General features: G+C 44.5%; 6 protein-coding genes across 10 annotated transcripts in view; 3 read left to right on the plus strand and 3 right to left on the minus strand.

Moving 5' to 3' along the window:
• The window catches only part of TMEM114 (transmembrane protein 114), a 12,876-nt gene extending 11,368 nt beyond the window's left edge, over window positions 1-1,508 (minus strand). For both annotated transcript variants that reach the window (XM_053992402.1, XM_053992400.1), the window contains exons 1-2: window positions 1,325-1,508; window positions 155-235 (exon numbers count right to left, since the gene is read on the minus strand). In XM_053992402.1, the coding sequence (XP_053848377.1) occupies window positions 155-235; window positions 1,325-1,508 (265 nt within the window). The remainder of the gene's footprint in view (window positions 1-154; window positions 236-1,324) is intronic.
• Window positions 1,509-8,236: 6,728 nt separating this feature from the next.
• METTL22 (methyltransferase 22, Kin17 lysine) lies at window positions 8,237-17,374 on the plus strand. The gene is made up of 10 exons (XM_053992486.1): window positions 8,237-8,469; window positions 10,832-11,182; window positions 11,559-11,599; window positions 11,685-11,829; window positions 12,268-12,339; window positions 12,435-12,488; window positions 13,018-13,098; window positions 13,739-13,841; window positions 14,611-14,779; window positions 16,480-17,374. Exons 1-10 carry the CDS (start codon window positions 8,340-8,342, stop codon window positions 16,513-16,515), a joined length of 1,182 nt encoding a protein of 393 aa, XP_053848461.1. The 5' UTR covers window positions 8,237-8,339; the 3' UTR covers window positions 16,516-17,374.
• A 4,860-nt stretch (window positions 17,375-22,234) lies between these two features.
• ABAT (4-aminobutyrate aminotransferase) lies at window positions 22,235-71,972 on the plus strand. Of its 3 annotated transcripts, none has more exons than XM_053992196.1 (16): window positions 22,235-22,305; window positions 43,876-44,004; window positions 54,638-54,735; window positions 55,566-55,595; window positions 56,204-56,321; window positions 60,213-60,262; window positions 61,765-61,845; window positions 61,959-62,051; window positions 62,427-62,489; window positions 63,024-63,087; window positions 63,703-63,851; window positions 65,044-65,181; window positions 66,356-66,523; window positions 67,254-67,400; window positions 68,395-68,506; window positions 69,811-71,972. In XM_053992196.1, exons 2-16 carry the CDS (start codon window positions 43,935-43,937, stop codon window positions 69,930-69,932), a joined length of 1,503 nt encoding a protein of 500 aa, XP_053848171.1. In that variant the 5' UTR covers window positions 22,235-22,305; window positions 43,876-43,934; the 3' UTR covers window positions 69,933-71,972. The 3 variants fall into 3 exon arrangements, with proteins under 3 accessions (XP_053848171.1, XP_053848172.1, XP_053848170.1); XM_053992197.1 differs by lacking the exon at window positions 22,235-22,305 and adding an exon at window positions 29,643-29,723; XM_053992195.1 differs by lacking the exon at window positions 22,235-22,305 and adding an exon at window positions 36,168-36,438.
• A 1,106-nt stretch (window positions 71,973-73,078) lies between these two features.
• On the minus strand, window positions 73,079-74,637 carry TMEM186 (transmembrane protein 186). Its single transcript, XM_053992198.1, has 2 exons — window positions 74,618-74,637; window positions 73,079-74,005 (listed from the first exon to the last, which is right to left on the minus strand). Exons 1-2 carry the CDS (start codon window positions 74,624-74,626, stop codon window positions 73,268-73,270), a joined length of 747 nt encoding a protein of 248 aa, XP_053848173.1. The 5' UTR covers window positions 74,627-74,637; the 3' UTR covers window positions 73,079-73,267.
• Window positions 74,638-74,678: 41 nt separating this feature from the next.
• PMM2 (phosphomannomutase 2) lies at window positions 74,679-81,298 on the plus strand. The gene is made up of 8 exons (XM_053992489.1): window positions 74,679-74,767; window positions 74,912-75,023; window positions 75,901-75,977; window positions 76,550-76,641; window positions 77,311-77,410; window positions 77,863-77,938; window positions 79,059-79,174; window positions 80,201-81,298. Exons 1-8 carry the CDS (start codon window positions 74,702-74,704, stop codon window positions 80,303-80,305), a joined length of 744 nt encoding a protein of 247 aa, XP_053848464.1. The 5' UTR covers window positions 74,679-74,701; the 3' UTR covers window positions 80,306-81,298.
• Window positions 81,299-81,846: 548 nt separating this feature from the next.
• CARHSP1 (calcium regulated heat stable protein 1) lies at window positions 81,847-116,143 on the minus strand. Of its 2 annotated transcripts, none has more exons than XM_053992497.1 (4): window positions 116,098-116,143; window positions 99,073-99,265; window positions 95,885-96,007; window positions 81,847-83,533 (listed from the first exon to the last, which is right to left on the minus strand). In XM_053992497.1, the coding sequence occupies exons 2-4, from the start codon at window positions 99,243-99,245 to the stop codon at window positions 83,371-83,373; spliced, it is 459 nt and encodes a 152-aa protein (XP_053848472.1). In that variant the 5' UTR covers window positions 99,246-99,265; window positions 116,098-116,143; the 3' UTR covers window positions 81,847-83,370. The 2 variants fall into 2 exon arrangements, with proteins under 2 accessions (XP_053848472.1, XP_053848470.1); XM_053992495.1 differs by lacking the exon at window positions 116,098-116,143 and adding an exon at window positions 111,018-111,097.
• Between the last annotated feature and the right edge of the window lie 20,912 nt (window positions 116,144-137,055).

Below are 137,055 nucleotides of genomic sequence, written 5' to 3' on the forward strand. Positions count from 1 at the left end.
TAAAGACCACAGGCAGTGACAGATATTGTACAGAAGCAGAGTCAAAACACTTTCTCAGTGAATTCCCCCTCTGAATCAGAAATGGGTCCTTGTAAGTGGCCAGGGAGGGAGAGAGGGATGGATGGAAATATAAGATAAGATAAACGCTACTCACACAAAAGCTGTCTGTGTGAATCGGTGATGTTCGCATTCTCATGCCAGAACGGGTTTATCAAAGGGTAACATTCACTCCTCACTATTAGAAAAAGGGGAAAATTACACTCTTATATCTGTTTGCTACATATATATTTGGTTTTTTGCATGTACATATAATTCATATAATAATAGCTGTTTCTAAAACAGCCACTCCTAGGTAGGGAAGGAAATGAGAGGATTTTTAGCATGCAGCCTCAGCTGCTCCCATGGGGCCTGACCACTGGAGTCAACAGGGAAACATCAGCTCATTGCAACGGGGCTCAGTGCACAGCAAAAAGAGTAACCTGCTCCTTCTCCCTGCTCCTCTGGAAACAACATCCTTTCTTGCCTATGGCAAACATTACTTACTCCTGTCTTTTAAGAGTGGAATCAAAGCCAAAAGTTAAATGCCTAGCATATAAATTAACTACATGGGGAAAATCCTATATATTGATATATAGGATTATCATAATACTATGATACATACATACTATGATACTTATGCTATGATACATAATAATACTTATATTTAAATTAATTGTATTGTTTAGGGAAATAAACTAGATAGTGTTTATGTTTTTATTTGTTATATTATTATTTATAATTTTAATGGCTTTAACCCAGAACTTTTGCCCCTTAATTTCCTGAGCCAAATGAAAAGACATCTCCTTCCTTCTAAATGGTTAACGTTTATTAGATTATCTTGAATTAAAAGTTAATGTAAAATCAGGTTACAGTAGCAGAAAATTCGCTCTCCCCATGTCTCCTTGGGCAGTGACACGGGAGGTATTGACAAGGCACTGCCCACGGGTCCCGGGCACGGCCGGGGAGCGCCCGTCCCTTGAAGCACGTAGAGCCGGAGCTCCGCGGGCAGCGGGCACTGTCCCCGAGCCGGACCCCGCAGCCCGACAGACCCCGCATCCCCATCCCTGCATCCCCGCATCCCCACAGCCTGAGCCCGCATCCCCCCATGCCCACAGCCGGACCCCCGCAGATGGACCCCGAACCGAGACCCCTGCAGCTGCATCCCCGCAGCCCGATCCGCAGCCGGACTCCCGCATCCCCAGAGCCGGACGGACCCCGCATGGCCGCAGCCAGAGCCCGCAGGCGGAGCGCTCCGCTGCCCCGGGCCCGCCGCCCGCGCACTCACCGCGGCAGGTCCGCCAGAGCCCCGAGTGCGAGCTGAGCGCGTCCGTGCCGTTCCGGGACGCCTCCAGCTTGGAGGCATCGATGATGTACCAGAAGTCGGTCGCGATGGCCACCACGAGGAAGATGAAGCTCAAAAGTCCCACCAGGGCCACGAAGAGGGAGAGCGCGCCCAAGTTAACCCTCATGGTGCCGCCGCCGCCGCGCCTCGCCCGGCCCCGCGGCCGCGCAGGTAACGCGCCCCGAGCCCCGCCCCGGCTGCTCCGCGCCCCGCGGGCGGACCGGGGACCCCGCGGCCGCCGCCGGCCCGGCCCGGCCCCGCAGAGACCCCGCCGCCCCCCGGCCGCCGGCCCCGACCCCGGGCGAGCCCCCGCAGGCGGGTGCGGAGCGAGCGCGGAGCCCCGCGCGATCGGGCGTGCCAGCGCTGCTCACGGAAAGGGACAAGCTGCCAAAACCACGGGCATGGGGATCCCGATCCCTCCGGCAGCTTCGGGACGGGCTCACCTCGGAGGGGAGAAAGCTCCCGCATTCCAAACACACTGTCTGTGAAGGGAAGAGGAAGCAGAAGCCGAGGTTTGGGGAGCAGAGACAGGGTTGGTGCTGCTTCAGCCTTTCTGGTATATTTACAAGAGATTCCCTCTTGTTCTGTGCCTTCCAGATGCCGACCTCAAAAGGCCAGTTCTAACCTAAATTAGATTTCAAATTGAAAGGGGATGTGAGAGAAGGCAGTAGCGTGGCATTTACCACCTGGTGCAGTGATGTCTGTACCCTGCTCAGGATCATTTTCCTCTCAGAATGTCACCCATGGAGGGAAAGAGACAAGCTCCCTCTTCCAGAAACTATAGTTACAAAGGTGTTCATGTGGGAGCCCTAAAGCCACACTTCACCCAGCCTCCTGCTCATCTTCAGCCCTCTGAAATCTGTTGAGTAACAAAGTGTATTTCAGTAATAGAACCTTGTTTTCAAACCCGCAGAGAATTTACTCTGGTGTTTTATTGTGTCTCTTCACTGCACATAAAGATACTGCACATAAAGATACTGTGCAGGTAGGGTCAACAGGGCATCTTGGTTTTTTTCCTTGCAATTCACTTTAAGCCTTCCAGGGAATTGCTAAGTAACTCTGAGTAATTAAAAAAGTCATTCTCATTTATTTTCTGGCATGGACACTGGGCAGAATGTGTGACATCATTACCCAACCATGGCAACAAGCTATCATGAACCAGTAGGGCTTCAGCACTAGGATCAGTTAAAAGGAACATCTTCCTTGAGAGAGAGTGTTTCAATAAACAGAGTAGTCATCAACACTACTGACCATATTTTGCTCTGCAAAACTACTGAAAGGTGTATATGGCTGGGAATATAATAGTCTTTATATTCAGGAATACACTGTTAAGCAGGCACAGCATCATTCTGAGCTCTTGCCATCTATTTCTCACATCTCCAAGATCTGTAATCTGTGAAAATGCCTCTGTAGTTCCACAAACCAGGCAGCTGCTACCTCTTTTAATTGCAATGTTTGGGTGATACAAAGTTAATGAAGCAAAGTGAAATGTTTTGTTAGACTAACTGAAGCAGTGAGACAAAATGAACAAGCCTTGGGGCACCAGTCTTAACGGGAATCCCAAGCTTGTCTCTTTTTTTCCAACTACGTTTGCAAAGTTACTTGAAAGTATAAATTAGCCCCACAAATACCATGTCTTAGACAGAGGTTTTATCAGCTCTCTTCTCATAAATCTGAACCAGAGGCACTCACAGACCTGAATCACTCCCCTGCAATGATCTGCCACTGTCATCTCCCAGTTAAATCCAAGGGAAAGCAAAGGCTATAAAAACTGTAGGAACATTTAACCCAGCTGGGTACAAGCTGTTAATCAGGTATGAGATGCTCATCAGTGATACTCTTGTGTCTTGGAGAGGTTTTGTTCTAATCTTGGGGCCCACAAAGTTTGTACATGTGCTTATTTTAGAAACATTATTAAATAATCTATATTAGCCATGAAGATGGGCAGAGGTCCTTGTAGACTCCCTCTAGACTGACTTTACAGTAAACCTAAGTTAGAGCCTGCTAACCCTAGGTCCTTTTTTGACCAGACTTATGACAAACATTTATATCAAGAATAAATCAACACTACATAAAGATTTCATTTCCACATCACCGTAATTTTTTTAGGCATTCATTGCCATGCTAGGGAACAAATAATTTCTGCAAAGTCAGAAAACTAAAAACATAGTTAACAAAACAATTTCATGTATTCATTGGGAAATGATTATAATGAAAGGAAAAAAACAGTAGTGCAAATTAGTTTCTCTAGAGATGCAGTTTCAATTTCCTGAGGTCTTTGAATGTTAAATTAGGATCTTTACCATAAAAGATTCAAAATTTTAATCTAGGCTTAGCTTTATGGAGAAGGAACACTTTGCTTTGCATAGACTAGGTGTTGGTTGCCAAAGTCAATCTGCTGCTCAGAATAACAAAGATAATTCAGAATATGCTCTCAAAGTTGCAGTCAATTATTAGTCCTCAGAGTGTGATGCAGCAAGACTATCAGTCTCTTCCAGCCTGAGCATGGCAAAGCTTCTGTAAGTAACTTTTACCCTCTCTGTTCTGCTTGCAGGGTTGCCTGGGTGTTTTGGGAATCACCAGCTTTGCTCCCCAGGACTTTTCCCAGGTAAAATGCATCTCTAGGGCAGTTCCTTCTCAACTGTTCTGAACCTGTGTTGTTCAGGTGTAGCAGAATCCCACTGAATTCCTCAAATTTCCCCAGTGTTTATTTCATTTCCTCTGCCCTGTCTGTATTTGTGAAGAGGTGACTGCATTACTAGAAGTGGATTATTTGTAAACTGAAGAAGGGAGGGATTCCCACAATGTTTACCCCCTGACTGTAGGAAAGCCAGTCAGTGCAAATGTGCACCAATGACTGTAATTAATTGCTGCCATGGCAACAAGCACAATCAACACACCTGATTTCATTCACAATCCTTTTCCAGGAAATATCACTTTTTTTCCTCTTGTTTTTTTGTTTGTTTGGTTGGTTGGTTTGGTTTTGCTGCTGTTGTTGTTGCTGTTATTTTTGTTGAATGAAGAATTAAATTCAAACGCAGTTTTACCATTCAGCCTTCCAATAAAGCTAATGGGATTCTAGAGTTTATTGTTCTTTTAAACTTACCACAACTACTTCCCCTGCGGCTCAAAAGAGAAAAGCTGTTAGACAATATACATTATTCCAATTTTCAGATTCGCTGCCCTTGGAAATTAGGTTGGCTGATCTGAGGTTTGGCTATTCCTTCACAGATTTAATCTTTTCATCATGCACTTGTACACATTCAGTTTTGAAGAGTCACAACCTACAATGTATTAAAAAGGACTGATCAGTCACAATTTATCTCTGATGAGAGACTACAAGACATACAGTGTCCTGACTCTTAGTCAATATTACCTGATCTGCCAAAAAAAACCCCATGGAGTGTCAATACGTGACATTGAATTCAAAGGGGGATTGCAGGAGGGATATACCTGAAGCAACCAGCACAGACAACTTCTTGGTACTTAATCAATGGATGAAACTGGCCCAATTCATCATTTCAAACAAGCAATTAAACCTAGGTAAAGTTGTCTGGCATGTAAGGTAAATTTAAACAAATTCCTAGGTCACATGGCTGTGAGGAAGACAGGAAATGTAACTGAGGTGCATCCTTAAAAAAGAGGTACATCTCAGGAATTTACTGCTGAAGCCCTCTTGTGTGCAGTACAGAAACTGCAGCTCCCTAAACAATTGTCATCATGTTATGCTATGTTGTGTTATGTTATATGTTGTTATGTTATGTTATGTTATGTTTGTTATGTGTTATGTTATGTTATGTTATGTTACGTTATAACACCTGTAGCCGCAGTTCTTTTGCAGCCACGAGATATTCCTGCTTTGTCCAAATATTATGCATATGTGAAATGAGGTAGCAGCATTTCTTAGAAAAGCAATTGCAGCAGCATTGCTTTTCTAAGAAATCCATTTCTCATGTAATGCACCTTTGTGTTTAGAAGTCTCCATGTAACACAGCTTTTAACTACTTCTCTAATTATGCTAAACCTGTGTACCAGTAAGTGCCTCTTGCTGCAGACTGGTGAGATTTTGTGACAAATGTAATCTGCTTTGCCTGCTCAGTACTCCATAGCAGTGAGGAACATGCCAGAAGAGAGAGACACTGCAGTAATAATTTATGTGGCAGTGTATCACCACGGGAAGTAAAATAATGTTCTGCTCTTTCACAGGAGATGGATAAAAGGGAACAAATCTCCAAAGCATTTTTGTCAGATATTCATCCAATAGAATTCCCCACAGAAGCTGCAATGAGATATCTGAATGGCTTCTGTGTTTTCCATTTCATTGCCACTCAAAACTCTTGACTGTAAAAACAGGGAAAGATTATTTCATTCTTTTAATAATTATTTTAATAATTCTTATCCTTTGTTGAGGGAGGCAGATGATGAGAAGGAGACATCTAGAAATAGATACAGACTATAAATTACATTCCCAGGGTTTTTTATGCATTGACTAATACTTCCTACTACTCATGAAAAATACAAGGATCATCTATAGCAGTTGACATTATCATCATATGCTAATGAGGTAATTAATATGTAAATACCCACTTTTGAACAAGATCCTCCTGCTGAAAGCTAAAACAACTTCAACAACCCCGGCAGCAAATTTCTGTTGTTAAAGCTTCCCAAAGACTCTGGTTATGATGTTTCCACTCACTGATTAACTCAGTCTTGTTTATTTCATCTGGTTTATACGCAGTTAAAAACTACGTATTTAAAAACTTCAGAATTAAGCAACTAAACCCCCAATTCCCTAAACAAGTGAACAGCTGTTGCTTCAGCTAATCTTAGTGGTACTAGAATTCTGACATTATCTGGACTGAGGAAGAAACGCCTATTTGCCTCCGCAGAGGTTTTCCCACTTTGTTTTCAAGCCGTTTGTAGATTTTGCACGCAATTACAGATGAACCGAGACAGGGCAAGTGATGCTAGAAACAATCAATAAAAGAACGCGAGTAGGAAACGCGTGTTGAAACTCCGAGCGAGTGCCGCGGGTGCTTCAGCGCCAGCCGGAACGGCGCTGCTGGCGCTGCCCTTGCCCGCCTCCCCTGGCAGGCTTCCAGCGGGGTTCAGCGCCGGGCAACGCCCGAACACGGGCGGGCCCCGAGCACGGGGGGCACCCCCGGCCCGCAGCGCCCGCGGGGGCCGCCGGGCAGCGGCGTCAGCGGAAGGAGCCGGAAGGAGCCGCCACCTCCGCAGCGACACCGGGAGGGGCCGAGCGGCCGCGAGAGGCGGGACCCGAGCGGGGAAAGGGGGAAAGGTGGGATCCGAGCGGGGAGAAGGGAGAGAGGGGGGATCTGAGCGGGGAAAGGGGGAGAGGCGGGATCCGAGCGGGGAAAGGGGGAGAGGTGGGGTCCGAGCGGGGAAAGGGAGAGAGGTGGGATCGGAGCGGGGAAAGGGGGAGAGGTGGGATCCGAGCGGGGAAAGGGGGAGAGGTGGGATCTGAGCGGGGAAACGCGGGAGAGCCGCCGGGGGGACGCGGGACCTGAGCGGGGGAAAAGCGGGACAAGGCGGGGGCCACCATGGGGACAGGCAGGTCCCACCGTGGGGACAGGCGGGTCACACCGTGGGGACAGGCGGGTCACACCGTGGGGACGCGGAACAGGCGGGTCACACCGTGGGGACAGGCGGGTCACACCGTGGGGACGCGGGACAGGCGGGTCCCGCCCGCGCTCCCGCGGCCGCCCCGTGCCCGCGGAGCCTCACCCCGGCCGCGCTGAGCCCCGCGGAGGCTCCCGTGGGTCCCGCAGCAGGAACGGGCGCTCCCCGCGCACATCTCCCAGTGCCGGGGCACTGCCCGGCAGGGCTGCGCTGGCTGCCCCGCCGAGCCCCGCCGGGACAGGGCAGATTTGGAGCTGGCAGAAGTTAACAGAACTGCACAGCCACAGATACAGAGAATTCTTCCAAAGCCTGGAGTGTTTTGAGTGTGGATAGGTATGATGGTCCAGCAGGGAGCTACTAAGTTGATCACGGGTCTGGAGCATCTCTCTTAGGAGGGAAGGCTGAAGTTGAGAAGACATGACTGAGAGGAGCCTTCTTACTGTGTATAAACATTAAAGGGAGGTGTCAGAGCAGGGACCAGGCTCTGCTCCCTGGGGCCCAGCAATGGGGCATGAGCAAAGTGCAGGAATTGATGCCCAGGAAGCTCCACCTGAACACGAGGTAGAACTTCCCTGTGCAGGGACCGAGCACTGGAACAGATTGTCCACAGAGCGTGTGGAGTCTCCCTCACTGGAGATACTCAGAACCATTTGGAATCCATCCTGTGCTCCAGAATGACCCTGCCTGAGCAGGGAGGTGGGACCAGATGAGCCGCTGTGGTCTCTTCCAGCCTGAACCATTCAGTGATCTTGTTCAAGCACTGGATAACAGCAAATTTATCATAATCATTCAAGATGTTAATGCCAACGCAGGAAGTGGCCTTATTCCCTTTGAAGACCTTGATTAGGCTTTGTAATTCTGTGCAGTCATGGTAATGTTTTTTTTCAGGGGAGGTTGCTTGTAACACAAGCAAATTAGTAGCTCTTCCTAAAATACACAGGCTGCCATTGAACTACTAACAGTTATATATTAGAAGATTCTGTAAAAGAGAGCCGTGGAGCATTGTTACTTTATTGAACAGTGTAATCTGATTTTTATCTTCTGAAATACTGCTGGAGCAATGTTCAGACAGTGTCAGGCTACTACTAAAAGCTGCCTGTGTTTGGTTTTAGGTTGAATATCCTGATGAGTAACTTGTTGTCTTGGAGCGTAGTGGAGCTTGCACGATCACACCTTCTCAGAAACGATGTCCTGAGTTTCCCTTGGTGAGCAAAACTGTTACTGGATACCTGTAAATGGAAGGGAATGGAATCCCTTTGTGGCAGCACTGCATAAGGGGCTGTTTGAGCACTGCAGATGTTCCTCTCACCAGCACCCTATGGTAGATTTAGCAGAGAAGGAGATGGATAACCCCACGTTTAGAAGTGACACTGTGCTGTCTGATGTTCACTTGCTCTGCCCAAGCAAAAGACACCTCATGGTACGACTGAATGCAGTTGGACAGCCAGGTAATGGATGCTGACACTGATGGAGCTGTATTTTAACTGTACTCAGATCTTTGGAAGGCTGAATCCTCCTCTAAGTGGTTGATATTAATAGTTACATATTTTATTCCAGTTATAAGCAAAACCACCTCCTACTCAGTCTTTAGAAAGAGGGCTAACTGTGTCATCCTCCTGAAATTAACTCCAAAAAAGAAAACTTGCAGACATGTAGGATTTGTCTTAAAACTTGTAGGACTTGCAGGAAAACTTGTAGGATTTGTCTTAAAAATTAAACTTTGAATTACTTTCTGAGAAAAAGTAACCAAATTTACTCACTTGCAGGTTTAATTTAATGGTTCATTGAGCATATATATATAGCACTTTGGGAGTCATGATTTAAAATAAGGTTGTGATGTTTCTTATACACAAAGAAAAGGTGAGAACCCCGGGGTTTTAAATAGTGTGACTTAAGTTTAAAATATAAAACTATCAGTAATTATTTTATAAAGTTTAATTAAATGTTTATGTGATGATTTACTATCTATTCCAGGGGAGCATAACAGCTTTCTTTGGGCTACGTGGTGGATTTTTGGTTTTGATGGGTTTTTTTGTTGTTGTTGGAGGGGTTGGTGTTTTTTTGGGAGGGAGGTGTTTGCTTCAAAAAAAAAGTCAACAAGGAAACTCAACATAGCAATGCCTTTAACTGACAGAATATGAAGAGTCAAGGCTGTAGAGGAAATTATTTGGCAAATGCCCCTGGCTGATTGCCAGCTTGTAGGTTGCTATAAAGTTGTCAAGGGAACTGACCTTGAAGCTGCTGGCAAAATGTTCTATACAGAAGTCCTGCTGTGACAGAAGTGTTAATTGTTTTTTCAAACCCAGTTGTGATATCAAAAAAGTAACTTCTGCATCTGTTCTGGTGTATGACAATGTGAAAAATTATCAAAGTAGGCCTGACAAGGAAATTAATAATAATTTTTACCCTATTCAGGTCAAAACACAGGTAATTAATGCTGTGGTGGGTCTTCATGCTGTTTGGTATGTGTTAGCTGTGATTGTGCTTGGTGCAAAGAGCCTTTCAGCAGAAGGAAGTGACAGTGTGTTCTACATATTTCAGTGAGCTCTGTCTGGGACATTCCTCCGGTTATTGAGACAAGAATTGCATTGTAGTATGACAGCCTTTAATGCCATAACAATCTACCAGTGCCACTTTGCTGGGTTTTGGGGAGTTTTGTGGGGATTTAGTCTCTTCCCCTTTGAGTCAGTTTGACTTTCCATCTTTTGAATGCTGTAGTAATGCAGAGGATCAGAATGGACTTGGAGAACAAAGCATTTCATTCACTGATGATCCTCTATTCCAATTAGTTTCATCAGGCCATCATGCAAACAGTGGAGACTTTAAAAATTTGTTATGCTAGGACAGGCACTGAAGATTTTATTAGATTTAGCTAAAAATGGTCTCACTAGAGAGGAACCTTAGTCAGATTTCAGTAGACCACCTTGGAACATCTTGCCTACGAAAGGAACTGGAATAGAACTCCATGAACTGTGAAACTGTTGAAAGCAGTGGTGGCATGCACTTTATCTCCTCCCTTTTGTTGGGAATGAACATAGATGGAAGGACTATGGAATGTCTGTTCTTCCTTATGTATGATATTCAGGCAGTACAGATTCCTGTAATTAAAATTGCAAGGTGCATGTTTTAATAACTTAAAATTTTAATAGATGCTGATGTCACTGAGTGTTGTAAAAGATTTTTAATTAATTGGTCATTGAGAATAGCTGCAGTTGTTTAATCTCTTTGAATAATCAGTTTAAACAGTTCAAAAAAATTACAGAAGCATCAGTTTTGCCTCCTTTGCACTTATTTCTGCTCTTATATACTGAGCCAATTTCAAGGCTTGAAGTTGCTTGAATTCCTAAAGACTTTGAAAGCAGTATACAAAAATTCAACTTGCATTTTACTAGAACATGCTTCTTTCTTACAAGATAGGAATCTTAACCAGAATAAATGAATTCTAACTTAGTTAGAACTTAGTTTGAACTTCTGTGAACAGAACTTTTGTAGGATGTAAGAAAACATCCCCTCTGCCAGTAGTTAAAATAAATATTACTAAATCAGATGAACGTGCCCGTTGTGGCTGTGCAGATGCTGAGTCAGCCAGTGGACTGTGAAAGTGCTTTGTTAATTTCTGCTGACAGAACTTAATAACAGAAGAATTTCTTCATAGCAAATAAAACTGTATCTCAAGTTACTTGTATCATGTTTTACTCTGTTGATTTTTAATACATGTAGTGCATGCCAAAATCTCATGCATGTGGAAGTTGTGCACAGGTTCTGCCTCATGTGGTGTCTAACCTTTCCCCCCACACTGTGTTCTTACAGTATTCCTGTCATATTTCAAACTCCTTTGGAGCACAGAAGATTTGGCATCTGGGAAACACGTGAGAGAAATTACCACAGGAAGAGAACACCAGTGCACAAGTGGAGATGAACTGTGTGACAAGGACAGGAGTAACGTGAAAGAAGAAGGAGAATTAAATAGTGAAGGAGTAGAAGCTCTGCTAGATGATGATGGAGACTTGGAAGTGGTCAGAAGGCCTCGAAGTGCCTCTGATTTGCAAGCAGAGGATCTTTTGAGGGATGTAGTGTGCCCTGTAATTCTGATGAAAGGGAAAGAAGATGCTTTTGAAGATGAAGAGTATGAGTGCACTCGCAGTGATGTTGTTAAAATAGGTAAATAATAAGTTTCAAGTTTGGGAGAAATGTGGCAAATATGTTTCAGTAAAACAAAAGAAAAATAGGTTTTCTTCAGAAATGGAACAGCAGTTTGTTAAGGGAAAGAAAATAATGAACACAATACTGTGATACTGCAAATAAAAAATTACCTTTTTTCTCTGGAAAGGATTTGGGCACTTGTATACTACAGGGAACTCAGTGCTCCTTAGTTAGAGTGGGTGTTTGGCATTATCCAGCATTATTCTATAGAATGAAGAGTGTTTAGTTCTGTATTTGAAAGGGAAGCATACTCTTAGTTTCAAACTTGACACTGTGGAACTTGATTTGAACAATTTTGAGATAATAGTTTTCTGTTCTACTCTCATTTCCACAGAACACACTATGGCAACCCCCTTAGAAGACGTTGGTAAACAAGTACGTGTTCTGCCTTGTGGTATCTTCATTTTCATGGAATGTGCTTCAGAACTGATTCAGTTTTAAGTGCTTCCCTTGTCCCCAGGTCTGGCGTGCTGCCTTCCTTCTGGCTGATTACATTCTCTTTAAAAGGGACACGTTCAGGGGCTGCTCTGTGCTGGAGCTTGGAGGTGGCACTGGAATCACCAGCATTATCATGGGAACAGTTGCCAAAAGAGTTTATTGCACAGGTAAGGCTGTTCCTTTCAGTTAAATATCTTCATGAAACTTGCCAAAGTAGTGCTTTCGTCCTGGTATTTTCAGACTCATCTGTTCAGTTATAGTTAATAATTTTTATTAATGTGTGTCAGTTTGTGTTATTTACTGAAAAATACAGGAACTTTCTCAAGGGGCTGAGAAAGCTCAAGAGTTTAAAAGCAAGATATGTTGCAGTGAACTCAAGATAGCGTGTCCAGATTAAAATAGGTAGGATCTAACTTCTTCAAGGGTTGCTCAGAACTTGGAACTGAAAGACGAAAGGAGGAAAGATACTAAGGGAGCAGTCATCAGTGGACAGAGTTGCTCTGAATTTTCCTTTATCTCATGGGATTGAAACCTTGAGTCTGAGAGGCATAGATGGCCCATGCAAAATATTTTTGGTTTTAATATCATTATCACTTCTTTTCCAGATGTTGGTGAAGATCTCCTGACCATGTGTGAGCAAAATGTTGCATTAAACAAGCACCTGATGGAGGCAGGAGGTAGGTGCTGTATGGTCACATTTTGACTCTTTACTTTAGCTCAGGTGCTGTCTGAAAGGCTGTTTGTGACTGATGGGATCTTTGTTCACTTCCAGGAGGGGAAATTAAAGTGAAAGAACTGGATTGGCTGAAAGATGAATTCTGCACTGGTAGGTGCTTATAATGGCTCCTTTTAGATTTGGCTTGGTGTTTGGTGTTACATGTTCAAAAGCCTCTCTTGGGCCTCAAAGAAAATTCTGGTTAATGACAATATTTGATACTACCAGTTGAAAAGGTTTTAAGTTTATTAGACTTTCAAGTAAAGATTCTTTAATGAACAATAAATTTTTAAAAGCATGATAAAATAGGAAGATTAATCAAAGCTTATATAGGAATATATCTGGGGTTTTGTTTAAAGGTGTCCTTGCTTTAATGTATTTAAAGCTGTGATTGCTACAGGATTGTGAATTCTGAAGTGAAACTTTTGCTTGCCAGTCAGCCTTGGGAGGGTTGGACATAACAGAGAGAAAGCAGAGGACTGGGGGAACTTCAGGAAATGAACAGGGAAGGTTTTGATTTCCCTTGAGTGGTGTGCTCTCTTTATGGAGTAGCAGCTGCCCACAGGAGCTAGGAAGTTCCTTTTCTCCAGTCATTTGAGACATTTAATCATGTACACCAAAGCCATATTCTTTCTTACAGATCCTGAAGCTTCTTATAGCTGGTCTGAAGAAGAGATTGCTGATTTGCTTGATCACTGTTCTGTGATAATGGCAGCTGATGGTAGGGAAATATAAACAGTAAGCTTTTAAATCAAACACTCGAGCATTATGAGTAATAATTTAAACATACCTAGTTTGCTTTTAAAATCTAATAGGTCAGATCCTTACCTGATTTGCCAAAGTTCTGCCTTAAGTGTTCCTGCCTGTATTTTTCTTTTCTAAATGCTTATATTTACATTCTGAATTAGCAATTATGAGAACAGATGTTGCAAGCTGTAGCTCTTCCTTTTCTTTGGTGTATCCTGCATTCAAAGGAGATCTGGTTATAAGAGTAAATTAATTATGGCCTGGTGTGGGTTTTTGTGAGGAAAGAGGCTCTCTCCTCTCTAATATCCTGTTTTTTTTAGCTTTGTAGTAAGATTATTTCCAAGCTGAAAGAATTCTTGTCAAAGCCTGTAAATTGGCTGACAAATGAGTCCCATTCTGATGAGAGAAAGCTTAAAGAAAGCCTGGCATAAATAACAGCAGTGAATACTCTTACAGGGTCAGTTGTTGCCATCAAAAATATACTTTGCACTTAGATAAAAGACTGACATGTTTGACTGGAGTAATCAAACTAAGGCCTGTTGTTGTTTCATAATGGACACTTAAATAAATTATATCCTAAATTATACATATGCTCTTAATCTTGTTTTTTACAGTGTTCTATGATGATGACCTGACAGATGCCTTGTTCAGAACTCTGTATAGAATCACACACAACTTGAGAAATTCTTGCACAGTTTACTTAGCACTGGAAAAGAGGTAAGTATTACCAAGAACTTAATATAAAGCCCACTAAACCCTTTGTGTGTTTTAATTAAAGGTTGCCTTCTGATTTTCATTGTATCGGATGATCACAGGCTGCAGTATATGCTCAGGATAAGCTCTTTTTCTGCATGCTTAATTTTTATCAGTTCAGAATCTGAGATTAGCAGGATTTTGCCTTTTGTTGTCCTACCTTTGCCTCACCTGAGATACCCTGTGTGCAAATAAGGATAAATAGGTGGCTAGATTGATATAATGCCTGATAACATTTGCTATATATTTTTGAGGTCACAGAGTGGATTTAAGTGGTTTAGCATTAGGGTATTTATTTCCTAGCTTGAACAACTCTAGAATGGTTTCTCTTGTTTGCTTTCAAGGAATCAATGAATGTTTTTAAGTAATTGTGTGTTGCAGTCCATTCATAAGCTGATACACAAATAGGCTTTGCTTAAATCACTAGAGATATGTAAGCAATAACTCTTCCTGTGGTTTGTTGCCAGGTGTTTGTCCAGGAAGCCAAGCCAATGATTCTGTTGTGGCAAAGTGCCCTAAAATCAATGGAAAGGTTCATCCAGGAGTTATTGTGTACTGATGCTGACATAACATCTTTTCTGCTTTTCAGAAATGGGGGTATACATTTTTTTGGCTGCTGAAGGGAGTTCATTATGCTGAGAAGATTCATTTTTTCATTAGCTGAGGGAAGTTACACACCTATTTAAGATGCCAGTATAGGAGAGATGTTCTAAATGACATACTCTTTTGCCAGGCTGAACTTCACTTTAAGACATATGGATATTACATGTGAAGCCTACAGTCACTTTAGAAATACTATAAATGATCTGGAGAACCTCCAAGATGGAAAAATGAAATATACAGTGGAGCCCATTAAGTTTGATTTCTGCCAGTTCCTTGTTTATGAACGGATTGAGCAGTTGGTAAGTGGCATTCATGAAAATAAATGTAATGTGTTAGGCTAATAATCTCAAATTAGTTATCAGTTGTTTATGTAACATGAAGGAAGACTAGAAGAATAAACATTATCTTTTATTTCCACTTAGTTTCTTTGATTTAAAATGATCCTTGTTTGTGCTTACATAATCTGTACTAGATTGACATGTCCTGGTTTTGGCTGGGACAGAATTGATTTTCTATCACCAGCAGTAGAGTGGCTGAGATTGCCCTCAGTTCCTCAAAGGATAAGAGACTTTTACTTTGTGAAATGCCATTTTTGTGACTGAACTGGAAAATGGAACCAATATCTCTTCTCATTTATTTTCTTGTAGGAGAGCTTTCATTTCACACTTTCAGTGATTCCTTTTCCAGTTCAGAGTTCAGGACATAATGTTCTAATATCTACAAAGAAGTCAATTAGCTGTAAACCTCTGTTATTGAGAAATAATATACATAATATTTCTGGTTATCTAATTACCCCTCAAGCACTTATGGTTCTCTTTCTCCATTTTTTTCCAAATTATCTGCTCTTAGGAATATTATGCAGGGTAACTAACAGCTAACAGGCTTCCAGAACAATCCAATCTAATGAATCTTTTTAAAGGAGATGCAAATCTTGCACTGGATTGCAAATCTGGTACCAAGAAATTATGTATGTAGTCAACATACCGTGTGTATGCATAGTGAGATGACAGGGTCCACAGTTACTTCATGAGATTGGTTTATTTTACTTAATGCTGATATCTTCAGGCATAAAACGTGTGTAAAACTTGCTTAAAAGTTTTAAAAGTACTCAAAAGCAACCTGGATTACAGATAAGTGTGTAAACTCGTTCCCTGGCTGCTTTGAGGAAGGTTGCTGATCCTTGAAATCTATGCATTTTTAAAATGCCTATGTTTTTATTTATCATTAAGTCTTTTGCCACAGTTCAAAGATGTCATGGTGAAGAGTATGTGATAGTCTGCTTAATTATCCTCTGTGGAGCAGACAAAGCATATATGAATGTATTCTAAAGAAATGAAGTGATTAAGGATTTTTCATCTTTGTTGTCTATAGGATTGAGAAGGGGGTTTGTGTTTATATAAGCCATGCATTTGAGACTTTGATCCCTCAGTAAATTATTTCTTCAGCTGTTTTTTTACCAGCATTATTGAAACCATTTGTCAACACAGGCTAAGAAAAAGAGCAGGATTATCAGTCAAAATACTTAGGATTAGCAGGATTATCAGTCGAGATCATGTGGATCAATGAAATGACAGAATCACAGAACATTCTGAGTTGGAAGGGACCCACAAGGACAATTGAATCCAACTCTTAAATAAACTGCCTCATACAGGGATCCAGCCCACAACCTTGGCATTATTAGCACCATGCTCTGACCAACTGAGCTAATTTCAAACTATTTTAGAACAAACTACTTTATACTAAATGCACATTATTTTTTTAAATCATGCTACAAGAATGAAGCAATCAGCTATAGTGCTCTGTTTCAAAGATAATTTGGTAATTGTTCCAGGAAATTACAGACATGGATTTGGTGTCTATCCATAGATGGATACTATCTATAGATGGAGGTATAGGGTATGTCTTAAAACTTGTTTTACAGTGAGCATGTTGAACTTTTTCATAATTGCAACCTACTGATGTGAGAAAATACCTGTATGTATTTTTTCTGTTCCTACAGGAGTTGTGGAAGATCATGGCTGACCACCTAACGTGACAGGCCCACGAGGAAAGAGAAGATCTTTACCTAAGGAGAAGGGCTATTTTGATATTCTGTTAAGAAAAGGATTTTCATCCCAAGAAAAGCATCTTCCTGGTGGAATTGTGTTCTCAGAAAGTATTGCAGTGCAGTTTTGCTTTACTTTTTTTGGTTTTGGCACATAGTTTCTTGGACTTGTGCAGTTGGACATGATTTCTTTGATGTTTCCAAGTACCTGCTGGATGCCAGGCAGTGGCAGTGACACAGTGACTTGCTCTTTGGGTTGATGAATTCTCTCTTAGAGTCTGGCAAAGAAGTATTTAACCTTTTCCATGTGGCTGATTTGCAGATATCATGCATTTCCCTTTTCAGTTTACACAACATGGACACCGTTCTCAATCTTATCCCAGTTCCACACATTATTTGTATTCATCAACACTTCTGAAACGATGCTCTGGACAAGACTTGTTTATCATTAATGAAATTTTCTTTAAGAAATTTGTTTATGAAAATTGGCCCTTAATTCTCAGTTTGTCCTATATAAATCACTCTAGTTTAGGACCACTGTCTGACTTGAAAGGAAACAAGATGCATTTTGTTTGAGTCTCTAAAAATACTCCATAGAGGTTTTGGAGTATAGGAGGTCAACCCTATATTGTCATGCAGGAATTTTAAGCTATTCTGTCCTGAGCAGGTTGAGGGTGAGAAGGTACCACATGAGGGGAGATGTTACAGCTCTTGAAATACTTGGAATTCTAGCCTCAGCATATACTTATGAGGCTGGGGGTAGGGAAGTGGCCAAGAATGTCTTGCCCACACAAAAGTGGGCCTTCAATATCTTACTTCTGGATTAAAATAAAACATATTTATTAATCTCTCCTGTGTTATTAATCCAAAAATCTGCTTGCACTTTTGTAAATGTGATGTGCACTGTTGTGTTTATATCACTTTACCATATGTACACTGCCATGGAAATCCACTGCATTCCTCAGCACCAGGAGAGTGTCAGTGATGGAGCTGTTCCAGCCTGGGACTTGTGGTAGTGTGCAAGACATTCATAAGAAGCGTCTGATGGACTTCTTGAAAGCCTGTTTTACATTTGGTGTAGGTCAGTTATTTCATAACCTTCTTATGTATGTGAAGATCTATTTTTTGTGTTCTTTATTGGGATGAAAGGTTATTAGATGATGGCCATTCCCTGTGAGTACAAAGTAAAAATTACATTATGTTAGCACATATCTGTCTAGGTTAATACAAAACATCTCTCTCAGAACCCTTATTTGAACTTCAAGGATGAAAAACTGTATTTTAATCCAAAGATTCCCAAACTAATGTTTGTTGGTTTGTTATGTAATGTTATTATTAACTTTGGTAGATTCAACTGTTTTTGAATGTAGCTGCTTATTTCAGTAGTGATTTTTTGAAGGCTGTACAAGAATGTACAAGGCTGATGTGAAACAGTTTAAGCAGTTAGGGAATCCTGTGGTTTTTCTAACACAGGATTTCTCAAAGTCTTTGGAATTATCAACAGAAACTCACCTGTAAGTCCTTCATTTCTGTGAAGGAAGAGAAAGTAGGCACTTAATTTAAAACCTATGAATATTTCTGCTCAGCTGTGGTGATCAGGTTTTCACTTAGAAAACTTTCTCTTTTGCTAAATAAAGTCATTAGGCAGTAGGAGCGTTTCTGGATCTGGCTGGCAAATCCAGCAGTCATCCAGGATCATTTTCTGGAGAGAGGAACATAGAGGAGGTGAAGGGAGCCTGTGGAACCCTTGCAGTGCACTTAGCTCTGATAAAAGGGAGGGGTGTCCAGATCTTCTTGGGAAGCATGGTAATGGATAGACAAATGATCTTCCAGTAGGAATCTGGTTTGAAAGAAATGATTTTCACTTTTGTCACTGCCATATGGGGAAACAAATGCCTTTTCTCAGTCCCAGCCCCTCTCCTGTTTTTATCTCTCTTAAGAGAAGCAAAGGTGACACAATTATAGATACTGGTCAGGAGAAGAACTTGAACTTTTATGTGACACCCAAATAAGTATTACAAACTAATTGCATTTATTTCTTTTAAATCTTGGTTGATGTGAAACTTTGAGTGTTGCTTTGTTGTGAACATCTGTGTGTCATTTTGCAGTAGAAAAAAGACGCTCCCTTGGTAGGATAGATTCTGTATATTTATCATTGTTGGGTGTTCTCAAGTGTAGGTGGCTATTTGTGGGCCATTCTTGTAGCTCCATCTGCTGTACAACACTTTGAGTCAAAACATTTTACAGTTTGTTCAACACCCTGTTCCTTTCTAGTTTGACAATACTGTATTTTGGAGTAACAGTTTAGGCAGCATGCGTGGTTCTGCACTTCTCACCTAGACTTGCAGATGAAGCTACGGTGGAAATAATCCTGAAAAGAAGGTGGTGTTTACTTGCCTACTTTTTGACAGTAGCTTTGCCTCCAGCAGTTTGGGGTTTTCAGGAAACATTCTAGGAAAAAGTAGATGTACTTTGTGTGTGTGTGTGGTAGGAAATTCTCATTCCTTAGAAGATGAGGACTTAAATTGGATCTCAAAGTTTTATAGCAGGAAACTATCGTGAGATTGTCTGTTCATTAACTCGACCGTTTGTGGACTTCTACATCCACCACTAGTTCCAGTCCTCTTCCCTTTTCACCAGAGAATTAAGGGCTATGACCCTGGCAATTGCATTTCTGGGTTTTGTTTTGTTTGCTATGTTTTTTTCATTCTGGTAGACAACGTCTTAAAACTTGGAGAAATAATTTTGTATGTCTGAGATTTCTACTTACTGAGCTTATTTTATGTTACAGTTGTATATTTTCCCCTTTCATAGTGTTTCTTATAGCAGTGTTCCAATCTGGATTCTGATGTTTTTGATTCCCAGGAAACCTAATTGTAAGTGTAGTTTTCCAGTGGATCAATGAGACCTACTCCAGCTGACTCCTGTGATCAGTCAGTGGGGATCTGTTGCTGGGGTATAAAGGAAGAGCAGACCAGCTATTTTGATGGCAATGGATATCTGGGTCCACTTTGGAGCTATGTGTAAGTGTGCTCCCAATGTGGCAGTGCAGGGTGTGTTAGCAAAGTTGATTTTCCTCAGTCCTGTGCCTGAAACCACATTACCTGGAGTCAGACTGCCACGAGTGTGACAGCCAAATGCTGCTGGTGGTTTTAAAGACAGTTATCAGTGCTGATTGTTGGGTACAGGAAACTGAAGACTGCTTCTGAAAAGTGGGTGCTGAATTCCTGTCTGCTTGTTATGGCACTGCAAGAAAAGCTGCCTTTCTCATAAGCTTGCAGAGATTTTTCAATCTGCAAGTAAATAGAGAATTATTCACTTAATGCTTAGTAACCTGTCTTTAAAATGCAGTTCACTTCCTGAGTGTACTCATGGTATTTGTAAGCTGAACACTTTGGAGGTTCAAGTGAAGTAGAATTTGAAAATGAGCTACTTCTTGCTGCCAGGCTATCATGCTGTGACACAGGTTCAGAGGTTTGTGTCCTTTTACAGACTCATCTTGACCCTGACCTTTTGTGTCTGACCTTTGCATCTGTGCTGGAAGTTAATGCATTAACAGAATAAAGCTTCCTCTTGAGAAATGACTGCCTCTTCATGCTGCCAGCAGTGCAGTCAGCTGTGTCAGTACAGCACACTGGCACATTGCCTCAGAGGAAGTTCCCCCAGCAGATGGCACATGGAATTTCTTTAACAATACCAGCACCTAAAGGCAGTAACAAAATATCTACATATATACGTGTGTGTGTGTGTTTATTTACACATTGCTCAGGCCAGCCCCACTGGTTTGAGCAAGAAGAGATGCAAAGGAACATCCCTAGCTTGCAAGCAAGCTGAGTGTATTCTCTAAGCTTTTTGAGCAAATATTCAAAGGGGATACTAGTCAGATAGTAAGATACATAAGATGTTAATAATAATTAGAAGTAACATCATTTCTGCCTCAAAGTTAAGTAAAAATACATCAAATAAATTAGACAAGAAAGTTAATGAGGAGTTGGACAGAAGATAGCATGAAAAAAGTGAAGTTTACTGCTCTGTTCTTGTTCTATGGGATATCAGTAGCAGGTTAACATTGTAGGATGATCAGAAGGGGCACCAAGAAATTATCTGAAATTATCTGTTCTGTATTCCTCTCAAAGCAGAATCATATTCATCTGAGAATCTTGATAAGTGTTTGTTATCAAAGGCTCTCATCATAGAGATCCTGTAATCTGTTCTAGTGCTTCCTTGTCCTTTATGATACAAGTGGCTTACTGCCATCTGAATGGCTAAACTGCCGCCTCTCTTGCGATTTTGGACCATTAAATCTTTCTTACTAGAATAGACTGACAGACATAAGGGTTCTGGGCAGGGTAAGTGGAAATGAGGAGGCATAGATGGCCTAGCCTCGAGTGGTGTGTGCAGGGACAGAAGGATCCTGTAACACCATCTGCAAATTGACGGTGTTGCAGCACAGAACAGCTCCGGCCTCTCAGAGCCCGCAGCGTTCCTGCCCTGCTTGGGTCCTCTCCAGCTCTCCTGTCCAGTGGCCTCCAGCTGCTCTGGCACAACAGCTGCTGCAGGATACTCCCTGCAGCCTTCCATGGAGGTCCTTGAGGGCTGGCAGGGTCTGACAGCTCTGCTCTCTGGTGTGCATCCGTTATGAGCCCCGGCTCTGAGAAGTCCCCTGGGCAGGGAGAGGGTGCCCGTGTGCTGCTCCAGGAGAGGGGACGGAGCTGTTCTGTGCTGTGCATTTATTGGCCTTCTGTAGCCAGGTCTTAGGTTTTGAAGAAAACCAAGGCTATGAATGAGACATGAATTCTGTAAGATGAGAGTCTAGATAGGGTTCAACATGCTTGCCATAGGTCCTGTTGTGGATGAGATACATAATAATATTTATTACTGGGTTGGAGCTTCAAGGGCAGCGTTGTGCCTGCAAAGACCACATTGCTGTAGCAGAACCAAGCAGCAACCGAGCAGAAGGGCTCGTTTGAGCTGCTTCAGTCCACTGATGTCCACAACAAAAACGTGTTTTGTCTAGGCCAGCCTGAAATGCTGGTGAAGATTTGGGTTTTAAATTTGGAGTTTGACATCACACTAGGTTTAATTTGGATTTCTAATCAGAGATAGAAGACCAAAATACTTTCTCACTTGCTGCCTTTGCTCAATTAAATATGTCCCAAGTGGCAGCAGATAAACACGAGGCAAGGACAGCGGGTCTTTGTGCAGCTGTAAGTGCAGGCACGGGTTCCCATCGCGGTTAGGAAAGAGGCTCCGCTGCCCTTGCGGCGGATGCGCGGTGGCTCCCGAGCAGGGGGCGCGGGCAGGCGGAGAGCCGGGCGGGCAGGAGGAGAGCCGGGCGGGCGGGCGGAGAGCCGGGCGGGCGGGAGGAGAGCCGGGCGGGCGGGCGGAGAGCCGGGCGGGCGGGAGGAGAGCCGGGCGGGCAGGAGGAGAGCCGGGCGGGCGGGCGGAGAGCCGGGCGGGCGGGCGGAGAGCCGGGCGGGCAGGAGGAGAGCCGGGCGGGCAGCCCTGGCCGGGGGACGCGGCCGCTCCGAGCCCGCCGCCCCTGAGGGGCCCGGCCGGCCCCGCCCCTCCCGGCGGGGGCGAGCCCCGGCCGCGCTCTCCCATTGGCCGCGGCGGGCGCGGGGCCGCGGGCGGCGGCGCTGATTGGCTGGGCGGCGCGGGCCGGGCGGGGCGCGGCGGGGCCGGGCGGCGGCGGGGCCGGCGGGACGCGGCCGGCCCAGCGCAGCGCAGCGCAGCGCAGCCCGGCGCGGCCGCCGCAGGACGCGCAGCCCGCACCTCCCGGTGAGCGCCCGAACCGCGCGGGGCCGCGGACGGGCCGCTGCCTTCGCCGCCCGTCGCTCCCGCCCGGCAGCGGGACTCCCCGCGGTCCCCCGTCTCCATCCCCATCCCCGCGGGCGGCTGTGCCCGCGTTGCCGGGGCAGCCCCGCGTCCCCCGCCGCTCGCTGATGCCCTTCCGCCGGGTCCCCGGCCCGGCGCACCCTGCGGGGAGCGGGGCGGCGCCGGGCCGCGACCGCGGGGCTTCCGCTGGCGGGCGGGGGTCGCGGAGGCCGGTGCCATCCTGCCCGCTCGGGGGCCCTGCCCTGGCGGACCCGAGGGCGGGCTGCGCCCCGGCGGGGCCCGGCGCCGTCCCCGTGGACGCTGGGGACCGCGGAGCGCAGGAGGGTTCGGCCGCGCCGCCAGGCGGGTTTGGGATGCTCTGTGCCCCGGGGCGGCACCCACGGCGGGCGGGTGGGCCCGGCACGGACCTGCGGCGGGGAGAGGGGAACAAGGGAACGCGAGGGCGCAAAACCCGTGAGAGAACAGCTGCGTACCGTGGGGAGAACGGCGCTGGCTTTGCGTGGAGGGCGCCCCTGGGTGAGCTGCTGCAGGCAGCTGAGTAATGGTGTTCGTGGAGGCCTGGTGCTGCACTTCAGCTGAGGTTCAGCTGGGCTTTTCAGTTTCCTGTTCTCCAGCTGGTGCTGGTGATGCAAAACCCAGGCCAATACCTCAGGCTTGTGTTTGATACATCCTTAGCATCGCTCCCCTTACAGCGCTTAAAGTAGCGTGGGGCTCTTCAGCCGGAGCTTTGCCTCTGCCTGGCTTGGCTTTTGCCTCTGTGATTCTCCATCTCTGTTCATGAAATAAGCAGAGAAGGAAATGATATGCAAAGAAACTGAACTACTGTGGGAGATTTCCAAGTAATTTTGTAATCAGTAATGAATGTTCAGGCTTACAAATACTGGATTTTGCCCTACAGTTCAAAGGCACTGGGTATGGGCTCTTAAAAGGGTCTTTGCTCTTACAGTTTGAAGCAAGGAATTTGGTAAAGGTTGAAAGCCAACTGGTATAAAAGGGGGGTAGTAGCAGGGTTACCTTCTGGAAGCTCTGCAGTAAAGAAATTACCTATTGAATCCTGTTATAATCTGGTTCTTGTGTTATAAACTGAATTAGCAATTATGCAGTGCTTGTTGCATTGTTTTTTTTGTTGTAATTGTCTTTTCTGTAGTGTCAGTATTGGGCAAATTCTGTCTGGGGGCAGTTTGTCTTCTCTGACTGGAGTTACAAATGCTGACTTGGAGGTCAGTGATTCAAATGCAGGATCACAGCTCACCATACTGAAGCACAGCGTATGCACAGAAGGGTAATATCTGGATTTTGTAGTGTTTGTATTCTGTAGTGTTCAAAGCACTCATCAAACATCACTGGTCTGACTGTATAGATGGGAAAGCTGTTATTGTAAGTTACATGCTGGGTAGCCTTGTGGACTGGGAATCAGTGTTCAGGTCTTTTGTGTCTGCAGTCTGTGTGTGGGGCTCCTCCTGGACACCCCGAGTGCAGAGGACAGTGATTCAGAGATCTGCAGATAAATGGAGACCTGAGTCAGTACGTGTGTGGTGCTATTAGACAAGCTGACCTCTTGCAAATTATGTGTGGGAAAATGCAATAAAACTGTTTTACTAATCTTTCATTAGGCCTTTAGTCTTCTGAGGAATGACAGCCTCGGAGGCGTACTGTACAGTGAGGTGTCTTGTGCATCCAAACACAAAGTAAAGTCAAATAAATGGATAAAATTGGATATTTATGCCCAGAGGCAGTAAGCAAGCACAGCATGCAAATAAACACCAAGCAAATCAGTAGGTGTCCTGCTGGCAGCTGTGCTGTCATGGGGAAAGGAGAACATCCTGATCTGGATTTTTTCAGAAGCAGGGAAGAATTCAGATTCTTGCCTGCCAAGTGTATGTTCATTCAAACCAGCTCTTGCTGCCCCTGCCAGCAGCTTGGGGGTCTCCAGGTGGTTCCCCTTGCCCTGTCTGCATGGTGTGCTGTCTGACAGCCAAGTTTGAGAGCAATTTATCCAATGCCTTCCTTCCCCACAGGCACACTGGGCAGCAGCCCAGCTGTAGCTGCCTGTGTGTGCAAGTGCAGCTGCACAGGCACCACTCCTGCCCTGGGAGTGCAGAGTGTTCTCTGGGTTTGTGTTCTGAGTGTTGGGCCTGAATTAAAACAGCTCAGGTGATGTTGTGATGTACCTGTGCTGCTGCTTAGCCTCATCATTTCAGGAATTCTTAGGCTTCACAGGATTAGAGTTCACAGCTGCTCTAAGGCCAGTTGGATGTGCTTCTTGGTTTATGAGCTTTGTTTCATGAGTTCTAGGATTGAGAGTCCATTCCAGAAACACTGCTAAAATTGTCTGTTTCAATTACAAAATAAATTCCCTTCCTTTCTTGCCCAAATGAAAACAGCTTGTGGAAGTATCTCAGGAAAGAAGGCTGTTGAGTAGTAGTATGTGTAGGTGCTATATGGACAGGGTGGCACTCACTGCTGTATCTCTGTTGTAAAGATACAACCCAGTTGTATCTTTAAATCTTGCTGGATTGGCTGTATGCCAGAAACTTTAAATCAAATGAGGACTCTGAACTTGGATGAATCTCCTTTGCTTTTGGCTTTGCCTTTGTCAGAGGGAGCGTGGAGGAGAATAGATCTTGAATAATTCTCAGGTTTCATGTAAGACCTTTCTCATCATTATTGTTTTCAAATACGTTTTCGTTCCTCTTTGTATGTTGCACCTTGTCCATCTGTGTGCACAACTTTTGTTCAAGAGGCTTTTCCAGTAGTGCCTGTTCTTCTTTTGCAGTTCTTTTTAAGCTCTTAAGAGTTTTTCAGGCATAGTGATAGGTCTGAATCAAATAGTGAGGTGTCTTATCCAATTTGAAAGAATAAATAATATAAAAGAGCTGGGTTCCATCAGAAGGAAAGCAGCTGGTGTGTAGGGAGCTGTGAAAGTACAGGTAAGTAATGCAAAAATGACACATCAGGAGCAGTGAAGCTTAAAGACCAAGAATCCACCACACAGATAATTATCACTGGGGGCCCCATTGCCTGTGGAAGGATGGATATGCTTTAAAAGTTATGTAACAGATTTATGTTTCCAGAGGCTGAAAGCACCTTATTCTTTTTACAGATGGGTCTGCTTTCAAAATTCTCTTCTTTATGTATAGAAGAGGTTGCCTTAGGGGTCAGAGCTGCTATCAACTAAAAGTAGATCATTCTTCCAGCCACTGTTTTGTGGCTTGAAAACCACCTCTGTCCCCTCTTGGTTTTCTGAATGCTGTGATCTGTTTTATCAGATCATGGTCCCGTTGCCTGAAATGACAGCTATGGTCCAGGAAAACCGAGAAACTGATATTTTCTTAGCCATATGGTGTTTGTGCAAAAATGACAGTATTCTGGGGGTTTTCCAAAGCAAGCAAAGTGTCTAAAACAGAGAATATTGTTGTAAACTATTTCTGTGACTTTCACACTCTCTTCTGATCTGTGGGAGTAAGGTTCTGTAATGTATCCTTGTATTAGCTTGTTTGTCTTTCACAAATTATTTTACTCTTCATTTTTCACATTTAGCCAGTACTAGAAATTCACCAGAAGAATGAGGTAGGAACCTTGCTTATGTGTTGCAGCTCTTGGCTGTGTGGAAGAAGCAGCTTGTCTCTCTTGCTGCCCAGTAGAGTTGCATCTACTTCCAGCCGGGAGAATATTTTTTAGAGGATATGATTTTCTTGTTGAAAATAAATTCCACTTTTTGCAGCATGAAGTTTAGTTTCCTTTTCCTAGTTTGTGCATTTGGAGTATTTTGAATTTTGTGTGTGACAGCTTCTATGGCTGTAAATTCAGTTGTGGAAATTGATGCATGTCCTAGCAAGGGCTGGACAATCATGGAATGATTTTATGGCACCAGCAAGGAGCTGATCTCATGAAGTGCCTTTGTGAAGGGCTAGGGCTGGGCACCTGCAGTGTCCAGGACACAGGTCTGCCCTAGTGATGGACTCAGCTTTTATAAAATGATAAAGCTGTGCTGTCCTGTTTGATGTGAGAAAGCACCAAAGTCACTCAGCTGAAAGTACTGCCTTTAGTAAGTGAATGCTGCCAGCTTGAAGAAATGTGAACTTAGTTTTTCACACTTACTTCTCCTTTGTAATGTCTTCTGCCATTATTTCCGTGAACTTCTCTCAGGTTTATGCAGGAGATAAAGTATTTGTGTAGTGAGTGCTTGTGTTGTACCAAACTCCCCCCGGCGCTCTGGCTGAAAGGCAGTGTACTGTAGAATTTCTGTGGCAAGGTGCAAGGCACTTTGAAGGCAGTAAATCTTCAGACTTGGTGACTTTCCCATTTACATTTTGTAATTTTCCTGAAATGCAACTTGGCGTTGGCAGGGTATGTTTACCTTCTTGTGACTCTTGGGAAACCTGGCAGTTTAAACACTAACATCTAGTTCTGCTGGTGTTCCTGAGGGATGTTCTGCAGCGTGCTAAAGAATTCATGTAAAAAGTCAGTATGTCTCAAATACACTCCAGGTGACAGGATGAAGTGCCAAACTTACTGGTTTAGCTGTGTAGCTGTAATTCTGAGTGTAGAAAAAACTTCTAAACCTATCTTCAGCTTTCCCTTATCTCAAACACTTTAAAATATTCCTTATTTCAGCAGTAATTTCCCTTGCTGTATCCAAACAAAGTTCAGTTTTAATTTTACAAATGAGAATACATTGCTTTGCAGCTGTTGTGCCCATATATAATTCTGTTTTATTTAGGAATCTTTTAGCAATGGCCTCAAAATGCCTGAAGTTTGAAACCTGGCAAGTTCAAGTACCTTGAAAACTGGTTGGATAACAGCAAAGAAATTGGGCAATCCTGACCTGGCACCTGCTGGAATACACTAATCCAATTTAACCCTGACATGCTTGGTTGTGACAATGTGCCTTTTCCAAGGTGTGGGCAGCTGGTGGAACCCAGACTGTTCTGAGTGCATCCCTGAGATGTCCTCCCAAGCAGAAAGCTGCTCCTTTGCCTCAGGAGGGGGCTGCTGTTGTGGGAGAAACCTGTGCATGCTTTCTTTGGTTTCTGGTGCACTTGTATTCCGTGCTGGCTCCCTCAGGTGCCGTTTGCTGGGTCAGTGGGGAGGTTTGGGTTCAGGTTCCTGTGTCAGTCTGCTCTCAGTTCCCCACAGACCGTGTCGCTGTCCCAGCTGTATGGGCCGTGTTTGGGACCATGGGTGATCCTGGAATCAGGATCAGAGCTTCTCTCATGAGTTTGCTTTCATCTCTTCTGCCACCTGCATGTCACGAGCACCAGATTTCCTCTCCTGGGGCCTTTCAGCCTGCCCACAGTGTCAGGGTGATGTGCTCTCCATTTCCACTGCTCTTCCCACTCTTTCCAGCCCTTGTGTTTATGGTGTCTCAGATCTGTTCTAAGAGCTCTTAGTCCTACCTGTCAGCTCTAAAAACAGATGCCTCTGCCTAGAAGACCATTATAGCTCTGCAGGAGGCACGGCAGAACATCCACTGTCCTGCTGGGTGAAGGAGCTGCTCGTGTGGAGAGGGAAGCTGGCAGGGGATGGGGTGAACTGAGGGAAGCAGTGGGAGAGGTATTGCCCTGCCTGTGGTATCAGTGGACAGCTCAGCCTGGACTACACAGCCTACCTGTGGCTGGAATGTTTACAGGAAACGTGAAAAAATGTTACCCAAGAGTGTGGATTGCCAGCACGAGGTTTTCTTTCTAGTGTTTGTTGGGGTATTGGGTTTTATTCAGGGTTGGTTTTTTTCCCCCCTCCCCTTGTAACCTTCATCACTGGTTTCTCACACAACAGAACAGTGGGTGTTGGGAAAACATAAATTAGTGATGATGTTTTTGTGGTGTCCTGTTTTTTATGTTTGGCTCAATTTTAAAGCATCCAGATTCCATCAGTAAACCTTGCAGTGGGCAAAGCACAGGGCAGCAAGTTCCTCATAGAGATTTTTAACCCAGTGCTGGCTGATTTCATTTTAGGCTTTGTTGCCTGTATTCTCAATATAATTCACCCCTTCCTCTTTCCTCCCAGGAAATGAACAACCCTACAGATTTTTTTCACAAGAGATACCACCTCTTGCCCTTCCAGGCCTTTTCCTTTCTGAATGAGGTAGTGCAGGAATATAGGCTTCAGAAGCCACTGAGGAAAACAGGAAAAGAAAATTAGTTTGCAGGGAAAGGAAAGAATAATATCCCTCATTTGTATTTGTAACTCATCAAGCTCAATTTTGATTAAAGACTTTGAACATCACCACAGCGTGCCAATTTTGGCTTCCTCTTTTAGTGAAAGATGAAATGTGCGGAGGTTCTTGGCAGCATCTCTTGACAACAAACACAATTGAAATCAACTCATATGTTTTAATTGGTCTGGCAATACTACAGAAATGTGCATAAGTAACATAAATATCATTAAAATTAAGTATTTTAAATAAACTTGGTGTAACCTAATAGCAGTAATATTTTCTATTTGTATTATGTTTCCTCCCAATTTGTCTGTCAGGCTCCTTCTCAAATAATGGGAACCAGCCATCTTGTTCTTCTCTGTTAAATCTCTTTCCACATCTGTAATGAATTACACATTTTTTGCAAGGTTCTTGCTTCATATTGATGTTGTGATATTCACAAAAAAATAAAATAGGACACTGGGAGCAAGATGGAGGTAGTAAGTTTGTATTGAAGCATTTTTAACAGGTCTCACTGTATATATCTGATTATAGAAATAATTGCCTTGGTGGGAGTTGGAGAACATGACAGGTAAAGAAGCTGTTAGAAACCAAACCAAACTGCTCTGGACAGATTTCAGGCATAAGATGCTTTATGGCAACAGGCCAGAAGATGATAATCCTGCCACAAAGAGCCATGACTTCTCCATCCTTAACAGCTGCATCACTTCAGGCAAAGCTGAGCACACTGACACTGATGGGACTGTATGGACTGAGCTGTGGGTGGGAGGGATGGGATTTACCTGTATGGACTGAGCTGTGGGTGTGAGGGATGGGATTTACCTGTATGGACTGAGCTGTGGGTGGGAGGGATGGGATTTACCTGTATGGACTGAGCTGTGGGTGGGAGGGATGGGATTTACCTGTATGGACTGAGCTGTGGGTGGGAGGGATGGGATTTACCTGTATGGACTGAGCTGTGGGTGTGAGGGATGGGATTTACCTGTATGGACTGAGCTGCCATTCTCTATCATGTTCTCCCCTCTCAGCTCCAGTATAAAGCAAGCCTTGTTTTTTGCTCCACAGCTATTGCTGCAATGCAGCTTCCTGGAGAGGGAAATAGGATTACACAATCAGAGTGTGCTGGTGGAGGTAGGAAAGCAGAGGATGAGCTGGGCTCGGATGAACTCCACAATCCTTGTTTGCAGGGTGGTTTTACCAGGTAATGGATCTACAGGGGAGCACATCTTTCTTTGTTCTGTGGTTTGGGTACTGGGTGTTGGAAGGGGCTGCTGGAATGAGATGCTTCTGCCTTGGCTGTTGTGAAAAGCAGCTGAAGCAAAGCATAGAAAGAGCTGGTTAGTGTTACAAAGGGAGGGAGCAGAGGCAAGTGGAGACAATGACAAGCAGTGCTAGGGGCTGGATTCATGTTATAGGGCCTTTGACTGGGAAGGACTTTACTGATTGCAGCAACAATCTGTGCATTGCAGTAACTATCACTGACAAATCTTGTGCTTTTCTTCTTATAATAATGAAATTCAAATGCCATTTCCTTTAACAGTAACAGGAAACTGCTTGCCTAATTTCTCATCAGTAATTTTTTCCCTTGGCCAAGAAGGTGATTGGAAAACACCTCCTGTTTCTGATGCAGGCTGTAGGATCCCTGCTGTTCATTTATCCATAAAAATCGGACCATTACCTGATTGTGTATCAGTTTTGAGTTTGTTGTTTTGCTTCTCTGTAGATTTTGATGTAATAGGATTTGGTTCAATCAAAAGGATAGGACTGACTATGGCCGTGGGTTCCATGGGTAGGTGATGTTTCAACAGGGAGTGAGCCATGGTGGCTCCTCAGGCTGGACTTCTTGTGCCTCACACTGCTTGGTTGTTTCCTTTCAGTGGTTTGCTCTGAGCTGAATTTGTGACTCCACTGGATACCAGAAGGGTTTAGTGATTTTTCTTCCTCAAATTAGGAGTCTCTCTGGTGTGAATGGGACACTGAGTGATGGGATCAGTGGCAGGAAAGCTAGCTCTTCAGAAAATAAGCTCAGAAGGTGCTACTACCCTGCAAACCCAAAGCTGATTGCATCATTTTGGGATACAACATTTGCATAAAGTATTTTTTTTCCACAGAAAATATGCAGAGAAAATGAGTTTCCAGAGTGATCTGATAAATAATAGGAAATGGCTCACAGCTTCTCTTTGTTGTTCCAAAGGGGAAAGAGAGGAGAAAGGAACTGTTTGTTATATCTGGTCAAAATCCACATGCAGCCTTGCATAACTGATCCTCTGCTCTGGCTGGTGAGCAAGATTAGCAGAGTTACAGCCACATTCCTCTCATCTCTTGTGAAACTCCAACCTCTGAGTATCATTTATTTATTGTCAGTAGTTAATAGCAGAGAGGGAAAAGGGGCAGCTTAAGGTGATACTGACACTAACAAAGCATGTGATGTATCTTCTGTGAATTACCTGATTACTGATAAATCCTGCAGTTGCATCCATTTGGTGAAACCCTGACTTTATGAAGGAGAAGAGAAATTTGCTGTTGTTCTTTTCCTGAGCTTCTGTGACAGTGCCCTATTGAAAGAGGTTAAGTACCAGTGAGGGCAGCACTCTGAAGGGAACCACTCACTGTCCAATTGTGCTAATGCTGCTCATTTTTTAAGCTACCCTTAGGAAGATAAACATCTCCCACAAAAAGTTTTTGTTAGATAAATAAACAAGCTGTTCAACCTAACTACTAGCTCGTTATTCCATACTGATTGTATTCATCCTGGAGTAGTTATCCTGGGTTGGTTTTCCCACTGTTCATGCAGCTTCTCTTAGCATCACAGTAATACAAGGCATCCTTCATCAGTTTCCTGATTCCAGGTCCCTCTTCTATTACCCCAGCAAATTAACTGGACTTGCTTAACTTCTAATAGAACTCCTATAAAGATTTGTCCAAATATTTATGGACATTTTCCCAAAACTGGTCAACACTTTTTAACTACCTGAATGTGGTGCATAAAATGTCCTTTTGGATGTGCCAGACTGAAGAGCAGAGCCCAGTTCCTTTATGGGTGTCAGTGTTACCATGAGAGTTGAGGGTGCAGTAGAGATGTACCTCGATGAGCCTTCACCAGTGAGTTTAGCCATTAGCACACTTAGTAAGCTCCAATTTATCTCCTCAAATCCGTATCCAGGTATTTAGTACCTGTGTGATAGTGCAGCAGATTCATTAGTTTGGTTAAACAGGCAATATATAAGGAGTAAATAAGCACAGTTCATGCAGCAGCCTTGTGGATTTTTCCCTAGTGGGTAACTTTCAGGTTTTGATCACCACAGATTCTTCCAGTTCCCAGTTTTTCTACCTTGCCTTCAATTCAGCAGAGGTCTTTGGCTCATTCCCAACTCTGGTTTTGTGAATGGGCCCAGTGAAATAAAAGAGACCACTCGAGAAACACATATCTTGCTGAATCAGATTGGCACTAGTTTCTTTCTCCATCTGGAGCCCAAAAATAATGTTCTAAACATACTAGGGAATTTAGTAACTGAGTCTTTTTAACACTGTGTACATATCTGTGTTTCCTGAACTGTTTTGAAAACTCCCCAACTGCTGTTCCTTTTTACCTATTGCCTGAATAAATAAGAAATATAAGACTTCTGAATAGTAGAATTTTCATAGTAATTATGCTTAATTCCTATATCCCTTTCCTTGTGAATGTGAAGTTCTCAGGTTTAATGGGAATTAAAGCCATTGATGTCTGAATAACAGAGGGGGTGATGCCCCTGTGCCTGGGTCAGTGTGAGTTACAGCAGTTACTGATTAGTGAGTAGTGCAGGGGCAGCTCAGGTGTGCCCTGCACACATGCAACCTCTGACTTTTTCAAGCTCAACATCTGCCCACCAGATGAAATCCCTGCAGCTAGTGGTATTGATCGTGCTGATTCCACTCTGTTCATGAGCCTTTTAACTTCTTTCACAAAAGAAAAGCTGCCTCTGTGCACAGAGTGTAAAGTTACTGGATGTGCTAAGGTACGAAGCAGCCTTCTGGCCAGCCACAGGTTAGAAAGCTGCAGTGTGCTGGCTTTCCCACACAGCTAAGCAATCCCAGTTGTCCTTTTTATTTTGATTTGCCCTTCATGGTAATCCTCTTTGGCCAAATAAGATCTTTAATCTACTGTCTGCAAATTGTTTGCTCAGATTTTTGTCGTTAACTTGGGGTCACCATTTATATAGTCTTACTTTGTTTTCTTCCAACTGTATTGAAATACTTTTTAATATATTTTAAGGTGAACCTAGTGATTACTGCTCACAGTACCTAGAAGTTGATCTGACACTCCAGCTTGTGCTATATTCCTTCACCAAACACAACAAGCCCTTAAGAGAAGCATTGCTTTCTCTCTTCATGCAGGTTTGGGGTCCTGAGACCCTGCTGTTGATTCTTGTGGCACCTCTGTTTTTTGAAGGAGGCCTAAGACTTGGTGCTGAGTATCCTGCATGCTTTGCTCTCTGCTCTGTGGTATTGATGTGTTTTGTTCCCATTTCTTGCAGATGCATATGACATTTAGGATTTTGACATCTTGTCTCTACCCTGGAGCTGCTATTTCTGAATACTGAATTCTCCTCAAGTAGCTGTGTTTTTTGAAATGCTTTGTTTCTCTTAACAAAGTGTAGCAGATGCTTTCTAGAGTGTGAGGCAGGGGTTAAGGAAGGCTGTAGAGTTGCTTCTGGAGGAATTTGCCATCATTTGCAGTGAAATGCACTGCTAACATAGTAAACCTTCTAATATTTTCCATTAAAACAAAATATCTTTGATACTGTGTGCTTTTCTTGGTGTTGTGGACCAGCCTGGCCAGAATCTGATCCCTGTTTTGCCTTGTATCATCATTGCTTATTTCAGAAGGATGTTTGTAGCATTGATACAGAGAAATATACTAACAGTTGGCTCTACTGAAGCTGGAGATTACTTTGTAGCAGTGAAGGATTGTGTACTGAGTGAATCTTCCTTTGACAACTGCAAATTAGAGCAGAATGTGAACTTAGTGCAGGTGGTTGGCCACATCCTTTCCAATAACAGACTGTTTAAACAGATTTCTTTACCAATGTTCTCTTGATTAAATCAAATGCAAATCCATGGGGTTTTGGTTACAGCTCCCACTTTTGTGAACTGCACATTTTTAATACATCTCAAATAAATTTTTAATAGTTATAGTTGCTTCAAATCACTGACATGGGACTTCTAAATTTTTTGCCCTGCAACAGAACTTAAATAATCATTGTCATCTTCTTTGTGCATCCAGCCTGCCGGGCAGGGTAATTGTGGGTATGGAGGGATGAAAGCAGCCATACAGAACAGCAACAATTTCGGCTCTGCCCAGCAAGTGGCAGTTTGGTGTTAAGCCATTTGATGCTAGGGTTAGAGCAAAAGAAATCCACTACAAATAAAAGTGTACAACAGAGTTGTTATCTCTCTGCAGGATGGGTTCCAAGCAGTCAGACACGACGTGACTCAGCACGAAGGGGCACGGTGCTGATGGAGTCTCTAGATGCTGTTGCCATATAACTTGTTAGCATTTTGCAGCACAAAGTACTTTTCATCCAGCATCATTTTGGTTAATGAGTTTAGCCTCATATCATCCAAGGCAACACTCAGCAGAGGCACAAGAACCTCATTCTTCCTTAGGAGCTGTAATCCTGATTATTATTGCACTGAATAAGTGTAGTAATAAATCACTGACACAATGAATTGCTCTTGAATTCAGTGTTTTATACATGGTGAGTCTAAGCACCCATAGCTTTTCTCAGTCCTTCCCTCTCTGCTTTGTGATGTGTACCTGCATTAACCATCAGTCCACAATAGGATTGTGGCACTTTCTGTGGTAGATTATCTGGCTAACAAGTTCAGTTTAGAACCACCAGTTTATTCTAATGACTGGTAACCAGTACAGGCCAGTTTAAATGTGTTGTTTACAGTCTGTGTATGCAGTTAATAATAAATTTTAAATTATGAAGAAGGTGAGGGATGAGGTTCAGTTCTTATTTTGGATCAAATCAACTGCTTGTTATGGGATCTGTCTTACAAATAACTGCAGTATGGGCTCCTTTCTTGGTAACTGCTCATAGTATTCACATGAGATCCCAGGCTACAGTCTCCAGCAAAGGAGAAGGAAACCAGAACAGGATTAACCACCAATTAACCACTGGATTCTCTTCCTTGTTGGTGTTATTGGCATTTTGATTGGCAGTTTGTCTGGATGCTGATCAATTGTCCATTTTGTGTAGAAAAGGTCTGGAAAGCAACATGGTGACTTTAAAACTTTTACTCCCCCCTTAATGGGTGTAAATGGGTTGTGTGGATACTGATGTGGCATCTGTAGGTGTGTAAATGGCCTGGGCAAGGTAGTGTGTTCCAACAGAGACACTGCAGAGTGTGTCTGCTCTGCCTGCATGCCTTTGTCCCTCACTGCTCCTGCGTTAGCACAGCGACCATCACGCCACCCACCCCAACCGAGCCAATACTGCTGCCGTGCCTGCTCTGAGAGAAGGGGGACAGGGAAGGTGATGCTGCAGGAGCAGCACAAACTGGAGTCATGCAGTTTCCAGGGACCTTATCTGCCTCCTGTAAGCATTGCATCTTGCATCTTTGTCCCTTGCTGCTGGTATCTGTCCTTGCTCCTGCCTGCCTCAGGCCCTTCCTTGCGCCCGACTCTGCTCGTGCTGGACCATCAGCACAAGCCTGGGGCTCGCTCTGGCTGCTCCCTCATCTCCCCCCTTGCAGACAGGGTGCAACACCTCAGTCAGAGCCCTGTGCTGAGGAAGCATCCTGCCCAAGGGCTGCGTCCCACAGCTGGAGCCTACAGAGCCTAAAGCAGGACCCCCATCTCGGATCTCGTGCCTGGCTCCCTGCTGCACTGCAGCCCTGCCTGCCGGGGGGCACGAACTCCCCCTCCTCTGCTCAAGCTGTTTTAATGTTCTGATTACTGAAGTGGGTAAGTCACCACCTCGCTTGTAATAATTACAGATTTCCTCTGTGATTTTTCACTCGTTGGTTGCCACAGCAACTGTGCAGTGGCTCGGCTGAAATGCTGTCACACGGATTTAAATCTGAAGCGGCTCAGCCTCTCTGTTCCGGCGCATCTTCCCTCTTGCCCCCCGGCACCATGGCAACCTGGCCATGGTAGCCCAGCCTCGGCCATGGCACCCTGTGCTGCTTTTCCCTGCATCCCTGTGCCTGAAGGGATGCTGCTGGTGTTCTGTGGGTATCCACATCCCCCCATTCCCGTCAGGAGCAGTGTGCAGCGGGAGGTGCCGCCGGGATGCGTGCTGCCTGCCGTGCTGCCTGCGCACCACCTGGAGGGAATGAACCAAACCAAGGTTATTTTGTGACAGTCGTGAGCCTGGGTGTCACCCTCAGGAGATTTGCAAACCAGAGTAAAAATAAGAGGTTTAGGGACAAAACCTGTTCTTCAACTTCCACAATTGTTGGAAACTAAGGAGCCATTTCAAACCTTAACACAGTCTGGCTCTGCGTCTCGGAATTTGTTTTCAGAAAGCTGCCGAGGAGGCTTTTGGATTGACTCGGACACCCGCATTCCAGAGCCAGATTCTCTCAGGTTTGAGACGAGTCGTGTGTTCCTCTCTGCTGGCTTTGGCTGAGCACAGGCTGTAGCTGCCAGGAGCTGGTTCCATTAACCTTCATTAAGTGGGGCATCCCCCCGGCTGAGCTGCGGGGCTGCAGCGCAGGGCTTCCTCTGGGTGATGCCTGTCCCCGCTGCGCAGCTGCTGGAAGGAGCTGGCAGCAATGGCATTCCTCACCAGCACAACCAGCAGCAGCCTGCGCTGAAGGGAAGCAGGCAGTGAAGCAGGGAGCAGCACTTCCAACCCAGGAGCTGGCTGCGGGGAGCTTGGGAGCAGCACTTCCAACGGGAGAGCTGGACTTTGCATCCGAGTCCTGTAAGTGCCTTTGCCGTGTGCCCGCGGGCGGTGGGGTGGGCACAGAGTCCGGCCCCGCTGCACGCTCTGTGCCCGGGGGAACGTGAGAATTTGGGTAGGGGCAGGTGTGTGTGTGTGTGTGTCTTGTTACGGTGTCCCTGCCATGGATATGCAGGGATAGCTGCTCCTGGTTTGTCTTCTGGACCCCTTGTACAAGAAATCTCCTGCATGGCTCTGCTGTTCCGTGTCCTCAGCTGGAATGGGGGTCACCTTGAGAAACCAGAGCTCTCGCCCCAGCTTAAGATGTTTCCCTTGGTTTGGTGCAGGCTGTCTCCAAGTGAGCTATTTTATGCCTTATGGCACAGGAAAATAAATTGTGCTTTTATTTGGTGCTATTTATCTATTTTCCTGATCTCTGAGGAGGCAGCAGTAAGATGCTAGGAATAAAATCTTACAAGGAATATAACTGAATTTCCTTAGAAATACCACTTGAGGGTATTTTGCAATACTTTAATTTTTTTCAAAATTACAACATGCTTCTGGAGCAACTAAACTGAAAAGCATGGCTGTGCCATAATTTGTTTAATCCATTGTGAGCTGGGCTGTTTTTGTCTGGGAAATGTGTGGAAATGAGCAGGCATTGTTTGGATATGTTGTTGCCATCTGCATTTAAAATAATGGATTTAAAATATGCTTGAAGGGATGTTTAATATAGGCTTGAAGAGATGTTTTTATATGTACCTCACAGGTAAAGTTCACTGAAATATCAATGTGCAGGTTTTTTCAAGGGGAACTACAAAGAGATTCCTAAAAGAAAATAGAATTTTTTTAGCTAATGTAAGTTCAGTTGTACTTGGTTTTAATCAGCATTTATGTACCATTATACTATTTATATAGGTACTGTTGGCTTTGCATCTGGAACTTGCCCCATTTCCAGCAGATGCTTTTTCAATTCCATTTTTTCTTTTCCTGAGACAATGTATTTTTACAGAGAAGGTATAGGCACATTTCATCCCACCTTAGCTGTGCCAATAGTTTTTGGACCAAAAATGAGCTGTTCAGAAGTTTAGTGGATCACCTGGATCCTAGTGTGCCAAAATCACAACATTCCTGCCTGTTCTTGCTCATTGGATTAGAGACCAGGAGTCTTTCCTTGGACAATATTTTTTGAAGAGGGTAGAGACAAGGGCAGAAAGATTTAATTTTAAGAAAAAGGAAAATCACGTATTCATAATCCAGCCACCAAACCCTGCTTAGAGGGCACCTGAGGAGGAGAACCTGGACATATGAGTGTGGTGAGACTTTAGACTCCAAATTAGTTTTAAAACTTGATGGAAGGGCTGAACCTGTTCTGGCTTTGCTGCTGGTTCAGCCCTGACCTGAGTGCAGGTGCCACGAAGCAGGGATTGTTGTGTCCTGATGGATACTGGACAGTACTTCCAAGGTGTGGGTGTGAGGTTTTCATCTTATGCAGTGCAGCTTGGTTTGTGCTTTTGCTGCAGTGCTCACAGCAGACTGACTTGAATGCCAGCTGCATGTAGAGGGAGAGAAGGGAGCTGTGCAAAAAAAAGCAGTTTATTATGCTTTTGTGTGTAATATTTGCTGTTTTGTCAAGACTTGAAGGACAAAACCAGTCTCTTCATTTCTGTTCTTCTGAGGACTCGTGGGACTGTCCAGCGCTGTTCGTGTTGATAAATAAATAGGCAACCCTGAATAACCAACACTTGAGCTTTACTTGTAACTATGGCAACTGTGTCCTTGACAACTTAAGTACAATCACGGGGTTTTCAATTGCATCCTGTTCTACACAAAGTCATTAAGATTATTAGAGGCAAAAACAGCCTGTCAGCTTGTGAAGTGGTTTTTGGCAAAATCCATGTAGGTGGTGGATACAGTTTCCACGTGCAGGTCTGTTACTGGTGTTCCTGGTGGGAATTGCCTGGGTGGGCTCTGCTGGCACAGGCTCACCAGGCCTTGGGGACAGCCACACTTTGCTCTTTTTTGGCTGCTGCCCATGAAATTGGGCCACGTAAGTGTTGAGCTTAGAGTGCTCAGGTCTCTTTTATCTGGGTCCTGCAGACCCAGCACACCTCTTTCAGAGTGTCCATCTCTGTGTGGGCTCCATGTGTGGGGTGCTTGTAACCACGTTCGCTTTTGGAGTATAATGCTGTGGCCTTTGGTGGACCGAGGTGGGGGATGAGCAGCTTCTTTTTCTTTGCTATGCCCTCTCATGAGGATGCTGCCTCTGTACTGTTCCTCTCGAAGATGAGGGTTCCAGCTCTGTTTTGTGCTGAGTTTGTATAGATACTTAATGAAAAAATCTGATGCTTTTATGAACACCAGTTGTAAATTTTCTTGCAACTCCTCTTAACAGGACTATTCTGTTCTATTTAATTTGAGATAACTTTGGCCTAGCTCTGACCGAATTTCTAAATTCTTGGTGTTACTGTTATAGACTTCTCCTGCAAATGCTGTTGTAAGCTAATCCAAATTGGTTTCAGAACCATACTTTGGGATAAAACCCCAGCTGAAGTAAAAGGGCCTGTTGTATTTCATTGTGTGTACTTTGGCTTTCATAAATGCATAGTCTATACTGAACTCTTAACTCTGCTCCTGGGACCAAGTGAACTGCAGTTAAATACATCAACGTGTTGCCAGGCCTCTTTATTTACATTGTTTACTACATTTAAGTGGCTAAAGCAGCAAGTCAGGATTTCTAACGTCAGTGTGCTCTGTCACTAACTGGTGAACTCAATTCAGTTTTTTCCTGCTTTGATCTGCTGGATGTGGACTCCCCAGAGGAGGGTGGGGCTGTGCCATTTTCAAACAGCAAGTGCTGTGTTCTTTGGACCTTTTTATGCATGATGACATTGCATTACCCGATTCTTCCTCAAATGCAGACTAAAGAAGGACATGGTTATGTTTAACAGATTACAGCCTTGACTGTCTTCTACCTTGCCCATACTTATATTTCTTTGTGTAATTGTGGGGCTGTTCCAGGCTCTGAGATCTCCTTGAGCTGTTCATAGAAGTAAAATACCTGAGCTAAATCCCCTATGTCAGTAAAGATGCTTGTTCATGAACATCACAAACCAGGAGATTTGCACCCCTTTAACAAGTCCAGGATGGACCTGGGTCCTGCCTGACTTTTCAACATTGTCCTTTTTAGTCACAGCTAACTTGGTTCCTCAATTTGCAGTTCCTTCCACTGTTAAAAGGCAGATGCAGAAAGAGCAGTGTCAAAGCATGCTGAGCTGTGAAATAAAGACCCTTGGAGGGACTCCCTCCTTGCAGCCTGTGCCACTCACCTGGGGGTGCCAGGGCAGGCTGGCTGTGTGAAGGGAGGGTTGGCACTGGGGCACGGTGCTGGTGCTGCCCTGAGCTCCGAGAGAGGGACAGGGCTCTGCAGCCCTGCACCCACCAGCAGCCCCTGTGCAGCTCACAGTGTGTGAGCCTCCTGCTGGGTTCACATCAGCTGGATCCAAGCAAACGGGACTAAGATAATCAGAGATGCTTGAAATTTCACAATTAGCACTTAGCATGACTGTACCCTTGCTGTGCAGCCTAGAAGAGTCAAGCAAAGGAAAACAGCAAAAAAATGAATGAATTTGCTTTTAGGACCCTCCCTGCTCCCCAGCTCCCCAGATCCACTTTTTGGAAGCCTTGTGAAGTAATTGCCCAATGCAGCTTGTGCTGCTGTTTCTAAACCACTTAATTGTTCCTGGTAAAATGGATTTGGAGCAGCTGAGGGACAGATGAATGTGCCCCCATGAATTTCAAACAGATTTCTGTGTCTTTGGCAGAGTTGCAAGAAAGAGATGCAAATTTGCAGAGCTGACTTCTCCCATCCTGCTGGGTCTGAATTTTGCCTTTACCTTTGCACCTCCCGAGAGGATGTTTTCCAGGGCAGGTTCTGTGAGCTGCAGCCTGGCACACCGTGTCATGCTGCATTAGCTTCTCTGCTAGGGAGTGAGATTGCTGCACAAACTCCTAGTTTGTCGATTTTCTCTCTTGTATCAGGATCAAGCCCCCTCTTTCTAAAACTTTTTCCAGGGTTTCCCCCCCACCAGGAAACACAAGTATTTTGTGTTGTTTTCCACTCATGGAAACAATACTTCTTTCTGTGTTCCCAGTAGGCTGCTGCTGCTGAGTGACTGCTGTTCTCTCTAGTAACTAGTTTTATCTGTCAGAAATAATCTCTTGGTACAGAAATTTAGCAGCTGCCATTTAAAAAACACATATCCAATTTCACAGCATGCATTTAAAAAATTCACATATCCTTATGTTTCATGTCTGTGATAAACTGGACTGAGCTGTGTCTTTGAAAATAAAAATAGTTTTTCTTACTAGAAGAATGTGGCTGTGACTTAAACACATGCAGTGGCAAACACAGTTTATATAACGCAAAATTACAGACAAAATTATGCAAATATATTTGGAAAATTAAGGTACTGAGATTCACTTCAGAATAGCAGTTCTGTGGAGTCATCTGCACCGAGGGCCTGCTCTAGCTCAGACAGCTGCCAGTAGAGGAAAAATGTTTAGGGAAGACTTAAGAATCTTTTTCTGGAAGGGTGTCACATCTTCGTGGTCTAAAGGTCCTTTCCATACCCTTTCCTGTCAGATATCTGAACTTGGTGGCTGTGTTTTGCCTGGATTTTGGGATTTTGTGTGTCCGCAGTGGCTCCAGAGTGATGGAGCGTGGCATCGCTGCGGCTCTGACACGTGCAGGAGAGCTGATTCTGCTGGATTGCAAACTCTGCTGCTGCTTGCTGTGCTGGATCAGGCTGGGCCAGTGGGAATCGATCAGAAGATGGGTCATGGAGGCAAAATTCAATTGGTTATTGTGATAACCAAATAATGTGTGCTTAGACTAAGATCCCGATCACATCAGCTGATGTCCTGTGAGAGTCTGTGTGCATAATGGAGATGGAAAAGATGCTGGGTTTAGTTATAGTCACATGTGATGTTACATGATTTATTCTGACTCTGGACTAGAAAATGGTAAAACTTTTTATGTAAGAACTGTCAAGGAAAATTAGGGCTAAGCTACTTTATTTTTAAGCCTCATGCAGTAATTTTTTTTTCTATGAGTAGTTCAGAAAGCCAATATCATTCCCAATTATATTTTTCAGCCTCTAATGAATACTGTAGTTTAGCTATTAAAGGACTTGAGATAAACAGTAAATATATTTAGAAATAAATAACATTCTGGAAGCAGACATAGGCATGGCTCACCTAGGGAAGGAAGAAGAAGGGGAACCTGGACGTTGGTGGGTACAGCCATGGAAGGTGTGTTTGATTTGTATGTGAAGAGGCATGTCATCCTTGTGGAGAATGAAAGTTGGGCAGCTGGCAGCAAAACCCCCATAGGAGATGACTGAAGGGCATGAGAACAAGGAGTGAACCCTGGTGGGTTGTTAAGTATGTTTGCACTGCTCCTTTTGTGAGTTCCTGCAAAGCTGTGTTCACCTTTTAACAGCTTCCTAAAGATTCTGGAAAAGTAATGCTTTGCAGAACAAGCTTCTGGAGGGCATTGGAGATTGGAGTAGTACAGAGCAGATAAAGAGCTCTGAGCAGAGGACATCAATCGAGGTGCTGGGCATTTTCTTACTGTCTTAGACTGGCATTTGGTTTTTGTTAGAGGGTGGTCATGAGATAAGAATTCCATGGTGTTGGGATATTTCTTCACACATTGATTATGCAAAAATTAGCACAAGTAAAGAAAAAAGCTGAGAGAGAAAACATAATGAATTAAACTAATCTTGTCTTATAAGTGAAGTTACTCTTCACTGGAAACAAAATTAACTAGTTCCCTCTGCACTTGTGACCCAAAGCCATAGGAAGGTAATCTCATTTTCCAACGTGTGCACAAGTGTTGTGCAAGTGTTTGCTCATCTTGGCACATTGCAAACTACCTTGAATTTTAACTTAAACTAAGTGAAGCCAAGTGCTATGTCAATTGTCTGGGGAGGCACAGGGAATTGGTCTTGTCTCTGACTCTTAATAGGTCTATGAATTTATAAATCTCTGTAGGCAAGAAGTTTTTTGTTTTCTTTTATATATTTTGAAAAAGCTCAAGTGTGAAGGAGAACAAATAATATTTTGTATAAAGACAATACAGAAACTAAATTTCTGATATTTTACTTCTGGGTATGAGATACTTGCTGTCATGGTAGCAATAGTTCAGCTACGTCCCTGCATCTGGTCATGAACATCTGCTGGCATGTTTTATTGATGTCATAGGACTGATGGAAGCTGTGAACTGTGTCCTATTTCTGCTGGAAGATCAGCTCTACTCTGAGTGTATTTGTTAAATAGAATTTTTCCAGGTTTGTGGATAATAGTGACATTTTGTCACTTGGACTGCAAGCCTTGGTCCACTGCTGCTCCATGGTGTGCATCCAGCAAGGTGCAAATGCCAGGCAAAGGGCTCCAGTGTCCTACACAGAACACAGGGGCCATGCTGATAAGTGTGAAGTTTGAATTTAACCTGTGTCCTGGAGAATAATTCAATGACCTGTTTTATCTGACTTCCAGCCAGGCTTTCTGCACAAGTGATCCATAGTGAAAAGGGAGTCATGTTATCTTTCATGCTACTTGACTTTCCAAGGTCACTTATATGTAACCAGCTGAGGTAGAACCACAGAATGGCTGAGCTTGGGAGGGAGCTCAGGGGTCTGGTCCAGCCCTGTGCCCAAGCAGTGACACCTAAAGCAATCTGCTCTGGACCATTTGGGTTGTGGGTATCTCCAGGCATGGTGATTCCATGCCCTCTCTGGGAAACCTGTTGGGAGTTTTCCTGTGTTTAGGTGGAGCTCAGTTTCTGCCCATTGCCTCTTATCCCATTACTGGACACCTCTGAGAAGCCCCTGGCTCCTTCTTTTAGTCCCTCCCATCAAGTATTTATTACACATTGATGGGATGCAACCTGAGCCTTCTTCAGGCTGGACAATCTCAGCTCTCACATTCTCTCTTCACAGAGTTGTGATTAATGGGTAAAAAGCTGTTTTTTCAGGGGATTGATTTTCTTTTATTTCCTAATGCTTGTCCTACTGTCTTTTGTATTAGATGAGATTTTTCTCATACACTTAGGTCAAATCAATAACAACAGCTTTGGCTTGAGAGATTGACTGGAAACATTTTTTTTAAAAGTTCAACATAGGCTACATATACAGAGAAAGCAAGGGCAAATAGGTACTGACCTTTGCCCCCTGGCCCTGCTGAAGCTGGGACATGCAGCTTTAGCCTAGAAGTCATTTGCCTTAGCAAGACCAAGCCAAGAATCAGATGTGGGGCTAAATCCTGACACTGCTCTGAACATCATCATTAATCCATCAAACCATGCTCTCGGTGCCTTTGGATGGAAATTAGTGAGGGGGGGAATTGAACAGCACAGTAATAGTGGCTGCATCTATAGGGATATGAATAAGTGTGTGCTTTTCATTTTTTTTCTAGAACATCAACCAGAAAGAAATCTCTCAAGATTGAGTCTTTTTCAGTAAAGAAAAGGTAAAATGGCGTCAATGTTGCTTAGTCGACAGCTTACCTGTTGCCTGCAGCAAAACTCCAGACTGCTGGTATTTGGTAAGTGTTTCCTTGCATTTTCCTGCTTTATACTTGGTGTTTCCTTGCATTTTCCTGCTTTGTACTTGGTAATTGTTTCCTTGTATTTTCCTGCTTCGTATTTGCTAAGTGTTAACTTTATGCTGGTGGACAGAATTCCAATTTGAACATTGCTGGGGTTTGTCCTGTGGTGTTGAGTCTTTCAAAACTTGAGGAATATGATGTTCTGCATCTTAGATAATGACACAGTTGTAATCCAAGGTGGACCACAATTGTAATCCAAAGTATATCTGATTTTTTTTAATTCTTCAAACAAGAATGTATCAAGTTAATAATTTGCCCTGCAAATATGCTAACTGAAGTAAAGCTCTTCAGCCCTTGGAACTCTGCTTTTACTCTCTGGCACTACATGGTGCAGTGTTGAGACAATCATCCATCAAAATGAGCTGGGTTTTCTCTTTGTGCTGTGTAGCACAACCTTGCCCATCTTCCCTTGCAAAGAGGTTTTGTGTGACTGGCATGAAGATGTGACCCTCACTGGGGTTGTGTGTTTCTGCCTCAAGTGAGCTCTAGTGTGAAATAAAAACCTGCCACAGAGCATCAAACTACTTTCTCCTAAGTGAATGGCAAGTTTTGGCTTGGCCCTGGCTTGAAATTTAGCATGTGTATGTGTGTATTAAACCTACAGTCTCTGTGAAATAGATAAAAAACCTAAATTCCTGTTGGCTGTGTTGGACAAAGTGGTGTGGAGGCTTAAGAACATCTGTTCCATGTACTTTTACACTGAGTACAGTATGGCTGAATGGCCTTTTTTGTGACTGAGTAAATCTTAGTGTTTCTCCTGTCCTTCCACTCTCCTTCTGCAAAGCCACTGTGCTCCTTCTGCCACTGCCAGGATAAACCAAGCCCACCTTTCCATTTGTTCAGAAACTTAAACATCATTGATTTCCCTTTAAATAATACACTTCAGGGAGAAACTGACCTTTGACTAAAGAATACCAAGTCAGGTCTTATAACTATTAGAAAATATTAGGTCAGTGTTTCAGTGCAGGGTGCGTGTCTATTTCTGGGAGTGACACACTGATTGTCTACCCTGGGCAGGAGCAGGGATCCTTGGGTTGATCCTGGGCAATGAAAGTGCTTGCAGCAAGCAGGCTTTGTTAGCTGTCAGTCCTATGAGCTAATCTGTCACCTCAGCATCACTCAATGCTCCCTGTCCCTCCCAGTGTCTTGTACAATTCCGTGCTGCTTCCCAAGCACAGAGGTGCAGGTGGGCAGTGGAGGGCAGGTGCACAAACTCCTCTTCCTTTCTCACCAGCAGTGAGGGAGTGTAGATCCTCAGAAGAAAGGAAGGCAGCTCTGGACTCCATTAATCCATCCTTGCTTCCAGGAAACTTCCAAGCCTGCTAAAATACTGAAGCAAATAATAGAGAGCCTTGGCTGCAGGCTGTGTAAGAGACCTGTGGCCTTTGGGTCTCAATGCTTGGGTCTGTGAGTGAGCAGAGATCAGGAATGATGGAGCAGGAGGAGCTGTGTCCTGGGACCCTGCTGCCCCACAGAACAGGCAGGAGGCTCTGATGGCTGTAGCCAAAGCTGGAGCTCTGGGCCATTTGCCTGAGCCCCAGCTCAGGCTGCAGTGCTGCTGGGCTCTGTGGCTTTTAGGGGCATGCTCAGGGTGACGTCCAGGAGCTCTCTGCTCCAGAGTGCTTGCCTCCAAGGTATTTTTGAGTGCTCCAATTCAGACCTTTACAGGCTAAAAAAGAGACTTGTACATTACTCCCACAGAAATCCTGTGGCACCGTTTGGGCTGGTACCTTTTTTTTTTTTGTGGATAATGAAATGACAGGGTTGCCAAGGGGGGATGGAGGTGGAGAGGAGGGAATAGATTGCCTCTTGGTAGGTCTTTGTGTCTGTAGGCTGTCATGTCTCAGTTGTATGTGTGCATTAAGCAAATCTTCCTGTTCATCTTGAATCTACAATAAATTTATTTACACAAAGATTTTTTTTTCATCCTTGACTATTTCTCTAGTTGGAATATCTTTGTTACTTAACCATTGCATACTGTTCTCCTTACTCACACAATGCTAAACCCTGGCAAGCAAACTAGAAGTGGAAATTGGAAATCATTTAAGTTGATCAAAATGCAAAAGCTAAGCAAAACACAAGATAACAAGTAATAAATTATAAGTAATGCACAACTTAAATCTTACCCAAAAATGTGAAGCCTGTAAATATCATGCCCTTCTTGAAAATAAGCCCTTAATCATGTATGCTTTTAGTTTCCTTCTGTTTGATCTGCTTGATAGTTTGCCCTCAAAGATGAAGTTCACTAGAATTTGAAGGGTGGCAGAATGACAATGGAGTGAGTAACTAACCTAATCCTCCTTTTACAAAGCCTCCTGCATTGTGCTGTCTGTGGGAATCAGCCAGGCAGGGCCAGGAGAGGCAGCTGATGGTGGACACTGAGGCTGTATCTTGGTGTTACATCTTACCTGAATTGAGTTCTGCTGCTCCTGTCAGCCTGCTGGCTGCAAGTTGATCACAACTGGTAGTGTGCATGTCGATGTTTATTGCCTGTGTGCCAGCTGTGGTTTTAGCAGCTGGGCACTGCAGCAGGAAAGCTGCTCTGGCTCCATGCTTTGGAGACAGCTGGTTTTTGGCAGGTAGGGCAGTACCATAGCTATGAGGACAGGCTGGCACTCCAGAGATGTAGTTCAGTTTCCTGCTGATAACCCAAAGGGGTTGAATTTGTGTTTGAATCCTGCACTGAAAGCATGGCAGAAGGTCAGGCTGCTGCCTGAAGGTAGCATCAGTTTGCATTAGTGCACACCCATGCCCTTCTAGGATGCTGATCTGTTCTGCAGCTTCTGCAGCCTCCCCATGCAATTTGCTTATTGCTGAACTGACCTTACCTTTAAAACTTTTTTTTCCTAATATTTAGCCTAAGTTTCAAAACAGGAAAAAAAAAAATCAAATCCTTGCTATTTGTCCTGCCCTCAAACGACCAGGAGGCTGGAATGTTTATTTTTTCTTTGCAGCAGCCTTTTACGTGTTTGATAACTATTGTCCCCCCCAAGACCTCGTACTTTTCTCTCTGCTGAATACTGTTTGAGTGTCTCCTTGTAGCTGAAATTTTTCTCCTCCAGAGTCTGTGTCCTTCCATTGCAGTGCACTAAGTAGCCTAGCACTTGTTGAGGCTGTACCTCACCTAACTCAGCCTGTTTCCTGTCTCTCTGGAGAGGATAATAATGTTTAGCACCTGGGTGCACTGCACTAAAGAGAGATGTTCATACTAGTTATTGACTTGTCCCCATCACAGATACCACAAAGAGGCTGGAAAGCCATGAGAATGATTTATTCTCAGTCACACTTTTGTCTCCAGTATTGATCCTTGCTAAGATGTTTTACTTTTTTTATTTGGTTTGTACATTAAGAGTCTCCCTAAGGAAATCAGAGAGAACAGCCTGGATTTGTGTGAGGGATGTGTGGCAGAAGCAGAGAAGAGTCCCCTTCTTGGGATTGTAGAGGTCAGCTTGAGGTCAGCTTCAACTGAAGCCCTGGAAACTGGAGTGCAACCTCTCCTGCTGGACTGAGGAACCTTTACTTTTCTGTCTGATCAAATGCTTTCACAAAAAGCTGAGCTATATAAAAACAATCACATAAAACCTGTTGTAAGCAGGCTCTGGTACGAGGCAGAGTCCAAGCTGGGACTGCTGTTCTCAGTTCCTTGAGTGAATGTGGTATTCCTGTCCAGTTCCTTCTGTGCCACCAAGGGTGGCTGTAGCAGTGCTGGCTGTTTTCCCACCTGGGTGTTCCTTGTGTGTTCCTTGTCCCTCTGGAGGTTGTTCACCTCCAGAGGTGCCCTGATGAGCTCTGTAACTGCTGAACTGTTGGAAGAGGGAGGATGTTATGACTGGTTCAGGTCACAAGAACTACAAGACCAGTGGTTGGATGCTCCTATAACTCTCCTGAGGAGCTGATTTGGGATTGTGCTAGGATGGTGAAGGGGAACTTCTCTTGTTCTTTCTTCCAGGAGTTTCCACTTCTTTATGGCCTGTGTGGTATTAGTTTTTTCCTTCATCTTTGGAGAATCTGAAGTGTGTATGTGGGAGTGCTGAAACACAGACAATCTCATGTGGAAGAGCTTCTGATCTTGCAGCATAAGCACTCTGTAAATAGCAATCTCAGTTTTCACAATGTTATGCAATAGTGATGTTCATTTCCCAAACATCTCTAGCTAGCCTGGCCTTTTGCCATTCCCTTTCAAGATCTGTTAGTAACAGATTCTACTTGTAACACATAAAAGAGGACTCAGAGGAAATCACAGTCCTCCTACTTTTGGCTGTCAGGGCCTCCATGGTTTAAAAATTCTGTCTGGAAGGTGGTTTGATTGACACTGTGGAGGGGAAGTTTAGGGCATGCAAAGGAGGTTGCCTGTCTGCACGTGTGCAGGGCAGCAGTGATGTGGCACATGGCGTGTGCCTCCCTGGGCACTGCAGAGCTTCCCCTCTACAGCCCTTCACAGCAAGACACTTGTGTTTGAGAGCTCTGCTTATGCCAGCATGGGCTTTCTTTCCTCCTCTTTTCCTTTTCCTTGGAATTGTTCCTTCTTTCATTAAGCCCATGTCCTTTCAGTGCCTCCACTGGAGTTTCTCCCAGCTGATACCCACTTGCACACTCAGGAACTGTCTAATGTCAGTGTTATTTTTGGTCAAACACATGAGAGGTTCGAGCTCTTTCTAGCCCTGTCTTGATTGCAGCTCTGTTATCAGAGATCAGCACTCAGCACAGACCTGCCAACAGTGGTGCTCTTTGTGACTACCAGCATCACCAAATTAGCAGGGTGCACTTTTATTAATTCTGTTGCTATAGCAATGTGGCACTTTGTTAAAATTGCTGACTGGGACTCCTGGTGAGCCGTGGGGGCAGCTTGGGGAAGCAAAGTTGGGAAATGAGCTTTTCTGCCTGCTAGCAAGTGATGACATCCTGTTGGATGAAAAGGAAGGATATGATAATTTGCTGATGTGTTCAGAAAGATGATGTGTGATGAGAGCTTTGAGAAGTCTGCAAGAAAAGTAGGATTTAACTTATTATGCCCACCTTTTTAAATGGGATGGGTATAAAATTCTGTGCAAATTGTTCAGCCTATATGCTCTCTGAATGAGGTTCATTAACCTATGCTTGTGTTTTGGCTTCTGCCATAATAAAAAGAGGCAGCTTTGTTTACCAGGGAAAAAAGAGTGCTGTTCTTGGTCATGTCAGCTAAATGTAATTTAAGAGCTTTGGTAATGCTTCTTTATGGGTCAGAGCCCATTAGCTCTACACACTTGTAACATGAGAGCTGAGGTTATGTCATTTGCTCCTGTTCTTAAGATAATATAACACAAAATCCCCTTTTTCTAAGGCAGTTTGTTCAGATGTCAATAGAAAATCAAGGGAATACCTTTTATTACAAAGTTAATGCTGTTAGTTCACTGAAGGACCAGCCACCAGGGATTCTCAATTCTTGAAAAATACCTTGCTTGGTCATAGTGGCAGCCTCAGTTTTCACCTGTCCCATCTCTGCTGTCTTTTTGGGAGGCAAAAACCCAGACCTGGCCTGCAAATGTCTAAAACTCCTAAATATCAAGTTGGAGTAGCCTGAATTACATTGTATCTTGTCTCTTTAGGGTTTCTATTGCAGGGTAAGTTGGTATTAAAGAGTCAAACAGGAAAAATTTGGGCTGAGTTGCAAATCTCATTGAGTACCTTCAAGATAGAAAGGCCAGCTGAGCAGAGCCTGCTGCAGTTTCCCAGGGGATGAAGCACTACAGTGAGTGACCTGATTTATTTGCATTTTCTTGCACCATTAGGAGACTGTGGTGCTGATGCTGGGGCTGGGGGGAAGCAAGGGAGACAGAGCACAGCCTGAAATCCTCCTCCAGGCTAAACAAAGCAGGTATTGATGCAGCCATCCATCACCCTGTCCAAGTGCCTGGAAAAGCCTTTGCAGGAGAGCAGCCACGTCCCAGAGCTGTGCTGTGAGCAGGGCCACAGGCACTGGAGAGCAGGAGGCAGCACCCGTGTCCTGCTGCTCTCTGGGGCCTGCAGAACAAAGCATTGCAGGGGGTGTGGAGAGAGGGGTGCCAGGAAGCCGTGAGTGCCCAGGCAGGGGTGCCCAGGCTGCCTTTGGCAGGGCTCTGATGTCCTCTGTGCCTCTGGAGAGTGGCCTGAGCTCCTGTTTGGCCTGCAGAGCCAGGGCAGTGGTGAGGCTGGAAATGAGGAAAAGGGCTCTGAAGGGGAGCAGTGCTGGGGCCATGCCCTGTGCTCAGAAAACTGCTGCCTTCAGCTGAGCTGGAGTTCTCAGCTACTCCAAACTGCTGGGCTTCTTTGCCTTTGTCACCACAAGGCTTTGGACACGTCCCTGAGCACCACGGGAGCATTGAGCTCCGTAAGTCTTGGGCCATATGTGGGAGAGTTTCTGTGCTGTTCAGGTGCCTTTAGCCAGCAGAGCTCCTTGTGTGTGAGTGCTGTGGCTGGCACAGCCTGGGTGTGCCCCCAGAGTCACCTGTGTGTGCCCCCAGTGTCCCCTGTGTGTGCCCCCAGAGTCACCTGGGTGTGCCCCCAGAGTCACCTGTGTGTGCCCCCAGTGTCCCCTGTGTGTGCCCCCAGAGTCACCTGGTGTGCCCACAGAGTCACCTGTGTGTGCCCCCACGGTCACACAGAGACAGAGCTTGGCAGGAGCCACCCCTTTCACTGTCAGTACAATTTCTGATCACAGGCCCAATTTACTTGAGTAAGAGCAGGGGAAGAAAAAAAGAGTTAAGATGAGGGAAGCAGAGAAACTTCTCTGTGTTCTTAAAAATGGGGTTGTTTCATTTATTTTTAATCAGCCCTGTGAACAAGTATGCCTATCTGATGAGTAGTGGAGTCGGGTATTTGGAATAAATCCACTGACCTTGCTAGAAATTGTGTGAGTTTATGCCAATCATTTATTATACTCTCACAAGGAGAAGAGCTTCACCAAAAGATAAAGTCTGAGGATTTAGTTCACTTTGATTTAGCTTTTACTACAAAGACTTTTTTAGTATGTTGGAGTGTTGGTTTTTGAGGGTTTTGTTCTAGCCTATATTATTCATCCTGTACCTAAGGAAAAAAAAAAAAAAAACAAACCACCACTTTTCAAAATCCCTTGATCTGGTGACACAGGGCATTTTTGTTTTGTTTATGGCAAGCTGTTTCTTCAGATGCCAGCCACAGTATTTGCCTGAGCCAGAAGGTCAATGCTTTGGCAAGTGTAAGATCAATAAATGGGTACAGTGCCATTATATTGGAGTTAATAAAACAAGATATTCTGTGGGCTCCTGGAAGCAAGTATGTGAAATTAAATTTCTATCAGTGAATCAGCCTAGAAATCACTTGCCTATAGAGCCTGATGGCCTGTAATGTGCTTTAGGAGATAAGCAAGAGCAAGGAAGCCTGTTCACCTGTTTGCCTGTTCTAGCTGACTCTGGTTCACAGACTTATTAAAAATTATTGTGGTTTGGATAAGCTGCTCCTGAAACCTTTGTTTTAAAATATCTCACAAATTGACCAACATGACTAATTTGGTAAAAATTATCTTTAAATTAACTCTTCTCTAGGAAGACCTGTATGTTTTGTTTTCACTTGACCAGTTTTGCTGTGTCTGAAAACCTGTCTGTTGATAGACATGAGCTATGCTGGTGTGAAGTAGTGCAGCACTGCACAGCAAGGTGCTCTTCATTTTTGGTAATTCAGATGTGCCCTTAGATACCTGGCTCAATGTATCTGTTCTAAAGAGACTGTTCAATCTACCTGTGCAAAAGAGACTGTGGCATAAACTGTAGCAAAAAGATGATGATGATGATGATTAAAAATTTACAAAGCAGACTTGACCCACTTGGGTCTTTGTTACACAGCCTGGCTGTAGGAAACAACCTCCTCTTGATTTGTGCTGTTAAACAAGTTAGAGCAAGATTAAAATACTCTCCAAATTAAGTCCCTGTTATACAGCTCTGTAAATAGGACTTTTTTTTTTTTTTTTTTTTTTTTTTTTTGTAGGGGAGGTCATTCTGTTTGCAGTATCCACAACAAAACTTGTGTAGAGAAATGATTGAATTTGTGTTTAAGTTAAAATCCTTATCTGCTACAATATTTCACAGATCATCTTTCAGGGAAACAGAAGAGAGGGAATATCATCCATCCCTCCCAGGTGGTGGCCAGGACTGTTGCTCTGGGTTTTCCAGCCTGGCAGTCAGGACCTTGCAGGAATGGCTTGGGTGTTTGGAGAAGAGGAAATCTTTAATCATGGTCCAGACAAGTGCATTTTTGTGAGAACTCAGTTGAAAAGTCTAAGGAAGGAGGTGTTCTCCAGATGAGCAGAGGGGATGTGGTGACACAGGGTCTCTGGCAGCAGGGCACCAGGCAGGATGGGGAGGAGGAGGGTGAGGACATGCAGCCTGTAGCTCACCTGTCTTAAATCTGCAGCTGTGTCAAAGGATTCCAAGTCTGATGCTGGGTTTCCATATGTTTCCTGTTAGAGCTGACTCCCAAAATGTCCTGTATGTTCTGTGCCTCTGGGTGCTTTCCCCACCCAGAGCCTGGGGGGAGGGAGAGAAGGGGACATAGGAGAAGCAGAAATGTTTGCAGCTGGTTTGGTGGGATCTCCATTGGGGAAGGAGTTGATGCATAAAAAGGGTAAGTTCACTCTCTTCTCCTTTTAAACTTGAGAGTGTGTCTACTAAATCTGCAGCCTTATTGCCTATGAATTGTGGAGATTTTGATCTTTTATATGCAGTAGCTTTTTCCCCCTCAGTGGAGCAGTTGCCATGCAGTCTCCAATTTACATGAATGCTAAACAGAATGACACAAAAATGTTGTTGCTGTAACAAAACCTATTAATAGCTTTGCAGAGAGGCGCTGACGTATCTGAATTAAAGCTGGGGAAAATAATCATCTGTGCAGACTTAAGTTTTCCCAAGATGAGCAGTGACTTTGAGTACTCAAAGATGCTTTCAAAGGGTGGTGATTTTCCAAATAGTTTCTTGAAATCAGGCTTGCTTGAGACATCCCAGCTTGGGCTGACACAAGCTGAGGCAAATGTCTCGAGTCACTGTTGGAAATTTCAGCTGAATGGCTGTGCTTGGAGCACTGCCGAGCAGTATCACAGGATACCTTCTGTTTTCCTTGATAAATATTTGCTTTATTTAACAACTGTTACTTCCAAACACAAAGCATTTTCAGTACCTTGCTAGAACAGTGAGGGGTGGCTATGGATGGAAGTGCAGAGGGGCTGGTGTTGCCAGGGTTTCTGGTGGCAGTGCTGCACCCCAGGGATTTCCATATGTTTGACTGGCTGCCCAGGCATCTCCTTCCCAGCACCTGTGCCAAACTCAGGTGCAGTTTATTGGTTTAGCACCTGGCAGCATGGCCCTGCACAGCAGGATGTGGTCAGTGGTACCTTCAGACCCTGCTGCTCCAAGTGCCCCGGGCAAGAGCTGGTGTTGCCTGTCTTGCCATGCTGAGCCTGGATCTGAGCTGCAGCTGGTGACAATGAGAGCTAGGGACCTTCATTTGGGGCCATCCAGATTCACCAGCTTAAAAATGCCTATCACAGATATTAAAAAAGTTATGCCATCTTCTTTCAGGTCCAAGTGTGATTCCTCCAAGTTAAGAGCATTAAGAGCAGTTTGTTGTTGATACCATGCTGGGTAGAGGCTTGCAGATGCTCCATGACAAAAATGTAATTGCCAAGAATGTTGGTTTAGTTCAATATGTAACCAGAGCAAGCTCATAGTCTCTGCTGGTCACCTTGGTAGAGCTTCCTTTTTTTGCAAATGTACAATCCCCATATTATCCTATAATCCCCTTAATGGAATATGTACATATTTGGAATACATGCTTACCAGAACTGTCTGTCATATGAAGTTTGCCTGAACTCTGTATTTTAAAACAGTTATTTCAGAAAGGGAAGCAGAGCCTGTTATTGGTAAAGCAAAGGAGATATTTGCCTTTTGTTTTCATTAAGGTGCCAAGTTAATTATGATTCCCTACACATGTGGATAAAAACCAGCAAGATCAGAAGCAAAACTGGCACTGACTGGAACTCAGATTTCAGAGCTGCACTGCAGGATTCTGGTTTCATGTGAGACAAGGGCATTTACCTTTCTGAGACGAATCTTTCCCAAAGAGTGTTCTTTGGACTATTGAAAAGCATCATACTGGATTTTTCCTGTAGACTCCACCTGGCTTTTTGGTTATTACTGGAAGTTGACCATCTCTGTGTAGAAGTGGGGAATTTATAGCAAAGGCTTGCACAGGGCATAATGGACAGACTCAAAAAAAGAGATGGAATGAGATGTGCTCTCAATCCTCCTGTGCTTTACAGAGGATTTGCCTCTGTTTCTCCAGGGTTGCCTTGTGATTTCCCTTGGGATTTTTTCATTTGTTTGGGTTTTTTCTAAGCCACCTCACTGGTATTGTTTTTATTTTAAGACTGGTCAAAGATGAGATACATAGTTCACTTCAGACAGCTCAATGTAATTGGTCTCATCAATTGGTCAAGTGTTTTCAGTCAAGCAAGGTATGAATGTATCTTCTAAAAGGAGAGCACAGAAAATATGGTCTGTACTTAGGTTTTCATTATTTCTTACAGGACACAGGTATATCAGTCAAGCTGCAGCTAAAATTGATGTGGATTTTGATTATGATGGACCTCTGATGAAGACAGAAGTTCCTGGACCACGATCTAGAGTAAGTTTCCAAAGTATAGTAACTCGGGCTTTTTTTATCTTCAGCTGTGTCTATCTTGCTAGAAAACAGATTCATTTCAAACCTTAAATCTGATATGAATAAATACAATTCTGTAAGTCTACGCCTACTTTTATCAGGAGGTTGAGAATGAAGTCCTCATGAATAAAATGCCCCTCTCTGAGAGGCAGAACTGAATCTCAACTGCCAAGTTCCCATATAATAATAATAATAATTCCTACAGAATAATCAAAGCAAAAGAGCATAATTTTAATAAAACATTTGATCAGGCTTGGTCACTTGTCCTCCTGCTGAAATAGAAACTTTTCCTGATGTGAAATAATGCTTTGGTTTTGAAATGAAGCAAGAGTTTGAATTTGCTGCATGTTGTTTTACTCTGGTAGACTCAGCATTTGTGCATGTGGTGGGTTTTGTTTTTTGTGAGGTTTTTTGTTGTTTTTAAGGAGCTGTCTTTCTAGAACCAATGTACCAGTATCCCTTCTGTGTGACTCTGGCTTCTCTTATTTTCTGATTTCTCTCTTGTTTTCTCAGTTCAGTTGGTCAATATAGAAGAGGCAGCTTTCCCTTTTTGGAGATTTACAGTTAAACTGTGTTTGCAGCCCGTTTAGCTCTGCATGCCACAGGTCATAGTTTTGACTGTAATATTTGCAAGATGCACCATGAAAGTTCCTGTGGCAGGTAGAGTTGCCTGGTAAGCACACAGGACTACAAAGTTTGCATATGATTTATGGGATCATAAGAAAATAAATATATGTTGTCCATCAGTATTTTCTAATTGCACACCTGAGACTGTGACATTTGTTTTTGTGCAGGAATTAATGAAGAAGCTGAATGGCATTCAGGTAATTTGTCAAGTTTTCTGTGTTTTGGGGGGTTGTTAACACTTCAATTTCAGAACTTGTTTTAAAATTCTCGTTTGTACTTTTGGGCCACACAGAAAGGTGAAACACTGACTCCAGGTTTCCACACTGAGTACATTATGTGTGGTTTATTTATGCATTTGAGTAAAATCTTTTGTAATATATTTTGAATACTGCAGGATCATTTTGCTAGCATTAGGGGTTTTTCTTTCAACGTATGTGTTTAAACTATGTGTGTTTAAAGAAAAACTGCAGAGTTGTTACAGAGTGGCCAATGAAAACAAGGTAGATTGTGGCTTGAGTTTAAAAGTATGTCAGCCTAATTACATATTGCCTTCCTAAGATGAGCAATTTATCCACATCTGTGCTTCATTTCTGTAGAAGAAGTAAAGACTTGCCCTTTTAACAGTCGTTATAAAAATAGCTGTACAGTTATTCCCATGCAGTGAATATAATGTGTCTTTTTTTCCTAGCATTAGATATTTTTATCAGATTTTGCTGTACAACCATTAGTTGCACCTTCCTACATACTTTTAAAGCACTAATTATGCCCCTTTTTAAAGCACTAACTGTTTTTTTTTTCCTTGAAGAATGCAGAAGCTGTGCACTTCTTTTGCAATTATGAAGAGAGCCGAGGGAACTACCTCGTAGATGTAGATGGCAATCGTATGTTGGATCTCTACTCTCAGATTTCTTCCATCCCAATAGGTAGGAGGCAGTTGTACCAAAATGTTTTGTTTTGTCCTCAACCTGTCATTTTCTTATCTCAGGCACTACCAGGGAAGTTGGTTGATTAATTTTAGAAAACAGAGGTGACATAATGAGCACCTTGTTGTGATCAGGGACAGCTCACTGCTGTGTTCTGTCTAGTGGTGGGTTTGGATAGCTGAAGGAACTACAAATTCTCTACCTAAAGCTCTCTTAAAGTGCATAGTGGTGCCAGGAAGAAGCTCTAGTATTAATCTCAATTTGAATGTGCAAGTTCCACAATTCAGGTTGTCTTTGTTGGTTTGGATCTGTAACAGTATGTTACTGTTTTAAACATAAATAAGCATAATGTGGACATTATAATATGAAATTACATGCTTTAGTTAACATTTCTATCTCAAAATAAGTGGGGAAAAATAAAAAAGGAGTGGGCCATGTGGACTGCAGCAGGATGAAGCAAGCCCAGCAGTGAGCTGTGGTGCTGACTGAAAGCAAAGGTGGCACCTCATTTGTCTGGGGGAGCAGACACAGGGCCTGGGAGAGTCAGCTGATTGCTTTGTGAAGCCTTTTGAGCAGAAGCAAAGCAGAAATGTGAGCCCCAACTGCAAGGCATACAGGTTTCAGAAGGAGTTCAGTTCAGTCCAGTTTGTTTGCTCCTCATCCATGGTTCCTCTCAGCTGCTTAAAAATACACTTCTGCAGAAGCAGAAAGAGCAGAAGTGCTGGGGTAATTTAAAAGGTAGATCTTGTGCTATGTATAGAAACTGTGATGACTCAAAATCATCCCTACAGGTCTCCTTTCCTAGGAAACAATATGATGATGTTCAGGTTGTTACCAAACTTCTGGCATCTAAGACCTTGTGACTGTGATGGGTGTTCACTTATCCCAGCCTTCTTTGCAGCCAGTGTTGTTGCTGTCCTTCAGCACTCAATCAGTGTAATCATTCCAGAACCCTGCAATGTCTGTAGCTTGTTTCCCCCAAGTTCTCACTGCTTTGTATCTTTCAGGCTGCACTGAGATAATTGGGCCTCTGCTCATGAGGAAATAGGGGTGAGACACAGGAGCACAATGCTTGTATGCCAATGAGCTTGGATTTTAGGTTCTAGGAAAGGAGGAGCATTTACATGGCTTCCCATTCTTCACACAAGAAATTGATTGGGAGAAACAAATCTCGGTCGTGTAGTCAAATGCACACCCCAAAGTATGAAAGTCAGTGCATACTCCAAAAGAATGAAACTGTACAGACAGTGCACTGAGGCTTTCTGACCTTCTGGTGCTGGGTGGTGCAAGCATACCTCTTTTAATACAGTTTTGTGTATAAAATATTGAAGTACTATGGAGGAAATATTTTCTTGATGGGCAGAAATGGACAGGGGCTCTGCAGTTTCCTTTCTCTGGTTGATTGAAACTGGTGATTAGGGCAAGACTCCAGTGCTGTGACTGACCCTCCTAAGCCATGTAGTTCCTCCTTCTCAAGAGGCAATGCCCTCCTGAGGAGAAGCTGGGTTTTATCCTAGGGAGCACATTCCTCAGTCCCAAAGGAACTACAGTACAGTGCTTCTTGCACCTTCTCAGATCATGCCTCTGGGATGGGCAGCAGCAAAGAGTAAATGCAAATTTCAGACTTACAGGCTGACCTAAGCCTAACACACAACATTCATTTATGTGTTTCAGTTGTACTGAATGACAAGATTAGCTGAAGCTGCCCAGGCTACTAATAATGTCCCTCTTGGTGACAGAGGTAGGGCCTGGATTGGAAGAGCAAAACAAGATCACAAGGTTCTTGTTAGTCATCTGTGCTTATCTCTTTGCAAGTAAATCCAATAAAACCTTTCATGAATCTGTCAGGACTCCCCAAGATTTAATAATGATCTGTTACACTAGAATATATTTATCAGCAGAGGTTGAGAAGTAATAAGTGCCTGTGTGGAGAGATAAGAAATAAAGTATAAAAAACCTCTAGGCAAAGATGCTCTAGGCTGTCTCTTGCTGAAAAACAAAAATTGAAATAGTTTTTTACCACACTTTTATGGGTAGTTGTAGCACAGCTGTCCTTTCATCCTGCATCTATTCTGTCTAATAGAGTTAGAAACCCCATGGAGCCAAATGCAAGAAGGATGTTATTGACATGTTTGCCAGCAAACATCCTGGAATAGCAAATGAAACAATGTGTTTTTCAGTGCTGGGAAGGTCTGTTTTGTTTGGGGAGATGCAGAGAGGTGTAGTTTGGTATTATTGACAGCAGCCTGCTGCTCAGTTGAAAGGATTCTTTGGGCTTTCTCCATCTCATTATTTTAGCAGGCTCTAGTTGTTTTTCCTTTGGCAGACAGGCACATTCATGAGCCTGGAGGACATGTACGTTCCTGTCACGCTGATCCAGACACCCAGCAAGAGTGATGGAGCAGGTGCCCTTCCTTAGAGCCAGCTCTGAGAGCAGATTTGTAACACTGCAAACCCTTGTGCTGGTCATGGCACTGCAAAGAGTTAGTGCCTGTTTGCCATGCCAGCCTGGAGCTGTTTGACTTGTCTACCACAGTTATATAATGGCTATTCAAGCATTTACTTCTTCCTGGTGTTAGTTCCTGACTGTGAACCCACATGCCAGCTCAGCTTCTGTCACAGCAGCTGGGCTTTCAGGATCCTCTCTTCCTCACTGGGGCCCCTCTGAGGAGGCACAAGGACGAGGGAGTGTTAGGAAGAAGACCAGACCCCTTGGCCTGAAGTGAAGAGAGCAGGAGAGAGAGTGTGAGTGCAAAAGGGTAAATCAGGGCTAACAGAGATCTGTGTTATGTAAGAGAATGGTGTCTCTGATACCATGGCATGCACGTATGTAACACCAGCAACAGGATTACAGGCTCTTACAGGCAACACCAGAGTTGATCCTTGAGCTTCCTAAACAATAGTGGCTGTGCTTTGGAGATTTCTAAAACACTTGATTTGCTCTCAGTGGCAGCCACAGGTGCAGTTCTCAAGGACACAGCTCTCAATGTGTCATTCCCTCTAGCTGAACAACAGCTCTTCCCATGACAGCAGATGCCATGCAGGTTTAGTTGTTCTGTGTCCCAAATAGCCACTATTATTATCTTCATAATAATTGTAACAGATTTATCAGCATGACATGCTGCTAAAACAATATGGATATTCTCTTGTTTTCAGCTAAAATATTCCAAACTGAATTTATAATTGTTTTGTTACCACAGTCTCCTAATGCTCCATTGCTTAAACAGATTAATCAGGGCTGTTGTCATTCTGCTGGAATGGGGATTCAGAAGCACAATAAGCTTTTGTAACAAAATTACCATGGTCTAACTTCTTGAGCAGTAGGGAAGATGAGGTTTCCAACTGTTTCTACAAGGAAATTTAAAAGATGATGTTAATCTCTGATGCTGGTATTTCATACATTAGAGATCAGGCTTTAAATGAAATTTCTGGCCTCCTTTGAAGATTATTTTTCTTAACAGCAGATAAATTGGTTTTGCTTGTAAGAAGCAAGTTATCCTGTAGATTATCAATGGGTATAAATTAAGCACCTTCATTGTGTTAAAACTGAAGCTTGGTTTCTTAGTAAGAAGGATAAACTGTTGCATCTTTTTCCAAGCAAAACTTTGTCAAAGTAAGGAAATGGGTGTGCCAGAGCTCCCAACAGCAGTGCTGTGCTGTGCCCTGCACCCAGACACGCTGCTGAGGGACAAAGAGCCCAGAGGTTTGTCCTACTTCAAATTATTACTAAATTATTACCTCCATTATTACTAAAAATATTAGTTTAAAATATAGAAGTTACACATAAACAATCAAGCATGAAGTTATGGTTATTCTCTAGATTATGCTTTACATTACTTCATTGAAACCAGGTAAAAAGAACTGCTTTCTTTCTTTGTTCTTTTTAATTAGGTTACAGCCATCCCTCTCTGATCAAGCTTTTACAGCAGCCACAGAACCTGGTAAGTGAATTAGAACATGGAGGATGTGAAGAAGTTCTCTCCTTGTTGTGGGCTTTCTGTTTTTCTTAGACTGATAGTGAATGTTAATGATTCAATTTAATGTATAATAGGATCTGCTTGCTTTACTTCTCACCAAATGAAAAGAGCTTTGTAGTGTTTAAGAAGACACCAAAACCTCTGGGAATTTTTACAAATAGTAAACATTTAGGTGTTGCAAGCCTTTGATATATTTGCAGCCACATTTAAATCATAGGTCAAATGTACTGTCTCAAATTAACCATTTTAATAATGTTTTGTGTTGAGCCTCACACGTCTCAGAATGAGTATTTGTGTTGAGAAGGACTGAAGGATGCTGATAAATGTGCAAGCTTGAGCTGCACTGAAAATATGAGTGTTTTGGGGGAGGCTGTGTGTCCCCTCTGGAGACCCATTGAGACTTAACTTATCAATGCTCAACCTTTAATTTCAGTCATTACTTGTCCAACAAGAAAAACAACAAACAAAAAAAAAGGGCAAATAAAGCTGCTTAGCAGTTGGCAAATTTATTGAGCTTGTCCTTCTCTGAGAAAATTTAATTTAAAATAAAGAGTAGCATGGTATGAATCAAATAAGATTACCCACAAAGACCAAGAGCAGCAATGAATCCATTTTAATCCGTGACACAATTTAAATTAATTGCATAAATGTGACATTCATCTCCATTAGTGCGCTGGGGAGGCTGAGGGGCTTTTTCCAGAGCTGCTCCTTAGAAACCCCTGTGTGGGCTGCAGGCTGCTGTTCCCTGACACCAAAATTACCTTTCCCAAAGGTGTGAATCCTGATGTGGTCGGTGCACAGCACCACTGACGTTGGAAAGGACCTCAGGTGGTCTCTTGGCCAACCTCCTGCTCCAAGATGGGTGGCTGTGAGATGAGACCAGGGTGCTCAGGGTTTTATCTGGGACCTTGAAGACCTCCAAAAGAGCAGCCTGTTTCACTGCTTCACTGTTCTCTACCTGCAAAACCTTTTCCCTATACCCAAATCAGTACTTCTCATGCTTTGATTCATGCCCATGGCTTCTCATCTTCCATTGAAGAGCCTGGAGCCTGGCTCCACCTTCCCAGTGTTCCAAAATGGTCTGTCTTGAAGCTCAGTAAGGATGAAAATGCTGCTATCCTAACTGAATTCAGCTACTCAAACTGAAAGCAAGTAATAAAGATTTTAAAGCATATTTCCTGTGTATAAGGAAAATGAAGATTGAGCAGCTAAAATGGCAAAATTGAAGAGGAAATGTCAGTGTGCCTGCACTTTCCTAATGTGTCCTGCAAGAATAACATAGTGAGGATTAGACAGAAAAACATATGCTAAGGCAGGAATAGTAATCTCTACCTTAAAACTACTTGTGCCCTGATACAGATTTCTGCCTGGTATTTATAATTAGAATAAAATGACACTGCTTTGATATCAACATTTTTTCCCTGTGATAGTAAGACTTAACAATTTCTCTTCCATTGTCTTTTTAGAGCACTTTTATCAACAGACCTGCCCTAGGGATTTTACCTCCAGAGAATTTTACAGAAAAACTGAAGGAGTCTTTGCTATCAGTAAGTTTGAGATACCTTTGGACTGATCACTATTATTGTCATCATTCTTATTATTACTTTGCACTATACTTGTGTTCAGTATTTCAAGAATAATTTTCTGTCTTTGCTGACAGGTGGCTCCTAAGGGTTTGTCACAGGTCATGACCATGTCTTGTGGATCCTGCTCTAATGAAAATGCCTTTAAAGCAATATTCATGTGGTACAGAGTAAGTAAAGCATTAAGGTATTTTTGTAGGTTTAGATGTAGAAATGAGTATTTACTCATAATCAGAATTGTTATTGCAAAACAAAGTGAAGCTTAGAGGTTGTCTTGCTCATGAAGTTGTTTATATTCAATCTAGTATAAAATCTTTATTAAAACCTCTTTGTCTAAGCTTTTACTTTATATTGACACAACTTCAGAAGTTACAAAGTAAAGGAAATAAAGAAAATGCAGATTGCAGTCAGTATGTGAAAGCCACAGACAGGGTATTCCTTGACTCCAGTCCTGAATACCAGCATTCCTGGTTTGTGGTTCAGCCATAAATGCATTGGTTACAACTACAGGAACACTCATGTTGGGTTGTTTGGGTTTTTTGCAGAACAAGGAGAGGGGCCATAATAATGTCACAAAAGAAGAACTGGAATCTTGCATGATTAACCAGGTAACATTTGTTCTTTACCACACCTACAGATGTACCACTGGTTTGGGCTTGGAAGGGAAGATTGGGAGGAAAAGTTTGGTTTGCTACATGTGAAGTGGAATCTGGGCTTTGTACATTTAGGAAATGGTGAAATACAGACTGCTCCCAACAAATATCAGGGAGTCATCAGGAATGCATGGGGAGCAGCACAGGGGAGCCCCAGCCTCTCCTCACTGAGCCCCCACAGCCCCAAGGCCACCCGCAGGCACAGCCACCCCATAAACATGTGCTCCTAATTTGTGTTCAAAGGGGTGACTGTGCTGAAGGCTCAGCCTGGTCTGAGCTCACCTGTGCATGATGTCAGGGCACAGCATCCACACCAAGGATTCAGCCCTGTAAACACCGGGGTTTGGGAGCTGGGGCAGGCTTGGGGTGACCAGTGCACTTGCTGAAGGGGAGGCTGTAACAATTTGTGGTGCCTGCTGGAAGAGGAGCTCAGGGGGCAGTGGGGGGATGTTTGCCCCTGGCTGACCCCACTGTGTGCTCTGCTTGCAGCCCCCTGGCTGCCCTGACTACGCCATGCTCTCCTTCATGGGCGGCTTCCACGGCAGGACCCTGGGTAAGCTGTCCCTCACCCCTCAGCTCACTGTGCTTGTCCTTACACACATAGTACCAGTGGAGAAGCTGTAGGTTCATTAAGGCTTGCCTTGGAAGCCCCACCAGCACTGGAATGTTTGAGTGACATTAGGAATTGATCTTGTGTTTTTTGAAGAAGAATTTTCAGACATGCTGTTATTTTCATTCTGAATCTGCAGTTTCCTGTCTGTGCTCATGGAAATCTAACTCCTGGGGTAAAATCTCCACAAACATGCTGTCACTCACTTTCACTGGTTTATATCAGCTCAGTCCTTGTTCTAAGCATGTTACCTGAGAGTGCTGTAACTGTGAGCTTTGTGTCTTTGGAGGGATGAAATCCACCTTGTCTGAGTAACCTGTTCAGACTGACAGAGGTTCTCCTGCCCTTCTGGAACAGTGCATGTGGAAACTGATGCTTAAGATCTAGAGCAATCCATTTAAGCCTGACTAAATCCAATTATCCAGTATTTCAGAAGACAGTAAAAACATAGAGCACTTAAGAGAATTCTACAGTCAGGCCATTTTTCACCTCTTGGTGGCTTTTTCTTGTATTGATCCTAGATGGGTATTATTTTAATTTTTCCCTCTCTGGACTTAGGTTGCTTAGCTACAACTCACTCTAAAGCAATTCACAAACTGGACATTCCCTCACTGGATTGGCCTATTGCTCCATTTCCAAGGCTAAAGTATCCCCTGGAAGACTTTGTGAAAGAGAATCAACAGGAAGAAGCCCGTTGTTTAGAGGAGGTAAAAAATTCCCTGGCAGCTTTCTGTCGTTTTTGATTTGAAATAATGAATAGTGTTGGTAGGATTAGTGCTTTTCACTAAAAGAATGTTTTCAAGGATTGGAACAGCCTGTGATTGGACCAGCATTCACTGTTGTTTACAGTCAGACCTGTCTCCCTGCCAGCTCACTGGGAATTCAGGGCTGCATGAGTGATACCAAAGTGAAATTTCACCCTCAGAACTCGGTTGTATCACAGTGAACTCGTCTGCCAGCTCTTGCCAAAGGGCCATGGGCTGAGAGAGAGCACAGTGTGGATAACTGTGGATAACCCTCTCTGCAGAGAGAACCTCTAAGAGTATTTCAGTCTTTCCAGCTTCTCCATGGCAGCTTCTGGCACAAAGCTCTGATTGTGCAGAGATGGACCTGCGAGTCCACTTAGCCAAACCTGCCTCACTTCAGAGAACACAGCACAGCAAATGCTGGGTTTCCCTGGGGCTGCTCCAGGGTAGCTTTGCTGGGAGAAGTGCAGTGCTGGATGCCATTATTTTAAAAGCAAACAAACAAACCAAAAAGCCAAACGGTTTCTTAGCAAGTCTGTGCTTGGCTTACTGGCCCCCTTTGGAAACCATTGCCTTGCACAGCCTGCAGGGGCTGTGGCCCTGAGGGCTGTGAGAGGGATTTCAATCACAAACACACCATTAATTGCAGCAACTGGCACTAGGAGGTTAATGAGAATTATCTGTCAGGCCCTTACAACAACAGGATTTGTGAACTATTTCATCTGATTAATTTTAATAGATCTGAAGTGGGTGACTGGAAAAAGTGCATTTTCCAGATTACCTTTTCTAATACATTAGCAGAGTTTTGGTTTCTGACACAAAATCTATCCCCTTCCATATCACTTAGGTGGAATGACAGCAGTGGCACAGTGAGCTGCAGTGGTGCTGGCACACTGCCAGCTGAACCTGGCTAGAGCTTTCACAACACTGTAGATAAATGTGCAGCTAGTTACAGTGTGATTTAAACCCATCCAGGAACAGCAAGGCAGTGGTGAATGCTGGAGGAACCACTTGTTAATCCTCTGTGCCTCCTGGTACCTTTATAGCCAGGAATTTCCATGCAAAGTTGAAGTTCTGATGAGATTTCATCTAGCTGGGAGGAAATGTGCAAATGTTCTGGAAGGAGGATGTAGCACAAGTGTCTGTTTTACAGGTGGAAGACCTGATTGTAAAGTACAGGAAAAAGAAGAAGATTGTGGCTGGAATCATTGTGGAACCAATACAGTCAGAGGGTGGGGACAATCATGCTTCAGATGACTTCTTCAGAAAGCTGCGAGATATTGCCAGAAAGGTAATAAAACATTTCTCTGGGCACTCAGGGGTAGCTAAAACATGCACCCACACATTGTGTCTCCAGAGGCTTTGCCCTGCCCCAGGCTCTTGGAGGGTTTCACAGGCCTCCTTAGCAGCAGTCAGGGTAGTTATGTACCACATACCAGCAATCCCTGCTCTCTTCCATTTTATTCACACCTAACGCTTTCCTCAGTCCAATAAATTATCTTCTAATTTCCAAGTGAGAGAGAAATTACTCTGATTCATTAGCTATGAATTTTGCAGGTGTGTTCTTTAAATGATCATGCTTATTGGTTGAAGAGGTTCCGCTTCTGAAGCAGGTTGTGAAAAGTATAAACTTTTAATGACATGATTTTAATTGCAAAAAAAAAAAAAGCTGAAACACAACTTGAGTCCAGCCACAGTGCTGATGTTCCAATAAAACAATGAAAAGGACAGATGTCTTGGTACTTGGAATGTAAAGTTACCCATTTAGAAGCTATGACTCTCAGTAATACTTACTCCATGCTTTTTTTCACCCTCAAAAAAACATTTGTGTGCTGAAGAGATGCTGCCAAAAGTACTTACCCATTGCTTTTAAATACAGAATTATGATACAGCTTGCTCTCCTGTCACAAAGTTTGGACAAAATAGTCCTTCACATAGAAACCCCACATTGCCAGCTCACAAGTAGCTCTTTCAGCAGAGTTGTCTGAAAGGCAGCTTTTCACGCCCCCTAAAATGACCAGCTCATGCTGCTGGTACTGCCTCTGTGCCACATAATGCCTGACTCTGACTGGGGGCAGAGACTTCATATTTCTAACAAACAAAGCCCCTAGAAATGACACTCTGCTTCCCTCAGGGCCTCTGAAAATGCCACCTCTGCTCCTCCCAGATGTTTTCAGGTGCCCTCTAGAAATGCTCAAGACTGTATAAAAACATGTACTTGATGAGTATGGGCAGAAAACAAGTTTCTAGTGCCTTCCTGAAAAAAGAGCTGAATTTTTAATTGTGAAATCTGACACATGAGTGGCATTGGTGATGGGGTTGAGGAGGGGAGGTTGGGGCAGTGAAGGGAGAAGAAGGAGGGGTGTAGCCTGTGATTGGCTTGTGTTGATGTGTTCACTAAGGGAGGTGTTTCTGGTTTGGGAAGGAGGGCTCACGTTCCCTGCTCCTCACGTGTGTCTCTGCAGCATGGCTGTGCTTTCCTGGTGGACGAGGTACAGACAGGAGGTGGCTGCACAGGAAAATTCTGGGCACACGAGCACTGGGGCCTGGATGACCCAGCTGATGTGGTAACATTCAGTAAGAAGATGATGACAGGAGGATTTTTCCACAAAGAGGAGTTCAGGCCAAACGCTGTAAGATTTTTTGATGAAACTTGGACTCTGTGCTAGTTGGTGACTCCCTGAGGAGTGTCTGTAACATCCATGGAAGGGACAAGGTGCACTCCAGCAGTGCAGGTTCAGCTGGATGGGGCTGCTGTTTTACAGGAACTTGCTGTGTGCTCACACAACAGTTGTCATCACCTCTTCACTTTTATTCCAGTTGTTGTCAGTCACCAAGGTCATAAAGCTGGTTGGGGGGGGAGAGGAGAACTGGGTTAAGCCTAATGGAATAAACCTTCAGTACAAAATCAAACCACAAACTGACATCTTCTTCTGTAGGGCAACTTGGGAATTTCAGAGCTTGTGTGTCAGCATTACAGATTCTGTCAGCAAAATGTCTTCTTTGCACTAATGACATTTTAGATGTAATAAATGAAAAGTCAAATTTAGGGGAAGAACATAAAGCTTGGTGTAAAACCTGTATAGATGATGCTGATTTTCTGTCAGCTGTAGCTGTGTTTCTATGAGACATCAGAGTAGCAAGGCAGAGTGCACTAAATGAGAAACATGAAGTAATCACCCTGTGTTTCAGCTCAGCAATGGGATTTAGCTTTACAATATAAAAAAAGGGGATTGGTGAGATTAGTGCATGCCTTTTCATATACCACATGTTTGCACTGCCAGTGTGATACTTTGCTTTTCTTAATTTATAGTGATTTGCCTATTAACATGTTCCACAACTCTTTTTCCACTCTTTCCCAAGCCCTACCGGATTTTTAACACCTGGCTTGGAGATCCATCCAAGAACCTCATGCTTGCTGAAGTCATTAAGGTTATTAAAACAGAAGACCTTCTAAACAATGCAACCCACGCTGGGAAAGCACTACTGACCGGGCTGTTGGATTTGCAGGTAAACATCTGGAAGGACTGTGGATAAAAAGGAGAAATTGGTGCTGAAGTAGGATCTGACCTCATCCAGTTTAAACACTTGGGCTGAGGAGCTAGAGCTGGGGTCTAGACCATTATAGTAACTTCAACACAGGCCTGAATAACTGTGTCCCATTTGGAATTGAAGTAAACTTTCTTTTACTGACTTAAAAATGCTGGGTTTATATAGCTTAATCCAATATAAAGGGTGATCCTCAGAATATCTGAAGATATATACTGCAGCTGATCAAATTACTTTGCTAGAAGGCTTTATTACCATAAGCTGTTGGTATTTCCTTGTCCTAAAGTTCTTTTCAAAGGAAGGTCCTTCCATATTTTGTTCCAATTCTGCTGAGTTGTTGAAATAAGAAAATTGTATCTTTCCCTCCCTTGTTTAAGGGACAGCTTCTACTGTGGAGCTCTACAGACAGGCATTTAAAGATAGGCTTGCAGGTGCTCACCTCTCAAAGGCATTTTGCACAGAAACACAGTCTCTGCTCTCTCCACACCTTTAACACATAGCAGAGAATACTATAATCTCATACTCTGGAGGGCCAGAATACAACTAATCCTATCCAGAAGATTGCTCTTCCAGAAGATGAGGACTGTGATTGAGAATAAGTGACACAGATACTACTGGCAAGGCTCTCAGTGCAGGGTAAGAATGAGCTGGTTTCTAGCCCCAGTGCAGATGGTTTATGCTCAGTTTTTCCTGGAGTCCACTGTAGATGTAAATAAGGTGTGTTATGCTCATTCCAAAGAATATTTTACTTGACCCAGCTCATGGGTCAGATTCATTCTCCCTCCCTGCTTTGTGTGGGGCTCTGCAGGCTGAGCAGAGCACAAGGCCATGTGAGCCACGCTCCACTCCAGCGGAGCGAGGAGGCAGCAGGGTTTCCACCTGGCAGAGCCAGCCTTGCCACCAGGTGCCCTCTGTTGCAGCACCTGCCATGTGCTTGTCTCTCCTCTCTCTGCAGGCTCGTTACCCCCATCTCATCAGCAGAGTGAGAGGAAGAGGAACATTCTGTTCGTTTGACACTCCAAATGATGCAACTAGAAACAAGTTAATTACAATAGCCAGAAACAAAGGTAAGAAACTGTGTGTGTGGATGAGCTTCACGTGACAGACAGTAGCATTTACATGTGGAGGTAATGCTTCACATTTTCCTTTTCATATCGTGCATGAGTATTTCAGTATCAGAGGACAGTAGTGAAAAGTTGGATTTAGTTGACAAAGTTGGATTTAGACTTTTCTGGAAATACTTGTTGTCAGAGACCTCAGAGCAGTCTGTTGCATGGTGTGTACATTTACCAGTCTCTGCAGGTCTGAGGTTACTGGAAGATATCTGTGTAGGGGATGAGTTTTTGTGACATCAGGCTCAGAATCCTCTGCAGTGACTTTAGGTGCCCATGGACATGGCTTACTTTTAGAAACAGGAAAGTTAGAAGAACGTTAATGTCACTCAGGAAAACACAGGCAGAAGAATGGTGAGTTTTATAAATACATAATTCCTATACCTAGGAATACCTAATGGTTAAATACCAGTGCCTAAAATGGGCACAGATCTACAGTGACATCCCTCTTTTCCCACAGAACTGTTAACAGCTGCAGACAGGCCCAGGTATCCAGAGGAGAACCTTGGGATCCACACCTAACCTTCTCTTTATATGTGTGGGCCCTGTGTTTGCTACTGTCGCTTTTTGCTGTTACTCCTATCTCTTGAAAGAAGCAGGCAGGGTGCATCTAAACTGTGGTGAAACTACTTTTATAGTGTAAAAGATACCATTCTTTGTTCTTGGAAACTAAGCCAGCAGGGAGAGAAGACAAGTGGTTTGTTTCATGGTAAACCAAGGTTCTGCTTTGAGGCAGGGTAAGATCAGCTTAATAATATGGATTCTCATTCAAACATTTCTAATAATTTATTTTGGGCTAAAAAGTGCATTTAAAGCATTGCAGGGAGAGGTTTGCAGGCACTGAGACATTTTAACTTTTTATCATAAAAAAAACAAATTAGTTTAAAAACCAATGCAAAGAAACCACCTGTGTCTTGTTGTGGCACCAAGACACTTCAGCAGGAGAGTACTGCAGCTCTGAAATCTCAGATGTGTTTGAGCTCTGTGCTGGATGGATTCTTTCCATGGCTGTCAGGATTAGTCCCAATACTCCAAGTGTTTTATAGAACAGCTCCAGGCACCCACAGTGTTCTTCTAAGCTGCTGTGAAGCTTGAGGCCATTCACACCACAATGTGCTGTATCATGGTGTGGCTAGCAGGATTTGGGGAGCTTCTGTTGGCCCTCCACAGTGAGGGTATCCCCACTGAGAGACCTGAATTTTTCTGGCTATTTGGCAAAGATGGAAATGACTAGAGGACCTATTGTGTTCTCATTTCAGGTGTTGTCCTGGGAGGCTGTGGAGACAGATCCATCCGTTTTCGTCCCACGCTGATCTTCAAGGACCACCACGCACACCTCTTCCTGAACATTTTCAGTGACATCTTAGCAAACTTCAAGTAAAAAGCAGTTCCCTTGCACTGAACAGCTGATTATGAAATTAGTTTGCATTAATTCATGTCTTCTCTACTTACAAGATAAGTGTAAAGTCATAAACTGAGGTTTGTGTTCTGTCTGTAATCCTGCCCAAGGCAAGCTGCTCCATGCACACATGCCCCAGGCAGAGCATTGGCACTGGTCACCAGCAGGTACATGCAGCTGTCCCTCACTGTGCATCCCCAGAACCTCCCTCTTCTGGCCTGGGCCATGTTAACTGCAGAGTCCTCCCTACAGCCATGTCCCTGACTCTGCACTGTCTGAGCAGGACCTGGAACAGTCTGTTTCCACAGGTGACCCTGGTAGATTTGCATCCAGAAGCAGCAAGTGTGGCCAAACACTGAGAGCCACACACCTGCCACACAGAGTGCCATTCTCTAATGGCAGCTGGAATCAAATCAGTGTTTCAAGGAGAGCTCTGCTTTCCACCACTGCCAAGCACAGTATTTTACAGAATAACTTCCAGCTTTATTCCCTCGAGTACAGGCATCTGCCACACCAACTGCATCAGGGCAGTTCTGCCCAGCCTGCACTCACTGCTTCACGGGGCACTGGTGCCCCCAGCCACACCTACAGCGCTGCAGGTGGCACTGAAGCCCTTGTCCTTTTGTCCTCATCACGGATGGGTTTTAAAACTTTTGACTTCTCTTACAAGCAGACTTGTACAGAGAAAACTCTACCCTGAAGTATGTAATCTGACAAAGCTTAGAGAACCATGCAAAGCACATTCTTCCACTTCTGCCAGCAGTCTAGAATGATTCCAGATAATTTTACTATTTGCCCAGAACACACAATAGCCATTAATTTATCTATTATAACTTCTACACGAAAACTTGAGGTATTTTGTAAAACTAAAGCAGAAATGCCATTATCTGGTATCAGAGACACTACAGTGAAGGCCTAGTCCTGACTGCACATTTATAATGCAAAGTAATTCTATTTTTGTTCTAATAGTATATTCTAAGTCATCAATACTTCAGAGATCTTCTAGAAAGCCACAGGATCAAAAAATGTGTCAACAGTTCATTACTTTGTTTTTCTTCAGAGAATTGTTTTGGATGTCTCTTTACTGTTTGCTGAAGGCTGACTTGAACTAGATCTGGTGCCTTTCTTTTTATTTTTCTTGGTGAGCATCTGGATTTTGTTTACTAAGTTTAACTTTTTGTTGTGCACCAAAAAACAGGGACCACAATGGACTTTTACGGTTGCCCTTTCAGGATCTGACCACAATTTTTAAGTGCATAATAAGAAACAGAGAAGTTAAAATATTTACATGTTTAATACAGCTACCAAAATGTGAAAAGGTTCCTTACCTGCTTTGAGACGTGTTCATCATTCAGTGGTTTTCCCATTTTAAAGTACTGGTATTGGGGAACTCAATCACAGTCACTTCTGCCAGCTTAAACCCATTGGGATTTCTGTAAACCTCTGCAGAAAGCAGAATTCTGGTGCCAGCTGAGCAGGTTTTTGAAGAGAGGTTGTAGAAATCTGGGGGAAGGACTGGTAAAAATTGGTGTTCAACAAAACTCCATTGTCATCACTGTCCTCGTAAGTGTATTATCAGCAAAAGGAAAGTCAAACCAAGAACTGGATTTGACAGCATTTTGGGAATTAGTTTGTTCAACATATCAGTGCAGTAGTTTTAGTGAATGTCTCTAGCAAGTCTTGTACTTTTACAGAAGCAAAGGTCCAGTAATTTGAAGTCTTACCACATCTTCACTTTTATTATGACTACTCTAGGTGTTTTTATAATTTTTACTGACACTCAGTAACTGTATAATTGTGTACAACATGTTGATGAAATCATTAGAGAATACATAGAAAGCACTGCAGCTGAAGTATATAAAGTTAATATTGTTTACAGCATACTGTAGACAGTGCCAAATAAATGTTTAAACAAATACTTAAGTACACTTCATGGTGTAACTAGTAACTGTACACAGATTCATAACAAATGACATCAATCATGTGTAATCAATATTCTTAAATAAAATATTTATAATTGAACTTCTCCAAGGCTTTTCATTTTACACCCAGTACATGCCTAAACTGAACCATTAGTGCATATATTAAATACATTCTGATGAAGATAAACCTCAAAAAAATGCAGTATACCTGTACAGCCCACTGTATTTTGCTGCCATGGTGTTTACACCAAGGAACATTTGGATTTCTTCTGATACTGCGGTGCTACACAGTGCCAGCCAAAACTGAAACTCACAGAACCCCATTAGGAAAAGTTAAACATGAGAAATAGTAATTCAGGGTTACCCTGTGCACTTAAATGGCAATTTTACTTAAGTGATCCTTTGCTGATCTGCCAAGAAACAGAGGTTTCACTTCACATGAGGAAAAAATAAGGAAAGAACACTCCAGATTATTGGTGAGTCAGTTTATTTGCCAGTTTCAAATTAAGCTAGAACTACAAGAGGGGTGTAAGGAGTTATCTTGCTTCTGACAATTCAAAAAATGTGTTACATGTTATAGGTGATATGTTTGGTTCTTTCTGGGGTTTAAATTCCTCATTTCTGCTGAGGTTTTGGAAGAGAAATCATACCATGGAATAAGACCACAGTCCTTCATGGAGACAAGTGCTGCTTTTCCCATTCCAAGGAAGAATGGCAATTTCTGTAAGAGGCTCCTGAAATATTGTCCCAGCCTTTAACCTACCAGCTCAGCTGCCAGTGTCTCTTGCAGCCCACACCCTTGTTTTGCCCAGTTCCACTCCCATCCTGGAGGACCCTCCTGAGGCCAGGACAGCCCACACTGGACAGTTCCCTCAACTGCATTAACACGTGAGCATGTCCCTCTCTGACGTTCAGCAGTGCCCATCATATGGATGTACCAGACCAGCTTTAATTTCCAGAGGCTTCCCAGCCAACCTGAAATTAGCTAAAGCAAACACTGAGTTCGAAGTGAGGGTGCTCTGGCAGCTCCTGCATTTCATTTCAAGAGATTTTTCATGTTTCATAACCACCAAAGAGGCCAACAGAAACAGTCAGGGTCAGCCCCAGTAATTTGGCCTCCTATGGCACATTCCAAGGACACTTCAGGCTTGGAATGCTGTGACATTACTGAATCCTACATGGAACAGACACTCCTCACACCATACACAAGCTGCAAGACCTTTAATCCAGTTGGCTGTGCCTTACCACTGTGACTTTCTACACTGGGTGCAGTTACAGCAGGCTTTGCACAGGAAAAGGACAGGGATGTGTAGTTTGGTAAACTACTTAAACCTCGTGGAACAATAAGCACAATGAACATGGAACATGTAAAGTCATTCGAAATTAGCTGCTGTGTCACACAAATTCTCCAAATATTTGAGTAAATTTCTGTCTGTCTACAATCTGGCCATACTTAATTGTAAAATACAAAGTATCTGTACTGTTATATCGTTTGAACTGGTGAAGTAGCTCATCCTTGCTATCTCCAACTTCATCCAAAGTCACCACTGTCTCTATGGGACAGTAAATATCATTACGCCTTCCCCAAAATGTCAAGTGGGCCACTCTGACAGTTTGTCCAGTTTCACTTAAGTAGATGAATCCAATAATTCTTCTGAAAAAGTAGCTCATACCATACAGCATTGCCCCAGCAAAGACAGCAATGCCAGTTGTATAGAAGAGGATATTCTGAGACACCTGGTCCTGCAGGTAGAGGTAGTAGATGGGAGGCAGCATGACCATGGAGGTGGCAGTCTGCAGCAGCTTCAGTCTCGACAGGACCCTGCAGTATTTTATCCCTGGGAACCTGTAGACCAGTTTGAATTCTTCTGTCCTCCCATCCACAGCCTTCTGCTGGACCACTGGGGCAGGGGCTGAGTGGGACAGACACACAGACAGCTCTCGCGGTCTCCGGAGATAACTACTGACACCATGAACTCGCTGGGTTTGTGACTGCAAACACTCCCACGAACCAAAAATCCAGGGCAGGCGAGCAGCTTCCCTTCTCCACGACCTTGTCCAGAGCTCCTTCTGTAGAGATCTCCCAAAAGCTGCTGTTGTGCAGACTTTAGTCCTAAGTGTGCAGAGCCAAGCCTGTAAGGTAGGATTCCCAGAGGTCATCGTTTGAGTGCTCTTTAAAACCCGATCAGTGAGCTCAGAGTTGGCCCCTCGGGGGCCTACAGACAGTAAAGCACAACCCCCGGGTCACTGTAAGCTTAAACCAGTGCCCTGATAGAAACTGTTTTTTGTGCTCGCATCCCTGGAAAACTTTGCTAACACAACTGATATCAGTGAGCTCAGTGACCGACCCTTACACAGCCCCTGCCTCTCGCTGTCTGAGCAACATCCCAGGGAAAGCTGCTCAAATCACCGACTCGTTAAATAACCACTTTAACAGCAGTTTTAGGGAAACAGAAAAGAAAAATGAACTAAGCAGGGTAAAAGGGAGGAGAGCGCGAGGAGGCCGAAGGAGGGAGCAGACGCTGGGAAGGCGAAGAACTGCAGAGCAAAGGCAGAAAGGGAAGTTCCGCGCTGCCCCCGCCATGCTGCAACACGCGGGCACGTATCCGTGCAAGGACCCGTCACCGAGCGGCCCGCGATGGGACGGGAAGGCGACAGGGATGGAAAAGGGGAAAGGCAAGGAGACGGGGCAAGGGGCGAGGGAGGGGAAGGGGGACCAGCCCGCCCCACAGCCCCGGCCCTCACCGCCGCCATGGCCCCGCCGGCTCTCCGCGCCCGCCCCGCCCCGCGCGCGGCCCGCCGGGAGGGGCGGCCCCGCCGGCCGCAGCCATGGCGCCGCCGGCCTCAGCGCTCTGCCTGTTCGACGTGGATGGCACCCTCACGGCCCCGCGCCAGGCGAGTGCGGGACGGGGCTGCGAGCCCGCGGGGAGCGGGGCGGGTGGCACGCCGCGTCCCGCCCGCGGGGCCCGGCGTGCTCCGTCGTTGCGGAACGGAGGCGCTGGCCTCTGGCAAATCTGACGGCTCTGTTTTGGACCCCAGAAAATCTCGGCGGAGATGGCGGCGTTCCTGCAGCGGCTGCGGCAGAAGGTGAAGGTGGGAGTGGTGGGCGGCTCGGACATGGCCAAGATCCGCGAGCAGCTGGGCGAGGACGGTAAGGGCCGCGCTGGTGCAATCCGCGCTCAGGGGCCGCGGGGGCGCCGTGAAGGGCAAGTGGAGCTTGAACCCCGTCCATCCCCTTCTTCCCTTGCTTTTAATTGTCTTCCTGGTGGTGTTGTGTTGCACTCAGGCTGTGGGGAGCTGCTAACCGGCGTTTGGAAATCGCAGCCTGTTTGCACCGTACAGCTGTGTCGAGATCAAATCAAGAGATTGTTGCTAATGTGAAATCCTGCCTTGGTGACAGCCTTGGGAGGGCATTTTCACACTGCTGTGTGCGGTGGAGTCGTGTGCGTGACACACGTGTGGGCTGCTCAGCTGTCGAGCACTCCCTGAGGACCTGGTTCACTGCGGGCTTACGATGCAGCGATGCACTCTTGCCTTAGTCCTTTATTCTTAATGGTCTTTACTTAATTGATGCCACTGATAACCTCCTGTAGTGCCCAGACAGCTGAGTTCGTTTGCCTTCCAAGTGGTCTGCAGTAAACTATATAATCTTGTGTTGTGCTGAGACTCACACCTCCCAGACATCTGCTGAAGATTTGTGACACTGAGGAAACAAACCTAAAGGGCAGTCTCTGACTTGCTCTCTAGCCAGGCCATGTGCCAGGTGTTTGGTCATTCCTTTACATTTAATGCCTCTTAAGTAAAACCACAGGTAAGTCAAACGAATGACTTCACGTGATTTGAGGTGTGTGCTGATCACAGTGAGAAATGGGACTAGCATTCATCTTGTGCTTGATGCTATGCTGCTGAAACTTTTCATGCTTTAGGAGCTAATGTTTGCTGTATTTTAACCAGTTCAACATTTAAGACAATTCTGCATTAAGCATTGAGGGGAAATGATGAGTTACTGTCTTTTTGCTTGTTTGCAGTGATTGAAAAATATGACTATGTGTTCTCAGAAAATGGTCTGGTAGCATACAAAGATGGGAAATTCCTGAGCAAGCAGGTAAGTGTGAAATTTCCAATAGTGAGAAAAAGAAATTTTCTAAACAAGATTTTGATTCATTTGTACAGTGTAGTCCTCTGTAATCACCCTTTCAAAGACTAAAATTGCTGCTGCTTTCATATGTTAGTCCTGTTAATGGATCATTCATTTGGCATGTAATGTTTAACCTAAGTAACGGAGAGTAAACATTTAAAAGAGATCCTGGCTGAATTTGCTGCCTTGACCAGTGGTTCCAGTTTACTGCAGGAGCAAGCTCCATTTCTTCATGCTTGGCTATAGCAGACATTAAATGCAGCTTTTTGCTTAGGACTGCTGCCTGTGGCACAGTTTCCTTCTGAAGCAGGTTCAAGTAGGAATTATATTAAAGGACAGTTTGGTGTTTCAAAGTGACAGAAAAATGAGAGCCTTTAGTTACTACCCTGTGAGCATCAGCTGATGTTACTGATTGAAGGCATGTTTGTTTCTCTGTGGTATTAACCATGCCTGATTACCCAATGTCTGTGTTTTCCATGTGACTTGCTTTTAGAATCTCAAATTCTGGACCCTTGGTTGAATGGTGTTTGTTTTGTTAGAGCATTCAGGGCCACCTGGGCGAGGACATCCTTCAAGATGTCATCAACTACTGCCTGAGTTACATTGCAAAGGTTAAACTGCCAAAGAAGAGGTATGTGCACACAGACATCTCAGTGTGGCCCTGTTCTCCATAGGGCATATAAAGCTCAGCTTGGGGTGCTCAGCAAAAAAAAAAAAAAAAAAAAAGAGTAATTTCTGCTTGGGGAACAGCACTGTGTGTGTGAAACAGAGCTCTGTCCATGCATACAAAGACAAGTTCCCAGCTGGAGCACAGGGCTTGAAATACTGATTTGGCACTTTTATGTCAGAGGGAAGAGTGTTCCCTTGCCATGTTTGGAATTCAGCAGCATAGTGTTTTCCAGAGATGAGAAGTGCAGCCAGACCAGCTCTGTGTGATGTGTGAGGTGCAGCTGCTGCAGACACTGAAATGTGCCAGGTGAGGCAGGGCAGGACACTGCCCACATTGCTGTGAATTCTGCAGCTTCACCCCACACTGACAGCCTGGCCTGTCAGGCTCTGAGCTTGATGGGATGCTCCAGTCACACTTGTTAAACCAAATGGTACTTTTAAAAGCCAGTGAGGATGATGAGGAGGTTGCCATATTCAAAGTCCAGAAGACTTACTGGTGCCAGAGGTACCTGCATGTAGTGAGGCAGGTGATTCTCACTGCCTTTAGAATTAAATGGAAATGTATTGTGATATTTAGTGTTTGGAGCAATTTTCTCATCTATTTTCTGTCTTGTTATCAATTCCCTTGCAGAGGCACTTTCATCGAGTTCCGAAATGGGATGTTAAATGTGTCCCCCATTGGAAGGAGCTGCAGTCAGGAAGAACGACTTGAGTTCTATGAACTTGATAAAGTGAGTTACAACTCTTGAAAAATACCTAGCTCTCCTGGAGGAGGCAATTTTAAAAACTTTTATAATCTGTACAATTTTTTTTTTCATTTTAATCCTTTCCATGTGGTTTAACTAATTTATTAATTCAGACCTCAGGAAATAGACAATGTGTTTTTTTTTTTGTTGTTGGAGTAGCAAGGATTACTTGCAGAAGGGTGGGTTTGGCTCATGTTTTTAATCCAATATCCAGTGTACTGAACATCCTGCTTCTATACATGGGGTTTCTAAAAAACCCTGTCCTAGGTAAAACCATACTTTCTTGGTGTCCTCTGTAGTGTAATCAGCCTGGGTCCATTCAAATCAATAAAACCATTCTTTTTTAGAGGTGGTTTTGGGTTATCTTTTCATTGGTAAATCAACACAGTTACAGCATGTAACTGTTCTTTGGTTTTGTTTTCCTTTTTCCTTAACAGAAGGAGCATATAAGAGAGAAATTTGTAGCTGATCTACAAAGAGAATTTGCAGGCAAAGGCCTCACATTTTCAATAGGTAATACTTTAAAAGAATGTCATTTAAAACATCAATTAATTTAAATTTCATTTAAGTCATACTCTCTTATGGCTGTGACATCCCATCTCATTTGTGTGACAGGTCTCTCTGGGGGTGGTTGCAAGACTGAGCCTCTTTTTCCTCTCAGGTTTTTTATTGGGACATTTTAATTGAAATCCATCAACAAAGAGAACTTCATTACTTGTCATCAGTTCATTGTCCTTTAATGTCAGTTGTGTGACTGATTCTGCTCATTTGGAGCATATTAAATGCTTTGGATTAGTCAGAGTTGTTTCTGTGAATCAGTTTTGATCAGAACTACTCCCTCAGTGCTGTTCCAGTTGCCCTTGGTTCTTCAGCTATACCTGCATTGTGTGGGAGGAATGAAAGAATCCAAAAGCAAGTGCAAGCTTAAGGAAAAAAAAATATAATAAGGGGGAATTAATTTTTGATGCATTTTTCTTTTTTACCATGTCTCCTAATATATTACCACACTCCTGCCTTCCATTATTTTTCAGAATTGCAAAGAATGGTTGGCATTAGTGCTGAAGCACTGAGGCAAAAGTGAACTGCAGTACGCTCTCCTCTCCTTTATTTTGTAAATTCCTTTTGGGCACCTGCTCTAGCTGGGAGTCATGCTCCTAGCTGTTGGTGAAGGCCAAGGGCTCAGAATTGGAACAGCTGTTGTCCTCTTAGGGTGTGCTGAAAGGGCTGATTTCTTCCCTTTCCTACTCTGAAGGCCTTAGGAAGTCTTTTGCCTATGATTTTATGGCTGTACATATATCAGTGGCTGTGTTCACGTGTCCTTTCTTTCTAAAAGTAAAGAGGTTAAATGTAATTCTTTTTAAAGGTTCATTTGGATATCAGTGAGTATTTGGGAACATGCTCAGACTTTGTTGAATGGATAAATAATCTCTGAATCACAGCTCTAATAACTGATACCCTATAAAACACTTTCTGTGCTTGCAGGACTTAACTCCAGGGTCTCACAACGTTTCTGTGTTTTCTGCAAAGCTCCCTCTCCCTAAAATTTTACCCAGTTTAGGTTTTTTTTTCACTTCCTCTCCCTTCAGAAATACATTCTTAAAATGAAACAAGTCTTGGTTCCTCTCTCTTCTAGGAGGACAGATAAGCATCGATGTGTTCCCAGATGGCTGGGATAAAAGGTACTGCTTAGGAATTGTTGCCAAGGATGGATACAAGACTATTTATTTCTTTGGAGACAAGACCATGCCAGTGAGTACATTAGCTTGATACACTAATTTGAAAGCTGCTGTAGTTAAACCTCAAGGAGTGCAGATTCTAACCTTATAACCTTAGTCCTGACAAAAGCTGAAGTCAGGGCATAAACGTGTCCATGTTTACCTGGCTGCAGATGGGAAGTTTTCCTTGTTTCCTGAATTGAACACAGGGTTATTGCTTTAACAGAGGTTATTTTAAAATTTTACTTCTGTAATTCTGTTAAACACCTAGGTGACATGACTGTGTGAAACTGATTGTCCTGCCTGGTCAGTGTAGATTGATTTTTTTGTTGGCTGGTGTTTATTAAACATATTTATTTCTGGTCTTATTTATCACTGTGCCTTTGCTCACTACTCTGTCTGTCTCCACCCTGGGGAACTGAACAGAGTCCCTTGTCCCTCATCATGGGGCAGATCTCTGCAGGGCAATTCAGAGGCTTTTAAAAATCCTGAACAGAGACCTGACAAGAGCTTGTGAGGGCACTGGCAAGCACAAGGACTTGCTTGAAATTAAAGCTGTCTGAATATGGCCAAAGGACAGCGTCAGGCTAAGTTTTTTAAGAAAGGGCTTGGTTTGATAAGAACTCACAGTTATAAAACTCTTTAAATTACACAGGACTTTATACATTTTAAGATAAAGTTTTTAAGAAAAAGACAAGCTTGAAATTAAAGTTTTCTTCCCCCGACATCAGCTGCAAAAGTAATCACCTGTCCCTCTGGCACAGAGCTTACAGACAGTTCATTTTAGACCCTCTAAGTGGCAGTGCAGCATTTCCAGAGAGTTGAAGTACTGTTAGCTGATGCTGACCCCGTGGAAGCAGTGTGGAAAACAGAAATTTGGGAATGAAGCTATGGATGGATTTTGGGGGTTTGTGCTCATACAGGGGCAGTGCTGTTGTTCACTGAGCTTAATTCCTGCAGGCCCTTGGAAAAAGTCAATTTTTCCCGTGTTTGCTTTCATGTGTCCCTTTTTGTGACTATGCTTTATGTTAAATAAAAATAAATCATCTTCTGCTTCCAGGGAGGGAATGACTATGAAATTTTCACAGACTCCAGAACAGAAGGCCACAGTGTCACATCCCCACAGGATACAAGAAGAATCTGTGAAGAGCTATTTTTTAAATAAAGACTTCCAGAATTCACACTTCCAAGATGGTTAAAACAGCAAAATAACTTGAAACATCATCTTCATTCTGAATTGGTTTTTTGTAATTGGTCATGAATAGCAGGTGCTTTGCAGGTCAGTCATTACTAAAGGGAAATGTTTTAATTGAAGGCCCCTTGCTGACTGGGGGAACACAGCAGAGCTCGTTTAGCACCACCCTTTCAGTTTCCAATCACATAAATTGGTTGTGGGGTTTGGGTTGGGTTATATTTTGGGTTGGTTTTTAAGATCCCTATAAACTTCCTTACCTAATTAATTACAATTTAGGGAGGGAAGGGAAGGCATAATCTGCCTCTAGTTGATTAATGGTCTCAAAATTGGCCTGAAAGGCTTAATCCCTAGTATTTTTATGTTGAGGCAGCTTTTTAAAAGATGCAGTTGGGGTTTTTTTAAATACTTAGCATGTGCTATATTAATTAACATGAATTATAAGACAGTTCTTGTCTAAAACTGGAAGATGAGTAAAAGGGAATGGTTTTATTTCTTCCTGGGATCGGGAAGATGGCAGTGAACCAGAAGTCCCTGACTGCCATCCCTAGGAATGCTGGACCAGCTGGTGCCAAAGTTCCCTCTTCAGGATGAATGTGGTCAAAGGCACAAGTCAGGTCATGGTACCTACACTCTGTGCAGGCCAAATCTAAAAAATCATTTGTAAAAATTAATTAAAATAACTTCAGCACATTAGCAAAATCTATTTCTGTCACTTTCTGATCATTTTCTGAGATTCCTGGTTAAGGCATACTACAAAAAATGACCTAAATTATGTTTCTATTAAAATTCAAGTCAATGCCTGACAGTCTGTGTAACTGTTAATATTACTTTTCTCATCTGGCATAAGGAAAGTAATCTTGAGTATAAACGGTTTGACTTAGTAAAGGACAATAAAATCTGATTTTATCATGAAAAAATACTGTTTTGATTTGTCATTTTGGTAAATAAAATACTTGAAGCAGACCTGTTGCATGCTGTCTGTCTGTAGAAAGAAATGAGTTACTTGAATCTTTCCAGTTCCAGGATCATGGGATACTTGCACAGTAAAAAAGCAGAGAACAGAATCTTTGTGTACCACCTGAAATCCCCAAAAGGGCTTACAAATACAGAGGGGGAGCTGCAATGCACCTCGTGCACCAAAACTGTTTTGTCTTCTAGCACACTTCTTCCCTAGCTAACTCCTGTTTTAATGGGAGCTGACTTAGGAGCAGGACCATCCCTCTTGTGGGAATGCTCTTTAAAGACAGACAATTTAAGAGCTGCTGTGTTCATTGCTTTCAGCCCCAAACACAACATTTCTGACTGCTCTGTCTTGGGAGCCTCCTCTGACATGTGCTGGCCTTGTTATTTCCTAATTGTTCTGCTAACTGCACTCAGTGGCTGTGAAAACATTTCCTTAAATAAAACTTCAGTCACCACACAGGAGTGCATGTGCAGGCACCTGCATTCTCCCCTTCTTTAAAGCTGATCCTCTTCAGCACCAGCTACCCAGGGAGCAGACTGGAAACACATTAAAGCTCTGAAATGGTTGCATTTATTGTAAAGAAAGCAGGAGCTGATATTCCAACAAGCTGCACAGTGATAAACCCACCACTACCAAGGCTCATGGGTCATAAAAAACAAAACCAAACCCAAACCCCCAGTACACCAAGGTGTAACACAGGCACAGCTAAGGGAAAGCAAGCCAGCACAGCAGTTCCTGTCCCCACATCACACCTGGGAACAGATCAGCTGCTGTGAAAGGCTCAGGCCACATCCTGACAGCGAGCACCTCTTGGTGAAGCTCCAAATACACAACTGAAGCTGCACTGGTTTATACAACTAACAAGACTTGTGCCTCTTTTTTTTTTTTTTTTCTTTTTTTATTTGCAAAGTCAATAAAAATCCACTGTTAGGAAAATAACAGAGTAAAATGCTTCATTTGAAAAAAAAAAAAGATGTGGAAGGCAAATAGGAACAAAACCAATTTAGTAACACTACAACTACACAAAGAGTCTGGGGAAGGGTGGCCCTATCACATCCTACCAAGCGAGTTTGCCGGGGTGACAGATGCAGAATTTACTTCACCAAGACAGCTGAGCCTGCTGAGGAACTCACACAGTATTTCATGCACAGGCACCTGGGCAGCACACACCTGCTGTGCAGCAGTGCAGGCGTCCTGCCTGCCCCCTGGCACACCATGGCATCAGCTGTATGCAGTCTAAAGGCAAATCTTCAGCCTTGTCAAAATTCAGACACGCTCAGAGGCTATGAAGTATCCACTACTCTACAGTTTTTTACCACTTTACCTTGAAGCAAATTTAAATTTGGGATGGATTTTTTTTTTTTTAATACTGGCCTACAAAATCTGTTGCTAATCAACCATCAAGGCACCTAAGTAAATTCACAAACCCCAGCTTTACCAGTACAACACAGTTTCCACACCGTGCAGCCACACCATTTGCAGTGGTGCACCTGATGGGCACTGGAGCATAACCACCTGATGGAGATTTTCCACCCTGTGGCAGCTACTGTGTTTGTGAACTTCCTTCCATGAGGAAAACAAACCAACAATGAACACCTCTGTCTGTCAGGCCAAGGCATTCAGGCACTGTTATCAGCAAGAAAGGTACTGCAGCTCTGGAAGAGCAGCCCAAGGGAACACAGGGCTCACCCAGCACCAGAGTTGTGCTGGACCCTCTGCACTAGTGGAGCTCACCATGAAATCTCTCCCCCCTTCCCCTGGGCATTTCCTGGAATCAGTTCACAAGACAAAAGAAAACCCAAACCTCCCCTCCTCCACCAAGCACACAAACTAGGTCTCTTTAAATACACTTCTTGTAAACACATTACGCTAGATATTTTTTCATTAGCATTTGAATTGCCTTTTTTTTTTTTTTTTTAAATCAGGCCAGCTGTAAAAAATGGTAATTTTGGCCTGCTTCTGCTTTATTAACAATGCAGTATTTCCTCACACACAATATTCTTCAGCCAGGTCCTGCAGCCAGCTGTCGAGCAGAGCCCACGCCGGCAGCAGCCACGCTCCAGGGGACACCTCAGGAGCTGATGACATGCCCCGACCACGTCTCGTGCTTGGTGCCAGGGGCCAGGTGAGTGATCACCACCTCCACTGCCTGCAGCTTCTCGTTCTTGGGAGGGATGGTGCACATCTTGTAGGTGACCTCGTCGCCTGCCACGGGAACATACTCGCCTTCAATGCTGTGGAGGGAAGCTCCAGTCAGTCATGAATCACATAAACACTCGTTCTCTTTTGCAGCTTCCTGAATTTTTTATCATAATTGTTATCTTAGATGCTCAAAGTACTTCAGGGATTTTATAGAGCCTGTCATCTGTCAAAGTCTGAGGCTGATTTTTGTTGTCTTACAGTGAAATCCTATGAAAATACTATAAACACCACCCTCACCCTAAAAAAATCAACCAACCACAAGAAGTAAAAAATAAATCCCAGTAAAACCCATAAAAATCCCACTCTAATCTGTCTTGAAGAATACTCAGGTGAGCCCAGGCTTGGACTGAGAGCAGTACACCAACACCTCACTTGCAACAGCACTAGAGGGCAGGGCTGCCACTGGCTGGCACTTTGGGGATGTGGTTTTTAAACTAAAGTTGATCTCTTTTTGGTTGGTTTTTTTCCCCCTTCTCACTTAAGCTTTTGAAGTTTCAGTTGTTTTTGGTTTTTTTTTTTTAATTTTTTTCTTAAAAAGAATTGTACCGTGTAATGACAAGATTTTTACCTTAAGGTTACTCCACCATAACACAGTTTGTGGAAAAAAGAAAAAAAGAGCCCAAGTGAGATATGGTATCAAATATTTCAAAATTACTTGCTGTGAGAAAAGAGAGTTCTGCTACCCTGATGTGTTAGCCTGCAGAAACACTCACCCAGCACTCAGGGAGATTTCCAGGAGGCTCCTAGCTGGCCTCCCCCAGAGTGATGCCAGGGGATGCTGCAAGACCTGCACTGTGCAATTGCTGCTGCACGTGAGCCCGTGTTTGGAATCACTGGGAGATGCCAGAAGAGCTGCACCTTCTGCTCAGAACAAGGTGCTGATGAAACAGAGATCTGCAAACAGCCCTCCTCACCTCCACCCCGTGTTTGAGATCAGAGCTTTGTAATAAAAATCCCAGCACGTGCCACTGACCACTGGCAGATTCCTCCCTCCTGCATTGCCATGAGGTCTGACAGTACAGAAGATGCCACTTCCCCTCTAAATGTACCTTACACCAGCCCGTGCTCAGCTTCCCCTGCCCTGACAGCCTAGGCTCTCAGTGAAGGTTCTCACTGTTTCTCAGCAGTGCCTGTATTTGGGAAGAGATCAACACTAATAACAAATTCTACTGGATGCCTAATTGGTGAGACTTGCTTGTGAACTCCTGTTACACTGGAGTCCAGATCTGGGTCCAGGAAAGAAAAAAAAGTGGTCTAGGTCAGAAGTTTGTAGTGCACGACTGAATTTGGTATTTGCCTTCTCTGAGAGCACACTAGGAGCATGCTCACCCCACCCAGGAATTTCACCCCATGTTTTGTTAATAGCAGGGATCTCAGATTTTAGCAGTGCCCTTTATATCCACTCTCATTTTGTGACCCATTAACCTCAGGGCTTTTCTATTGCAGGAAAGGCTGGCAGGACTGATAGGAGGTAAATACACTGGCCCCTACTGCCAGTCCTAACCTCACATCAGAATTTGCTTCTCCTCACAGTTCTGCAAAACTTCTCCAGCTCCATCTCCAGCACTGCCTCTCCCCAGCCCTTCCCCTTTTGAGGGCTCCTGTCTGACCCCTGCACTGCAAGTGCAGCTCAGGGAGCTGTGCCAGGCTGTGCTGAAGCAGCAGCAGCCCATACCCAGACAGGACAGGGTAACCAAGGAAAGCTAAAAATGGCCCCTAAATCAAGACTTCTCCCATGGGAAATTCAAAAGAAAAGTCATTGTTTGCTAGCTGATTGTATCAGCCCGACATTGAAAATGCTGCTGTATCTAAATATGAATCTAAAACCTGCTATGAGGAGTTAAAGGCATTCCCAAGGCCTGGGGTTTGAAATGTTTGAGGGAATAAAGTCCTTCAAACTTTATTTCCCTGGAAATACCTCTACTCCAGAGCTGCCCCTGACTGTGGCAATCAGACCCAGGAGGGCATGTCCTAAGCTGACCCCTTCAGAGCAGTGCCTGGGAAAATGGGAGTAAATTGAAGGCAGAAGAAATATTTACAGAAAAATCAAGATAAAGCCTCCTTCATCAGACCTGACAGCCCTTTCCAACCCACGCAGGCTGATCCAACTGACCTTTATTTACTTCCAAAGTCTCCAGCCACCCTGTCAGCCCAGCCAGTACCACACCGGACAGGCTCTGTTCAAGCTCCCACATCTGACCTTTGCTTTGTCCTCCCCAGTCACTGCCTGCATTTGTGCTCCACTTCCCCCAGTTCCAACAGGTTTAAGATCCTCTCAGGTGTGAAGGGATTGCACATCCAACCCTTACTGTCCTTCCAGGAGCAGAAACTAATTTACCTTTTCTAGTGCCAAAGGAATTTGCCACCAAAGACCAGAAGTTTACCCTGACCTTGAAGCAGTTTTGCAGCAAGGATGTACTGGAACCTGATGAGGGGACACAAAGCCCCAAGAGACACAGGAGAGAGTTGAAAGACTCAAACCAGAAGTGAAAATAAAAATGGTATATAAAAAAAAAAAATTACATCACCTTTCCTACTTAAACCTCTTGAATCTCTTGGTCTTTTGTTGCAAAACAAAACTAAAGCAGCATCTCCCCTTGGTGCTCCAGCACCCACTGCAGAGCCCCAGGCCCCTGCAGGGAGCAGGAACTCGTCACCACTGCACCCAACCAAACGGATGCCCTGCCCAGGAAGGGATCTCAGGTTTGGCTGAAACATCTTTTTTAAAAAAAAAAAAACAGGAACCTTACATGTTTTTTTAAAACCTCCTGTAAAACAGGATAAGCCACGGTTAGTAAAATAAACCTTTGGAATCTGCAAAAGTAGGTAAATATGGTTAATGCAAAAGGAAAGTGGATTCGCAGTCTCCTGAAGCACCAATACAAAAAAGCTTTAAGCTCCTGAAAAATGGAGGTAAATTAGGTATCACTGGAATATTCAAAATCAAGTGAGGAAGAAGTACAGCTTGAGCATTAAAAAGGAAGGGTGTTTTGTTAGGGTATGTTTTGTTTAAAATGCAAATATGAATATGTACCTGGGCAGGTTCTGGTAAGAGGTGTGTTGCAGGTACACTGGTAACAAAGTGATTCTGCTTTTCCAAGAAATAAGACCAAGTGAATAGGTACACACAGAGAACATGGCTAATGCAGCCCACCCTGCAGGGAGAGGAGGAGCAAAGGCCCAGGCTGCAGGGCACACTCAGCTGTCACTGAAAGCCACCACGGCCCTCAGGCCTTGGGAGGTCAGTGTTTGGGGCACTGCCTGTGTTAGCCCCTGGTCTGCCAAGGAAAAAGAAATAAACCAAAATATTTGCTGACCCACTCTTATGCTGAATCATGAGGTTAAATACTCGTGTTCCTTCTACTGAACAGATCAGATTGTCCCAGAATCTGCAGAGCCCTATGCATTACCCACACCAGACAGGTGCACTTTTCTCTGCTAGAGAGCATTTCTTGCAGGGCTGAGCATTATGCTGACAGCATCAGATCCTTTCTGGGTTTCACTGCTTATCCAAGCTGACACTACAAGTGACTGGAGCTTGTGATAAAACCTCATTCAACCCCAGGACAGCTTCATCTGATCCCTACTTGCTGTCTTTCCTCACTTGTTGAGGTGACCCTACCCCACCAAGGCCAGGGCTGTCCTTGCACAGCTGTGTATAAAGGTTGTGGCCACACAAACTTCTCCAATTTCATTTTCTGCTTTTGGCCTTTAAACTTTCCTCCCACAGATCAGATATTCTTTTGTCTCCTGCAGGTTTGTGATCACTAGTTACTCTTGGTGCCTAACAAATATAAGATCATTAGCTCATTGCCCCCAGTGCACACAAAAAGCAAGAGGACAAAGGTCCTGATGAACAGTGTCCCCTGGGCAGTGTTTGCCACAAAAAGCTGCTTCTGGGACAGACACAGACTTACTGCAGCCCTGCTATCACAACATGCGATGCTTGGAAGGAGAAACAAACAACATCCAGATTGTGCAGTGCTTGTGGTGGCATCCAGAAAGAACAATGTGATGGCACTCGAGAGGGAGTGAGATGGTGGCAGTGGAAGCAGAGCCCTACACAGAGCTGGGGGAAATCCTCCAGCAGGAGGCAAGACTCAAGCACTGGGCAGGAAATGAGCTGGAAAAGATCAGAGAGAGTAAACAGAGTTCTTGGGACAGACTCAGCCTACAACAGACATTCTGTAAACAATGTAAGTTACCTGGAAAATTTGGTAAAGGAAGTTAAAAGTGGACTTTTTTGATGTTACATATTGATTAAATAATTTTAGATCTGTATTTTTTACTTTCACCCTCCATATATATTAAATGTTGATCTAGAGGAATGTGGAGGTTTCCACTGCTATTTGAGGTATTGGAGTGCACTTTCAATTCAAAATAATGAATACCTACATACCCAGGAATCTTATGACACTTCAACAAATTCAAATTCAAACTAAAAATAGGAAATGCTTCCCTGATGTTAGAGTCAGAGAGAGACACAATAGAGTGAGTTTTAGATTATCCAGCAACTCCCATTTCCCAGCTCAGTGCCAGCCTGGTGTGGTGGAGCATTTTATCCTGCACTATTTTTAGGGAACTGGGAGGTTATTAGGAAATTACCTAAATAAGGAATGTTCTAGTTCTTCCTTCTCACAGCTGCTATTCATATTCCAGGACTCTAGTTAAACCTCTTGGGACAAAGCCAAAGTCACGTGGAAACATTTTGGAGCAAGAGATTTCAGTGATTTCCAAGCCTTGCTGGTCACCAAGCCTGCCATGGATGACACCATGGAGCACTTCCATGGGCTCTGTTACCTCCTGGGCTTCTTGAAGTTCATTTAACACCTCAACATTTGTCTCAAGAAACCTGTGGTGTTTTTAGCAGCAAGTTACAACAGAATAATGAACCACTGTGAGTTACTAATCCCAAATGCTCTCCCATGCATTCCCTGTGCAAGCCAAGGGCCCCAGCACCCACCACAAAGCCAGCAGTGACCTCAGGGAGCTGGCTGCCAGGAGCAGGGCTGCCTCTCCCCACCAGTCACACTTGTGGCTGGGAGAGACAAGTGTAAAGAGGCTCAGACACTGAAGAATCCCAGCAGTTAATATCCAAGGTCTCTGAGCTGTTGCAGAGAAAACTTCCCAGAAGCTGCACTTCTCTCCCAGTGGATGGATGCACCGTCCTCTTGCCCAGTTCTCCACTGGGCCATGGTGTTTGAATCCCCATGCAGGGATAGTTATGGCTCCAAATCTACTTCCAGCAGCTAATTCAAGCCCAGGCAGCACAGACACCCCGTGAGGAAGGAAAAGGAGCGCGCTTTCCAGTCAAAGACAAAGAAGACAGCTGTCCCTGCAGACAGCAGCCTGGATCCCGTCACAATCCCACCTGCTGTGTGCATCTGGGATCCAAAGCTGGGGCAGCCACATCCTGTGCCCACTGAGCACAGAGCCCCCATCCTCCAGCAGCCACTGCCTGCAGTGCCAGCCTTGGCTCTCGCCTATTACAGCTTGGATCCTTTAGAGGAAGATTCTGGGAAGATTCTCTGTAATAATGACCACAGCAACTTGACCCTCCTGCATGCACCACTGCAAAGTGAGTTTTCTGAGCCAACTGGGGGTTGGAGAACCCTTAGGAAAAAGATTATCCATGCTCTATTAATTTCCAAACCCCTCTCAAGAAAGATCTGGAACCTGCTGCCTCTCCTTCCTGCCCCAGATAATCGACTTATTTCAGACACTTCACCCTGCAGCAAAGCATCAGAAGGGGAGCACATGAGGAAGGATGTGTGCTGTCCAAAGCACGTAAGTCATCCACTATTTTGAAGGCAATTAGAAAGCTGAGATTTGGCTTCCCAGCACCCCAGAGCAGTTGGTTGCAATCAGCAGAAACTGTTCTGCTGGTAGTTCACAGAAAAGCCAGAGACGTTTGTTCTCTCAGCTCAGATGCAGCTCTCAGATAATTTAGAACTACCAGGTAATTTCCAACCCATATTTTTCTACTCCACCAGAGCAACAGCACCACAGAGAAGCCAGGAGATGTGGCACTAATGCTTTGCACCAAACAGTGATCTGGCAGGAAATCAGAGGAAAGGAAGGAGCACGAAAGGGTGATCTCTCCATGGACACAAGTAGCTCAGAGCCAGCTCCTCGGTGCAGCAGGGACACAGCTGGGTTCTCCCCGCAGGAAGATGCAGCTGACAGAACATCTCCAGCATAGCCAGCAGCTGGAATGCAGCAGCAGAAGGGACCATCCCCACCTGGGAGCCCAGCCAGAGCCCTCAAGTGTTCAGACACTGGAGGCAAAACCTGAGATCACACAACGGAGAAGTAAAGCACAGCAAACACAGGATGTCCCCGGGGACCCAGGGGTGCTGTGTGCCAGTGTCCCTGGGGAAGCACAGCATCAATTCTCCAGAGCCATCACTACCCACAGGATCAGGAATCCAGCCTGAAGGACAGCCTGCAGGCCTCTCTGCAATGCAGCATTTCAGCATTTTCCCCTTCAGAGCCAAGTGCTGGCAAACTGCAGAAAACCCACAAGCACTGCACAGTTTTTCTCTCTCATTAAATATGCTACTTTTGCCAAATAAAATCTTAAAAAAAAACTGAGTGTGGTCATCCATCCATCACTGCTCTCTGGTGAGCCACCTCCTTGCCTTGCCCTTGCAGGTACACAGGCTTCAGGCCAAATCCCAGATAAGTGCAAAAGCCTGGAGCACAAACCAGTGTCCATTATGTGCCCACTCCCAAATGCCCTGGGGAAGCAGAAGAGTGGGTGCAGTGCTCTAATGCACAACACTTGATCTGCTCCCCCATCTGAAGCTGATGTGAGCCTGTGTGCACAGGCAGCACCTGGGGACACAACAGCCAGCACTGCAGGGAGTCCCTGTCTGCTCAGGGGGAACATCCCACAGCTACAGGTGGAACAGCAAGAGGGTGAGAGGGAGGCCACCAGAGCCACTGCGTGCCAGTGACAGCCACACCAGGGAGTGTCTGGGAGAGCTGACTTACTCCTAGGATGGAACACGAGCCAAGGAGGTGACATACAGGAGGATAGAGCTCTCACACTGATGCTGGAACACCACCATCCATTTGGTGACAGTGGATCATCTTACAGGCTGGTGGAAATGGAAGCATTAACAGTACATGTCTCTATTAAAAATGCAATTATGGGCTTTTTAAAAATTTCACTCCAGGCAAATGAATTTGCCTTTGCTTCCTGCTTTCCAGAGATGTTATCTGGAATTACTATCTCAGCAACTCCTCTGCCTCCATGCTTGCCAGCTAGGGGTTTATATTCACTACAGCAAGCACATTTTGTGTTTGTTCTACAGAGGGGTGAAGTATGAATCTGAGAAAAACAAAACCTCATCACACCAAAGAGCCATGACATTTCCCCAGCACAACTATTTATACCAAGTTGAGAACTGTCTCCAGTAAGCACAAGGAAACAGGACTCACTTGTACCCAATCAGTTAAAAAAGAGAAGAGGCTCCACACAAGTGTTATCAAACACCAAAAGAAATCATCTCTGCAGCCTTCAGAGCCACTCATTAAAACAAAGCCAGGCAGACAAAAAGCACCTTTCAAAGCCTGTGCTGCCATCCAGCCAGACCCTGACAGGCTGCAGAACTGGGCAGAGAGCAGCTCCTGAGGTTCAGCAAAGGCCAGGGTCCTGCAGATAGGGAGGGATAACCCTAAGCACCAGAACAGGCTGGGGCTGACCCACTGAAGAGCAGCTCTGCAGAGAAGGACCTTGGGGTACTGGTGGGTGACAAGCTGACCACGAGCCAGCAGTGTGCCCTGGGGGCCAGGAGGACCAGTGGGACCCTGGGATGCTCTGGGAGGAGTGTGGCCAGCAGGGCAGGGAGGTGACCCTGCCCTCTGCTCAGTCCCACTGAGGCACCTCTGCAGTGCTGTGTCCATGTCTGGGCTCCTCAGGAGAATGACAAGGAGCTACCAGAGAGAGCCCAGCAGAGGCCACAAAGATGGTGAGGGGTCTGCAGCATCTCCTGTGAGGAGAAACTGCAGGAGCTGGGCCCGTTCCGTTTGGAGAAGAGAGGACTGAGAGGGGATCTCATTAGATTTAATGATCTCAAAGGCAGTTGCCACGAGAATGGTGCCAGGCTCTCTCCAGTGGTAGCCAGCAACAGGACAAGGAGCAATGGCCATAAACCAAACACAAGAAGTTCCACCTCATCATGAGGAAGAAATTCTTTATGTTGAAGGTGACTGGATTTGCCCAGGGAGGGGATGAACTCCAGGGGATGAATTGTCTGGAGACATTCCAAACCCACCTGGATGCATTCCTGTGTACCCTGCTCTAGCTGACCCTGCCTTGGCAGGGGCATTGGACTAGATGTTCTCCACAGGTTCCTTCCAATCCTAACAGTTCTGTGATCCCATATTTCTACCCACATCTCATAAGTCCAACTCAATAAAGCAGCTTTGGTGCAAGTTCCACTCATAAAACATGTCTACATGTCCACATTCATGCACAGATACACAGAAAAACATCAAGTGAAGCTTTTGAATGCCACATACATTTGACTTTAGTTTTGGGCTAATGCTCACTTATAGAAAGGAAATGCCAGCCTAAGTGTTGTTATTATCTTACAAAAAATAAAGAAACTTACATGAAACAGACATCCCATCCTATGGAAGACATTTTCACTAAAGTGTAACCTCACAGCTCCTCAAAGCTTAGGGAAGAAAATAATTTAATTCCTCAAATTAAATGTTTATGTTGAAAATTATAATAATCTGCAAGATAGGCAGCTGGTCCCTATGCTTAAAACCTTCACTAATCATCACAGCTTAGTGATGAGCACAGAGGAACAGTCTATCCTGGTGAATCCAAACTGGCATAACCATTTTATCCAAGCTCCTGAAACCCCAGCTTTTGGGAAGAATTCAGGAGAAACAATCCGCTTTCATTCCACGAGAAGATGCCTGTATCACACTGAGACAGTGAACAGGCTAACACCTCTCTCACATTCAGATTTAACTGAATAAATAGATAGAAAAGAATCACTTGATAAACATGAGGAGGATCTCAAAACTCACGCTGTGCAAACCAGAGTCACTGGAGTCACCTGAGCCACAGGCCTGGTTACAGAATGCTGCCACAAAAAGCAATTCCAGTTAACAAAGAGCAATCTATCAGATTCACTGGGAAATAAACTGAAATGAAAGGCATTACTAATTCCGGTGTTGCCTTGCATCAGAATTAAGACAGTGATACCATCACCCTCCAGCACTAAAAGCTGTTTCCAGCAACTCAAATATACTCTGAGTAATTAAAGAACACAATGTGCTGAAACCTTCAGTGCTTCAATAATAGCACTTTTCACTAACAGGTTGAGGCAGAAACATCAGATATTTTTGAACTGAAGCTCTGAGACAGAACCTACATGTGAAACATTTAAAACAGTGGCCCATTCCTGGTACAATAGAAAAACTGCTGTTGACTTCAAGAGAGCAGAATTGACCTAGAGAAGCTGTAAAAACACAAAACACTTCAGTCCTACAAAATCCATACAAACTGACCTTGTAAGATGCTTCTGAAAGAGCAAGGAAAAGAGTCTTTGAACACACAAAGTTTCTGCAAGAAGAAGGGCATGGTTTGCCTGCTGTGGAGATGGGAGAAGTGGAGGCCCATGTTGAAAGCCAAGTTGGGTAAACACCACAAAGGGCTCAGAGCCTGTTTGTGGCAGGAGCAGGTCACCCAGGGAGGCACAGGACCCTCAGCACTGGAACTGCCAACCATGGGTTGGGCAAAGCCTCTGCCAGAAAGGCACAGGTGCCTCCCAGCAGTGGATGGGGTACAGGAGGTGCCCTCCAGCCTTGTCCTGCTGCCCCGCAGGGACAGCACAGCGCTCTGCAGCACAGCACGTGGAGCCTGCTCCAGGAGTGAGCGCTGCACTGAAATGACACGGCTGAGAGCAAAGAGCCAGGCTGGTCCCGTGGCTGGGCTGTGTCTGAGGGGCCAGAGCCTCTCACCCCCTGCCCACAGAGCAGCTCTGCCCCTCTCCAGAGGGAGCAGTTCTCCCCTGCTCCAGCTTCCCCAGACAAGGGTGGTGCGAGGGCACGGCTGGGCGAGGCTGGCGGAGCAGAGAACCTCCTGCATCAGCCAAACAAACACACTGAGAACACCTCCAGAAATGTGGCTGGCCATAAACTTTTACAACCTTTTGACTCATTCAGTGGTGCTTTAGGGTGGAGGCAGGGGGTGCTAGGAAGAGGAGGGCAGCACGGCACACTGAGGGCACGGTTACTCCAATGCAGTTTATTGATGGCTCCCAGTCAAAGCAGCCTGGGAGCAGATGGGATCAATACGCCAACAGCACAGCCCACGGGAGGGGACTCCTGCCACAGGGGCCTCGCACAGAGCACCAAAAATCACAGCACACAAAGTTATTTCTGTCACGTCACTTGGGACCTCAGCATAGGAGACATATGGGAGTCTTAAACAGGGAAACAGAAAAACCATCTCTGGAGTTTCTAGTGAGTGAAGGGGAACTGAGGGCAGGAGCACCTTGTGCACCCAGAATCAAGTCCAAGACAGAAAGATGTGCTGGGACATAGGACAGGAACCTGAAAGAGCAGTTCACATTTTGTACAGACAAACAAAACAGCAACCTCAATCAAAAAGTAACCTCTGGGGTTTTAAAAGGAATAATTTCACATAACTGAAGAAAATTTTACTGAACTAATGGGAAGAGAAAATGTAGAGGGGAAAAAAAAACAGGACTGAAAATAGACAGTTCTTTAAAAGGAATTCATTAGAAGGCTGAAAATTCATGTTTCTGTGAGAAGGCTGTTGTAACTAAACCCCTGCTGATCAGTAACTGTATAGGTCAGACTAGATGTTCACAGTTAAATTTTTTTAATTGTGACATAGGAAATGCTATTTTTAAGTTATTCAGGAAAAGAGGAGAAATAGTGTGTTTGCATCAGACAAAAGAGAAAGGAGATATTAAATGTCACTTCCTTGGGTTGAACACAAGTCAGACCACTGAGCCTATTTGCACCCATGAGCCCTAAAAGCTTTGGGTTGTCAATGCCCATGGTGCAGTAACATTGCAGAACCCTGGAGGAAAGCCAAGTGCTCCTTCTCCAAGGACACGTGCTGCACACGCAACCAGGAAAGACAGCTGGGTTTGGTAAGGCTTTTGTTGACTTACCACTGGATAACCACTCTGAAGAACAAATAAGGATTATACAGCTTCAGTACTGTGAATAATAGGTAAAATAAAACTGGTGGTAGATCTAGAAGAGGTTACAGGAGAATAAATATCAGTCTTAACACACACACCCCCTCAGAGACCAGCAGCCCCAACACCGGTCAACATCTCAGCCTAGGAACAAATATTAAAATTGCCCATTAAACCTTGCAGATTAGCCAATAAACACCAAGGGCAGTGCAGGCATGGGGTGTGCTGGGCATTCCTGGGCAGGCAGGGCCTGTCCCAGGGGGATGTGCTGCTCTGCAGCCAAAGCAGGAGTCACACGTCCAGGAATCAGGAATGCAGCCACGGCTGGGAATGCCAGGCTGGATCTGGGACTGTGCCAAACTTTGACACTGCAGAGGATGCTGAGGTCACAGCAGGTAAGCAACTCTGCAAAGACTGGGGATAAATGGCTAATGAGATCATGGGATGTACAGAGAGAGAAACAGAGCAGAACTGGAGGAGATTTTATCTCCTTACACTGAAAGTGTATGTACAGTGTGTAGTCTTAAAATTATGCTTAAATTCTTCAGTCTCTTTTCTAAGTATGCTGCAAAGACTGGCTTAGACTGGAGAAAAATTCTCAGCAAGGGACTTTAAAAGCTTTATCTGCTTAGTTTATCAAAAGGTAAATTCAGAGGAGGTGGTTCTCAGTGTGTTCAGGACAAAAAGGGTTCAAGTACTAATGAACCCCTTAACAGAGAAAGCTTTAACTATAAATTGCTCACAACCTAAGCTAGATAAATTCAAGGAAGTAATAAAGTGTGACTTTTCTCAACAGTAAAGGCAATTACCCTTTAGTTTAATAATGGTACAAGCAGTGCAAAGTAAAAGTAATGAATTCTCAGTGTTGTAAATCTTTACACTAAAACTAGACACTGCATGGAATATTTGCTTTAGGTGAATGCAGGTTTCTGGGTCTAGGCAAAACTCATAGCTTATTCTAAGAGATTTAAGGATCATCTTCTAGTTTTTAACTTAACAGATTTATAATAATACAGGAAAAGAACTGCATAATCTATTGCTGCCAGTAACGTCTGCATAACCCCTCTTTGCTGGAGTAAGGGTGACAGATTATAAACCAGTCTTGTGTCTGAAATGTCGAAAGCATTTGGTGATGAAGGCAAAGCAGAGCTGCAGCCCTCCCTGGGCACACACAGAACTCACTCGGAGATGTGCACGAAGATGTCGGGCCCTCCGTCCGCAGGGGTGATGAACCCGTGGCCTTTGGAGCGGCAGAAGCACTTACAGACCCCTTTGTAGATGGGCCCCTCGGAGGCTCTCACCGTGCTGCAGGAGGAAGCACAAAGAGCAGCTCAGTGCTGGGCACACTCCCACTGTCACCAGGGCACAACGAGCAGAAGGCACGGCAGGCCAAGCCCTCCCTCCCTCCCCGTGAGCACAGAGCTCTGCAGCAGCTGCTCATCTCTCACTGTCACACACTGCACAGGCTTTGCCTCTGGAAGGGACACACAGATGAAGGTGATGTTTGCTAGCACTATTATTATGCATCAGTTGCCATCCTCAATTCAACTGCTTCATTACTGCGCCATATAGTAAAACGTGGTGAACCACGGATCAAGGGAAGAAATGATGATGTCTGCCTCCAGATCAGAAGGCTGAAGGCTCTGCTTTATTAAAACTATACTGTATTACATTAATATACTCTTTAAAGAGAGACTATACTATTCTACATACTTACTTCTTACTTACCTAACTGACTCAAACTCATGACTCTGCTGAGAGCCCGAGCCACAGCTGGATCCCACTGGTCACTGACCCCAAACAACCTTCACCAGAATCCAGCCCAGCAATCCCTGCAGGTGAACAATCTTCATACCACATTCCACATGGGGAAAACAAAGGAGCAGAGAGAAAGATTGTTTTCTCTTCTTCTCTCTGTGCTTCTCCCGAGAGACAGAATTATATCTCTCTGTCCAGAGAATGGGAATGCCACAGCACCAAGTTTTCCTCCAGACACCATACTAAATGTAAGAATCTTCTACCTTTGATGACTTTGGGAGTACCAGTGTGCACCTAAGTGTTGTGCTTTCACAGATTTCACAGAAGTGTGAAGTCCAGCTGTAGTGCATAACAGCAAGACTCATGCCTGAACTCCTCCACTGCCTGTATTTTAAAATGAGACACATTTGCAGAACCTGCAATCTGCAATACTGCCATCAAAAAAACTGACTTGTCCTGAAAACTGTGTGGTTAAATTCTTTTCTGCATCAAATACACTGATCCAGGGTTTGGATCCAGGGATCCACTTCCATTAATGAAAACCAACTGGTTTAGACATAATACAGGGTTTACTCTGACCATTGTTAGATCAGAACCTTCTTCATGCCAGGAGTATCCAGTAGGTTCCATGTTAGACAAGGATTTTGGTGCAATTCTTCAAACACAATGACAGTGCAGCCATTTGGTTGCATGCATCATGGCAATTTGAGCATCACCGTCCCAAATGTTTAAATTTTACTGAAGTCTCAATGAAATTGCTTTTGAAAAATGGTAACAGCTTTGTTCCTTAATTCAAACTAACAATAAAGAAATGCAGTTGAAAGTGCTAAACAAAGGAATCTCCATTAAATCACTTCATTTCCAGCTCTATAAAGCTGTCAACACACCTGACCTCACAAGTGCTTGTTACACAGAAAAGCACTCACTGTCCTAAACAAGCTATTAAAGTTCAATTGCATCTTTCAAAGAGATATGGCACTGTAGGGGATGAGGCCCCCTACTCCCAGTGAACCAAAATTAAATAATCCCACTGAATAATAAGCCACTGCTTGTCACATTCATCTCTTTATACAACTGCTCACCTAGAGCTCCTCTTGTTTAGAGAGGACACACACACAAAAAATTCAGAGCTATTTTGGTTTTCAGGGCAAACAAATACAGCAAGATTCCTACACTAATTAACGATTAAAGAACTGTGGAAACCAAATAACAAATTCTTTCTTTTTGTAGGAACCAAACTAAGATTAACAGCTGAGAAGGTTTACAAAGAGTTCATTATTAACACAGCACTGAAGCAAGCTAGCTTGGACTTGCTTTTCAAGGGCAACCCCAATTATTAAGTAAATTATGTTCTTTTTAGCCATCTACTTCCATCAAGAACTTCAGGGCCTTTAAAGGCTTCTGGAACTGACAACATATAAACTTTTCTTCTGCTCCTCTTCTTTTTTGCCTCATTTAGAATTCAGAAGTAATAATATGAAGCATCAGTGAGACTGTTATTACTTAAATCCTCATGGATAACTCTGGAAGAAAAGCACTGGATAAGACTGCAAGAAGCAAAAGGGGAAAAGCACACAGACCAGAGTGAGTGGCCCAAAACAGGCTGGCTGTGGGGCTGAGATCTTACTGCCACAGCATTCACTTAGCACTGCCAGACCTTCCTCATACAGAAATAAAAGGCTGTGGCAGAAGCTTCACATGGTACCCTGATTCAAAGGCTCTGAGATGAACAAAGAAGCCCACATTGCCTTCTTCAGGTCGGCCCCTCACTGGGAGGCCCGTGACAGGCACAGGGAATTCTTTGCAATGGCCAAACCTCACCACACCATCCTCTGCTGCTGCACTGGGGAGGAGTTCCCTTTGGACAGGGCTCACAGGAGCCTGCACAGCACCACGGGGCCCCAGGAAAGCTCAGGGAAAGCCAGCTCTGCTGAAAGATCACTACCTCAAAGAACTACAAAAAGCAACAAATATTACCTCGTTTCATGGAAAACCTCATACAAAAAACCTTAGAGAAAGAGATCAGGGTCACACCCTGATAACCAGCATATTCTTTAACAGGTCTATTTGAGCTATCTTAAGATGAAGGTATGAAAGCTGAATAAGAAAAGGAAACAAGGAAACACTTTCCTCTGAAAAGTGATGGAGTATCCCTAAAATGTAACTTTGATGATGTTAGCACAGGTGTCAGGAGTAAAAAACCTAAAACTTCCAGTGAGGTTTGGTCCAACGCTTCAGGGGCAGTGAAAAGAGAGCCCATGCCAAAAAAACAAAAAATCTGTCTCTGAGAAGGAAGCACCAACACAAACTGGTCCTGGAAGTCACAACCCAATGTCTGAAGTGAAGCAAAGCTTCAGACAACTAACTCAGTTTTGAAAAATCTCAGTGTATTTTCCCCTCCCTGTAAAACTCTTGTCTTAAAGATCCAAGAGACTTCGAACACCCTTTACTAAAACAAAGCACTGAAAAACTATAGGGCATTTGGACCGAAAGTCTAAAGCATCTTCTTGGCGAAGAGTGTCACAAAGCCCCTTCAGCCACAGGCCCCCCTCCGCCCCAGAGCCGGCCCTGCAGGGCGCTGCTGGCCGTGCCCACGGGCAGGTGGTACTCACGCCGAGAAGGTCCTGGTGCGGCGCGTGGGCAGCGGGCTGGGGATCAGGTACCCCCGCAGCGGCGACGGGGAGCGCTCCCGCGGCCGCCGGCCCTCCGGCACGTGCAGTGAGCTGGGCGACGGGGGACAGGCGGGGGACTGCTGCGAGGAGGATGAGGTGGGCTCGGAAGACATTCCTGAGGCCTGAGGAGAGCCTGGAGAGAGGAAGAGATCTGATTTAGCCCGAAACGGGAATTGTCATAAATGCCACAAATACTTGCAGGGCTGATTTTGTAAGAACATGACTCACTTCCTGCAGACGTACGCACGGACACAGCTCCACCACCAGCTCCTGCTCTGTGTCAGTGAGTTGATGTTTTGTAAAGTTTATTTCTTTTCAAATGTCACAGTTTTGTCAGCTGTACTAGGAAGCTCCTCTGCAAACAGATTACTCCACGACTAATGTATTTGTTCACTCCTGCCTCACTCACAGGCTCTTGAGGCACAGCTGAGCCCCAGCTCTTGGTCTTGGTGAGCCCCACACACCTTCCAGACTGATGGGGCTTTGACCACAGGCAGGTGGGCTGTGACCACAGGCAGCTCAGAGGACCTCCTGCATTTGCACACAAACACACGTCACAAGAAAGAAGCCCTTGAAGAAGAATTGCTGAGATTAAGCTGCACCTCCAGTGCTGCAGGTTGGTTTTGCTGTGTGATCACCATGATAACTTCATTGCTGCTGCTGCTCACTTATTAACACAGCTCTGTCAGCTCCTAACACCTCCAGCTTGACTGTGAGAAGAGAATCAGAGGAGTGCTCCTTAATCCCTTCACACTGAGCCAGCCAGCCAGCTGATTTACTCTGCCTGGGACAGGAGCACAGGCAAAGCTGGGAGGCAATGCCAGCCCTGAGGAGGTGACCCCTCCCACCTGGGGAGACCTGGCAGACCCAGCAATCCCCTCTGGGAGGTCTGAGTCTGCCACAATCTCCCAGCAGCTAGGAAGCCAATGGTCCACGTCTTCATTCAGACCCCAGCAGCCTCAGGTTTGCTCTTGCTCAGGTCCTGCAGCAGAGGAGGAAGAAGAGCCCCTTCCCAGCACGCCAACAGCAATGCATCTCATCACACAACAACATGGATTCAGAACTCCCAGAATCCATGCAAAGAGCAGGACCAGAAACAGCAGCACTTCTACACACACAAATGCCTGGCTTACAGCAGCAGTGGCAGAAATAAGAGGAAATAACCAACACTGCTCTGGTATTACTATGCAAGTCTCCATCCACACTGAAAGGGGAAGATGATTTGCAAAAATAACCAATAACCCACTACAGTCTTACTTAAGAAGACTAAAAATATCTGGTTATCTGGATGACTTAGCAAAAAATGCGGCGATCTGAGTCAAGAAAATATCGTGAAGGCAAGAAAAGCTGCCTTTAAGGCCAATAGTTTAATTGAACTGAAATCTCTCATATCCATTATGCACCCTCCTCTTGACACCCACACTCCCCAGCCCATGAATTATGGAGTGGATCCTTGACATGACATTTGAGAGATGCAGCCTTCTTGTCAATGACAAATCCATATTATTTCTTCCTGAAAATAAAGACTAAAATTAAAAAGGCTTCTTAAGAATGAAGTCACCAGGGAACAAAGGCTTTTGTCTTTAATTGCTCAGGGTGCTCAGAAGATAGAAGTGAATAGACAGTCATACCCCCTCCTCTACCAGCTTGAGCTTTCCTCACTGTTCTCAAGAGCAGCTCAGCTGAGAACAAAACCCCAGCTTTAGGGATGGAATTTCAAATATGGATGGTATCTGTCACCCATGAGCTAATGCCCTGCCCAGTGTCACAGCACAGTGCTCAGCTCAGACCAAGATGATAACACCAAAGGGTTGGGATTTTCCAAACTTCCTCCTCCTCAAAATAGACCTGCTGTGCTGGCTGGTACAGAGGAAGTCTCAATTTTCTAAAGACCTCTGGACACCTTGCTTTCAAGGAATGTGTTTGACACAGCAGGACCATAGCCCTAGTAAGTCGCAGGAAAAATAAGAGCAAACAATTAAAACATTACTTCTGATAACTCAGCACACATGGGCTGGCACAAGTGAAAACACAGCTTTTAGAATCTCATGCTTTCTCTCCTCATCTAAATATAAATCGGCTTGTCAGGTGACAAGCAAAATGCAGAGTATTCACCCATCTACTGCAACACAAACACAGAGTGCTGCCCGTCCCCTTCCTCAAAGCTAAAGAGGCAGAATTTTCCCTCCTTTCATTAAAACACAGACAAACCACAAAAATATTTACAAATAAAAAAGACTAAATGGAGTTAGAAGTGTGCTACCATATGTTATTGTTCCCATTTCTATTATTTTGGTGCCCTCTGCTCCGTACACATAAAATAAAACAGGGATGTAGAACATTCAGTACCCTGTCACTGTACAAATGTCCTTTTTGTTCTCTGCCCACGGCAAAGGTAGGTGAATAGCCTCGACTCTCATCACTTCTATTACACGAGCCCTGCATTGTGCTCAGAAGTGGATGAGAGCTGACCCAAACACGGAGCTGGGTGGGAGCTGACCCAAACACACTCAGCTGAAGGCTGGGTGAAGAGAAGAGAACAGCAGCCACACTTGGCTTCACCTCCACCACAACCAGCGGGGACACGGGGGATGCAGAGCAGCAGCCAGGGGAGCCTGTGCCCGTGCTGCAGCTCAGCCTGTATGGACACTGTGGTGCATCTCTGCACAGGAGAGTGCACTGACTCATCCCTCTGCCTCTCAGGCTCCTCTGACAGCTGTACAAACCAGGCACAATGAGAAGGATGGGAGCCTGCCTGACCAAGCTGAACCGTGTGCGTACAGCAGGATGGCAGCAGCTCCTGCCTCCCGTGACCCTGGGCAGAAGATCAGTTCATCAGGACCTTTACAAAGACAAAGGTGCAGCTGGGCTATCTCAGTTCCTGCTGGTGTGGCCACTTGTTGATGTTGTTCATGCAGGGACTAGCTCATTTCCCTTGGCAGCCCTCCTGCAGGAGCAGAGACACTCTCCCCACTCGCAGGCGCAGCTGGAGGCCGGGCAGTGTTGACACAGGAAGCCTACAGCAAAAACTCAAAACAAAACAAAACCCACACCCCAGCCCTCCCAGCCGCCTCCTCACAAATGCTTTGCCTTCCTAAGGCAGTTACCAGCAGTCTTCAGAGATGTTTTCCAGATGTTATCCTGGGCTCTGAACTGACTCCCTGCAAATCAAGGATCACCCCTGGAACTTGGATGGCTGCCTACAGCCCTTCCTCAGCACCCACAAATTCCTTCCCTCGTTTTGACTCTGTAACTAGCTGAGCAATTTCCTTCATCTCTCAGAAGCCCCCTACATCTCCCAACCCACGTCCATTAGGTTTTTCCCTGTCCCTCCAGCCCAGCCAGCACTCTCCCCTTGGCCATGGCAAGGACAGCATCCCACAAAGCCCAAGAGCACCAGCAGTGCAGCCACCCCGAGCTGCCAGGAGCACCCATGCCCCTGTGCCAGCACTCCACAGCAGAGAACCAGCACTGCAGAAAGCCCAGCAGTGTGAGATCCCAGCCAGGCCAGGCAGCAGGGACAGCACAGACAGCAGCTCTCTTCTGCTTGAGCCAGCAAAACACGTGCCTGCAGGGATTTACAGAGTGAAGGTAGCGTGATGTAAGGTGGTGATGTTTTCAGGCTCTTTAGGAAACTCCAGCCACGCGCCACATCGCCCCATATTTCAACATGCATCATTTGTCTTTCTCCAATGTGATTTTTTTTTTTAATATTTATGTTTAGGAATGCACCGAACTGGAATATAAATAAAATAAATAGCATCATGGCAAAAATAGACTAATTTAATATTTCAAAGCAAAAATATCTTATTTTTTTACCAAACCTTTTTTAGAAAAATTGGCCAATGTGTGCAGAAAGAGACCTCAAAATGTCATCTGCAACAAGTGATCTACAAAGCACCTGTAACAAGTGAACCACAAAGAGCACAATACATGCAGGAGAAATTTCTGAAATTCTCTGTGTAAAATAATTTTTAAAAGCTATTAAAGTGATAAGGTTGGGGGTATATAAATGTTATCATAATTTCTCTATATCTCTGTACATCTTATTTCTCTTAAAGTCTGCCCCATACCTCTTGGAATACCCTAAAGCAGGTTTGTGGAAGTTATCCATTCTGACCAGCACAACACTGTCACAGAAATCTTGTCTCACTTTTAATTCATGTAAATGCCTGGAAATAGTCCAAATGGGTGTGGCAGGGTGACAGGCTCCATGAATCTCTCCATCTATGAATGGCTTCCTTTTCACATCACAGACTGCAACACCTTCAGTGAACGGGCACAGGGAACGTCCCCAGGGAATGTTGCTCTGCATCCTTCAGTGCTCCAGCATGGAGAAAATGCTCTTTCTGGCCTCCTTAGTCTGGAAATGGCCCTGTCTGGAGGAGCTGCTTTCAGCTGGTACCACAATGGTCCTTGAACAGGACAGCACTGGCTATGTTTGCCTGGAAAATTAGGGTTTTTCCTTAAAGACAGAACAAAGCTCCCCAAGAGCAGCTGCTTTCAGATGCAGGTTCTGCAAGTTCTCTTTCATTTCAATCTCTAAAGGAATCTGAAAACTATATCTAAAAGACATTTGAAAACCTGGTTGTTTTCTGGGGTTTTCCTGGATTTGGAAACAACATCAGAAACTCTGTTTGCTTTTTTTAATTTTCACTTTCAAACATCCTGGTTTCCAAATTTATTCTGTGCAGCTGCATTTGTCTCCATCTCTAAGGAAGCTGTGCAGATAAACCCCTCGGCTTCACCTGCTCTTCTGCTGACACCTAGAAAATCTCTTCTCAGCTAGAAAATCCACAGCCCCTTGCTCCCATCTCTGAGAGAGTGAAGGCACCAGGTCTCCCTGCTCTGTGCCCTGATAAAGGTGAGGGACTGAGGGTGGCCCCAGTCCTACAGCAGCTCCCAGCTCCCTCTCTGAGGTGCCTGAGCACCAGCCACAGCACTGCTCCTCCCTGGAGCTCCTTCCAAAGCCCCTTCTGGCACTGGGACCCCGTGCACACAAGGATCGCAGCCCTGTGAGCATCCCAGCACTGCACCACAGGGTGAAGCACTTCCAAAACACAACCAGTTACGAAACAGCTTCCGAGAGCTTCCCCTTCCGGCTTAGTCTGCATGACGAACTTTCCACAATTAATACTGGTATTTCAATTAGCACTGAAACTCAGAGGAGTTGCAACATGCATGTGACATTGTCACAGAGGATTACAGTATAAGCATGATGCTCTTGGAGGCTGCAGAGTGCCCACATACTAGAGTGATTTGTCAGTTAATGGAGACCAGGACATGTCCAATAAAAGCCTAATTGTAAGGTAAGCAAAACACAACAAGGAAATCTCTATAGCTTGTTTGGGTGTACAAATTCATTTGGATTAAAACAGGGTTTGGTTTACAAACAGTAGCAGCTATTTCCAAGCAATCTCAGCACTGAACCCTTTGTCCCCAAATGCTGGGGGTGCCCTTCTGCTCCTGCAGTGAGCAGTGTCTGTGTCTGAAGGAAGCACTGCTCAGGCAGCACAAACCCACGCTGCACAGCAGTGATCACAAAGAGGGATGGGGAGGAACTCAGTCATCAGCAGCCTATACAGCACATTGATAGAGATGAGGATTTCCTGCAGTCCCATGTTTTCCACCCTTCATGAAAGCTGGCAGGTACACTTAAAAAAAAAAAGTTTATGTGAAGGAACTGAGTGGTTAGTCAGATTAAGTACGTGTTTCAACTGGTTTAGGATTATACTGAAGGATATATAATGATACCCTGTGGCTCATTTTGTTAAAAGTACAGGGGAATCAGGATCCTCTCTCACTGGAAATCCAGTATTTGCCATGATTGATGATGCGCAAACTTGTTGCTCCAAGCTGAGCAGAGCTAGCCAGAGTCCTCAGCTGGTAAGTGAGCCCAGGAGGCTGTAACAGATGTACTGTCAGCTGCCATGGGGACAGAGTGTGCACAACCACATGGGAAGGACCAGGTTCCATCCTGCCTCTTGTAAAAAAGTACTTCAGTGGGAGCAGAACACACCAGCAGCCAGTGGTAAGGCAACTTCCTCAGGACAGTGCTGGGAGCTGTCCCCAGGCCTGCACACCTTCCTTCACGCTCAGAGGACAAGCCCAAGCCTTCAGTTTGCTTATAAAATCTCACTTATCCAGCTCCTTTTGTTTAAAGAACAGATTGCAAGAGGTGGAAAACTCTCCCCAACTCATGGTGAGCCTGGACAAGCAGTGACAGGTTCCAGACAAGCATCCTCCTCTGGGAGCTCTTCCAGGCAAGGATGAAGATGGTGGTTGAGGATGATGGTGGTAATTAGGTGCAAGTGTTGCCCAGTGACTTAATTTGCTGTGCACCTACAGTATTGGCTAATGTAATCAAGTATTTAAATGACAGCAGGAGAAGGGGGGGGTTCTCACCTGGGCAGGACACCACAGCCTGCCACCAACCAGACAGGTGGGAGTGCCCTGTGGGATGGGCTGTCACACCCATCCCTGTGCAGCTGATGGCCCACAGCACAGCCAGGGGCACTGAGCCAGCACCAGCCTGGGGTGAGATGCCCAGCATCTTGCCTTGCTTTTGGTCTGCCAGCTGCTTGCTGTGTGAGCTGCCAGGCTCCAGCCCCGGCTGTTTCTGTGGCAGCAGGGACACCATGCCACAGCAGTGCCCAGCTGCTCCCAAAGCCACTGCCAGCTGGGACACCATGCCACAGCAGTGCCCAGCTGCTCCCAAAGCCACTGCCAGCTGGGACACCATGCCACAGCAGTGCCCAGCTGCTCCCAAAGCCACTGCCAGCTGGGACACCATGCCACAGCAGTGCCCAGCTGCTCCCAAAGCCACTGCCAGCCACCCCCCCACAGTGCCAGAACCCGGAGCAGAAACACAGATATCAACTCCCAACACCCAGCTCCAACCCAGGTGCTCCTTCCCTGAAGCCAAGGACACAACAGGTCACCTCCAGGAGCAAGTGTTGGTGTCCCCAGTGTCCACACAGCTGTGATAAGGTACAGGGAAGTGTGAAGGGAGACCCCAAAGGAGCTTTGCAGTAAAGCTGGGGAACATCAGGATGACTTCACTTGATCCAACACTGGTAGCCAGGTGAGGCTGCCCAGGTCAGAGTTAAATACAAGGTGAATACACAGTGGTGCTTACTCTCAACACCTTTCCTGCAGCCTCATTTGAAGAAATGGCAAACTAAAGGTTGCATAGTGGTATTTAATAACCTCCTATGAGATTTTCAGGCCCTTCCTGAGGTCATAAAATCTTTTAACCTCTGCAGTATTCTATGGCAAGGAATCCCACAGTTTAACTGTCTATGAAAAAGGGCCTCCGCTCCTTTTAGTGGACAGTGAGGAGCATCCCTTTGTACAGGGAAATTAAGAAATGACAGTGAGACCAAAAGGCAACAGCAAATTAGAAAAGGAGACGGAAGGTAGAAGGAGTATGTGAAGAAACAAATGGGAAAAAACATTAGAGGAGCACACAAGAAAGGGTGTACAGACTTATTCATAAATCGAACCTTAAATTTTCGAGCAGAAGTGACATAAAGAGGCTAGAGAGCAAGAAGAGTTACAAGCTGTTTCTGGTGCTCTTGCCCCCCCACCCCCTTTTAAACTTCCAAGTACAAATGAAAAACTTTATGCCTTTTTAAAACAAAACACTCCCCACTTTGTCACTTGAATGCCTGCCATGACTCTTTCTTAGACAATAAACCCTACTAGTATCAAATATTTCTGAAGCTTTAGCTTTGTCAACAAGTCAGCTGGTTTGGGCCAGAAAGCAGATATTATCTATTCAATGTTTTATGGTCCCCAGCACAGAGCCATTGTGCTGGTCATTCCAAGTTCCTGCTGCCTTCATCACTCCTCCATTAGGCAGGGCTGGGAACTCTGTTTTGGGATAGCAGAGGCAACACTTCATATATCTCATCCTAAGCTTGCTAACATGCTCAGTCACAGTGAGCTGATGTATTTCCCAGATAAAATACAATATATGGCCGAAAAGGGAACTTTCTGTCCTTTCCAGTGCTTGCTCTCCAGCTTCAAAACCCAGCTCCTCCTCCTGTGTTTTTGCAAGTCTGAAGATTTCCCTCTGCCATTGCTTCCATGCTGGAGGATCCTCTGTGAATTTATTCCAGGATTTATTTCATATTGGCAGAAAATATTTATACCAAAACATGAAAATCTCTCATGTGTCTTGTATCTAAGCATCTTAAAGCTCATTTACAAGGCAAATGGGTTATGCAGTGTCATACTATTATAAAGAAGTTATACATATGTAAATCCCTGCACTTTGGCACTTTTGAAAAGTTCTCCCCTTTTCAGCCTCCTCTCACATCACAAAACTTCAGGCACAATTGTGGTTAAGTTTGTTCATGTGCACTTTGAGCCTTTTAAGGCTACTGAAATCCCCTGAAATATTTATGTGGCTCAAGTGTTACTCAAGAACAATTAGTTCACTGTGTTTCCTCCCTAATCAACATTTTCAATAAGGGAAAACAGTTCACATTGCAGAGAGCTATAACCATGGAAATTTATGAGGCATATGTGTACTGGCAAAGAAAAAAATAAATCCTCTGAGGGTATTTCATCTGCCAGCATTCCAGCAAGATGCAGCTGGCAGGGTACAGAGTCAGAAACCACTCAAAAATAGCTTGATCCTCACACCAGTTCTGTGAGGCACCCAGAGACCCCAGATGCCCTTTTGGACAGGCCAGGCTCTACTTTCTGGTTCTCCCAATGCACAGGCCATATCCCAGTCTCACTGCCTGACACTTTCTATGCATATTTTTAAGCATCCCAGGCTAATAACTTGGGTCTATTTCAAACAGATCACTCAGAAATCAAATAAACATATGGTTTGTGATGGAGACAGAATTATGAACCTACATCAATATCAAGTAATGGCCAAAAGATATAAAATTGACTGAAATACTCTAAGAAACAGAAAAATGCTCTGCATCTGATGGGATGATAGATCTAAATTTTAGTGGAGAAACTTATAGAAGATAGATAGATAGATAGATAGATAGATAGATAGATAGATAGATGTTTAAAGATCACAGGCCCACTTAAAAATTGCATTTCTGGTTTTTCTTCCCTCCATTACATCCCTCAACACAATTTCCAGTATATCTCACCATGCTGTACACAAGTTTGTGTTTGTGACCCCGAGACCCCTCTCAGTGTCCAAGTGCTCCATCAACACTGCAAAACTAATGGTTACCTCTTAACTCTCAGCTGAAATAATTGCCTTAATATGTTTAACTGAGGTCTATAGGAGAAGAACTACATAAATATACACTATGCACAGGTCTGGTTTTTCTTACACAACCAGACAACTCGTGGAACAGAGAATATGTAAGCAAACATAGATAACCAAACTCCTTGTCCGAACAGAAAGTGTTGCCTTTTACCTCACAGAGCTGCTCAGTCCTGGCAGCACAGCTATCCCCACAGCCAGCTGCTGCTTTACAGAGCTCTGTGTGATGTGCTGCACTGACAGGCAGTGCCTGCACGTGCAGTCAGACCTGGGATGCATCCAGAGCACACCCCACAGCTCCCAGCCTCCAGGGACACCAGCCACCCCAATAAACACCCCAAATCCTCTGGCTGCAGCACGTGCTACACACCCTCCATCACATCCTCTCATATGGCAGCTTGGAAAACACCACTGATGAGGCAATTTAGAGTTCTAGGGAAAAAAAATTCCTTTTAAGTCTCAAAAATGCTTACAGTACCCCTAGTCCAGCCAGCCTACTGCAGGCAACACATGGGAAAATGGACCTGTGGGGAGTGTGACTGCCCTCCCTGGTTATCATGTGTGCACAAACCTGTCTTTCTGGCTCAGCTCATCCAGCCTGTGCTCACAGCAAATGGCAGAAGGAGTCACACTGTGCTGTAGTGGCTGCAAAACCGCAGAGCCAGCACGGGCACGTGTGCAGGGCTCCATTTCGTGCCCACTTACACATCAACAAAACTATTTATTGCACTGTGATTTCCAGAGCCACGGCCCCAGTGCTGTGCTGAGCAGGACAGAGCTGTCCAGAACCACAGGCACTGTTGTGTTATTTGTGGCTGCTGTGTTAGTGCTCAAAAGTCAACACAGACCACAGCAAGGGAATGGGCAACTCAAGCTTTTCAGGCAAGGTAAAAATCAAGTGTTACAATTGAAAAAAAAGCAGACAAATCTCGAGGCATGTGCTTTCTCTAGGTATAAAACTAAACCTCCGTATAGAAGCACATGTTTAATAGAAAATAGCACTAAAGTTTTGTGTTAGAGCAATCACTACCTCAAAAAACTGCATCTACTTCAATCACAGAGGGAATGGGACACACAAGCAGAGCAAACACTGCACACAGGAGCAGCAGTGAATGCCTTTATGAAAGATTGTTTTGATTCAATTTACCTGTTTAGCCACATGACCTTACAAAACTGGGCCAGACCCACTACCAAGAGAGATGTGAGATCAGTAAAAAAACAAAGACAGGGATATATGGAACAGTGCCTTTGTTGTCTTTATCTAGAGCAAGGCTTTGTGTGAAACCTGGTGCTGCACAGTTAAGAATCCTCAGGGTCTGCCTGCCTCAGCAACAAGCCCCAAGACCAGAACAAGTCATGTCATGGTGCAGGCATGCACATCCTGTGGGTTCAGCCTGGTCCTGGTGGCCAGGAGACCTCAGGCTGCACAGCTCCACATCACGGGTACCAGAGAGAGCTCCTCCTCAGGATCCATGCCAGGAAGAGGCAAGGCAGCCACACTACAATGTTCAAGAACAAATTTAATTAGAATCCCAGACCCCAGCTGTACCAGTCTAGTGAGTGTCCAGCAAAACCACTTTTGTCCCCATGGGGCTGTGGTAAGTGCTGAGACAGCTCTGCACTGCCTTTGTTTCTTATGTTATTCCTCTGGGATGTTTTTCAGGTGAGGTTTGTCTACCTGAAAAGCCTGAGGGATGGAAGGGAAGGTGAGCATGTGAAAAATGGGTAGTGCAGACAGCAGCATGGTGACATCATGATACTGGGATGCTGCTGGCAGTGCCTGGGCAGCAGCTCTGCCAGATTCAGCCTGGACTGGGCTCCAGCAGTGAGGTCCTGTCCTGAAGTCCCTGCTGCCATGGGTAAGAGACACTGCAGTGGATCACACATCCCCAGGGACAGAGACCATTTTTGTCTAAGCCTGGTTCAGGGAGAAAAGAAAAAATAAAAGTAAAAAAAATAATGTATCAGAAAACAGTGGAACCCCACAAATATTTAAGTATATTAAGATACTCCTTCTACTCCTGGTGTCCTAAACATTGGTAATAATAATTTTTAGGACTGACACAGTTCAGAGGATAGGGAAAAACCACCCTTCTGCATAGAAAAAAAGAGAACATGTTTATTCAGAAACTGAGAGCTGTGTAAGATTCAAACACATTTTCTGGAAAACTGTATAGCAGAAAATCAATATTCACTCTATTTACTGTCTCGTCTACCTGCAAAATGAAAATTGAAAAACCCACTAGTTTAAATAGTTTGAAATAACTTTAAGAACTCCTCCTACCAATCTCCATCACAAAGAGGCTCCATGAAAAGGCTATCACTACATTTCATAAATCTCATTGCTATATTTTCGTCAAATAATGGAGAAAATAAAGTCACTGTCTTCACAGTTAAGTAAATTTTGCCTTTCCTGGCTGAGATCAACAGAGGTCCTGTTCTGGACCTGCCACTGCACAGAAAGGCACTGCCTTGATGAGCTGGGTGAGAAGATCCAAATCATGTATTTAATGTGTATTTACACTCCAGTAACAGGTATAAATTTTGTAAACAGGAAATTCTTTGACGTTGCTTTCTGGCAGTTTCACTTACCCTTTTAAGTAATTGTCAAGAAGCTGCAATCACGACCATAACTTACTTTTATCAAGTAACTGATGTAAGTGAAAACAAGCAAATGGCTTTGACCAGCCTTCTGAACTCATATCACGAAGGGAAAGCCAGCAGACAAGAAGCACTGAGAAGACAGGAGCTCACCAAACAATATAGTCCATCCTGCCAGAGGGCCTCCATCAGCGTGACTGGCTGTGCAACGTAAACAAACCAAACATTAAACCAGGACTGACATAAACAAGAAAATTCCTCCCCCACTGGACAGGCAAGATTAAATGTTTGTTTTTTTTTCCTGGACACAGTCTAGTCTTTGTCTGGGTATTCTCTTAAATAGCAAGTGGCAAAGAATTTGAAACCTTGGGAAAAGCAGCACTCCTGGAAAACAGAGTTGTGCCTGGAGGAACAGCCCATGGCAGAGAACTCACCATGCCTCCCACCCTGCCCAAAACCAGCACTGGGAAGACAAGGTGAACATCAGACGCTGAATGGGCTGCTACCCTCCTGCAAGCATTCAACTGATACACAGTCTTTTGGAAGCAGAAGTTCCCACTCCAATTCTCAGCAATTGTATGTTTTGGTTCTGCTGTTAGCCACCAAGGTCTGCACTTGCAGCAGGCGGCTGTGTCTCTGCTGGCAGCCTCTCCTCCACCATAGGACAAGTACACCATGGTGATGTGACAAGTGCCTGAGCAGGACTGACCCTTTGCTAGAGGCTCTGTCAGCGTGCTGTGGGAGCTCTCCCCACGCTGGCCACGCTCCTCTGGGGCTTCCTGCTGCAGCACCATCAGTGCCCCATCCAGCCTGGCTTCCAGCTCCCAGGCAGTCCCCAGCATTTTGGCACTGGAAGAAGCTCCCACCTGGATAACACCAGCACACACTTTGCTTCCCTCCCGGGGACCAGCCTGAGCTCTCAATGCTCTGTCCCTTCCCCAGTCATGTGCTGCTCATGAGGCATGGCAAAGGCCCAGCAAGGTTTAATACTCCAGAGAAAATACCAGGTCAAGGTTCTCAGTTTTCCTTGGTCCTGCACAAAGCGCTCTGTGATCAGATCAGGTATGGAGCCACCAGGGTGAGGAACACGTGGTGCACACAGGCCTGCTTGCTTTTTCCAGAGAAAGGTAATAGGGCCCTTCCTTGCAGTTCACAACCCCCCGGGGATTTAACTGCAGGTCGTTTTGTTCTCTCTGTGCCTTCACCCCTCTGCTATCTGATCACTGGGAGGCTGCAGCTCAAGCCCAGGTTTACCTTCCCAGGTCCCAGTGCTGGGCAAGAAGTATGGTCACAAGGCCACCAATTATTGCCCAAACAGCTGGGCAAGCACCCAAAGGCCAAATTCATACTTGCTGTCCTTGAAACACCCTAGTATTTAAACATCTGTTGAGACATTGACCTTATCACCAGCTCCTCCCTGCAGAAATACACAATTCAAGGTGAGCAGAGCCTAACACTCACACCATGGGTCAAAAATTTAATGTTCATTTTCTTTAGATTTCTATTCAGTTTCCAAATGGCATTAATAATGCAAGAACCTCAATGCGAGTGTCATTACACCCAAACAATCGTTATATTTTTAAAGACTAGATAGGTTACTTTGTTTTATATATATATATATTTTTTTTTTTAATCGACCCAAAGAAAAAAAGCTGCTGTGCAAACCAGTGGCAAATAAAGAACTGGCAAAGCTCTGGAATCAATCAGTAGGACTGTAGCGATGGAGGAACCACAGGGATGAAGCTGATCTCTGAAGCAGGAGGGGTTTCCAGGCTGTTGAAGCCCTGTCCATTAGAGCGAGGTCAGCACCCACGCCCCACCTACCCCGAGGCACTACAGCCAAGCCTGGGCAGATGCGATTTGACTCACATGGCATTTTACAGCTTCCCTCGGGGGGGCAAACACACCACTTAAGTGTGCTCCACATGCCCCAAAAATGACAGAAACGAAAGCTGAGTGTCTTCCTGCACAATGCAGAGACAAAGAAAGCGTCAGTTTGATTCCTCTCCCGGCTGCCACCAAGGCGGGGACGATGCTCCGAGGTGTCACCTCCTGCCAGAGGGGATCCCATCTCTGCATCTTCTGTACCTTAGCCTTTTCCTCAGCGACTAGCTGAGGGGAAAACCAAGATCTCGGCAGAAAGCGATCCCGCTCTGCTCGTTTACAAAAGCCAGGAGGCATCTGTTTATCCTCGGGAAGGGGAGGCAGCGGGGAGCGCTTGGCGAGCGGGGAGCTCCGCACAGCGCCGGCTGCCCGCCCCGCTCGCTGCCTCCAGCGGGCTCTGCCTGCTACCGTGGGCTCCGGCACGCCAGCCACAGCCACACACGGCGTGAAAAGGAGAAGAGGCACGCAGCCAAACCCTGAGAGCGCTGCCCCCGGCTGAGCTTCGCTCGGAGGAGCGCGGCGGCAGCGCTGGCAGCAGGAGCGCGGCTCGGCCGCGGCTGCCCCCGCAGCCCCGGGAGCGGAAAGGAGCCGCAAGCAGTGCGGGAGGGGGAGGAAATAAAGAGCACTGATCCGGCATGGGAGTCGCCTCAGAAACGAGGAAAAGACACCGTGAGAGAAGGAAGTGGAACAATTGCCTCTACGCTGCTCTGAGGGAAAAGGCAAAGCAGTCAGTCAGATGAACACTTTCTATTTTTCATTTTATCTGGACTGCGCTGGGGAGTGATACATCACGCAAACCCAAATCATCTCTCTGCATCTCTCCTTTCTTTACAGTGCTTCAGCTGGGGTTTTTTGTTTGGTTTTCCATATCAACCTGTTGCAAAAAGCGGGATTTGAGTTTTTAAAACTGTTGTGCAGAAAGAAAACAAAAAACAAACATTCCATTCCTTTTTTTTTACCTCTTCAAAGACTGCCATCCCTCTGCTGTGCACAATGCTGTTCCCAGCCTACTGGCCCCAAGAGGTGGCAGCTCCCACCCCAGAGAAGGGATGTGATCCCCACCCATCCTTCCCCTTGATGTTGATGGGGTTTACACTTTTCAAGCTGAATTCTTCTGCTTAATCTCTGCCAGAAACCTTCCAGATGAGGAGCAGATTAACCAACAACTCTCACCACCAACATCCAACATAAACATAAGTATCAACCTAGACTTGAACAGTTACAATATCCATAAATTTTGCTAAAGCTGATCCCCGTCAGTCTTTTCCCAAATTTCAAGCAGTTACTATCAATCCCTGCCAACTGTCCTCCATGTCCAGTGATTAAAAAATCATTCCTAATAGAAACTTGAGACAAAAATATGCAATAAACAACTTCAGCTTTCACCCTGAAGACACTCCAGCCACAATAAAAGAGACCCCAACCCCTTCTGCACCCCACAGCCCACTCAGGGTGAAATGGAAACAGAGGACAGATTTATTTACTTCTGTCATTGTCAGGTTTGACACCAAGAACAACCTTGACACAGCCTGCTGGTCTTATCACTGAGAAAGAACCCCACACACCACATTTCCTGCCAGGAACCACATTTGGTGTGGTGCACGAACAGGGCCTGGCAGTTTGTTGTAAGAGAGCTCTACTGAAGCAGATACTTTCATGTCCATGGTGGGTTTCATTCTACAACTGAATATAAAACCTGGATTCACCCTAAGGACTGCACTACCCAGAAAGACACAGTGGTAAGAGTAGACAGAAGGCAGCATTACCTGGCCTTATCTGGCTAATTTCAAATTACTTGCAGATAAGCATTTCTGTGCTTACATGCATGTAAGTAAAGGAGAGAATGGTGCCAGTCAAAATACTTACAGCCCTGGCAGAAGCTCAGGGCAGTGGCAGAAGCTCAGGACAGTGGCAGAAGCTCAGGACAGTGGCAGAAGCTCAGGGCAGTACAGCTGTCCAGGAGGGGACAGGGCAGCAGCACAACCACGCACTGGGTCACATCACACGTGGGTGCCATGTCACACGGGGGTGTCACAGCACACACGGGGCCATGGGACGAGCTCCTGCCTCAGCTCTGCCCCTGCAAAGGGCCACTTGGAAGAAACATGTTTTCTCTCTTTTACACCGCCATGTAGAATGTGAAAATAAACCCATTGTCAGAGAACAGGCTCATCTTTCCTACAGTTTCTTTGGCACACACAACTTTTTTTCCTGTAAACACCCAACGTCTTCATATGAGTTGGGGCTTTTTTTAACTTTTTTTAACTTTTTTGCTGTATGTTAGTTAAACCTCTTTAGATTTAATGAGATACTAAGATGCATTTGTGAAAGCCCAAGGCCTCTGCAGCTACATTAACAGGCCTTGTTATCGTCCATTATTAATAATCAACAGAAGGAAAGAAATTATGTTTGCCAAACATAAGTTAATAATCAGAAAGTAAAGGTTAAAAACAGCAGTCAAAAAAACTCTTTCAACCACGCAAAAATTACGACTAGGAGAGTCACAACAAAGCAGCCTGAAAGTTTTCTGAGACTCTCTAAGAAATAAAATCTACCACCACAAATGGTTTTGCAAATATTTCTCAGAAGTAGCTCGACAGGGCCAGCAAAAACAGCATCAGAAAAGAGCTCCAAATCCCCTCCTTGAAAGCCAAATTCAGAGGCACAGATCCAAAAATCAGCCTCGGAGGCTTCTTTACAAGAGCAAGAAGTGACACGCACACACATACAACATGCAAAGGGAATGTAATAAAAGGGTTGCTTCCCCGATTTTTTTTTTTTTTTTTTTTTTTTTTTGCCTTCCCGTTTTCCTGAACAGAAGTGCTGACTGTAAGAGCGGGCAGTTCACGCTACAGCAACAGAGTCTTTACCGAGGCTCCGAGTTCTGCAGTGCCCCTCCGAGCAACCAGCGCCGGGAGCCCTTTATCTTCCCAGTGCTCCAAAGCTCTTGTTTAGCGCTCTTTGTCTCGCTCGTCGTTTCTAAAACAAGCCATTCTCCGAGTAACCAAGTCACATCCCCAGCTCCAAAGAGCAACAAAAAAGCCAAAGTGTTAAAAAACGCAACAAACAAAACAAAACAAAGGAAACTGGCCCTAATCTCTGAGGCGAAATCAATCCACCGCCCCGGAGGAGGAGAAGGCGGCACCGACACCTCCCGGGGGCTCTCCGAGCCCGCTCCCCCCGGCCTCCCAAAGGATGGGGGTCTCTCCCTCCTCGCCCCACGCCCCGCTCACCTGGGCTGGGCTGGGCTGGCAGGACGGGCTGGCGGCGGCCCCGCTGCCCGGGCCGGTGTCGGGCTGGCCCCGCTGCTGTGCCGGGAGGGCCGGGCCGGGGAGCCCCGCTCCGCCCCGCTCCGCCCCGCTCCGCCCCGCTCCGCCCCGCTCCGCCCGCCGCTGCCGGGGACACCTGGCCCGGCCAACAGCGCCGCAACTTGTCCGGGATGCTGCGGGCCCCAGAACGCCCGCCCGGAAATAAAACTACACCAGCCGACGGGAAACGGTGTTAAGGGAACGATGGCATGGCCAGGGAACTCAATAGAACCAGCGGAGTTCCAGATGAAGAGTTCTGGTAAATCCTCCCGAGGGGGGCGGTGGGGACGAGGAGCGGGGCTGTGGCGTGCGCTGCCGAGACAGCACACGGTGGGCTCTGTGCTATCGTCATTTGGGTGTGCTTGGCAACTCCTGCGTGGGCCAGAGCTGTCACACAGGGCCTGCGGTGGCGGCTGCAGCAGGACAAGAGAGGCACAGTCCAGGGCAGTGACAACAGGCTCCCAGTTAATGGTCATGGATTTTACTGGGAGCACAAAAATCCCTGCGAGACCTTGGGACAAAGTGTGCTGTCTTCATCCAGTTTCAGCATTGCTTTCATTTGTGCATAATTTTCCTAGCTGATGATAACTCACAGAAGTTTAAAAGATGGTTTTACAAAGAGAGCTTAGAAAGTGAATCCATTCTAGTTCTTTTCCACTTGTAAGCATGCCCTCATATCATTACAAAGGTGAGAGTCTGGAGACAGAAGTATACACTCTGTTAGCTGGCCATAATCACACAAGAAACAGCACTGGGCAATTTGTGATAAAACTGCTGCACACAAATCTTATCAGGGCATTTTATTTACTTTTTTTTTTTCATGAGGAAAAGCAAACAGAAGACCCATAACAGGGTGTATTTGATCTGAGACAGGGCATCTAGAAGAGGCCTCACAATATGCAGCAACCAGCTTCCTATGTCAACCACATGGTTGTCTTCCAAAGTACTTTGCCTCTCCATCCCATTCTGTTCCTCACAAGATCTCATTTCTTTCTAAGATACAGTTACAGGACTGATGACTTCTTTTGCTTCAAATATTAATTAAAGCTACAATTAAATATTTATTCCTGGAAATCTTTTCTCCTTTGTTTTGTGTGCCAAAACAGCTTTTTCCAAGGTGGAGGAGGATGAATGCACTACATAAGCCAGCACTGATCAGAGCAGCCCCCCCAGCCACACAATCTGGGACTACAGCTGTGCTTTCCTCGAAGGTTCAGCACTCCTGAGTCATCCCTCTTGCTTCCCTCTCTCTCTGCTTCCCAGGCAGAACGCACAGCCCATGGGAGATCCATGGCAATGGATGCCCACAGCCTCAGGCTGGTTTCCAACAGCAGAGGGGGATTTGAGGGGCCCTCCCGTGAGTGTGAGTGTGTGTGTACCCCCAGCTACCACAGCTTGGGTGTGGGATTTTGCCTGCCTCTCTTTTCAACAACTGCTGGAGACAGGAGAGGTTCCAGCTTCCCCCAAACTCCAACTTGTCTCTCTCCCCTTCTCCTTTCTCTCAGTACAATTACTGGCAATCAGTTAATCGTTTCTAGCCCACGTGCCTACCTTGCTCCTGTCCCTGGTGTGGGGTGGCTGGCAGCAGGGCAGCTCCTTCCCAGGATGCAGGCAGGGCTGGGAATCTTCCCTGAAGCCAGTGCTGCTGGGCTGGGCCAGCAAGGAGCACCTCACGGCTGGGAGGAGGGCAGGAGGAGGGCAGAGCTGCAGGACTCGCCTGCCTCTCTCCTTTCCTGCTGGATGATCCCCTGCTTACTCAGACACGGCTCTAGGCTGTTGCAGGGACTGAACACTTCCCTCAACAGTCCTGACAGGGAAAAAAAAAAAAACTAAACAAAAAAAACCCAGAAGGATTTATTGATAGCACAGCATCATTATAACCCTTTTCATTCATTTAAAGTATTCAAAGTGCAATTACTTACACAATTTGAGTCGAGGAAATGAGTGTGTAGGGGGAGATGTATCAGGTAATGTGATTCATTAGTAATGGTGGGTGATACATGTCCCTGTGCTGCTGCAAGGATGAGGTGGCTTGAACAACTCTTAAATAATTAGATGGGTGCTGCTTGTCAACAGAGGTCAAATATTGCCCACCTCTATTAAAAAGGCATGAATTGGTCTAGGATTGCTCCACACATCACAAAGGCAATCCTGATTTCCAGTTCTGGACTGGGCTTCAGAGCTATTTAATCTAAAAGCTATGGTTGGCACAAGCACAGAGTGTAGGCTGGACATGAATGAACTGTGCCTGGAAATTATGAACAAGCTCTTAAAGATTAGAGCAATAAGATTGCAATAGAGAATAATAGGAGGAAAAGTACTCTTAACTCCCTGAATATGTGGCATATTAAGTATGCTTCAGTCCAGATTGCTCTATTGCACTTCATGTTGTCATGTCCAGTCCCAAGGCAGGCTGGAACCCACATTGTGCCAGCCCCAAGAGTGGGATCTGCCTTTCACTTGAGGCTGTTTACTATACAATGGGATTCACTCATTCTATTTTACCAGATCAATTTTTTCCTACCAGGCATCTGACAAGTTATTGTGTGCTCTCACTATCTTAATCATCTGTAATTCTGAATCATGCTTCAGATGAGCTCTCTCAGTTTGCACAGCGTAGGAACTGAGGACGTCTTTGCTGTTCTCAGATAAATCATAGCAGCAAGACCCAGGGAAAAAAATGCTCACAAAGAAACAATCTTCCTCTGTGGTTAGGGTTAAAATTCAGTTCATGTTAACAAAAGGTACAAATAATCTTGCAAATAGTTTACGGAGATTTGAAACAATAAAAACAAAGACCCAAATTGCCACATAGTCATCAATAACACGGTGTACTGAAAGTAGCACTAACACAACCTTCTCCAAAAGAATCTAACAAACATCTTTCCACCTTTCCCTCAGGGGAGGATTTAGCCCCCACACTTAGTTATCAAATCCAGAGCACTCTTAATAGCAGGGTGAGAAATTAGTTCCTGAGCCCCACAGCCAAGACTGGGACACAATGTCATGGACAAGGAGTAGGTCAGCTCCAGGATGTAATCACCTCCCATTTTGTCATCCTGGAAGGTGTAGCAAAACCCTACCAAACAGGTATTGCTTAACTCCTAATCTGGCCAGCTGGCTATTTCATTTGGCTAGTGAAACAGTGAGAGCTGGCACAAGCTTGCCTTGAGCAGGGATATCTTCTTATGTTCCTTTTTCCTTTTCTTACACTAAAACGGTTCCAGGTTCTTTATCAGGAAACAAGGGACTCCATACCAGTGCAAAAGTCATCAGTGAGCAGGTTGGCAGGTGGCACAATCCACCCAGTCACTGCAGATTATTTTTTCTTTTTGCTATCTTTTTTTCAAGTTCCACTCCTTCTAAAGAAAGATTGTGTTCATCATGAGCAGAGGAATCTTTTGATGCATGAAATCAGTCAGAAGCTACACAGCTACCAAAGATTCTAAGGTCAGTCAGGCTGTCTCTCTGTTGGTCCTGATACAGTCACCTAATATTCAGCTCTCAAATCTGATTTTTCACATCATTTGTCTTCACAGTCAAAAGGATAGGTTTTTTACTTTAGGAAAAATAACACCTATGGGTTGAGCTGAAGTAGAAACACAGGAAAACTGAGCTTTTCAGCAAGGTGAGCTCCAGGGAAATGGGGATGTTTTAAGACCACATGTCTTGTCTTTTTGGTGGTTTTACTTCTCATGCAATAGGCTTCCTTAAAATAACCCAAACCCATTCTAGTAGAAAAACACAGCCCTAAAGAAGAACTGTTTCTGTCATTTGCTTTTTATTTTGTTAATATTGACTGCCTGACACAAATAAAACACTGTCCCCTGCTCCCTGCTCTTCAGCTGCCGTCTTCTACCCTTCCTCCTGTTGTTTGCATTTACTCCCAGTCATCACCGGCTGCCTCACTGGCCACTCTGCTTGCCCTGTGGAGACTGACATCCCTCAGCCTCTGCCCGTCCTGAAAGCTTCTCCTGTGCCTCCAGTCAGCCCTGACCGACTCAGCACTGCAGCCACCATCAGACCTGTTTGCTAGAGCTCAACACCAGATGCCAAGCAGCTTGCTTTCGGTTCTCCACTGAGACCCGCAGGGTTTGCATTATGCATGCTGGAGGGTCAGGCAGGAGCTGATAGGCAAAGCATTAACATTTGAAGAGACATGCAGCATCGCAGCTGAAGCTTCCTTTCCAGTACAGAGGGTTACCAAGGGGTTAATCTACAAGTGCAGTGCAAGGCACAAAACAACCACAAGCACTGAGGAGGGGTGAACCTTCTGAGTATACTCACTGTGCACAGCACTGAATCAGGCAGCTGCTTTTTGCAATACAAAATATAAAAGCAGCTGCTCAACAACCATATTGCCATGGCCTTCATACAAGTTTCCAAATTTGAACTGAAGTAAAGATCAAACTGACTTATATTTAACTAGTTCTGACAGTTGTCATGATCCAAAGATGGCAGCAAGTCAGACTGCTGAGCCACTCTGCCAAAACTGCTCGTATATATCATGTTGTGTTATCTGCAGTCATTTAAATACGTTTGTTTTACCACACACTGGATGATAATATTCATAATTCACAGTGGTGAAGAATGGCGGTAATGATCACATAATTTGTAAGGATGACATGCTGATGGGAAGGGAAGGGAAGTTCAGGGAAGGGAAGTTCAGGGAAGGGAAGTTCAGGGAAGGGAAGGGAAGTTCAGGGAAGGGAAGTTCAGGGAAGTTCAGGGAAGTTCAGGGAAGTTCAGGGAAGTTCAGGGAAGTTCAGGGAAGTTCAGGGAAGTTCAGGGAAGGGAAGGGAAGGGAAGGAAAGGAAAGGGAAGGAAAGGGAAGGAAAGGGAAGGGAAGGAAAGGAAAGGAAAGGAAAGGAAAGGAAAGGAAAGGAAAGGAAAGGAAAGGAAAGGAAAGGAAAGGAAAGGAAAGGAAAGGAAAGGAAAGGAAAGGAAAGGAAAGGAAAGGAAAGGAAAGGAAAGGAAAGGAAAGGAAAGGAAAGGAAAGGAAAGGAAAGGAAAGGAAAGGAAAGGAAAGGAAAGGAAAGGAAAGGAAAGGAAAGGAAAGGAAAGGAAAGGAAAGGAAAGGAAAGGAAAGGAAAGGAAAAAGAACAGGTATGCTCTGTCCAAATGAACATGCAGGAAAATCTTTGTGGTGGAAAAAAGCCTACAAAACAATCCTCTCACACACTGGGTTGGGCTGCTGTTGTGACCTGCCTTGAGAGATGGCAACTGCCTGGGGGAGTTGCTGGGGGAATTTCCACATTTCTTCTTCTGGGGGAATTTCCACATTTCTTCTTCCCTTACTACCTATCCATCCTCAGATTATGCACTGTTCTCCTCATTTCCCAGTCTGTCTATTCTGTTTAGATCTCAAATTGCATACAGAGGTCACATCTGCACTTAAACTCTATATCCTGCAAGGAGCTCTGTTCATTATCAATTGACATTCTGTCATAGCTGTGATTAAAATGATACAAATATCTTTTACTCCCTTTTGGTGAGAGACTGGCTCATATTAGCAATAGGAATTGACTGGACAAATAGATTCCTCCAAAACACTTGAAAATGTAATGCACTACACAGCAAGAAAAAATTATCAACAACAGGAATTTTTTTCCTGAAAAAAAGGCTTAGATAAAAATTCTCATGGTGCTACAACTATTGAGTGAATGAAAACAGAGATGGACAATAATATGATGGAGAGAGAGCAGTGCCAGGCTCCAGTGTCCAGCATCCAGAAGATTCTGTGCTCTCTTGTTTCCAGAAGTTTGGAGCAGAAACCACAGTCACAGTCCATGTAACAAGATGCTATTTCCTCTGTTAGTGATCAATGTGATATATGGCTTAGAATATTTGTGTTTGTTTAATTTTGGGCAATGATCCCATCAGCATTTTCACTCCCACACCAGGGAGGGAGAGATGCATTCTGCCAGCTACATTTCTTAATGTATGGTTACTTGTTTCAATCTACAAGATACAATTAAAGGCACAGTCTCTGTCCTCTTTTTCCCTTAAAAAACCTCTGGATATTAAATCTCATGTACACATTACCTCAAGCCTTCTGAAAACTGACAACAGTAAGTTAGATCTGGCAAAACAAGGGTGTTTTCACAGGCTGGCAAGCCTGCCACTCTTGAAAGCCTACCAGGTTTAAATATTTAATGATCAGTCTTAGCATTCATTGTCCTAATCAATTCTTTTTTTAGATACCAGTCTGTAGAGTCTCAGAAAGTGCAATCAGGCTGTGCTGGAGACCTGTAGAGGCTTCTCACACCAAGCAGTCAATGGCTACACTTGCCAGGAAGAGAGATGGGAGGCAGAGTTCTCTGCCCTGTTCCATTAGAGGCACACTGAAGCCATAAAAGGGGCAGATTGCCTTGAGATAAATTGGCTTTTACAAAGCCTTTTCTTTATATCCTTCATGTTGGTGGAATTTTTTACTTAGAATTAAATGAAATGGAAACTTTTACATTGTTGAGATAAGGAAAATTCTTTCTTGGGAGGCAGTGGACAGATGTAAGCCCCTCACAGGCAGAAGAACTGTGCAGTGGGTGCACATGAACACAGACATGGGCTGGGTTCAGCCAGGCAGTGGGGCACACCATTTGTTCTAGAACCCCATGGAGCACCCATGGGGCTGTTGGAATGTAAGAAATAAAACTGACAAATACTCAGAAAAGAGTGTCTGAAGTCATCTTTTGAAAAGGACTGAGGAACTTTCAGCCACATGCTCCTCCTCTTCTGATTTGTGTTCCCAATTCTCCCCCCCTTCTGGAGCCAAATATTTACCCCATTCCTTTCTGCAGAACAATAGGCAGAGGGGGATTGGTGCTTTCCCCCTTTTTTAGTGTCCTGACCCATCCCAATGAATGTGGGAACCTCCTGCAAGGGCATTTCCTAGGGAAGAGAAGACTGCTCGAGTCTCTCAGCTGGTTTCTGTGGGCCCAAATGTACAAATCATCTGAGGGGGGGGGCTTGAGTTCTGGACTCTTTTCATGCAGAAGATTCCTCTCATCAGTAGATGATCCTGTAATTCCTTCACCATTGGATTAATGAACCTTGGACTCTTAGCAAAAAGAACTGCATTGACGGAGAGCTTCAGGACTGCAGACCACACAGATCCCCAAGAGATTCACGTTCCAGATGTAGACTCAGATCAATTCAGACAGAACAGACTAAACCCCATTCCCTCCACAACTTCGTGAAGTGCTGAGTTTTATGACATCTTGCATTGCAGAGAATAGTTCCTAGAAAATGATTTTGCTCTAACTGAAGCAAATCAAGCAAACTGAAAAGTGCTCCCTACCCTGGCATTTCTCTTACAGCCCCATGAAGTTGAGCTGTGAGAGCTCATGAGCACAGCCTGCCTTTGGGCCCAGGGTTTTGCACCCTGCATTTGATGCTTAGATGATGATGCATCATGAATTCTCATGTCTAAATAACAGAAACCAAAATTGGTTTGAAAGAGATTTAGTGAGAATTCTGGTTGGCAGGAAAAGGGGACTGATGTATGCAAGGATAAAAACCTCTCCTTACAGAGCAGCAGGATTGATCTGGCTTGTTAAAGCCACCCAATAAACAGGGGGCTGTTGTTTTTTTAACTGCACCTTGTCCTTATGAAAGAAGCTTGTTTATGCTTTCCACAATGTTCACTGGTTCTTTTTATGGCACTTCATATTTCTCTACTGCACAATTTGAATAGAGATTAGGAAAAAATGTAGCTGTGCTTTATTTCAAAGGGCTGTGCAATAATGATAATTGTACAGTCCTTGGGGGAAGTCCAGGGCAGCCACAACTGATGGTATCTTACAAACTGATCAATAGGATGAGCTGATAAAGGCAAACGTGTTTAAATATGATTGTAACATTCTCAGAGAGTACTTTTCTAGATCAGATGAGTGGTAAGAAAATAGTCATTAGTGTATTGGGGTGGAAAATGTATGGGAATATTTTCACTCATTTTCTTGCAGAGCTGCACACTTCTCCATTTAAACTGCTGCTGCATCCCACCTCAGAGGAAACCCCTCCAAACACATAAAGGGGGTCCCAATACAACAAACCATTTAATCCTGTACATCAACATTTAGTTGAATGCACAGAAACTGCACAGAGTGAGTAGAGATGTTGCTCACTCTGTATTTTATATTGACAGAAACATTCACATGTGGTACAGGCAAACATAAACAACCCTTGATACAAGGAATTCAATGTACTTCCTGCAAGTGGGCAAGGAAAGATCAAAGGCTGACAAAGAACCTGACAATTAAAAAACGGAATAGAAATTGTTCATCTAATTTTGAATCCTCATCAGGAGCTCAAATATCAGAAAAAAACTGCTCAAAAATATGTGGTGTGGAGGGAGTCAAGGACAGGTCAAATCCTCTGTACAAATTTGATGGCATAAGGGAGTAAATGTATTTAGTCAACAAGTAAATAATATTTAAAATCTCCAGGCAGCACCATGTCCATTAGATGGATGAGTATGGAGGCTCCCTGCAGCCATTCTGGGGGAAGGATCTAGAAGAAGAGTGCTCCAGCAGGAAACCCCTCAGTCCCCTGCAGCGCTGCCTGCAAAGGTCAGAGCTCACTCAGTCCCAGTGTGTCACTGTGACCGTGTTTGTGCAGCCTCCAGAACATTCTGCAGCACAGAGGGCTGCTGAGATATCCTCAGCTCGGGCTGGCCATGGCTGTGCAGATGTTACACACACACATTTCCCACTCTGACCCTGCTCCCATCACCAAGAGGAAATGCTTCCCAGCCCTTTTGTTTCAGATAAAGCAAACAGGAAATATTCAGCTGCCTTGCTCCCAGTCTTTTGCCATCCCCTTCTCTGCTTCCTGCCTTTTGGGAGAGAAGTGTTTAAGAAAATTCCTTCTTCCACAGCTCAGGTTTCTCTTGTGGAGCCCTCAGTGTCTCGTGGGGTTCTCCCTCCTCCTGCCCTCAGGGTGGGGAAAGGGCAGGAGCAAAAAGAAGGATGAAACCAGGAGGGCTCACATCATCTGCTTTTAGTTTTAACCTTTCCTTCCTTTCAACTGAGGGCTGTTCTCATAGCATGGAGAAATTGTTCATGAATATTCTCTCTGTAGTGACAGGCTGGGATCCTTTGGCAGTGGGAACTGGCCATGCATCACAGTTGTTTTTTTTTTTTTAACTCTTTAAACTGACAGTTCTAGGTGTTTCATTTCATTACTCATTTCAACAGAGTCAACCGCTGGCTCTATATTATTGAAAAAACAAAACAAAACAAAACAAACAAAAAAAAAAAACAACCAAAGAATTTAATGCAGTCCAACAATTTCTTGTTGTTCTCAGAAAATTTTGAGGCATTAATGCAACACTAAAAAATGAATTCCCCTTTGTATGGTAAATGCAAGGATAGAAGGATTTCATGTTTACATCACACTAGGGTATGAAGCAGGGGAAGATTGGAAACATAAGAGAGGTGTTTGCACAAAGATGACAGCTTAAGGTGGTTGTCTTTTCTGCTTATGATGAGCTTCAGTGGTGCAGAAATGTCACATCTTCGTTGGTTTTTTAGGGAATATTGAAAATTATTTTATGCCAATACCATGGCAGCTGACAAGGAGAAAGCCAAAATAAGAGTGGTCTGATCAGGGAATTTCTTATACTTACTCTCTTTCCATCAGCCATATTTCCTCAAGATGAAGCAAGTCCTTGGAAAATATTAAAATTCCCAGAGACATTGTTTGAATTAAATTATATATTTAAAAAGAAATCAATTTAACACTTCCTACTACTTCATCAGGTCGGTTTGCACCTCATCCTTCTCTCCAGATTTGCAGCTGCATAGCTCTGTGTGTGTTTAATTCCTTTCTGCTGATCTCTAATTATCTCTTCTGATCTCTTCTGACCCTAGAAAAGATTTCACAGTCAGCCTGGAGAAAGTCACTCCTGTACAGTGTGGTGTAAGAACAATAACCCCAATACATGCCCAGTTTTGTATGTGTTAGTGACACCTTTGGGATGTGTCTCACATCCTTAAACCTGGGGAAAACAGAGCACACGTGAGGCAGAAGCCCTTCCCAGCTCTGATTTTTTCAGGATGACATTGAATCAGTATTTGGTTCAATTAAACATTAAGATGATCCCATGACTTCCTGCAGTTTCTGCTGAAGTAAAGAGCAGTAAATAGGAATAAATAGGAATCAACATCCCAGATCATAAACACTAGAGAAAGAAGAGGGCTCCTATTCTTTAGGGTTTCTCCAGGTATAAGCTGTATCCAGGTGACAACAGGATTGCAGCACTGCTCTTTGTTTCTTTTTACAATTTTCTCCTGTAACCTTGTGCTTTTCCATTAATCCTCCACCTGCAGTCTCAAATTCCAGACCAATGCACTAGAATTTGCTGTAGAAAGGTTGATTTTATTAATCATATAAATTTTTGTACATGGTGCAATACTTAACCTAGACACATAAATGTTTCAGTGGACATGAGAGGAATAAAATCTCTGGGCTGACTTTGAGAGAAGTGCTCACTAAATTAATTCTGTGAGCAATGAGGTGATTCCCCATTCTGATGTTAAATCTGCTGCAACTCCACCAATGCTATCACTCTACAGCCTCTGGAAATACCACCTCAGTAGCAGGTTTAGACAGTTGTTTTTATTTTTATTTTTATTTTTATTTTTATTTTTATTTTTACTTTTACTTTTATTTTATTTTTATTTTTATTTATGGTTGTTGTTTATATTGTTGTTTATTGCTGCTGTTGTTACTATTATTATTAGTTTGTAAATGTCTTAATGGCATGATGGCAGAGATGCTTTATGCCAAATAGAATGTTCCATTTAGTGCAACCTGTATTTTCCAATTCAGCCCATGTTTTGTTTTGAGCTGATTCAGAGTGAAATTGCTTTCAATTTTTCACTTCAGCCAGGCAATCGAAGAAGCAGCCCTGCAGCCTCACCACTGTGCTGCCAGGTACTGAATTGTTCAGGGATGACTTGCTTTTCTTTGGAAAAAATTGGTCAGTCCCAGATCTCCCTCTTGTCTGAGACATTCACAATCTATGCATGTGAAAAAGAAAAGAAACAAACAAAACAAAACAAAAACTCCCCAAACAAACAAACAACAAAAACAAACAAACAAAAACCCAACCAAACAAAACCAAACCAGATATTCTTTGTATTTTGGAGTTCCTTATGATGTACTCAGGCACTTTCATAACAAAGGAAAATGTACTGATAAAACAGACTCGGAAATAAAGAGATTTAATCCTGTTGAAGTTCAACACCTGTTTTTTCAAACGAGGAGTCAGCAGGAGCACTCCCTGCTCGGGGGTTGCAGCATTCACTCTGAATTTTCCTGAATTTGGTGAAGGTAAGCAGTCTGCATCCAGCTCTTCAGAGCACCAGAGGGAGAGCTCAGGAGGAGGATCTGAGCAGCAGCCTGCTGAGCACACAGGACTCCCTCCCCTCCCATCCCAGGCCACAGCCTGGTGCAGTTTTTCCATCTTCTCAAGCTACACACATTTCTCAGCTCTTTAGACACTGTGCTGTCTCTCAAGCATAAAATCTGGGGACAGCCAGTTGTTTGGCACAGAGAGGAAAAGTGTCAGAGGAAAAAGCCCCTTGACAAAGCAGCTTCACAGCTTTGATGTTTCCTCTCACCTTTTCCCTAATTAACTCCATGGCTACTCTCTGCACAGAACCCAAGAAAAATGCTCTTGCATTAGAGCAATCTTGGTATTGTATTTGGGCTTCTCATCCTGCCATGTGTGTCCAGTCCATACCAGTGTTTTACAGCCTGTGGTCTGCAGAGATAACATGGACTAAGTCTTAATTTGAGGTGTTGGAATAGGGACTATTTGTGATACTATGGACTATTTCTTATGGCAACACAGGAAAGTACACTATTGTCAGTTATTCCAAATCCATTGTCCCAGGGCCAAAACCTCAGCTATTTCCCGGGCACAAGAACCAGGAAGCTGCCAGGCCAGGATGTCTCCATTTCTGCAAATGCTGACACAATTGTCAAGTATTTAGTCAGCATCACCCTAACAGGCAAATATTTACTCTGCAAGTATTCCACCTTCCAAAAATTTAAAACTCACTGGCAGGCGGTGGATTTTATTTTAAACAATGTGCCTGTCTTGTGGCTCCATTCTTGACTGAGAAACTGCTTATATTGGTTTTCCCTCAAGGGCTTCACTTACAGTAAACACAATTAGGGCTAAAGATATTATCTATCATAAATCATCATTAGAAACTGCCTGTTGCTTTTAGCTTTGCTTTGGGTGTAGTCTGCTCTAGACACAAGCCATCCCTCAGTGATTAGGATGCTGCAGCTCCACATCTTAAAACCCTTCTTAATTTTAAGGGGTGGGCAGCATTAGATGCTGCAGACTCTAAGTCACAGGATAATGATTTTACTCAAAAAATGCTGCAAAAGATTTTTAAATCTGGTTATAAATTTAAGCTGGAAAGGCTGTGCTACTGCTGGCTGAAGCACCAAGCTGGCTAAGAAAGGGAGACAGGGTACAGGGTTCCCAGAAATGTGGAAACACATCTTGGCATTGTCCTTGTGCATCAGCTTTGGTTTTATGCGAGTGACTGATGAGTGACTTTGTCAGGAGTAAATGTAAGAGGCTTAAATCAACATTTCCTGGCTTTGTCCTGGAAGTGACTTTATTCCCAGAGGATGCCAGCTGGACAGGGTACTGATAACCAATCCTTCCAGCTCAGCTGGGAGGGACGGAACTTTTCACACTGTTTGTGTTTGAGTGCTGCTTTAGTTTCAGTAATTCCTCCGCACAAAGCACATCCCAGCCAGGCACAGGCCAGGGACATTCCTCCTGCCAGCAGATCCTGGCACAGCCCCTCCCGTGAGACACTGAGAGCCCAAACCTGAGCTCCCCGACTCTGTGCTGCTCGGGGAATACCCAGGAGTGTTTCAGAGCAGAGCAGGAAGCTGACAGGTCGGGCAGAACGTGACTGATCAGCCCCTACCAAAGCATTGATGAGGCAGCTCTGGGTCTTTCTCTGTCATTTGGGTTTTGTCAACTCTGCTGATTAATGCTGTTACAACAAGCCAGAGATGGGTTGCAAAGGCAGATGGGAAAGTGTCACAGCTGACAGGACAAAAAAGGGAAAAAAATAGTATTTCTGAGCTTCTTAATGCACTGGTCTGTGTGACTGCTCCAGGAAACTGAGCCCTTTTACCACTGAGAGCAGCACTCAACCAACAGCACAGCAAGAGAAATACTTCCATTTGTTCTGCAGAAAAAATTCTGGTTTTCACAGCAATACCACTGGTGGATCAATTAATCAGTGATTTCATCATTTTATGAGAAATAAAATGAAATGGATGCCAGGAGAAAAGGGGTCAAGGAAAAAGACTAGGTTCAGCCATGAAAGATTTTATCGTCTTTTAATTTCTTGCATAATGTCATTGCTCCTAATTGATAGAAGCACCATGAAACAGATGAGTTATAATATATTTCTCTGACCAGTAATTTTGCAAGAGTTAATGAGAGACAGAGCAGTGCAAAGCATATCCAGAGGTACATAATCTAACTCACTCTTGTTTAATTATTATTTTTTGAGAAGAAACACTTCCCCTCCAAGCAGGGCTGCTCGAGAGAAGCACACTGTGCTCAAATTAATCTGCTCTCTGACCTGTCACTTGCATGAGTTCCTCACACTCTGAAAGTGAAATCATTTGGTTAGAAACACCAGTGTGTCTCTTGATCTTTCAGTACATAATTACTGGGCATCTTGCCTGGTAAAATATCTGAGAAGCAAATAGAGCACCTCATGTGCAGCCCTGAAATCCTCCTGAAACAAGTGTCCAGTAAAACACAGCTGACTCAGGTCAGAGTTTTGTGCTGAAGGAGTTCTCTGTATCTTCTCTTTCAGCCTAACATACTCGAAACCACTTAAAAATTAAAAATGGCATTACAGAGCTTGAGACACTTCAAAACTGAGCTAAACTCACAACTGAAGCACTCGGCTGGTGCTCAAGATACCCTGTGCTGGCACAAAGTCATCAGCTCTCTCCCACAGTGACCCCTAACACTCACACAAATTAGCTTTGGATGTGCTCTGCTGGAGTTATCTCCATCTTCCCGGGTCAGGATTTTAAGGACCTTCCACAGGAACAACCCAAGGAGTTTTGAGCACAATAACTCTTTCTTTGACATATTCTCTTGTCTTATTCTTTTTTTCTTTCTGTACAGACTCACACACATAGCCAGGACAATTCCCAGTTCCTGCACTTATTGGATTACCCAGCCTGGTCAGCTCTTCAGTGTGCCAAAATTCTGGTCCATGGGTGGGTGGAGGGGTGTTAATTATTTTGCTGTCACCAAATACAGGGATGTTTCATGGCTCACTCAGCAGGCTGGAACAGCTGCCTTACAAGTGAAGGACACAGCAGCCCAGCCAGCTGGTACCCACAAGAGTAAACAGGGGCAGAGCTTGTCTCTTCAGGCCAGGAAGAAAAAAAAAAAAAAAAAAAAAAAAAAAAGCCAGATCAGTGTGTTTTTTACTTGTCCACGATGATCACAACTACCAACATCTGCAGGGTGCCTGGTTGCTTCTTCACAGGGCTTGCAGAACAAGGACTCCATTAAAAAGGGTGGAATTTCAGCAGTTTTTTGAGACTGAAACCTGAAATAGCAGAAAATGGCTTTAAACTGAGCAGAAGTGAGTTGTAAATTAGAAGGGACATACCCCAAGATGAAGACGTGGTTTCACAGCCTGACAGGAGAGCATTAGGCAAGTTCTGCAGTACAGTAAGTACCTTAACAACCATCCTGCTTACTGCTGATTTCAGGATAATTCCCTCCCTGATCTCCTGGACTACTTTTGCACACCTTTAACTCTCTACAAATCCCTCTTGACATAGTTTCAGACACAGACTGATAAACATTTGGACATTGCTGGACAAGTTTCAGAGAATTGTTCCAGCCATAAGACTAACTTCCTGCTGTGTCTTTTGTTTCCATCAAGAAAAGCACTGCATATAAAGTAGAAGGGATCATTTTAATTAGTAAGGTCTTGATACCCCAGCTGCTGCTCAAGGTTCAACAGCAGGGTCATTCAGATATCAGAGGGCTCCTGGAGCAAGTCCAGAAATAACTTTAAAGGTACCTAAATTGTGAGGAATGGGATTATGGAGGATTGCAGGTTCTGGTCCCAACTTCAGCTACAGAAGAAAATCCCATTATCCTGTCCCCACACAGATCTTTGAGTGGCCTACTTTGAACTCAGTGATGGAAAGGATTTGTTGCTTTTAAACTGTAATCTTCATATAAGACATGAGATACTGGACTACAGACCCTGTGAGTTACCATTAATAGGCAATACTATTTCTTGGTTTATTTTTGATGGAATAGATGATAAAAGATCTAAGTAATGGCTCCGGGTTTTTCATTACTTCTGTTTGGTTTTGTAATTCCCTAATTTAGTTAACTATTCTGTAAAACTACTTGGAAGCAGGTCTTTTGGGATATCAAATACAAATACATTTTAACCGGAGGCTTCTAAAAGCAAGAAGCAGATGGGACAGAGGTGTCAGTGCCGCAGCCCCGGAGCTCTGGAGCTCTGCAGGCTGCAGAGGGCAGCAGCCTCTCACCCAGGCAGCACCTCCCAGCCCCAGCAGGGCGAGCTGCACCCAGGACAAAGGCCATGTGTGCTCCTGCTGGGAACCCACTCCTACACACAGTGCTGGGCTGCCTGTACAATTCCAGAGTTTTCCATCTTCATACAATATTGGTTCTACTTGCTAATGGAACACTAATGTGCATTTTAGTTTTTGACTTGATTACATTGTTTTCTACATATCACAGTCACAATCTCAACTGAAGCTGTATACAGTCACATTTGCATGTAACTTGTGTAAATTACTCTTTGACCAACACCATCTTCATCAAGACACCAGGCACACAGAAAAGCTGCTTGGTCCCTTGTGCAAGTCAGAGCCCAGGGAATGCTGCTCTCCCTAAGTGGAACCTCTCTTCTGGCAGATTTTTTGTTAGTGCTCTACAAGTTAAGTCAAGGGAAAGAAGAAAGAAAATACATGGTTATGAACTATAAAAGAGGAATATACGTTCTCTTATAAAATGTCATTCTCTACCTACCAGGCAGGTGAAGCAACCTTCCAAGAAAATCTCAACATAGAAATTCCAAGAATACTTTGCATTTCCAGGGATTTACAGGTTGGGATTTGTATCTTTGATTATGGCAGTAATTCAGCCATTAACCTGCCACAACTAACAGCAGCTGTGCTGAGCTCTCTCCATCCTTTCTCTTACAGGAATGATGCTCTAACCTGCTGCTTCTTTCAAGTGAGGAAATTGAAGGAAGGTCCAGGTGTTCAAGATTTAAATTTAATTCTCTTGGAAAGAAAAAGAAAAAAGCGTAATTTTCAGATAATTTTGTTTGCTTCCTGAAGCTGACACAGAACATGGCAGGTTGGAAGTGGCCTATAAGGATCATCAAATCCAGCTCCCTGCTCTTCACAGGACTACCTAAAATTAAACTTAGGAATCACAGACCTAAAAACCAAACCAAACCAAACCAAAAAAGTCCATCTAACTCCTAAACTATGGATGCTCAAAATAACCAAAAGGGTGCATTTGCCAGTGCAGGGCCCCATGCAGGGACTAAGGTTAATTTCTGCCCCGGTTAATTAGAGGACTCCAGAGTCTTCGGGAGCCTCCCCCAGGCTGAACCTACCTCAGCTCCCTTAGCTCAGGCTCCTCCTGGCTGCAGGAACTTGCAGCCCCTCTGATGAGAGGGATCAGGCATTGGAGTCTGTGGCTTTGTGCCTTTTGCATCCTTCAACCTTGTGGAGGAAGACAGGAATGCACTCACACCTCTGTGTATAGCAGGATTCCCTGGGGGAAGCAACTTTTAAAATATTTGGATTGCACTAGCAACAAGTCTCTGCAAAGCCTGTGCAAAGTCAGCACTGTCCTATTCTTGGCCTATTTAAACTGTGTTCAATCTCCTTACCACGTTGTCCACTTGTATAATTAAAATAAAACAGAGTTCTAGGGACAGCTGGAATCCTGAGATACTTATTCCTGTGGTGCACCAAAGTGTGCAATTAGACAATAATTCAGACATCTGGCCACATACTGTTCCTTACATCAGAAACATCCCAGACTTGCAAGCCAGCTCTGCTGATCAGCTCTTTCCAGCATCTCAGTCCTCACCACTGAAGTTAATTACCTGGATCTGGATAATGAACTTCCCAAATGACCCTGAGGGTTAAGGGTCCACTCCTCTTCCTTCCCAGATCAGCATGATGATCTATAAGGTGTTTTAGTCATGTGCATCATGTAGGTGGCAAACCTGTTGATTCCCATTGTTAGAAAAATCTGAAATCCCTTTAATTCAAGCAGAAAATGTGACACCTCTTGGACATGCCAAGCACACCCGACTATATAATCACCACTGTCAGCACCACAGTCACGTCAGCAGAGCAGGCTTTGTTCTCCCTGCATGAAATTTCACAATTCTCTTTTTTTTTTCCAGTCTGTGAGTCTAATCCTTCATGGTTCTGGCTCTAGCAGTTGTGAAGGTGTGATAATAACCAGGAGATGCAATTCCACTGCTGTAGCAGGCTGTCTGCTGTGGGTTTCACACCGTGCTCCATCACTCCAAGGCACCAAGGGCTCAGCAGTGACCTCGCAGCTCCCACAGGTTCCCTGCAGCTCTGCCTGCCCTGTCCAAGCCAAACTGTGCTCTGGGCAGAAAGCACAGTGGCAGGGATGTATTTGCAGAAAATTAGAATTTGTTGTGAGTGCAAGGGCTTCTCACCTAAGAGGACAGTCTCCTCTTGAAAACCATTAACAGCCATGGTGGTCAAAACCAGCAAAAATTTTTAAAAATTAATAAATTTTGAAATGTTCTCACTGACTTTTCCCATGTGTTGTTTCAAAAATTTTCAAATACCAACTTAGGATTGTGGATTTTTTTTCAAAATCCAAAATAAAAATAAGAAAACAAGAAAAATACTTTTCATAAAGGTATTCCTTGCAAACCAAGAGAAACATTCACTCATTTTCCTTTGATTCAATAATTAATTTTGAATTAAACTGTTAAGTGTTTTCTGCCTCACATCATCGATGAGTAAGACTACATGGATGTTATAACCATCCTTCTGACACCATGCTCAGAGCTTTAAAAACTGTTATTTTAAAAGGAACAAAAAAGAAAGGGAAAACCCACGACTGTTGTGCTGTTAATAAAACTAGCTAATGGCTGAGGTCTCAGATCAGATGAGTTGAAGAGGGTACAGTGATTTTTCAGATTCCTGCATGATGTGCTGTTGGTGCTCTTTCTACATCTTATTTCAGTGAGCAAATTAGAAAAAGCCAGTGTCCAATTTGTCGTATTGGAGATAATTTTTCACGTGGAAAGCATTGCGCAGAAGTGGTTTCTGCTTTAAGCTGTGTGCCACGTGTCACCCAACTATTTACTTTGCACATTAAAGCAACTCATCTCTAGATCTTATCTGAGAAGAATGGTGTTTCATATTTGAGTCACTCTTACCCTTCTTGTGCAATCAGTGTTCCAAGAAAATGCTGCATTCAGATACCAAACTGGACAGGCGAGTTCCAGCCAAGAGGAGCTGGGTTCACCTGTAGTGAACTGGCATTTTACCTGGGAAAGGAATTCTTTCTCCCTGCACTGTATTTATGGCAGACAATAGCAGGGATATTCACAGACACTGAATTTCCTGAATTACAAAACACAGCTCCAGATCCCACTGGCTGCACACAAATACCTGCTGGTGTAAACAGGGGGAGAACTGCACAAGGGTTCTGCTTTCTATAACTGGGAAAACTGTTCAGATCTTTCTCCAAGCTTTATTAGGAAAGGACCTGTACCCATTGTTAGTTTTCCAGTAGCAGAGAAGCTACATCAAAATATGAGTTATCTCTAATGAGATCTCAATTCAACTTTATTTTTGTCATGCTTTAACAGAGGTTGCAGTCAGCTGGGCTAGACCTGAACACACAACAGCAAGGAAGAGATGATCTGTTGATCTTGCTTCAAAGAACATATGAACTATTTAAATGGGATCAAAGAGAGAATTAAATCTGTTTCACCCACCTACAAGTCAGGAGCACAGCATGAGCCACTTGTCTGAGGCCCCCTCAAGTCAATGGAGAGCCACTGAAATCTCCTTTGTGCCCCATTCCACCTGCACAGGTGGGTGAACAAGACCTGTCCTCACTGCTCTGATGGGTGATCTGTCCATCCTGGGCCAGGTTCCAAACCTCCCAGAGCTGACCAGGGGCAGCTTCCCCTACCTGGGTCACGTAGGGCTTGATACCCAGCAGTGCTCTGCAGAAATCCCCAGGTGAGAATTGACAGGCTTTATCTCACACAAAGATCCTTCTGATCTTAACTCCACAGTTACAAAACCCACAGTCAGAAACAGGGCTACCAGCTTCATGTAGGGAAAAAAAACCCATAAAAACAATGAATCCAATTTTCCCATCCTATGAGAAACTGTAAGCAAAAATGGGAAAGAAGCCACCAATAATGGTGAACAGCTCATAGATGCAGCAAGTGGCTATTTTTTACAAAGATAGGAAAAGCAGTCATCATTTGATGGACTAATTTATAATGATTATTGCACCCTTGTTTGTCCCTGATAGCATACACGATATTCAGGGGGCTGATACAATCTCTCTCCTCCCAAGCATCACACTGTTTCTCTAGAGCAAGCACTGTAATCAGGGTTGGGAAACAAAGCCAGTGAGACACATGTAAACCCAAGTTTAAAACCACCGACTGCCCCCACAGGCTGGGGAATCACTGGCAGGGGAGCACAGAGGGACAAAAGCAGTCTGGCAGGAGACAGGAGGATCTTTGCACCCCTCCAGCTCAGCTGCTGCAAAGGCTGAAGGTGACAGAGCACCCAGTGCCACCGGGGACAGAGCTGGCACTGCCACCTGCACAGAGCCCTGGGAGCTCCAGCCACGGCAGGGCCTTTCTTTCCCAGGTGCCAGCTTGGCAGCACGCTGAGTGAATTAGAGCTGCTGCAAATATTTAAGCACTTAAGCCATCCTAGACCACGGCCAGAATCTCTCGTGCATGAGTTCTGGATGCGCTCGTGGCTTCATCACTTCTTTTCCTCTGCTGCTCAAGACCAGGAAAAGACACCCATCCCCTAAGAAATGGCCCCTTTCCCCCACACTGATTTTCTGATATATAAATATATAAAAGGAGTATTCTTAAATTTTTTTTTTTCTACAGATATTACTATTTTGATAATTCTCCTTTTTTTTCCTTCCAGTATTTTCTCTAGACCTTAAAGCACCTCTTTAAGAAATAGTACATTGTAGTATGAACATGCAGTGACTTTCCTAAGAAAATATTGTCAAAATAAAGCTTCTCCACAAAGCATTTGAGTTTCAATAAAGCAGCATCTTAACATTTCCATTAAAATTGATTACAATCAGTCTATTTTTTTTTTTACATGAAGACAACACAGAGGAGTGAATAACTTGTCTAATATCACATAAGAAGCCTGTGAAGGAGCAAAGATTTGAAAGGCAGAAATGGGATCAGCCACAGTTATTGTCAACCATCCTTTCATATTCTTAGTTTAGCCTGGAGACGTGACTCTTGAGAGGTGAGTCTGCAGCTGCTCTGCTGATGTGTGTTGTGCACAGAGTGCTGAGCCTCCACTTTGGCAGCGAAGCAAATCTGAGTAAGTGCTCTGTACCTGCCCTTCGTGTCTGGAGGAGAGGCAGGTGATGTGCTGTCACCATCAACAGCATCCAAACCCACCAAAACATCCATTAACAACAACAAAAAATCTGGTTCCAGACTTTCCAAGTTGTGGTGACAAAAGGGGCATGAAAACTTGGAGTGCACAACAGTTCCCTCCCTTCTTCCT

This window comes from Vidua macroura, chromosome 16, assembly GCF_024509145.1.
Source record: "Vidua macroura isolate BioBank_ID:100142 chromosome 16, ASM2450914v1, whole genome shotgun sequence".
In the NCBI taxonomy this organism is placed as follows: Eukaryota; Metazoa; Chordata; class Aves; order Passeriformes; family Viduidae; genus Vidua; species Vidua macroura.

Coding starts and splice junctions, on each gene's coding strand:
- METTL22 (XM_053992486.1), top strand. CDS start 8,340: ATGGTAGATTTAGCAGAGAAGGAGATGGATAACCCCACGTTTAGAAGT. Junction 11,830..12,267: donor CAAAAGAGTTTATTGCACAG/GTAAGGCTGTTC, acceptor CTTCTTTTCCAG/ATGTTGGTGAAGATCTCCTG. Junction 12,340..12,434: donor GCACCTGATGGAGGCAGGAG/GTAGGTGCTGTA, acceptor GTTCACTTCCAG/GAGGGGAAATTAAAGTGAAA.
- ABAT (XM_053992196.1), top strand. CDS start 43,935: ATGGCGTCAATGTTGCTTAGTCGACAGCTTACCTGTTGCCTGCAGCAA. Junction 44,005..54,637: donor CTCCAGACTGCTGGTATTTG/GTAAGTGTTTCC, acceptor TATTTCTTACAG/GACACAGGTATATCAGTCAA. Junction 68,507..69,810: donor TACAATAGCCAGAAACAAAG/GTAAGAAACTGT, acceptor TTCTCATTTCAG/GTGTTGTCCTGGGAGGCTGT.
- PMM2 (XM_053992489.1), top strand. CDS start 74,702: ATGGCGCCGCCGGCCTCAGCGCTCTGCCTGTTCGACGTGGATGGCACC. Junction 77,411..77,862: donor AGTTCTATGAACTTGATAAA/GTGAGTTACAAC, acceptor TTTCCTTAACAG/AAGGAGCATATAAGAGAGAA. Junction 77,939..79,058: donor AGGCCTCACATTTTCAATAG/GTAATACTTTAA, acceptor TCTCTCTTCTAG/GAGGACAGATAAGCATCGAT.
- CARHSP1 (XM_053992495.1), bottom strand. CDS start 111,081: ATGAGTTCAGAAGGCTGGTCAAAGCCATTTGCTTGTTTTCACTTACAT. Junction 99,266..111,017: donor ACATCAGTTACTTGATAAAA/GTAAGTTATGGT, acceptor TCCTCTCTCCAG/GCTCTCCTCAGGCCTCAGGA. Junction 83,534..95,884: donor ATCTTCGTGCACATCTCCGA/GTGAGTTCTGTG, acceptor TTCCCTCCACAG/CATTGAAGGCGAGTATGTTC.